Source organism: Oxyura jamaicensis, chromosome 8, assembly GCF_011077185.1.
Source record: "Oxyura jamaicensis isolate SHBP4307 breed ruddy duck chromosome 8, BPBGC_Ojam_1.0, whole genome shotgun sequence".
NCBI lineage: Eukaryota > Metazoa > Chordata > Aves > Anseriformes > Anatidae > Oxyura > Oxyura jamaicensis.
In genome coordinates, this window is record NC_048900.1 from 11,824,558 (window position 1) to 11,962,326 (window position 137,769).

General features: G+C 54.6%; 2 protein-coding genes and 1 long non-coding RNA gene across 13 annotated transcripts in view; 2 read left to right on the plus strand and 1 right to left on the minus strand.

Moving 5' to 3' along the window:
- The first annotated feature begins 23,773 nt into the window (after positions 1 to 23,773).
- On the plus strand, positions 23,774 to 73,267 carry LOC118171003. 9 transcript variants are annotated; one of them, XR_004752991.1, is made up of 15 exons: positions 23,781 to 23,832; positions 39,946 to 39,989; positions 41,593 to 41,730; positions 43,441 to 43,608; positions 44,921 to 45,033; positions 45,812 to 46,414; positions 46,743 to 46,868; positions 48,218 to 48,665; positions 54,782 to 55,678; positions 56,373 to 56,467; positions 57,055 to 61,163; positions 61,868 to 62,041; positions 63,115 to 63,228; positions 71,055 to 71,239; positions 72,931 to 73,267. It is a non-coding gene; the product is annotated as an uncharacterized LOC118171003 (long non-coding RNA). The 9 variants fall into 9 exon arrangements; XR_004752987.1 differs by lacking the exons at positions 54,782 to 55,678; positions 56,373 to 56,467; positions 57,055 to 61,163; ... (2 more) ...; positions 71,055 to 71,239; positions 72,931 to 73,267 and having other exon boundaries at positions 48,218 to 49,716; XR_004752990.1 differs by lacking the exons at positions 54,782 to 55,678; positions 56,373 to 56,467; positions 57,055 to 61,163; ... (2 more) ...; positions 71,055 to 71,239; positions 72,931 to 73,267 and having other exon boundaries at positions 46,231 to 46,414; positions 48,218 to 49,716.
- A 20,552-nt stretch (positions 73,268 to 93,819) lies between these two features.
- BRINP2 (BMP/retinoic acid inducible neural specific 2) lies at positions 93,820 to 104,403 on the minus strand. Of its 2 annotated transcripts, none has more exons than XM_035333006.1 (8): positions 104,251 to 104,403; positions 99,896 to 100,228; positions 98,194 to 98,384; positions 97,875 to 98,062; positions 97,432 to 97,537; positions 96,865 to 97,101; positions 96,074 to 96,296; positions 93,820 to 95,785 (listed from the first exon to the last, which is right to left on the minus strand). In XM_035333006.1, exons 2-8 carry the CDS (start codon positions 100,159 to 100,161, stop codon positions 94,669 to 94,671), a joined length of 2,328 nt encoding a protein of 775 aa, XP_035188897.1. In that variant the 5' UTR covers positions 100,162 to 100,228; positions 104,251 to 104,403; the 3' UTR covers positions 93,820 to 94,668. The 2 variants fall into 2 exon arrangements, with proteins under 2 accessions (XP_035188897.1, XP_035188896.1); XM_035333005.1 differs by having other exon boundaries at positions 99,881 to 100,228.
- A 1,561-nt stretch (positions 104,404 to 105,964) lies between these two features.
- ASTN1 (astrotactin 1) overlaps positions 105,965 to 137,769 on the plus strand; it is a 40,568-nt gene continuing 8,763 nt past the window's right edge. The window contains exons 1-16 of one of the 2 annotated variants that reach the window (XM_035333003.1): positions 105,965 to 106,308; positions 121,132 to 121,319; positions 123,631 to 124,024; positions 124,738 to 124,911; positions 125,289 to 125,396; positions 125,588 to 125,737; positions 126,144 to 126,311; positions 126,376 to 126,460; positions 131,760 to 131,834; positions 132,414 to 132,551; positions 132,725 to 132,875; positions 133,161 to 133,327; positions 133,581 to 133,775; positions 134,023 to 134,150; positions 135,743 to 135,847; positions 135,985 to 136,173. In XM_035333003.1, coding sequence (XP_035188894.1) covers positions 106,026 to 106,308; positions 121,132 to 121,319; positions 123,631 to 124,024; positions 124,738 to 124,911; positions 125,289 to 125,396; positions 125,588 to 125,737; positions 126,144 to 126,311; positions 126,376 to 126,460; positions 131,760 to 131,834; positions 132,414 to 132,551; positions 132,725 to 132,875; positions 133,161 to 133,327; positions 133,581 to 133,775; positions 134,023 to 134,150; positions 135,743 to 135,847; positions 135,985 to 136,173 — 2,698 coding nt within the window. In that variant the 5' untranslated portion in view covers positions 105,965 to 106,025. The remainder of the gene's footprint in view (positions 106,309 to 121,131; positions 121,320 to 123,630; positions 124,025 to 124,737; positions 124,912 to 125,288; positions 125,397 to 125,587; positions 125,738 to 126,143; positions 126,312 to 126,375; positions 126,461 to 131,759; positions 131,835 to 132,413; positions 132,552 to 132,724; positions 132,876 to 133,160; positions 133,328 to 133,580; positions 133,776 to 134,022; positions 134,151 to 135,742; positions 135,848 to 135,984; positions 136,174 to 137,769) is intronic. The other variant, XM_035333004.1, reaches the window with a different exon arrangement.

The following is a 137,769-nucleotide window of genomic DNA, read 5'->3' on the forward strand; positions in this document are numbered from 1 at the left end:
AGAGCATGTTCCGTGCTGTGAAGTGCCCCCTTTTCCACCCCTCATCCCACGCAGCGTGCTCTGCAGCTGGTGTTGATGCTGGCCCGTGGTGGGCAGGCTGGAGCTGGGGATCGCTGCTGGGAGCAGCCTCTCCGTGCCCAGGCTGCTCTGTCGGCTGCGTTTGAGCTGCCCTTGTGCTGCCATCGCCTCCTGCGGTGTGCCCTCGGAATAATTAACTCTAATAACACATGAGCAATAGCCTGCCTGGTCACCCTGCCCGCACAGCAGGGCTCTCGGCTCCTGTCATTTCTCCCGTGCTCTGTCCGGTCTCATTTGAAATGTCTCGCAGGATGAATTACAGTGCTCTGAGGGAATCTGCAAAATAGGATCACAGGCCAATTGAATCCATCTGCAAAGTACGGGGAGCACAATATATCACCCTACAGATGGATTTTATTTCTTTTCCCTCCCTTCTTTATTTTAAAAGACTCTCAGGCCTAGGAAGAGCAACAAATGCTTAGGAAACAAGCTCCGTGGTGTAATTTGCTGAGGAGCTGGGTCAGGCCGTGCTGACTGGAGGTGTGATGCAGAAGGGGAGGTGATGTTGAGGGTGCACGTGGGCAGCACCAAGGCAGAGATCCACGCCGTCGCATTGCCCAGCCTGATTCCTCCCGAAGCAGAACAATGTTCTGGGATCATGGCACGGGTGAAGTGCTGTGTGCTGGGAGAGACAGGAGCTGAAAACGTTTACCAGCAGCGGGAGGCTTTAGGGACCAAAAGCTGTCCCAAGCTGGGCAGGAGCTTCACTAGGAGGCACGCGGTGCCACGGGGAGGTGCTGCAACCCGTGCAGAGCTCTCTGGTACGTAAGCCCAGCGTGCTGACAGCAGGGCAGCAGGAGCCCTCAGGGTCAGGGGGCAGCTCCTTGTCCTGGTGGGGGGGGGGGTTGACCTGGCCGGGCCCGCTCCCCTCGGCTCCCCGGCCTGGCACAGGTGGGCTGCTGTGGAAGGAGCGTAACCCCCTGCCCTTCGGGTGACTGGAGGTTGGCCTTGGCCCGTTCCCAAACCTCGTTTCTCCTAGGGCCGGGATGCTCCAGTCATTGCCCGAGGGGGAAGGGAAATGAGTTAAACCCATCTTCAGACACGTTTGTATTGATTCTGTCACTTTCTTGCTGCTTGCTGACAGGTGATGGATGGCTCATAATGCGACCGGCACAGTACATTACGTTTCCCATCCAGGGACTCCTAAATCATTTCAAATTTTCAAATTCCCTAATCAATATTTTATCAGTAGCAGAAGAAAGCGGAACGGGCCCATTTCTCAAGAGGCAGAGGAGTGAGTGTGTGTGTGTATGCGTGCCTGCACATATATTTTGTATAGGCATGTGAGTTTTTGTATTTATAATAGCAACTAAAGCACTGCTAGTACAACAATTATAATACCTGTAACCATGAAAATAAATACAGCAGTAGGACCGGGAGTGATGCTTACGTTTCGGTGACTACGGGATGAAGCAAATGAAGGACTCGAGTTTCTGATGTGAGCACCCAGGGTTCGCGCAGGTGGGGCCTGAGCTGATCTTGGCCAGTCTGTCCAGCCTTGGGCAGGGTGCAGGAGGGCCGGAGGCAGATGGGAACGTGCCTAGGATCTAGCAGGGAGGAAATGTGATGTGCAGCCTCCTGTCCTGCAGTGGGGCTGGGGTCTGTCACTCGCTGCGGAGGCGGTGGCAGGGCAGCGTCCCCGCAGGGCCTGCCTGGGTTTGGCTGACTGCTGCCCTGGCGTGCAGCTCCTGGTGGGCCCGAGAGGACTGGGTGGTCCTGGGCACGCACCATGGGCTCTTCTGCTGGCACTGGCTCTTGCAGTAGGGTTTGCTCCAGGCGCTTTGGGATGGAGGGAGGCTACAGAAAGAAGTACCGGTGCTTTTTGGAGGAGGTGCGGGAGGGCTCTGTGATGTTCGTCCCCGCTCTGCAGCAGCTAGTTCTGCTCTGAGGCTCAGGCTCACAGACTCGGCGTGTCCTCCACGCTGGGCTGCCTTCAGCAGAGGGTCCCAGCTCCTGCCCAGCATCTGGCTTCCTGCCTGGCTTTGGGGTGTGGGAGCTCAGGGAGGAGTGGAGCTAGCTGATGAAGGAGGGGAGGCCGTGAGCAGTGGAAGAAGCGCAGGGCTTCATCCCTTCCCCTGCAAGACGATCCCATGGAGCAGGCAGAGCAGGAGCATGCCTGCCCACCCCACAGGTTCTGTCCTGTGCCGGTGGTGTTGCATGCCTGCTCTCTGCATCCCCTGGCCTCTTCTGTTCAACAGCCTCTCTCCGCTGAACTGTTCTTAGACTGCTTTTTTTTATTCCCAGGCTGGATTTTTTTATTTTTTCAAGGAAAAGACTTATTCTTGAGATGTTCCCACCACCGACCCCCCTGAAGAGAGCCTCCAAACAGCACAGATGTGAGGCTAAACATAACCCTCCTTGTTACTGTCACCTCTCCTCAGCGTTTGCTTGGGTGCCCTGGTGTCATCCTCACTTCTGAGCGCTGTTTCACAGCTCGCTCGTAGCTTGCTGCGGGAGCAGGCGGCGCAGCGTGGCACGGCTGGGTGGCACTCGCAAAACTGCTGCTGGTGTCCTGGCTCTGTCCCAGGCTGTGCAGGGACACCAGCCCTTTTGGCCCGCGGGTTGGTGAGGTGCGCTGCTGTCCCCTTTCTGTCATCACACGCGGAGAGCTGCTGCTCTGTCTGGCAGGGACGGGAGGGCCTGTGGGTTGCCCAGGCTGCTCCCTTCCCCAGAGGCACCGGCCCTGCTTGGAGGTTACAATGAGGCATGTGGAAATAACCCATCTCCCTCTTCTCAAAGCCTGGGCTGATCCAGGAGGGCAGGAATCCTGAGGAAGGGCTCCCGTCAACATGCAGGGAGGTCACTCCAGCCCAGCAGAGCCCATGAGCGTTCACCCTCTGGAAGGTAAATGGCTCCTCCTTTGTGCCCAGCGGTGCGCCTGAGGCAGGACATAAAAGACTGCTTTTTCTTTTTTCCCAAAGAAAGGCTCAGTTGAACCAGGGACGGCTGTCATTTAATGGTCTGGTGGCTGCTTGGGTTTGGGTGTGAAAGGACTGCAGTAAAATGGAGCTCATCCAGTTGTGTGCTGCGCGGGACAGCGTGCGTCTGAGTCTCGGAGCAGGGAGAAGTACCGAGCTGCCTCCCGGAGAGATGTTTGTCAGGTATCTATCACCAGCCTCTCTTCAAAGCAAACTTGGTCACCCAGACAACCTGCTGCTTTCTCTTTGATATGCACCGGCACGAGTTGTCTTTCTCCTGGCTCTCTTTGCCGTTAACCTCTGCATGTTCTGGGGCTTTCTGAGGACATGCCGTGTGTTCCGCTGCGAGTGGGGTGAGAGGCAGATGCAGACCTCGGTGCTTCACGCCGGCACCCTCGCCACGCGCATCTGAGTGCCTGTCAGTGCTTGATCTTGACAACTACTGCACCCAGCTGATAAACTCAGTCCTTCATCAGAAGAGGTGAAGCCCATTGTTTGCGTGTGGACGGCCCTAAATACTGTCTGCCAGGGTGAGAGATGTTCTGAGGAGGTCTGTACCGCAGAGGAAGGACCCTTCCTGCCTGCAGAAGTTGCTGCAGTTCTGTAATTCAGTTCTTGTCCTCGTGGTTGCTGTGGGAAGGAGGCGGGAAGCTGGGAACTCTGCAGGCAGTACTGCGAGGGGCAGCTCGAGCAGGAGGGGATGGGATCAGCTGGCTCCCCAGGGGACAGTGCTAACCCCCAATTTGTTCTCGGGACAAAGAATGTGTCTAACCCCAAAGCTCCAGGACACTGGCTCCACCCGGTATCCTGCATGCTTTAAAACATCCTTGGACAGGGACTGGAGAAATCTCAGGTTGGGAGGTGGATTTATGTCCCTCAGGATAAAACCTGGTGGCAAGAAGGAGATCTCAGCTTCGCTGGCTGTCTGCCTAGGTTGGCAGCAGGGCCAGGTGATCTCGGCCCTGGTACAGGGGGACAGAACTGCTCGTGGTGCTTCCTCTGCTCTGAGGACAGAGCTCTCTGCGTCTGAGCTAGCCCCATTCTTTGCTATGCTATATTGACCCGAGGGTAGTCCCTCTGCTCATTTTGTCTTTGTTCAGAGTGGTCTGGGGAGGTCGGATTTGCCTGTTTCGTCCAGGTCTAAGCTAGATGCTGATAATCCAAGAGCTGTTTTTCCCTGCCAGCCACTTCTGCCAAGCCAGAAATAGCCTCCTGAGTTAGCTCACCATAGCAGCGTTTCTCATTCAAAAGTTAATAAGCTTTGAAATTGGATTTTAATCAACTAATCTTTGATCCTAGGCACTAGAGCTCCATTAGGAGGGTCCAGTAAACCAAGTTTCATCTTTCTCTCTCATGGTGTCTTTTTTTTTTGCCCCAGTTTTGCAAATAAAAGTCTGGGAGATGTTTTATCATATGAGGACTGGTGTGCTGTAGGATTTCTGTTGCCCCTGCTCTTGTCATCTGATCCACCCCGTAGATGAAAGGAAAAGCTCATCTCTGGCAGATAACCACTTTCCCAAGGTTGAAGCCTGCAACTGTTTAACAATTCCTTCCGGGGAAAGTGCCAGAGCTCTTTGAAACCAGCCCTTTGCTAGGAATCAGATGAGGTGGGACAAGGGATGGAAGATCCGTGGTGGCCCTAGCCACATTCCTGCTATTCCCAGCATCAGGACAGGGTGCTGTGAATCCCATGTCCAACAGAATTGCAGAATAGCTGATGGTGGAGGGACCTCTAGGGATCATTTAGTCCAACCTGCCTGCGCAAAGCAGGGTCAGACGGAGCTGCAGCACCTGAGTATCTCCAGGGAAGCAGACTTGGAGAACCTCCAAGGGTTGGGTGCCTCTCTGGCAACCTGGTCAGCTGTTTCATTGCCCTTACGGTAAAGAATGTCTTGTGTTTAAACAGAATTTCCTGTATTTCACTTCATGCCTGTTACCACCGAGGACCCTGGCTCCCTCATCTTTGCTCCTTCTTCTCGGTGCACGGGGTTGTGCATGCCCATGCGTGGGGCTTTATCTTCCTGAGGTTCCTGCTGAGGCTCTCCAGCCTGTCGAGGTCCCCCTGCATGGCACCGCGGCCATCTGGGCTGCTGACCATTTCTCCACGCTTTGTCTCACCCGCAGACTTGCAGGCAGTGCAGTGTCCTGTCATCTGAGTCACTGATGAAGGTCATTAAGGGACCTTTTGTCCCCTCTTTGTGGATTTTGGCAGGCAGCAAAGGACGTTATAGCTAGACTTGCAGGGTTATGTAGTTGCACTTGCTCAGAGGGGATGGATTTGGTTCACATCTCTCCAAGTTGTTATTCAGGCTCCCCATAAATCTGAGCAAACACTCCTGTCTTGGTTTACCCTCTGAAGACTTCTCTCTTGCTCCGATGGAGTAGAGCCTGATTTTATTTTTCCAGGCTATATTTAGGTTCTGGTGCACAGGCACCCGCCTCATGCAGAGAGCTTAGTGAGCTCTCCGAGGACCAAACACAGCTCCTGTGCCGTTCAGGGCCAGGGCTCTACTTGCTCTAATGAGCATCTCAGCCCCTGGGCTGCGGGGGGATGCTGCGAAGGACCCGCAGCGGGCTTGCCGGAGGTGGTTTGGGCTTGGTGGCACGTTGTGTGAGCAGTCCCTGCCTGTGCCCGAGCTCTGCTCTCCAGTACTTCTGTTAGCTGTCACTTAGGGTGCTGTGCTTCCCTTGCCCTGGGCTATGGACGCCTGACCAGACATTTGTCTCCTTTCCTCTAAGGAAGGAGGAGGGAAGGCGTGTAACGGTCCTTCCAAACACACTTTAGAGGGTAGAATGTCTCTGTCCAATATGAAGCTGCCCCGGTGGCCAGCTTTTACTACTTTTCAGGCATGTTGAGCCTCGTGCTGGCACTTGGCAGGAACGTGAACTGCCCGATGGTGGCTGTAGGGGGCTGGCAGGCACCCTGGGGGGAAGCTGGTGTGCTGCACAGGGCTTGGGGTGAGCCAGCTTCACCCGGAGGGGTGCTGCCAGCCAGCCCGTCCGCACCAGGAATTGGAAGTGACGTTAATCAAGCAAGCCCCAGGCCAGCGCAGTTGGCAGGGCTGATCGTACGGGGGTAAGGAGAGGGATGCCCGTCCCTTCTCGTGTTAGCAGTGATCTCCCTCTTGTGGCATTTGGTGGCTGATTACTTTGCAAGGCTTTTTGGAGAGAAGTAGCCCAATGCCATGACAGAGCAGCAAGAGGTTTAGTGTGGCTAAACAGCCTCGTCCAGCCCAACTTGTCCAGCCGTGGCCTCAGGTGCTAAGCTAGAGCCTGCTGCCCGCTTTGGGTCTGCGAATGTTGTTTTAACCTGCCTGGGGCTCTCTGCTGTGGTGCTTTAGGGCCTGGTCTCTGGCAGGGCTCTGTGTCTCCCAGCGTGTGTCCAACTTTCATGGCCCCGTCAGCGACGGCCGAGCACGGAGCCAGGTTTCCAAAATCACTTTTGGAAACTATTCCATGCGCTGTGGGAATTTTCTTTTTGGGTCAAAAGCAGACGTAGCTTGAACTTCCTGGGATGATTTGCCACAGAGTGCCTCTTCCTATCCCTTCCTTTACATCCTCTTCTCCAGACACTCAGGATCTTTCCTCCTTGGTGCTACCAGCCACTGGAAGGACTGGAACCACTCGAGATGCCCCTTGCTGGATGTGTGTGTGTTGAAGAGCCTCTGGCTATGGGAAAGGCTGTGAGAGCTGGGATGTGAGACATGAGTTCAGAACACGGGAGACAGTTTTGAGGCCTTGCTCTGCTTGATTCAGAGCAAACAGCTTTTTCTCCCCCCTCACAGGCTAGGGAATCTCTGATCTGATCTGTGCTGTCGTTCCCCTCACCTTCCTCACCAAACCTTACCGATCTATCTCCCTGAGAAAGGTTGCCAGTATTGAAATAGCATCTTAACTGTCTTTTTCATGGTTGTGTTGTATTGTGACAGGTCTGGAAATGATTATGGGAACTGGTAGGAGGATGCTATAGAGATGCTATATGCCGTGCATGTTCGGGCCCGGGCAGGGGGAGGAGAAGGATGGAAAGCTGTTGTAAAACCATTGCTCCGAGGGGAGAGGAGGGAGTTTGCCCGGAGCTATTCCCGAGGGCTGGCGCTCAGCGCTCTGACATATGCCGGTCTGTCCTGGGCTGCTGTGAGGGGTGGGCTTCAGGGCGCCTTCTGTGATGAACCACTGCGAAGGCTTGATTGACTTGGAATATTAAAGCAGGGGCACATTAGGGACAGGCAGCATTGTCCTTTTCAGATTCTGTACAGTTCCTTTTAATGAGGGCAGGACTTGTCTGTAAGCTGATGGACGAGGATCTGCCTGTGCAGGGGTGGCAGCCCCCAGCTCTTCCACACAGCAGCACCCAGGGCTGATGTGGACCTGACAAACCCAGCCTCTGGCACAGCTCAGCCAGAGCGTTGCCTTGTGCTAGCACAGTCCCGTTGCTCTCACTGATGTTACCCTTGCATGGAAACTGCGCTCAAACCACTTACATCTGCGTGTTGCTCAGGATCCAGGTGAGCCACAGAGTTTTCTTGTCTGCCTGCTTCCCATCCCCGCACAGAGCACGGGGCTCGTCCCTGCTGAAGGACGCAAACAGCCTCACCAGAAGGAAATCGTCTGCAGGTGACAGTCCCCAGGGACTGCTTTGCAAAGACCTGCCAGCGCTGAGGGGGGGACAGAATCGCTTAAGTTCCAACACGGAGCCTGTCAGTGCCAAATCCCATTTGCATCACTGTGAAAAAATGGTAAAATCATCGATAGGTGTTCACTAAAATACTCTAAATTTTGCGGAACACGAGGCATGAGTCAGGCATTGAAACCAGCATCCAGAGGAGGGAGGGAGTGGGGGGAGACGACAGGAGTGCTTATGAAATATTTTGTTTCACTGGCAAGAGGACAAGAAATAATTGGGCCCTAAATCAAGGAAATGGGAGAAAAGGAACAGCAAATCAAGGGAAATGGTGGAAAATTAGGTCTTAGAGTAGAGAAATGTGTACACATGATCACCTGGTGGTTCTGGCAAAGATATATGTCTATAAATCTCCTCCTTTAACCTGTTCCCTGCTGCTTTAAGGGGAGTAGTGTCAGATGTGCTGCTCCTATTCCCCTTTTCCAGATACGATTGGGTTTGGCCTCAGCCTGCGTGGTGCTGAGCTCCCCCTGAGTGGCCTGAGCCTCTTCCGGAGCTGGTGTGGGTGCTCCAAGCATGCCTGCACAGCCTGGAGACCCCTCACCCCATCACGCAGACCCACCCTGTGCACGGGGAGGGCAGCAGAGGCTGTCCCCCTGGGTTTGCAGTGTGTCTGTGTGAATACCTTGGCTGTCCCGGGGTGGGATTACAGGATGTCCCAGCTGGCTCTTCCAGCTGCAAACCTGCAATTCTGCTGTTAAACAACCCCCTTTATGCCCCCCTCCATGAAGTCCCCGGCTTGTCTTTCTTACAAAAATAACGACATGTAAAAATAAAGCTTTCTGTGTTTGCTTTCCCCCGGCCCTCCCTCCCGCCGCACAGCGCTCATTAACTCCCCGAACGCTCGAGTCAGACGCGGCCCCTGGTTAAAAACAGCATCCGCCCTCGTGCCTCGCCTGCTTCCCAGGAGCTGGCAGCCAGACAATAACACCGATGGGATCGTCTTCATCAGAACATGTCAGTCCCTCTGCGAAATTTAAGTAACTTGAACTTGGAGGCTGAAAAAGATTTAAAAAAATGCTAGCAAAAGAAGCGGAGAGATCAGAGGAGAGCGGCTGCTGGAGGAGCCTCCTCCATCAGGGCAGGGGATTTGGGGCAGGTGGGGGCTTCTGCTCCTGGGATCACAGGTGGTGTGGGTTATGTTGCTGCCTTATTTATTTTTATTTTTATTTATTTTTTTTCCTTCCTGGAATAGCTGACCCTGCCTTTCTGAACTGCTCTGATATCTGGAGGCAAAAGTACTCTGCGAGAGAGGGGTGTTAAATTATTCTGCTGAAAACAAAAGTCTCGGCTGAACATTGTTCTAAAATAGCCAGCCTCAGCCACGTGACTGCGTGTGGCTTGACGAGCTCATTAGACAGATGAAAATGTTGTCTCCTGCCTTGATATTTAAGCTTTGTGGGAGTTTCCAGAGGTGTCTAACATGAAGGCTGCTCCGGCAAAGCCTTTTCCCTGATGTCATTTGGCCATGAGCCCACCCCAGTGGGAAGCTCGTGTCTGCGTGGTGCTAAGGGCACAACCCATCCAGCGTGGAAGGACTGTGAGCTTGATTTGGGGTGATGGCGGTGATCCCCAATTCCTGCTGCTAGTCTGAAGGAAGGGGGGAGAGGTACCCCTGCAGGGACTGCGTGCCCCTGTGGTGTCCCCAGAAGGGGGGAGCGGCTGGCACCAGCTGCTTGGGTGAGGGAGGAGAAGTGCCCTGAGCTGCCAGGAGGAAACTCCTTCACCCCATTAGGTGTGACACGGCCCCGGAGCTCAGAGTGGTTAATGCTATCGTGGATCTCTTTTCAAGGTCTGTCCATTGGGCGTTTTTAGTTATCCGAGCTCCAGAGATGGCAATGGAGCTAATACCTGTGCCGGCAGCCGATGAGAGCAGCAGCCGAGCCCATTAAGCACAAGTTCAGGTCCTGGCCAGCGTGACGCATCGTGACCATCCCCGGCTGAAGATGTGTCCAGGAGATGTCAGGCAAAGCTTGTCGTCTTCACTTAGTTTTCTGCCTTTTTAAACGTGGAAGGTGCTGGAAGATGCTGCAGTTTGGGATGTGTGCAGGCACAGCAGCGCTGCTTTTCCATAAGAGCGTGCTGTTATGCTGCTGCAGCCTCTGCTTGTTTGCTTGCTGTTGTTGTGACTGTATTTTTATCTCCCCCCTACTTCATTTCTTACATAAAAAGTTATTTAGCCTGGAAGTGTGCGGGAGCTCATTGTGCAGAGAGCCGCAGCACAAAGGGTTCCAGAAACAATCTCGTCTCCTCTCACCAGCGCAAGCCGTGAGGGCAGATGATTCAGGAACATAACATCTGCGAGTCTGAGGAGGAGTTCTGCTCTGCCGGGCTGCAGCTTCGGGTGAGGGGACTGGGGAGCCTGCTGGTGGTGGCGAGACCGCTTCCCTGCATCACAGCCCAGCCCTGGGGCTGTGTGAGTGGTGCTTGGGTTCTCAGTGGGGTCTGCAGAGCTTCCCCTGGGCAACCCCAGCAGGAGCCCTGGCCCTGGCATTCAGCAGGGCTCGTGGGTCTGGCTGCTGAAAGCCTTGATGGTTTGTCATCCCATGGTGGCATCTCTGAAGGGCACTGTGTGTAGGCCAAGGACCCGCTTTCTTGGCAGTAGCTTCAGGTTATTGAGTGCTCATGGAACGATGTGAGTTCAGGGGGACTGTTTGGGTCCCACGTCTTCCAGGTGAGCTCGCTTGGGTGCTGTCCTCACCCTGGGGCTGCAGTGTGCCCTCTGGGTCTGCCCCCACACCCATGACCATTCCCTCGAACAAAGGGTTTTCCATGGACCAGCCTCCCAGCTGAGGCACGCTCCGCGATGCCTCGGGGTTTGGGTGGCTTCGTCACTCCTTGGGTGCTGTTTGGATTCAGCGCTGCACCAAGTGGGAGAGGAGGAGGCGTTCCAGAAAATGGCAGGTACAAGTGGCTTTAAAAAAAGCCTATTTTCAGAGTGCTGTTTCTCTTAACCTTTAGCGTCTCTGCTTTGCTTCCCTTCAAAGCCTCCTGCTTTGATTTCCCGTTCACAGTTGTCATTCTGGCAGCCCCTGGAAGAAAGGAGAAGCGTACGAGGGTTAAAGAACAGCTGCAGGAACATAATTAATGCTTTGCAACATTTCTGAAGGCCTTTAGCACCTTGCCGTGACCCAGCCTGTAACATCTGTGCGTTGGCAGCAGCCAAGCTGTAAAACTTCCCCCCTCCAAGTCCTGCACAAAGCAACTGTCGCCTGCCCGAGGCGTGCAATCAGGGCAAAAAACTTAACAAATCGGTGGAGAAGGCAGGCTGCCGCGCAGATGGCAGGTCCTTCGGTGCTGGGATTGGCAGTGGGAAGGGGCTTCCAGCTGCTGGTCCTCGTAGGTGTCCAAGGAGGGAGGTGGAGTAGCTCTGCTTTTGTAGGGATTTGATGGTAGAAATGTGATATATCCAAATCTGGGAGCAACAGCAGCCCTCCTGCTTGCTTTTACCCGTGGAAGGGCTCTGGGCAGAAGGCAGTGCCCAAGCCCTGCCCGGAGCTGTCGGGTGGCTGCAAGCTGTCACGGACCCCAGGGGATGCTGTGTGCATCCCCTTTGGGTCGCCTTTTACCAAGGGCTGTCTTTCATGGTACTTTTCCTGTTACATGGCTGAAGGGCACCTTCAGTGCTTGTCACCCTCCTTTTTACAGAAGCCATACCTCAGTATAAAGAAGCCACAGAAGTGGCTCCAGTTCTCAAGAGCTCCAGCTGGAGTTTTCCTTTCAGTCCCAGCACACAAGTCACAGCTGGCACCACCCTGGTGACCAAAGGGAAGATGAACAAAAACACTTTCTGTTTTTAAGGATTAACCTCTCCTGCCATATGTCCATTTTCCTCCCCATTTCGCTGTGGCCAGCCCCGCCGAGCTCCCAGCCTTCAAAGCCCATCAAATGCAGCTGGAGGGGAGCTGGCCAAGGGGAGGTGTTCATCCTTTGCTCATTTTGGATTTCTGAGAGGCCTGTGACTGCCCTGAATGCCAAGCAGCCCTGACCTTCACCTGCCTGGGCTTCCCAGCTGCTGCCGTGTTGTTACAGCATCTCTGCCTGATACGGATTCAGCCTGGCTCCTCAGACCTGGGTATTTTATCTGACAAATGGGCCTCATTTCTGATTCTAGCCTCCGTTTGATGGGCCAGACTGTCTGCTACCTGGGAGAGGTTCATAGATCTGCAAGGCCGGAAGGAAGCATTACATTCCTCTCCTTTGCCTCCTATTAAGAATGTGCCAGAGACACTAATCCAGCATTTGAATTTCAGCCAGGTAGCTGGAAGGGACTGTAGCTCAGCACCCTGCTCTGATGGACTACCCAGCACCGCTTCTCTTCATGCCTTCCTCTACTTCTCTCGCCTTGGGCAGGAGGGAGGTGTCACGGGAGAGAGGAGCTTTCTTGAAAGAAATCTCTTTCTTCACAAGTCAGATGAGGATGGCTTTCTGTGTGCTGATGAAATTTCTCCCCTTCAGAAGAAAATGTGGTTGGTTTTGCAATCGGCTCCCTCCTGGTAATGAAAGCCAGGGGTTACTTCGGTGACAGCAGCAGGGGAATTAGGGCTTACGCTCTGAGTGACAGCATTTTCGTACATCGCAGACACCTTTGTGTAAGCAATGCATCATCCACCCTGTCCACACAGGCTAGCTGCCCCCCACAAGCAGTATGGCCTTCCTCCACCTCGGGCACCTTTGGGATCGATGTGTGGCTTTGCAGTGAGGTGTGTGTGACTCCACGTCTGCTGCCACGCACTTACCCTCCTCTCTGGAGAGGAACATGGATTACTGGCTCGTTGGGATGCAGCTTGGCTCTGCTTACATTTCTGGTGCTGTATTATTTTTCCTTTGGTTGGCATTTGCAGGTAGGTATTTTTTTTCTTTTTTTTTCTTTTTTTCTTTTTTTTTCTGATGGTAGTATGTGAGGGTCATAATTTATGACCAGCTCCTCTTGCTGGATGCTATGCAGTCACTTCCTTGTCTCACCCTACGGACAATATATTTAAGAGGGCTGGAGGAAGCTATACAGCATTATTTTAGTCTGGGAGCTGCAGCTGCAGTAGAAATTGCCTTGCACTGACTTTCAGTCCAGTCTCAGGCATGTCCAAACCACGCTGGTTGGAAAACAGCAGGTTGCTGCAGGCTGCACGATGGTGAGAAGAGAGGATAACCATGGAGGAAGGAAAGCTGAAGGTTGGTCTGGAGCATGGGGAGAACCCTTTAGGCCCTGCAGCCACGCCAGAGCTGAATGGGAGAGGCAGGCCAGGTGTGCCACCACCGTCGGATGCATCACGTAGGACCCCGAGAGCACTCTATCCAGAAGCAACCTCCTCCAGAAGCAGGCACGGGCCCAGGGAGTGCCAGAGCTCCCCAGTCACCCAGGCTGCAGCATCCCAGCATGGAAGGGTCTGGAAGGGGGAAAGAGAAGGGATGCAGGAGGGAACAGGACGGTGGATTAATAAGTTATGCACAGCAGATTGCCACGGCTCCTTTTCTTGGTCTTATCCCCCTCAACTCCAACACAGTGATTTTAAAAAGAAAACGAGTGCCAAGATTATATGCGGAACGTACACAAACCCCCGAGTGTTCTGTGAGGAAACTGCTCTTTTCTCCCAGGAATATTCTTTCTCCCTGTGCAAATGCATATGTTCCGGGCAAATTCCATTACAGATACTTTGTGGTGAAGGTCCTCAAATATCACCGTCTGAAGGAGAACCTGTTTCGTATTTGCACCAGAATTTCCTTTCCTATGGATAAAACAACACCACGTTTCCAGCCAATTCTCCCGAAGCGAGGAAGCGTTAACGTTCCTCTCCTTTGCCTCCTATTAGCAGGGTTTCCAGAGGCTCTGCAGCTCCCACTGACGTGAGCAGGGCAGAACATCTCTGAAAATTAGATGTGAGAGATCTCCGAAGAGCGCAGCCCTCTGCTTTGCTGCTCTTCCAGGGCACAGTGCGAGGCCCCAGACACGAGACCCAGCGTGTTTGCTATGTGTGGCGATGCGTTAGGGCTTCCCGTCTGTTTTATAGCCCTCTGCAGTGGGATTCTCAAACCAGCGGCTCGCTGGTCGATGGGATGTTGGGGACCTGACCTGGGCACTCGTGCTTTTGGGTGGTGGTCGCCCCCTTGGATTGCTAGGCATAAATCTCCCGGGGGTTACAGGCGGAGATGAATACATCAGCGAGGCCCCGGCCATGGAGTTGGAGCAAGCGTCAGGGGAATTGCTTGCATGTTTGCTTGCGGTCCTGGTGCTGCGGCAGGGTGCAGAGGACCAGTTAATCAAGCAGGAGAAGTGAGGTGCCCCCCCGGCTGTTCTGCAGTTGTCACCTGGCAGTCAGACAAGCGGTGCTCCGACAGCCCCGAGCACACGGACGGGGTTGTTGGCGGTGGATTAAACACCAGGGCCTCGTTCTCTGCTCCGTGCCCTGACAAACTGGGACTGAGTCCTCAAAATCACCGTTTACCTACGTGTGGCAGGAGTGAAACCCAGGGTTGTAGAATAAAATGGAACAGACCAGTCAAGTAATTTAATTCTTAAATCTTGTCTCCCTCAGGCTAATCTCCTAGCCGCTCTTTGCTCAGGTCAACTGCTTTTAATTAGCAAGCTTCATTGATCAGGGCAGGAGTGGGAGCTGGTGGGTTGCTGTCCAGACCTTTTTAATTTAGAGGCTTTTCTCTCTTGCTGGAGGGATGGTGGTACCTGGAGAGGGACCTGGCAGGAAGACCCCGCAATTGTTTGAAGGGGGCTGACCTGCCGCTGCCGTTACCGCATCTCTGCTGGCAGCGTCAGGCACTGGCTAATTGTCAGGTGGGGAAAGGGGAATGAAAAAAGATAATCTGAAAGCAGGCTGAGGTGACACTGGGGATTACTGCGTGCCTGTGTGTGTCATTGCTGTAAGGCTGCTGCCTGCCCCGGGGAAAGGAGAGACCCCTCTCTGCTTTCTCACAGGTGGCTGCCAGCAGCACGGGGGGACCTTTGGGACAGAGGGTGGACGATGCCTGTTCCCTGCCTTGTGGAGGGGCTCCTGCAGCCTGGCAGGCTCCTTCTGTGGCTTGTCAGCCTCTTGCAGTGGCTCTCTCCGAGCTGGTACCACGGAGGATGGTGCTCACCATGTGAACGTGCCTTTGGGCAGGGGCGGTGGGAGTGCTCGTTGGCTTCTCTGGCTGCTGCTTCCTTAGGAAACAAGGTTAAAACAGTTCGACAGCTAAAAAAAGGTACCTCCCGAAGGAAGGCACTTCATTACTCCTTCCTATAAATGGAAACAACTATAAACCTGATAGCAGTCCTTTTTCACCAGAGGTGGCTGGACCCCACATTGGATGTGGGACACGAACCTCCAGAAGAGGTGGAACGCGAGGACGTGGGGGCAGCAGCACCTCCCTTCTCTGCTGGGTTCGCTCCTGGTGCGTCTGCCCCGCAGCCCGGGAAACATCCTGCGTTTGGGATGTACCTCTGGAGGGCTGTGTGATGACTGCAGGTGGGAATCTCGGGGCTGTGCTGCATGGTTGCAGGGTCACTGCTCGCTCTGCCTCTCCTGCAATTTGCAGTTAAAGAAAATCCATCTGAGTAACACGTTTTCTGTTTTATGTATTTGATCAACTAAGCTATGAAAATTCCAAAATGAAGTTCTCTCAGGTAAATCAAACAGAAGGGAAGTGACTTTGTATCAAACTATTGAATTAATAGAATTATCGTATTGATTAAATCATCAAATCAGCCTGCAGCTCCTCTATCTGCTTGCCTTTGCCATTTGAGCTCGCCGTCCCTGAAGCACCGATCTCGATGCCAGCTGCTCCCTTTGCATTCCAGGCAGAGAGCTGGGCCTCGCAAAGGCTGCCGCGATCTCTGGCTGGATCTCGCACGGAGAGCAAGGCTCCGGTGTCCATTACAGCTGTCAGCCAAAATTATACCTATTTGGGTAAGAGGTGATCTCTCGCACATCCACTCCAACGTGAATCACTGAGGCTGAGCTGGCATCGTGCAGCCTGTTACGTTCCAAATTATGGAAGGGAAACGCCGGTGAGTCACGGCTCCTCGGGGCTGAGCGTGCCCCAGGAGCACACTCGCCTCTCTTGTGGGCACAGGGCTGCAGCACGAGCTGCCTTCGGAGCTGGGAGGTGCTCCTGGAATGTCTTCTGCAAGACGTCAGGTGGCTCTTTCTTTGTGACAGCCTTCTCCTTCTTGCATCTTGAGAGGGAGGCGTGTGAAGGAAGAGGTGTCATTAATAAATGCTAACGTGGGAGGACTGGGGAAACCTCAGCAGACTGATTTATGTGGAGCGGCCGAGGCATGGTTCTGCTGCAAGTAATTGTAACCAACGGCTTCAGCTGCTCAGCTGCTTCACCTCTCGGACCTGTTAGCTGGCCTGTCAACTGTGAGACCCTGCTGGCTGGCTGCTTTTTGGTTGCTGACCAAAACAGGGAGAGGAAACAGTGATGTGGGAAAGGTGGCAGTGCCTAAGGTGGAGCCAGGCTGCCGCAACGGCAGCAAGAGCGGAGGCACTGGTTTATAAAAGGGGTCAAACTATAATGTCTGATTTTCAGTGAGTCCATCAGAAGCATGGATGTTGTTCATCCTCCCCATGCTTGCCTCCATTTCTGCTCTTACTGCTCTGCAGCTTTGGGGTAGGGAGTATTTTCCATCCTAAAAAATGAAGCTGTAAAATGTTGGCTTTAGAGCAGGGTCAGAGTAATACAGATCTTTAACCAGACGGCCAGACAAGAGCTGTGATCGTTCAGAGACATTATGATCAGTGAGCCCATGTCCATTGACCCTGCAGGACTCCCAGCTTGAAAACATTAAGAACTTGTCACAATTTGGTGCTAAAATTGTCGTTGAACCCCCAACGCGTTTTCTCCTCTGTAGGCAGATTGCTGTCTCTGCAAGCAGATGTTTAGCTTGTTTTTAGGCTTTGAAGCAATGCTGAGCGTGTGTAGGAATTGAGCAAAAGGTTGAGGCTTTTGGGAACATCCCTATTTTGGGCTCAGCCTGGCTCATAGGTCCTGCAGCCACCTCCCCTGCTGGCTCGTGGCTGATAAGCGATGTAATTTCATCCTTCTTCCAGCTGACAACAGTGAAGACTGACTCATCCCCAGCACTGCTATTTGAGCGGGAGTTTAGCCTCCCATTGTACTGTAAAAAGAGAAGAAAAAAAGCAGGACCAGTTCATGAAGAAAGCTGTATTGTTCCTTCCAGCCTTGGCTTGCTGTCTGTGGCTCAGACGCTAACAGGATCACCAGTCTCTCCGAAAACTCCCTCCCGGTGTGCCGCAGTGGGGGAGCAGCAGTAAAACAAGAGGCACGATCCGGGCTTGGCTTTCTGCTGCGCTCAAACTTTTCTATGGTCCCTCCTTCTTCAGGAAACAGTCGGTCTGCAGGTGAGGCGTGAAATGCTTCCACTGAACAAATTGAAAGAGACTGCCTCGGCAGGGGAGGGATTTGAATAACCTTGTGCTTATATCACTTTTTGGGGGGAGGTTTTCAGACTTCCTCGGATGCATATTTCCCAGGGGTGATGCTTTTCGCCCTGCATGTGATTTTTTTTTTGTGTGTGTTGGCAAGCTGCCCTTCACGCTGCGTGTTGCTTGAGATGAAAAGCCGGAGTGGAGCATGTTCTTAACACTTAGGAAAGCAGCTGCATCGTCAGATTCACCTTGAAGTGCTGGCAAACAGCTCGCAGGGGCCAGCACCCTCGTTACCCTGCCTTGTCAGCGCTGCAATCTGCATAGGTGAGGGAGGCCACGGCCTCCCTTGCCGGTGGAGGCAGCAGCAGCAGGAGGCAGAGAGGGCTGAAGACACAAAGGAAGAATGATTTGGCCCCAGCCTCAAATTTGGGAAGTCCTGAGGCTGAGATTGCACCCTGTGCTCACGTCCCCTCTGAGATGTGGCAGTCAGCTGGCCCTGAGCAGCACCGTTTCTCTGGGTTCTCTCCTGGAGAGCTGTCATGGTCTTGTTGGTGGCAGCCCGCGCCTGGTGGGATTTGCCTTCCCCTGTTGCTGTGCTGATGCCTCCCTGGGCCACTCGCCGTGGGGAGATACCCTCATGTGGAGAGCCTAATGTCTAGAGACAAGTAGATGGCAATGGCTGAAGGGACATCTGCTTGACAATGTGTGCACGTCGGGGACTGTCAGCTCATCCGTGACCTGTGTAGCCGGCGTCAGGGTCAAACTTTCTGGCTGTGCACCAGCAAAGCGATGACGGGTTGTTTATGCAAGCACCTGCAGGGTGAGGGAGACCTTTCTGCTGGAGGTCTCTGCGGCAGGAGCGCGGAGCTGTGCCGGTGCTGGGAGCAGTCAGTGCGGTCTGCCCGGTGCCAGCACCCCAATTTATAGCCCCGATGGTGCTGCTTGGCCATACCGCAGCGTGTGGGACCTCAGAGTGCAGAGCACCTCCCCTCCTCCTCCAGTGCCTCACTCAGTGCTGACTGTGGGTTTGCATAAGGTCAGATTCCTCTTCCTCCTCATGCCCGCTCACAGCATGCCTGCACGGCATGCCTCCAACAGGCCAATCCACCCTGAGAAGACCTCCTGTGTGTCCCCTACCTGCCTTCACTGCTCGTATCCCCAGCTCACGGTAGGAGAGAGGGCAGCGCTCTCATCACGAGGCTGTGATGGAGCTCGATGCCGCAGCGCCGTGAAGGAGCCATGGGCAGGACTGTCCCCGTGTGCCACCTCCAGAGGACACCATGGGGCTTCTCTCCCCTGCCTCACCTGTATCCTCCAGCCCAAAAGCAGATGCTCCAGCCCAGCATTTGCATTCAGTGCCGGTGCTGGCACCCCTTGCCATATCGATTCCCCCAGCTGCTGGCTGTTCACGAGCCTCCAGCCACCCACTGCATGTGGTGAAGGCTCGGGACTGCCCCAGCCCCGCAGGCTCTCCTCGCGTCTCTCCTCCCAGCCTCCCCTCGAGCTGCACACCTTGCTGGCCAGCGCCGTGGCCCTTTGTCCTGCCGAGGATGCTGAGGCTGGGCTGCTACTTTTTCCGCAGAACGAGGGTCTCTGCTTAGCTCAGCTGTAATTTAATCAAGCGGTACAAAGGATTTAGTGCACCTTGCTGATGGAAATTGCCTTGGGCTGGACAAAAGAAATACGCATGCCTTTCCCTTCCTCTCCTCCTGCAACAGCTTAGTCCGTGGCTGTGTTTTTTTTTTGTTTTTTTTTTCCCCTTCCCCTCCCTGCTCCGTGACATGTAACTCGGAGGTAGTTTGCATCTCGCTCTCTGCCTCAAAGCGTTACGAGGCTTCTTCCCTAGCAATGACGAATTCAGCGCATAAAGCCCACAGCCATGATTTCCCTCAGGTCCCTTGTAATAATAATTTCTGTAAATAAAGCCTGGAATCAGGATGTCTGTTGTAATAGGATTTTGTTTGTGCAAGGGCTGGGAGCGGCGGCCCCCCGGCCCTGCCCTGTAATAGGATTTGGGGCTGTACGGCAGCGCTGCTCGCGGGCTGGGGGTGGCTCTTCCCGGGCATCGGCAGGAAAACCCTGCGGGGGGGCAGAGGGGCGCAGATCTGGGGAGCAGGCCACGAGCACAGAGCTGACGGGCACCTCTGCTCGTGTTTGACATCTCTGACTTTTGATTTTTTGCAGGGGTTGGGGGCTGCAGGGCTCTCTGAAAAGACCTCGCGGCCCAAAAGCCTTCTGTACCTCTCTGGGGGACAAAGCCGGCGTGCCTGGGAGTATTGGGAAGAGCCGGGGAGGATGGGGGCTGCTGCTGTAGGTGAACTGATCTGCACACAGAGATGCTGCAACCCCTTAGTCTCTGGGCTATGCTGCGTGCTGGCCGCTGCGGTGACCTGCACCCAAAGCAGCCGCCTCGCTGCTAAGCTCATGTCTGCAAGGCGCTTACTGTCACTGAGAGAGCAACTCGGCAGCCTCCTGGATGCAGGGTGCAAGGAGACGGTGCGCTTAATTACAGCTGCTTGGGAGAGAAGCGGATGGGGGAGGCATGTGTGATCGCAAGCCTTTGGGGCTGCTAACGTTTTTTTCTCACCTGTTCTCGCAGCAAGAAGCACACGGGTGTTGGGGGAAGCACACGTGTGTTCGCACCTTCACGCCGCTACGCCAGCTGGCTGCAAGAAGCCTTCCTCTGCTGGGGCACGGATGGCAATGGGAGCTTTTCGAGGAGGGCAGGATGTGCTGGAAGTGACGGGGGTCTTGGTTTGCCGGCTGCTGGAGCACTGCAGAGCACCATAGCCACGATCTCTTGTAGAGTGGCGGGTGAAGACAGTGTGTTTTCAACACGTGCTCCTCGGACACGTTGGTAAATGGAGATTTCTGGTCTCATGCTGGCTGTGTCTCATCCCAAAAGGCTTGCTGCCCGGATTGGTCCTGCACCCTGATACAAGTAGGCTCAGCACCATCTGGTGACGTGGAGAGGAGCCCTGCAGTTTTGGGCGATACAGTGGTGAGAGGCTTCTCCCCAAGCAAGGGTGATGGCAAAGGGCTGGTGTGGAGTTTGGGATGGGCTGAGCGGGCCCTGGCAACAACGAGCTGTGTTGTTCTCAAAAATAACCAGCTGCCAAAACCGTTTGTCACTGCTGCTTTGTGCAAGGTGTGCTGGCACCTCGCGTACCTCGATAGCATCGTGGGTAAGGCTCAAGTTAGCTCTGACAAAGCCTGCACACCATTCACAGTGTAATTAGCACCACAAGTCTAGCTAATTGCTGAGTTTTTTCACCCCCTTCTACCTCTCCCCCTCCTTTCCTCCAGCACAGAATTTCTCTAGTTATCTTGGGTTATCATCATGGTAGACAGCGTGCTAAGCCTGGATGCCCCTTCAGAGGGCTGGTGTCAGGAATAATTACTGCCATAGTAAGCTGATCAGCCTTTCATTATTAGCTGCTGTTGTTGTTACCCGACATTGATTAGTAATTTGTAGCTGCCAGTGCTTTCCCCTGCCCTCAAAGCTGCGTGTTTGCTGGAGCCTCAGCGCTGCTCTGCCAAGGACAAATGAGCATCTCTCCCCTTGTCCCCCCCCGCCATTTCCCTAGCTGCACTTTGTTTTTTAAACACGATGTTCCTTGCAGGGAGAGCGGCACCAGCCCCATCTGAATGCTGACTTTGCAGCTGAAAATCACCCAGGGTCCCAGTTGGCCCCGATGATGGAAGACCCTGCGATGAGCCAGCCGGTGGCGGGACGGTATTTGTGATTTCAGATTGAGTGCTTCGCAGCGCTGCCCTGAAAGCCCCACCGTCCCCGGCCCTGCCGGATAGAGGCAGCAGCAGAAGCAGAAACACCGCCGTAAATATTAACTGCAGGCTCCAGAGCCCTCCGGGGTGCTTGCAGGTGGCTGCTCACGTGCGTTCCTGTCTGGGCTGGTGAGCAGCAGTGAAGGGAGAGGTGGATGAGGGGGGGGAAGGAGAAAACACAGCACAGGTCCTGTCCTGGTGTGAGATGTTCGGAGTTGTTTTAATAAAACCATTTAGTAACTTGAAATTGAAAATGCTGGGAAGAGGGGGAGCTTCATAGCCAGGTTCTGGGCTGGCTGGGGATCCGTGTTCTGCAAAGCCTCCCTGTTTTGTGGTACTGGGTCCCCCTGCTCTCCCTGCGGCTGGGTCTGTCTCCTCTGTATTTTGGCTGTTCCTTGCTCCATGAGCTGCCTGCCATCACTTGTTTGCCTGATCTGTGAACCAGCTGTGCCTGGCAAAGTAGGGGCAGGGAGCAGCAGAAAGGGTTGCAGGTCCATGCTGTAGCTGGGAGGGGACTTTGGGAAAGGGATGCCGGGAGGCAAATGTCTTGTGATGTGCATCCCATTGTGTCAGCGTGAGCCCTCCACCAGCCACCGGGTAGGGTCCGTTCCCGAGAGCCATCCCAGGAGATGCCCTGGTGTTACACGCGTCCCCTGCATGCAAGCAGGCTGGCTGTGCCCCACACAAGCAGGTAATGGGGCTCTGCTCTCCTCTCTGCAGGGGGATAAGGGGGTGCCCAGCAGCCTCCCCACTGGCTCCAGCACTTTCCTCCAGCCCTGCTCCCCGGGGACGCGGGCTCGCTGAGGGCAAGCCCCGCTGCAGCTGTGGGGAGGCGGCGTGTGCAGCCATGCCAGTGTATGTAAATGTCTGTCTGACACAGCAGGTATAAATCATGCATGGGCAGCCAGAGACGGCAGGGAATGTGCCTCCTCGAACCCCCATGCTGACTGGCGTCCTCGCTGTGCCAAGGGGGTGGCAAGGGGCAAAGCTTGATGTCACTTCTTGGCGCTCCACGAGGACGTTATTCAAAGAGACGGTGACCTCTCCTGGCACACCGAGCGCTGCCGGAGACCTCCAGCCCCGTGTCTGCGGCAAATCGAATGATGTGTTGTGGGAGAGGAGGGCTGGGACTCGGGCATCCATCACGAATCTCACCGCAGAGGAGAGGAAGAAGAAGCTACCAGGAAGCTTCCCCTCTGTCAGTCCTCAGAGGCGCCGGGGGCTTTCATCCCGGGGTGTCTTCTTACTCAGCCATTAGCAAGCACTAACCGTGGCTCCGTGCACAAGCACAGTAATGGTTGCCTGGTCTGGACCAGCCCTAATTAAGACCAAATAGTAGTTTCTTTATAAAATCCTTGCTCATTTTTTTTATTATTATTATTATTATTATTTTTATAGACTCTCACCTTCCCCACTCAGGTGTTTTTTTTCCTTTCCTAGCAGATTCACCAGAGTAAAAATGTGACATTATTGTGGGACACCCAACCAGATTTTCTTTCTGATCAACGCATTCAGAGGATTTTATTATCTTTTCTTTTCCTCCCCAGACAGCTCAAGCTCCAAGGTAGCTCAGGTAGAAAGCTGCAAACTGCAGAAATTAATCTTCGCTGACAAAGGCTTCCCTACTAAGAGCTGATCTGGATTTGAGGATGTGCCTGAAGTTGCAGACCGTGTGTGAGCGGGGTGCTTCCCAGGTGAGCTTGAAAAGGTGCAGGTTGCACCAGGATGTGCACTGCCACATACAGAGAGGTTGGTGCAAGGTGTGTGCCCACCGTGGGGAACAGCGAAGGCTGTGCAGTCCATTTTCTGGGCATCTCAATGACTGCTTGGTGGCACAGCCCTTGCTAGAGACTTTGGAGAGTGAAAGCAGAAGCTAAAATGCCAGCCTGCAGAGGAGGGCTGCATCTTGCTTGCAGCCTGCTCTGTAGGGCTGAGAGGTTTCTTCAGCTTGGAGGCTACATGCTGTCCTCCAGCCTCCTCCTCTGCCCCTCTGGTTTCCTGCAACAAGGGCTGGGATTCCCAGGATGTTCAGCATGATCCCTGCAGCACTGAACGTGCCAGGGGAGGACACCATGGGCAGCCCAAATGGGACATTTGTCTGCTGCCTGAATCACGCTCCTTTCCGTCAGGCCTGACCCTCTCTGTTGGTCAGGGAGTGAGCTTGCTGAGAGCCCTGGCTAGCAAGAGAAGCTGCTCCCTGTCCCTCTGTGCCTGCAGCCCATGCGTGAGGGGTCCCAGCCACTGCTTCTATGCCCTGCTGCACCACAGAGGGCAAAGAAGCAGCAGCCAGGAGCTGGGGCTCTTTAAAATGGCGAGTTGAGAGGTCTTGCTGGGAGGAATTACTTATTTTGGTTTCTTATTTTCTTTCTGGGAGGTTGGTAACTGTGGCGATCAGGACTGAGTATCAGCTCGATGAGCCATGCTCTGCAAAAAGTCTGACAGAAATTGCCTAGATCCTTAAGGCTGTCCTTGAGAGCCCCATGCAGCACAAAAATCATAGTTTGGCTGCAGAATTGCCTGAAGCTGGATATTTACTGACTGAACCTGGCAGCAAATGGCTCAGAACACCCACCACCAGCACGGGTGCTGAGCTCCCAAGCGTCACAGCACAGCTCTGAGGCTGAGGCCACCTGGGCAGGACCACACGGTGCCCCCCAGTGCAGGAACTGGGCAGGAGGGGGCTGTGGTACTCGGGGAGCAGCCCAGATGGCCGTGTGAGAGGTGACTCCTGCTAACGAGCAATTAGTGTCCAAACTGCAGCTGATGCTGCTCAAGGAGCGATTTAGCAGTTGCTGGGCCCTCACTTGAGTGGCTACTGCTGGGGGGGGGGGGCCGGCGAGGGGTAAAAGGGAAGGGGGGGCTGCCAGCCCCTTGTCCTGGTGATATGGGGGCAGGGTGTAGAACTGCTACTGGGCCACTGGCTTCATCTCTGGTGAAAAAGAGCCCCCAAAAAGGATGAGTGTGGGCGGATAACCCCTGTCTGAAGGTACAAAGAAGCTGGGTGTGAGCGCGGAGGGCTGCATGTGGCTGAAACCTTTGCAGTGTACATAACTAGGCTGAGCTCTGCTGTTTGAAAAGCTGTGTGCGAGGAAGCTGAGACATCAGTCTGTGACGTGTTGACAAGTTAGGCATGGCCCCTTACTGCTTCTGGGGGTTACTCTGGTTCCACAACCTTAGCGAGGTGGCTGACTAGGGCTTAGGCCTGCATTGTGCTCCACAAAATTATTGGGTTTTGGGGCTGAATTCTCCTGGCTCAAGCTTCTTGGCAGCTGCTAGCAAAGCACACCTGTCCTGCTGGACTGCACAGCGTTTGTTATCCTGCAGCTCTCCATAGGACCATAGCTGCAGTTGCTTTTTGTCTGGTCAGCTGTGAAAGCCTGAGCCTCTCAGCTGGCATCTCCAAAAGCTGTCCTTTCCTCCAGCTCGCTGGCTTTTTCTGCATGGACTGATCAGTGATGGATTTAATTGGGTTTCCAGATCGTCCAGACCCATTTGGTTCCAGATGTTGCCTCCAACCATTGGCTTGGAGAGCTGGAGGGTTGGGTGCAGGACTGGCTTCCTCACTGGGGTTGAGAATTTTCTGACCCGCTTTCCCCCCTTGCATGGCTGGGACCTGGGACCCTGCTCTTCCTTCTGAGCCTTGGAGCCGTGCAGAGAGCAGCCCTGCTCTGGCTGAGCCTTCGTTTGTCCAAGTTCTCCAAAGGAAATAAGACAGCTGAGTATTGCAGTACCCCCTGAAATTCCCTATCTGGTGTTAATTGACATTTTTTGGCGCGTGACACATGCTGCTCCTTTAACCCTCATGCCCCCTGGCCCTGCTAACACCTCTCTTATTCCATGCAGGATCCTGAGGAGGGTGGAAATGCCTCCCAAGTTTTCCCAGGCCCTTCTGCAAGCAAGCCAAGAGGGCCTCTAGATGGCAATGTTACTGTTCAGGAGGCCAGGAGCTGCTTTTCAGGCAAGCTGTGCCGTTCGTTCTTCTCTGTGCCTAGCTTTGGGGAAGCTCTGAGATTTACTCGGAGCTGAAGTGGACAGCTTAACACCCTGCTGCCTCTTATCACTTCCTGAAAGTGGCTGGGATTTTGTGACCTCAGGGGACCAGTGGTTTCAGCAGGCTGGACAATAGTTTTCTGGCTTTCCTTTCTTCCACGTGATAAAGCTGGCTCTGGCTCGATCGCTCCGAGAGCTGCTGTCGGTCTGGGAGGTACCAGGTTTTTTGGAGTGATGGGAACGCCATGCTGTGACTGGGAGCTGCTGGCGAAGTGCTTGGCGTTCTTGCTGTTCAGCTTGCTTCCCACGTGTGCTCGAGGAGGGCAGGCAGGGATGCTTGCGGAGGGCAGCTCCGTTCGCTGCAGTTAGCCTGCCTGGAGGGAGCGCGTGTGGAAACAGGGCCTTGCTGTTCAGCAGGAGAAAAGCTGGGAGGTTAGGGAAGGGAAATGTCACTGGAAACAGGACTGTAATTACTTCTTCACACTTAGAGCTGTCACTTGCTACTTCTTCCCTGCACCTAGCTCTGCTCTGTTCGGTGCCTGAGTGATGGGATGCTGGGATAAATGCCTTCTGCCTTTCCCAGAGCTCCTGCTATGATGCTGGATGGACACCACAGCTTGGAGGCTGTGCCTGTGATCATTATCTCTCCTGGGTACCAGTGCAACAGGTACTTTCTTTGGCCATCACTGGCAAGGGAGGGAGGCTTGGAGGCCTACCAGAAACCTGCTGTCCCTCACTGGCCCCACAGACAGCATTAGATCAAGCAAAATCTGTCTTGCCTGTGCTACAAATCCTTCTTCAGGGCCCTCCAAAAGCAGGTCTGAGTGACAGGCTTCCCTAGGAGCCAGCTGCCATGTGCTTCTAGCGTCTCCCCGATGTCCTTGCAGCTCCCAGGGGTATTGAGCTCACTGGGCTTTTCCCGGCTGTACTTTTTCATGGGCTCAACCCACTTACAGTCAAAAAGAGGAGAGGAAGATTCAGAGAGCTGGGGATGTCTTCCTGCCTCTGAGTGCTGTGAAATGCAGCATGTGTAGACTGGGATCCTGTAACCCTTCCCTCTACTGTCCTCCCAGGAGCTGGCAAGAAAATACAGCCCCTCTCTGAAGTCCCTAGCTGGGCAGGGTGGAAAGGAAGCACTGTATTCAACAAAGATCAGACAAGCAGTTCATCCATGTTACGGCTCCTCAAAGTTTTATGAATCCAATTATACCCTCCTCTTGGGAGGACTCTCTCTGTTTTGTGGACCAGAAACAGAGGCTAGATCTTGCTTGGACTTGTAGTCTGACGTTGTGATAACAGCTGACCTGGGATCTGGGTCCTCCTTTTCTCTGGCTTTCAGTCATGGTCTCCCGCCTGGACTTCAGCTGTTAATGCCTCTGTGCCTCAAGCCTGCCCTTGTGTGCAAGTGTTTGCAATATGGTCTAAAAGGGCTACCTCCCTGAGGCTGAGGTGTTGGAATATTTACAGTCACGGTGTCAGGGGCTGGGTGTAGATACAGGTGAGTGAAGCAGCAGCTCTAGGGCTTGTGGTGGTGGTTGGAGGGCCTGGGAAACATCTTCTTGGCCTGGCTCTGCCAGCCCCAGCTCCTCACCTGGGCTGCTCGTGCTCTGCTCCCCCAGCACTGCAGAGGAGTGGATCTGGGCAGGGGGATGATGCTGGGATCAGGTGGCGTGGGAGGGATGCAGGGTGCAATGCAACACCCATCCTGTCCTGGCTGCGCAGCAAGAGAAATCCTTCCTGCCTCCCTCTGCATTGTTCCCTCTGTGTAAAAAAGGCTGTGATCCTCTCCTTGCCTTGCTGAATTAACACCAAAGGGGAGAGACTGGCTTCCCCCCGCGAGGATAACAGTCTCTGCGGGGCTGGCGTGCTCGCGCCAGGGCTCTCCAGTCCACCGAGGGCCCTTGAAACCTGGCCTGCAACGAGCCCAGCAGCTGCGGGCTGGGCTTCCTCTCCGCCTCTCCAGGTATTCAAGGCTGTGCTAAGCTATCTCTTGTCTCCAGCCCACGCAGAGCTTTTTCAGCTAGTCCTGCACCTGCAGCACTGAAGACGGCTATAGTCATGCTGCAGTGGGCATGGACAATTGATTATAACTGGTCGTAGATTACCTGGAGCAATGCTATTAAATTTAATACAGTTCTCCACTGGCTCTTTGGGCACAGCCTTGGGTTGTGTAACTGACATCTTGTTGCAAAGCATTTTGGGGACATTGCTAGGGGCGTGAGGCGAAGAGATTCAGCTGCAAAGCAGGAGAAGAAGATGAGTTTCTGTTGAGATTTATTTCCTACCCAATAATTGCCCAGAAAAGCTGTGTAAACCTTCTCTGTTTGTGGAACAAATACTGCAAGAGTTACTGCTCTGACCTTTTTTTTCTTTTCCACTGGACAATTGTCTGTGCCCTTGCTATTCAGAAGCCTTGATATGCTGCTGGCAGATTTATGCCTCGTTGAAACCCACCTCTTATTGCCTCTGAGTTGATTGGAAGAAAGGAAACTTGTTTGCTGAAAAATAAACCCACTGCCATGTGCCACGCATGCCAAGTCAGGGGGGAAGTTTAGGAGAGCAATTTGGAGCCCTGACCTCATTTCCTTGTCAGCTGCTTGTTTTCTGTCACTGTGTCACCCAAGAAAGGTGGGTGACTGGCTCCAAGAGGGATCACTGCTGGATTTAGGCAGGAGCAGGGCACCTGATGAGCAGCCCGTGCTGTGATGGAGTGAGCGAGGGCACTGCCAGCTGTGGGCCTGATGCATCTCGAGGGAAGGGCTGTTCAGTGTGAAAATCCTGCCCTGGCTTAACAAAAGCTTGTGGCAAATCCCCATGTGAGCACTCTCGCATTGATTTGGCAGCTGCTAAATTTGGGAATAAATCCACCTTCCTTGGCAGCAATAGTAAATCAGATGAGGCATGTCCAGCAGGGTTTTGGAGTCTGATGCAAAATGCACTTAGTTCGTGTGTGGTTCGGGGTTGGCCCGTGCTGAAGAGGAGCTGGCACTGAAGCTCTCTGGAACAAACCTCTGAGTCAAAATCCTATTCTCGGTGAGATCCCAGCAGTTTTAGTGCTTTTTGGAGGCCTTCATTGCTCCGTGAGCCTCTGGTGGTGAGAAGTGTCCCTCTTACCTCTGTATCAACACAGACCTGATAAGCCAACAGGGTTTCACAGTAGCCGAAGTGCCTGGAGAGGAGGTTCAAAGGCCACTTAGAGTCATTGATCCTTCCCTTGGATGCTGCACGAGAGCAGATGCCACAAGCAAAACCAGCCTGGGCTCCTTATCCACGCCGAGCCACTGCCACCAATGCTGCTTGGAGCCTGCGCCCACCTCCACCCGCACTGCCAGGGAGCAGCCCTGTCCAAGCAGAGCTGGTTCTGCCTGGAAGTTTTATTCCTGGCAATTTGGGATCTCTGGTAGCTGGTAAATGTCAGCCCTCATTAGGAAATGTATCTCGTGGGTGTGTTTCTCCTTGCGCACAAACCTGTTGGAGGCTGCTGATATTTCGCCGCATGGCTGAGCAGGGAATCGGGCCCCATGTGTGTGCATGCACTTCCTGCAGGTGACGGGAGAGAGGAGGGTGTGGGTTTTAATCTGTGTGTGTGGGCAGCTCTGCTGATGCTGTTTGTCAGCTGGAATCCCAGCACAGGGCTCTGCAGCAACAGTCGCGGCTTCTTTTTTGCCTTCTGTCACATTTGGAGGGAGGGAAGATGTAGCTGAGTCTTGCAGTAGTAGGTCAAAACATACTGCAGCACTAAAGATCAGAGCAAAAGCTTTCTTGTACAAACACATGGTTTTATTCATCCTGTTATTTTCTTTACCAAATGCTTACTTGCTTTCACAGAGGAGCTTTCAGCCCCAGGGAAGGTAAGCGTCTCACTGGAAGGGAAGCTGGTGGTGTGGTTAGAGTGGGTCACGGCTGGGGAAGGCAGGAGATCTGGGCTTTATTCCCGGCTCTGTGCTTCCCTGGAGTATGGCTTTGGAAATGGTCTGCTCAATATCCCTGGCCTCTCATCCTCTAGATCTCTGTCAAGACCTTAGGAAACGAAGAGCAGGAACTGTCGCTACGTATGTGGCACGTAGCGTGATGGCACCCCAGGAGCATCCCTGGCACGGCGAGAGGTGCTGGCGATGACAGTCGTGCAATGAACAAGGACCGCTACGCTGCACAAGTGCGGCTGCTGCTGGGTGGGGAGCTGGTTAGGGTATAACCTGGTTAGGGTGCTGGAGCAAGCTGGCTTAGCCAGACAAAACTCTGCTCGGGATTCTTCAATGCCCAGACATGCAGACAGCTTATTTTTAAGGTCTCATTTGAAAGATGTCAGCTCCCCCTCCCTACTCTTCCCCAGGCAGCGAGAGCAGAAAACTAAATTTATCTCCATCGGGACAGATAGAGCTGGAGTAAACCAGGCAGGCACTGCTCCAGATCTGCTGGGGAGAGCAAACAGCACGAGGCTCTGTCTGTCTGTCTGTCCGTGGCTCGGGAGGTGCTCGGGGTGCTGCTGATATTGCAGCGTCAATGAGAACCACGCAGTTTTTTCCATCCCAGCCCCTGGGTTTCAGAATTTACTAGACAGTTTGCCTGGCAGGGGTGATGTTTTATCTGCCTTGGCCCCTAGGGTGATTTTATTTAATGTGTGAGGCAAAGCAGTCCCTCTGCTTTGTGAGGGGAAGATAAGGAGCTGCACGCCTTGCCTTGCCTCTCAGGACCTTGGGAGTACCTGTTACGCTGGGACTTCTGGATATCCTGAGAGCAGTGCGTAGCCAAGGAGTCGGTATTTTCAGTTTAGCCTAGCCGTTTTGTGGCTCTGGCCCACAGCTCCCTGTTTTGGGGACGTTGTGGGGGGACACGGGGCAGGTGTCTGAATAGGTTCAAGCTGTGCTGGCTGCTGTGTGCCTGAATTAGAGAGGCTCTTCAGTGCGAGCCCCTGCTTGGGAGACCTGCTATGTCTGAGGCCGTGGGCAGGTGGGGATGGGGTGGGATCTGTTTTTCCTTTTCACCTCCTCTTAAAACTGGAGCATCCGTCTCTGCCAGGCGGCTGCTAATGAGTTAGTTAAACAGCGTCTCCTTACTGGAAGCTCTTTTCAGTCCAATTAAGATCTTGCAACATGTCAGTTGTGACAATAAAAGTGAATTAAGTCTAATTTCTCCTATTTTTATGATGTTTATTAGAAGATGGGGATGCTCATTTAGAGCACCTAATCGTAGTTATTTATGTGGCAGCGGCACCACGAAGGCTCAGGCTCGGGACCGCCGTGCCAGGTGCTGCATGCACCCACAGAAGGCAGCGGAGCCCGTCCCGGGGAAGGACTGACCACGCAGGAGAGGCACCCACGGCACTTCAGGACTCGCTGCTGCCTGGAGACACTGCAGGAGTCCCTGAAGCCAGCGGGTCCCTGGGGATCCTCCTCCATCACTCAGCAGAGGTTGCTCTGAGCAGCAGGATCTCTCTGCTGCTCACTTGTCCTCGTTGTGATACCTCTGCCCTCGTTTGCTGGTCTTAGAGTTGCCAGGGAGCATGTGCTGGGGAGATGGATGGGCAGGCACATCGCACGGCTCCATAAACCTCTTTTCCGGGGGAAGCCAGGGTAAAAGTAAAAAATGAAAGCTTTAAGTCTGGAGTGCAGCTCGACAGGAAGGCTAAATTGTGGCAAGAGGCATATCTGACAGTCCTCTGGGTCTCTTCTGTTTTCGAGGGCCTCTATTGCTTACCCCTAGGCCTTTGTTTGCAGGCGAAGAGGAGAGTGCTTAATTCATCTCTCCTCTCAAGCTGCTCTGATTCAGTAGTTTGGCCAAGACTTAGAGCAAGCTCTGCCAGGGCCTTGGGCTGCTACTTGGTGTGCTTTCTGACACATCTAATAGGGCAAAAGAGTAGTGGGGGTTTTTATTATTATTTTATTGCTGTGAGGAACCCAGGCAGGAGGATGCAATGTAGGAGGCCTGTAGGAAGGGTCAGCGCACCGGCTTCTTTTAAAGAGATCGGTTTGTGCTTCCCGAAGCTGGTTAGCTTCATCCTTAACTAGGAGTGGAAATCCAAGGACGTGGAGACCCAGGGACAGAGAAGCAGGCTAGGAAGGAGAAAGCCATGTGTCACGCTGCTGATTGTCCCCTCAGGTCTGTCCTATGGAGAGCCAAGACCAGAGACAACCCTGAGACCCTCTTTATGCACCTGGAGTCAGCAAAGGCTCTGCAGGTCCTCACAGGTTTTTGCAGGCAGCCTCTGTGCTCTGCTTACTGCAGCCAGTCCCATCCCTGAGAGCCTGCTCAGCTCCAGCCTCATCCTCGCGGTCCTGGATGTGGCTCTGCTTCCCAGCGCGGCACGAGCTGGCGGTTTGGGTACGGTCTTTCCTCTAGCCTGTGCTTTGGGCTTCGGGTGTCTGACTCCCAGCCTTGTCCTGCCCCTTCGCTGGGCTCTCTGCAGTAGCTCCACATCCAGCAAGCCGCCTTCCTGCCTTACAGTGGGCTGAGCCTCTGTCTGTGTGGAAGGGAAAGTGTCATCGCTGCTCTTCCTTCAGTCCCGCAGCTGTTGATGTTTTGAAGTTAAGAAAACATTTAAATGATTAAAAAAAAAAAGAAAAAAAAAAAGCCAGCCTTGCTTTATCAAGGGAGCTTCTAATGAGCAGAAGGGGAGGGGGAGCAGACACGGGAAGGGCAGCAGAGACTAACAGCCTGGCAGAGCACTTGTCATCTTGACAACACAATAAGTTTCAAACTGGGCTCACTCCTGACGCTTGCCTGAAGGTATATTTAACTAGCGCGGGAGATGCCGGAGCAGAATTGTGCACCTTCCAGCCCAAGGAAGCCTCAGTGGGGGCTGGCTGGCTTTTGGAAAGGGGGAGATCAGCTCTGTATGGGAAACGTGCATCCTTCCCTCCCTGCCTGTCTGTGTGTAGCCAGACTGAAAGGCTGTGCTCGCAGCTTGGTGAGGGGATGCTAATGAAGCATGAACTGGCTGCGCTCAGTGGCAGCTCCCGTGCTATCTGCCACCAGCTCGCCTGCCTGCCTGCTCCTTTCTTTCCTTCTTTCGGTATTTGCATGTTGTCTGCCTGGCTCTGGATCACTGTGGGCTTCTCTTTTGAAGCAGAGGGACTGCGAACAAGCAGGGTGGGGACTGAAATTTTGCTTTCCCCAGGCTAGGCTAAGATGTACAAGGCGGCATCTGGGGGGGATTGACAGGGTCCTTGGGGCTGACTGCAGACCCCGGCTTATGCAGGTCCAGTGGGGTGCGGAGAAGGGGTCTCTGGTGGCTCCCAACTCTGCCCAGAAATCCTCTGCCCCTTCTTGGGGGGGGTGTTGGCTTCCCCCATCATTTGCTCTGTTGGCTGGGGTGATGCTATTACGTGCTCCTCTCATCTCTGCTCAGGAGGAGAGGCGTTAGCCCCGCATGGCCATGCCCTGTTGGCAGCAGGGGAAGGTGGGCAGAGCTGGCTGGAGGCTGGGAGGCTGTGCTCTGCTACCTCAGACTGCCTCACCCTCTCTGTAGGGTCCAGAGCTCCCAACCCTGCTTACCCCATTGCTCCCAAAACACGCCTCCCACCTCCCTCGTACCCTCCCCAGCTCTCCTTGTTGGTGCAAGCCCGCTCCCCGCGGGTTCCCCTGCCCTCCTGCCCCCGTGCTCCTCTCCCCCGCTCCTCCCAGCACAGAGCGTTTCAACCCAGTCCTTGTTTGCTTTCTGTCACCAGACCCAGTGCTGTGGGATTTCAGCAACCTGGACACAGCTGTTTCCCTAAATCCCAAGGTGGTGCCTGAAGACTGCAGGCTTGTGTGCTGTGTACGCGTTGTGTGCACGCAGGGGTGGAAGGCATCCTGTCTGCAAGCTCGCCTGCTGCACAACAGGCCGTGCAGGCACAGGAGGGGGATGCTTTGTTCCTTCCTTCTTGCAAGGGTGGTTGTGTGAAGAGGTAAAGGCTCCTGTGTCACCAGAGCTTCAGGGGGTCACGCTGACGTTGGATGCTGCTGAAAATAGACGTGTTTGGTGTCTTCTATTGACTTTTTTGGCATTTCTGAGAAGCCAGCCCCAGACTAGGAGGCAGAAGAATTTGGTACAAGACAGAGGGTGAAGCTTGTTTTGTGTTTGTGCCCATGCTTGAGAGCTGGACAGATGCTGCAGAAAGAAAGGCCAAGAGAAGTGTGGCTCACCCCAGGCAGACACCCGACAGCCGGAGTCTTCTCAGGCCCTGAGCTTGAGTGTGCGAAGGTGGTGCAAACACAAAAAGGGTGTTTGTGCTGGCACTGCAGAACAAAGCCAGGTGACTGATGCTGAAATGCGGCGTTAGAAACTGTGCTGGGGGCCCTGCCCGTGAGTCCTGCCTGGAAATGGGTGTCCGGTGGAATGGGGAATGGGCTGAGGGTCAGGGATATTAGTCCAGGCTTGTCCCTGGCGGCAGCAGGGTTTTATCTTCCTTTCCAGGTTCATCTTAAGATAGGGGAAAATGTTGATGTTCTTCCCACAGGAGAAATTTGCTGAGGTCCTTGGCTGGTACAGATCAATCAAGCTGTAACTCACAAAGCACCCTTTGGGGACACAGCTTCGATAGGAGCCTTCCCTCTGAAGTTTGATGTGATTTCCTTTTCTTCCAGCCACACATTTGCCCCTTTCTATCGTGAAAATAAAAGCTGTGACAAAACCTGACACGGCCCAGGAGCTGGTCCCACCTCCCTTGTCCCAGCCCTCGTGCCCTCCATCAGAAAACCACGAGTCATCAGCTCTCGGCTCCACCAGTCCTGCAGTTTTTTTCTCCTCCTCATCCCTCTCCACCCCACCCCAGGTGGGGTGAAGAAGCGAGAAAGCAAATAGGAATAAATACCTCCAGCCATAAAAGTGAAATAAATCAATACCTCTTCTCTGAAGCCAGAGATGCTTAATAGGCAAGGATCACTGCCAGATTGTAAAAAAATGTGTTTAGTGTGCGGCTGGGGCAAGTTTAACCCTTGGACATAAACAGCTGAGCAGCTTCTCTCACCTCTGAATTAAATAACTTTAACTGCAGAGGGGTGTGATTAATAGGGGTGCCTCTCGATGGGATGCACCAGGTATTTTGTGCCTGTGCATCATCTGGGCAATTGCCTGGGAGGGAGGTGTTGTTGCCAGCTCCCTTCTGCGTGCACAGTGGTGCTTTTTTCATGAAGGCAGAGCTCTGTTTGCTGTTAAGGTAGTTCCTGGGCACTGTGCTGAGCTGGTGGGACTTCGGCTGCCCTTCCTGAACATTAAGGACTTTTTCAGATCACCTCCTGCCTCTCTGGGGTGGGAATGCAGAGGAGCAAAGGGAAGTGAGGCGACCTTGTCTGAAACTTGGTGGTGTCCATGCTGGGGAAGAGCTGAGGGAAGTTCATGTCCCCAGTGTCCTGGGCTTTCTGAGCACACAGATGAGGATGCATGAGTGTCACCATGCTGAGGGAGTGAGAAGAACTGTCCCAGAGGCATAATCCCTTCTGGGGGATATGGGAAGCTGAGGTTCTTAGGTTCTTATTGTCAGGGTTACTCCAAGGTTCTGCTCTAGATAGGGTTTAGTTATCCTGCCCAGCTCTCAGCACGTGTTTTGTCTTTTTGCCTGGCCAACAGAGCTAGAAAACAGTAAATCTCCTGCCTCTCAAAGCTGTCATGAGGGTGGGCTGGGTCTCCAGTCCCAGTCTATAGATTTATCATTTTGTTTTTCTAAAATCTTTTTTTTTTTTTTTTTTTTTTCCTTTCAGGGAAATTTGTCCTAGGACCTCCGTAGCTTTCTGGTCACTTAGAATCATGGAATCATTTAGGTTGGAAAAGACCTCTAAGATCATCCCGTCCAACCTTTAACCTAGCTAACTTGTTTTCCCTGGTGAGTACGAGGCACCAGGATGATGAGCTGGAGCGGATGGAATTGTAGGAAGACCCAGTGAGGTATTTGTGGTAGGCTGGGGGACGTGTTAGCACCGTCATTATCTGGTTTGGTGAGACCCCATCAGGAGCAGTGAAGATGCTCTGGTCACCTTTTCTGAAGTCAAAAGGGAGCAGGTATGTAGGAGACCAGACAGAAATTCAGGGGCACGAAGATCAGACACTTAGAGTTTGGCTTCACAAAAGCAAGGCTGAGAGGTAATGTGCTGCGTGTGTGTTGGGGCAGGAGCAGTTGGCAGGGGGAAGACGTGCTTAGATGAAGCAGCTGTTGGCACACAGACAGCCGGTTACGTGCTGCCAGTGAACCTGGCAGCAAGCTGAAGGCTCCTGCACGTCAGAGCAGAAAGGTGCTGGTCACGGAGCTGGGAAGCACGTCCCTGTTCTTTAAGGTGAGGCTGAGCTGGAGTGATTATGTGATGGGACTCCAGCACTGCTCAGAGGTTGGATGCAGGGATGTGGGGCTTCTTGCTCTCGTTATGACAGTCCGTGTGCCTTTTGTGGGGCTGGGAGCTCAAAGGTAGCCAGGACATTTCAGGAGAGGATTGGGGTCGCTTTCTCGCAAAGCCTTCCTGCCCCTCTGCTAGTTGTTTGTTCTCCTGGCACACGTTTGCTCTCGATTAAGTGCTCCCTGGCATGCGAATGTTTTCCTGAACTACGGCAGAAGTGTTCTGTTGCAAAGATCCCTGTGATGGAAGTTAGCTTTGTACTGAAGAGCAGCAGTGCCAGCGGCATCTGGCACAGCCCTTACAAAGCCAGCTGGTTCCGTGCTAGAGGAAGGTAGGCTGCACTGGGAAGGGTGGTTCTGGAAGCACTTGTATAGGTTTTGTTTTCTTCTCATGCTTAGAGGAAATTAAATCTTGCTAATGTACCCGTGACAAGCAGAAGTCATGGGAATTATTGAAGTAGCAAAGGAAAAACTCAAACATCCTCACCATATGAAGGACATGGAGGCCCTGGAGCGTGTCCAGAGAAGGGCTACGAAGCTGGTGAAGGGCCTGGAACACAAGTCCCGTGAGGGTGGCTGAGGGAGCTGGGGGTGTTTGGTCTGGGAAAGAGGAGGCTCAGGGGAGACCTCATTGCTCTCTGCAGCTCCCTGAAAGGAAGGGGTGGGGAGCTGGGGGTCGGCCTCTTCTCACAGGTAACCAGTGGGAGGACCAGAGGGAACAGCCTCAAGTTGTGCCAGGGGAGGTTCAGGTTGGAAATTAGAGAAATTTCTTCTCAGAAAGAGCAGTCAGGCGTTGGAATGGGTTGCCCAGGGAGGCGGTGGAGTCACCGTCCCTGGGGGTGTTGAAGGAGAGGTTGGCCGTGGTGCTTAGGGACATGGTTTAGTGGGTGATGGTGGTGGTAGGGGGGTGGTTGGAGGAGATCATCTTGGAGGTCTTTTCCAACCTTAATGACTCTATGAAAAAGCTATTCTGAATGAGTATGATTTTGCTCTCCCCCATGGAGTGCATTGATTTTGATCAGGACAGGACAAAGAGATCGAGGTTGTGGTTGGTATAAAATGGGCAGGATCTGTCCCATCAGTTGTGCAAGCCCTTCTTTATGGGCAGGAAGGGAGGTTTGGTCTTAAACCAAAAAAAAAAAAAAAAAAAAAAAAAAAAAAAAAAAAAAGGCCCTTTACTTGCTGTTGACACTTTACCTCTACCTCCTGTTGTCCTTGACACTTGGCTTGACAGGTGGCTCCCTCCCCTCTGCCAGTCTCCAGATGTTTGAGTTTGGACCTGAAAGGCCCTCTAGTTAGAGCCGGAAGAATCCCTGGAAGTTCCTCCGACTTAAATCTCCCTTATGTTCTCAACCTTCTGGCTTCCTCAAACAGATGCGAAGGATGGATAGTATTGCTTGACCAAGGTCTGTAAGAGCCTCCCGCCTTCAGGAGCCCGGTCCTTTGGGCGAGTCATCGTGCTGTGAACATCAAACATCATCTGCATGGCCATGTGTTCATCATGCCATCCCCATGCCTTCCTCCACCTGCAGACTTGGGAGAAAATGCTCTTCGTGGTGCCTGGAGAGCTGTCTGTGGAAATCGAGCTGTGGAAGATCTAGTAAGTTGCTTTTGTGCCCCAGGCAAGCCAACTGCTCCCCGTACGGTAATCAATCCTCCTGAGAGCTCCCCCAGCTGAGGGTGGTGGCCCTGGCTTTATGGGGTGAGCAGCGTTTCCCCTGTAATGCCCGTTCCCCCCCTCCGACCAGCAGCACGCGATGGCTCACCCATGGGATGGAGTGTGTGCGTGCGTGCATTTAAAGGTGGTGAAATGCTTCGTGGCAGAAAGCTCTGGCCGTTCCGTGTGCCAGCAGGAGAGCTCCCAGCACTTCAGTTTCCTTGGCATAAAATCATAGTGGCAGGTAAATCCCGGAGAAATAAAACAAACCCGATTAAATTAACCCAGGACCAAGTGCAGGAGGTGGGGAACCTTTTCACTGTGTTTAGCCCTCTCTTGTGGCTACCACATCATTGCAGGTAATTTTTCAGCGTGCTGTAGTTCAAACCAGCAAGCAGTCCTTGTTGATTAATGCTAATGAGGGAGAGAGGCCAGTTCTCTGATGGTCTAAAAGTGCCCCATTAGTGCTGTGTTTCCTGAAGTGGTAAGAAAAGGCACTAGCTGTTTGTTCTGGGGTTTTCAGGGTGCCCATTTGCTTGCTTCTTGGAATTCCTGGTGCTGCGTCTGAAGGCACGAAGGGGCTGGGAGGAGGATGCTCCCAGATGTCAGCCAGCTCCCTGGGGCAGCTGGTGGGGCCGGAGCATCACCCGCGTATTCGTTTTGGGGTGAGGGAGGCTGGGAAGAGCTGCAGAGAGGGATTGGGGCTGGGGAGGCAGGGAAAGATTTAGTTTCAGCATCTGAGGGTGGATTAAGCGGAGCGTTCCTTGTTAGCTAATTGAAACAGTCAAAATGTCAAATGAGGCATTTCAATAATAGTAATGCTAGGAGCTTTACGTTTTTATTTCTCTCCCGCTCTCTTTTGTATTGCGCCTTCGAGACATGGAGATGTAAGTCCTTGCCTCTACAAAAACCCTCTTAAAGAGGGGCTTCGGGGGGATGGGGGCAAGGACAGAAGCAGTTTTAATCCCCTCCAATTCCAGCATTATTGTATTTCAGCAAATATTTTGCAAAAGGATTTTCAAGCTGAACTTCAAACAGGCGAATGCCTCACTCCAGTGACTCGGGGAGCTTTGCAAATTTAGAAAAGAAAATGAAGATTGTTTTAGCTGACATTTAAACCTCTTCTCTTCCTTTCCCAGCCTGTCAGGAAGCTTCATACACTTTGGGTCAGACGCTCTTTCCCTGAAGAAGAGAAAGATATTTATAGCCGGGTAGGACCGTAGCGGGGAAATCTCCAGGCTGCAATACCTGTCAGATAAGGTTACTTATGGGCCCCGTTGTAGCAGCCCACGTGGAGTCTGCTGCAAGGAGGAAAGAAGGCAAGGGGCCTGGGACACCCAGGTTATCTGGCCTAGGCCCTTGGGGTGGAGGTGGACTTGGCTGGAGCATGATATTTTCTGGGGGGAAAAAATCCACCATTTTCTATATGCCTTACTGTGCTTTTTTGCCCTTCTGAAATTTGGGGGAAGTAATACAGAGATCTTCAGGCGTGGTGCGGATCACTCCTGTCACTGTGGGAGGCAGGGAGGGCATTAACTAGAGGTGAGGTGCTGAACCCCCAGAAAAGCAGCTCCTCACGCCGAGGCCCTGGCTTGCTCTGGGGGCTGGCGGAGCATCTGGCTCCGGGTCTTGGTTTCTCCTTGCTCCCTCTCAGCCAGGACTGACGCCAGGCCAGGGATGCGGAGTAGCAAGCAGATGTCTGGGCTGTGGTTGGAGCAGGTTACTGCCTGGGATTAGAGTGATTAAGGTTTCTTAAGGTAAAGACAGTTTGCAAAGGAAAAGCAGCATGTCTGGGGACAGCAGAGCTCTGCCGCAACCTGCTCTTCCCCCCGGTTTGTTCTGCACAAAGAGTTGTGGTTTACGGCAGACCAGAAGGAGGGTGAGGGGCTGGGCGGCTCTGCCGCAGCCTTCGGGGAGCTCACTGTGTCAGGGGCTGGACCTGTGGGGGCCTTTGGTCCGGTGGGGCCGCGCAGGGCCTTGGTGCAAGCAGTGCTGCCGGCCGGGCCCTGGGGCTTGCTCTCAGGCACCAAGCGCGGCACCGAGGAGGCTCCGATGAGGCACCGGGTGGCTGGATGCTGAGGGTCGGTGCCAGCCAAATGCAGCTGTGGGGCTGCTCTTCCTGTGCTGTGAAAACCTCTGGGTTTAAATGGCCTGGGAGCACGTCCCAGCTGTAGGCATAGGCCCATCCCTTCTCCGTTTAGTCAGCATGGGCCCGTCTTTTCCTCCATTTTCAGGCATTTACCGAGTTTTTAAAGGAAAGAATTCCAGGTGCAATATCTGGAGAGGGAGCTATAATGTGGTGTGGCCAAAGCCTTGACTTCCCCATCACAGTGTGGGGGTCCCCATTCTCCAAGGAGCGGGGATATAGCTACTGCTCGGAGCAGCAGGGGGTGCTTTTCCTTCAGGAAGACTCCCCGGGGTGAGGGAATAACAAACCCTCTTACACACCACCTCCCCCAGAGGTGACATCCAGGCACCACGGAGGTGGCAGGGGACCCTCAGCTGGTGCTGTTCTTCTGGGCTTGGTGCTGGATGATGCTCAGGAGGGCACCAGGAAAGCGGGTGCTGTCTGCTCCCTTCAGGGACCCTCCTCAGCAGCATGGCCCTGGAGCCAGGCCAGCCAGGTTCTCACCATCCCTGCGAAGGAAAGCAACAAATCTTGTACGTGGATAGCTCTTCACCATGGCTTTCCTGCCATCTGCCCACCCTGGTGGACGTTAACAAGCTAGTAGATCTAGACCTGCTGTGCCGTGATACAAAGATTTATTTTTAGGACGTTGATATTTAAAATGATCTGTTATAATTTCATGCTTAAATAACACTAAATAATGTTCCCTGTTTGCACAGCGTAATTGGAAGAGGCGAATAAACCAAACAAACCAGCTATGACTGAGCTTCCTTAGTATTTTCAAACTGAAACAAACAGTAAAAAACAAGGGCTTGGCCAAGTTAACACTTCGGGAGTATTTTCTAGCTTGCATTCCACTTTTTCATTTTCACAGGCCAAGAAATGCAAGAGCTTTGAAGAGCTAGTGGCTTTTTGCCAAAGAAAGCTCAGTTGGTCTTTGACTGGAAAAAAAAAAAAAAAAAAAAAAAAATTAAAAGCGAACTTATTGTGTGTATTTTTTTTTATTTTTATTTTTTTTAGGAACTGGCAGGGCTAATGACTCCAGAAGTGCCGTGGGATTTTATGTGAGTGCAAAAAAGACTTAGAAACTATTCAGCAAGTTCATTTAGGCTCCTTTCATGCTTCTCAAATCTTGAAGCTTCTTTATTGCTGCTTTATGTCAATTTGACACTGCTTGATTTCACTGTCATTCTTGATTTTACTGTGGTGGCACTGCAGTGTTTGGCACTGAGTGGGTCCCACACCGATCACATCTGTAACATCTCATGTTATCTGCGTGGGGTTTCAGGTGATTGAATTAAATCTGCTGCTTTCAGATGTCCCTATTTGGGGACAGGAGGTTCCAGCTGAGCTGACGTTACCTATGTGCAAAATCACAGGCGCATCATGTAAGTGAAGAGGTTTTGTGATTTGTCATGAATGTGGTGTTTCCTTCTGGAAGATTGCCGCAGGAAACTGAACGTAGCCTGGGCTTTTTAAGCCTCTGCACATCAACTAATCAATGCATCTTTAGCTGGAAGGATCCCTCCCACTAAAAGCGTGAGAGGGACTTTTCCCTCCTTGTCTGTGTGCTTACATCGCCCCATGGAGCAACGTCTGTCTAGGCTGCAAGGCTGTTGGTGCTCTGCCTTTCCCTGCTGAGACCTGCCTTCCTTCTCCTCTTGCCCCCAGAGGCCAAGGCAGGGACTAGCCCACAGCGGGGGCACAGCAGGGTGCAAATGCCATGGCCATCTCCCCTTCCCAATTCCTGCTCCTGCAGACCTCCTTCCTGCCACCGGTGTTGCTTCTCTCTCCACATCTGTGCTTTCCCAAACCTCATCCTACCCCAAGTCACCCCTTAGCATCCTAGTGTCGTGCTCTCTGCTTCCCCATCCCTCCCGTGCCCCGTCCTCCCTGTGTCCCGCCTATCCTGGGCAGCTGGCTGCCCACCAGCCCTTCCCCTTCTCCCCGCTGAAGTCCTCCGCTTTCCTATCCCTCCGCTCCCACACCCCGCCGCTCTGCACAAGCCTCGGCTCTGTTTGTGCCCACATTAGCATTTCTGCTGACTGCAAGGATTGGTTTAATTTCATGGGTGTCATTTCCTTCAAGAAATCTCTCTCTGAGCAGCAGCCCGACGAATGCCTGATAAAACATATTTTCCTACGGTAATGATTTTATGGACCCATAAGTCATGAATTTATTATGATCTCAGCCCCTGCTGCTGATTGCTGTAAAATGCAAAGTAATTAACAGCAAGCGGTAGCAGCTATTCCCACCTGGTAGCGTGTTCTTGGGTACGCTGATGGGTTTGATTAAAGTAATGGCTAAAGTGTACAGCCCGGCTGTAAAATATTAGCATGATTAATGCAGTATCCTAAATAAGAAACAAAACTAATGGGCATGGTTTAAAGAATTAAATATATATATATATATTCCTCTCCCTCCCTCAAGCTATTGTTCTGGCTCATTTATGCTTTCTTTTCTGTTAAATAATGTATGGGCTTCAGGGCCAGGGGGCAGGCTAGAGATGCATATTGCAGTTTCATAACATCTTAAGTGCTTGTGTTAATTTTTCACTCCTCCCTTCTCTTTCCCCTCAACCTGCCATCTCCCATTGGATAGGGGAGAAAGATAATCAAGTTTTCTGGTCTTGGCTTGAAGTCAGATGTGATTTGATTTGGATTGCAGACAGCCCGAGGAAGTGGCTCAGAGGCAACTTGGAGAGTTCGACTTGGTTTCTGGCCTCGCAGAATAAAAATCCTCAAACCGTGCGCACAGTTCCATGGCTGGGGGTGATCTCCGTTCTGTGTCAGGAGCCTGGAGCCCGTAAGTTTTTCACACATGAACAATAACCACGTGGCTATCCACAAGCTGCAGTGCTTCCACTGAGAAAACAGTGCTTTTTCTTTTCTTTCTTGAACAGCTTAGAAGCCAAGCAATGGCTGGGTTTGAGTTTTTTTTTTTTCTTTTTTTTTCTTTTTTTTTTTTTAAAAAAAAAAAGCTAAAATAAGGCTTGAAACACAATAACTCATCTCAGATTTCTTTTTCTCTTCCCCCCCCTGCCAAAAGCATGGTATGTTTGATTTCTAATATATGGCATTTTTCAGTTAAAAAAAAAAAAAAAAAGATCAGAAACTACTTGGTTTGGGGGTGAGAATAAAGAAAAAAAAAAAAAGACATCTTTCATGTCAAACAGAAAAAAAATATTTGGAAGCAAAGAAAATACCTGTTTGAAAAAAAAAGGTTTAGTGACCTACACGTTTTGATCAGCTCTTCTCTTTCAATTTCTAAGATGCATACATGATGCCATGTAATTCCCTCTGATCTGCCTCTGACTTTTCAGTTGTATTGATCTGCTCTAGTTTATGAAGGTACCGACTATTGGAAAGAAGAGTTTATAAATAACTACAGAGAAACAGGCTTCCATATCACAGGAGTTCCAGCAGGGCTGCTTTTGTTTATCGCACAACACACATTTTTGGAACTTTTCTTAACCAGGAGATTGCAAGGGAGCTCAGTGTGCCAGTGTCACTGAGAATTGTTGGGTTGTATTGTACTGTGCAAATGGTGTTTTCTCCCCCTTGGGACGGAGAGGTTTCTGTGTTTGTTTTTGTAGATAAGATATAAACTCTGTAGTGGTTCTGCTAGTAAATACAAGCAGCCTGAAGCTCCGGAATATGTCTTGTTGGTCCCTCCAGTAATTTGACAAAGTATCCTTCCAGCAACCTCCTAAAAGTACAACATGAAAAATGTTGTTGAGCCCTCGGTATCTGGAACAGTTGTGGCAAGGGGGTGCTGGGCTGTGCAAATAGCTGTGCGTGATGGCCAGCTCTCTGCCAGTGCTGGCAGGTATTTTGGAGGTCTCACCTGTGTTCTGTGGTGGCCAACACCAGCAGTAGACGTAAGCGTCACCCCAGGAGAGAGAGACTGCCACCGATGGGGTTGTCATCATCCTTTTTGGAAGGATATATGAAATGTCAAAAAAGAGATTATGATCAAAAGTAAGGGGGAGCTTCTGAATGAGGAGAGATTAAGCAGATTGAGATGTGTCAGCTTAGAAAAGAGGCAGGTAGGAGAGGGCTATGATCAAGACATCATGCGGTCCGGAGTGGAGTAGAAGAGGTGGCAGAGATGATTGTTTGCCGTGTCTTGTGATTCAAGAGGGTTGCCCAGTGAACTCATTAAGCAGAAGGTTTAAAGCAAATGAAGGGAAGTACATTTTCCTGAAGTACATAATTACATATGTAATTCATCACTGTGGGCTGCTGTGGAGTCCGAGAGGGTAGTATAGATGTGAAGTGGGACTAGGCTGTTGTGGAAGGCAGATCCCAGGGGGTCGCAGAGCATAACCAAAGGGTTTGCCACAAGAGGGCCATAAATAGCCCATCACTCATCTGCTTCCTCCCTCCTCCCCTCTGCAAGGCTGTGGCCATGTTTCTTCTGCCCACAGCATCCTCTGTTGTGAAGCAGGGGCTCGGGCTGAGCCCTAGAGGATATAGCTGCTGAGGTCTCACTGACAGCACTTTCTCTCCTCAGGGCCAGATGGCCGCAGTCTTCTCCCACAGTGTGTGGCCTTGTGTAGTGGCTGAGGAAGCACAGGGATGGAGGGCCTGCGATTATGGGCCTGACCAGAAACATCAGGGCTCGGTGGGGCAGCGGACACCACAAGCACATGGGGCTGAAGCCTGGCAGTGGGCTCAACAGGTAAGAGCCAAATTGTGAATTGCACCCCACCTGTGGGACTCGATGGGACACAGCAAACACCTGAGCGGGAGGATGGCACGCGGTGGCTGGGCAGGGGAAGGCAGATCCTTTCCATTTCTCATTTAGGTACTGCTGGAGTCGGTTTCTGCAGGCAGGCAGCACGGCTGCAGGGTCATATTTGGAAGGCTTTCTCAGCAGTGTGCACATGTTAATGATGTTTGAGGAGTAGTTTCTGTGGGAGATCTGGGAGCCAGGCAGCTCTGCAAATCAGCCCATTAGTATTTTTAAAAGAAAGCCTCCATCCTGTAGGAACTACTGCGGCCTCTGGAGATGTGCCAGAACTGTATCCCAGATTGCACTGCATTCACTTCTCCTATTAGATCTTTCCCTCTCTCCTTTCATCCACCCCTTTTCCTTCCCTCCTGGATAGAGCTTTCTATTGCTATTCTATCCAAAACGCACCCTAGCTATTGCTTTTCGTGCCTGGAAGTTTGCACAAGGATAGGCTGTCGTTTTTTTCCCCCTTCTCCTTTTGGAGCTAATCACCCTGGTGAAATTGAGCTGTAATGCAGTTGGCAGTGGTCAGATTGAGCTGAACGTGTGTGCTCCAGCACATACCCAGATTCTTGCATCAATAAAAATGAACACAGACAGCCGCAAAGCGAAAGGGATATCACTCGGCCTTGTTTAAAACACACTCACACAACAGCATAAGCAACCCGAACAAAAGGTTCCTGTTTCCTCTTTTGAGGCAGGTGAAAGAAGAAGTTATTGGACTTGATGTACACGGTGAGAGGGGGAGACCGTCTCCCCACCTCCTCCCCCTGCCATCCGCAGCTGTGCAGCAGGTAAAGAGGAGATTGCCTTTGGTGGGGAGGATTTATAGGTATCGTGAGTCAGTCAGAGTGTCAGGGTAAATCAAGCCTGACGTTTTTAACATCTTCCCCACACAAAGGGGGGCAAGGGGGAATGGAGGAAGCAATTGTAATTTTATGTCTATATCCTGCTCGGCTAATCAAGGTGAGCAAGAGACATGCCAGCCAGAGGAGATTTTCCTCTTGTTAGCTTGATCGTTTCGTGGCTTTGGCTCTTCCCTTCCTTTCCTGGACTACCAAAGCAATCTCCTCTGGGGGGGTGGGGGAAGGAGGGCTCAGCTGATCAGTGCTGGAGGCTGTAGGCAAATAGTTCTCTTTGACTGGGCCTGTCTCCTGCAATACGCCTTGATTCAGGCAAATGCAAATGCATGGAAAAAGACCTTTCAGCAGAGGTTTGGGTACCTTTGACCCTCTCCCATCTCCTCATTCCTGTTCAGAGCCCCGGCTGATCCCAAACCCTGAGATGGCAGTGCTGTGGCGTGCAGCATCCTCTCCTGATCCTCTTTCATCCCTGTCTCTCAGGAGCATCCTGCTCAGGCTGGACATGCAGGTGAGCTATGGAAGGAAGGGATATCTGCCTCACAAGGGGAAGCTAATTCCAGAGGATTTCCAGCAGCAGCATGGCTTATGGAGTCATGCATGGTATTTGTCTTGTCTTGCCTCAGGCCCCTGCTGCTATAAATCCTCCCAGTGCCTTTTGCCATGCTCCCAGCACAGGCAGCCTCCCCGCGGGGTGCCGGGTGGGCTCTGGTGTGCGAGAGGAGATAGAAGGAGGCAGAGTAAATGCATAACTAGGTCCTCTTTCACCCTTCCCAAGCCAGAGTGAGGATGCCTTGACCGTGGAGGTGTCTGCTGTGGGTGGGAAGAGGGAGCAGGATGTGCCCTGGCCGTGCAGTGCTGAGCTGGAGCTGCTGAGCAGTGCTGAAAGCCTCACGCCGGGTCTGTGTGCGGTACAGGCAGGGCAGCAGCATTGAAATTCCTTGCGTGCACACAAGTGGGCTAAGCCATCAGCAGAGGGCAGGGAGCCTCTGAGCTCTGTGGGCTTGTGCTGATTTACACCAGCTGGGGAACTGGGCCAAATCTGTCTCTTTCAATGAATGATCATTCAATTTTTCTCTCGGCTATCAAGCCCTTAAACAAAAGCCAATTGAAATCAATGGGAGACTTGCATCATTTTCAGGGTTATAGGTCTAAAAAATGGGATGCTAGGGGAAAAAGCAGGCAGGGAAGAGAAAGGGAAGAGAAGGAGGAATAAATGCTGTTGTAACGTTATGGCTTACAATGTAAACAGATGCGAGTGAGAAATGCTTTCGTTACGATTCTCCCAGCAGCCACAATTCAGGGAAGCGGTACGCAGGCATGTATACATGGAGAGCATCCTTCGTTATGCAAACTGCTCTGCAGGCACGGAGGGAGCCCGGCCCTCTGAGAGTCCTTTCTCTGCATGCCCTGTTCCTATATGTGATTAAGTTCTCTGCTCGCCCACTGCACTTAGGGCTCTTATTAGCGGTAAGCACATGCTCCGCGGGATGGCTCTTGCATGCGGAACTACAGGAAGAAGCACTGCCTTCTGCTCGCAGAAACCGGCAGGATTTTTTGCAGTAGCTGGAAGATGGGAAAGCTATTATCTTGTCCAGCCTCTGGCTGCATTTTGATAAAAATCCTTTGTCCAATGACTGCGAAGTATTTTGCAAGTACAGGCGGGTAAATCCTCGACAGACAGGCATTATCTGGCCTATTTTTACAGCTGAGAATTCGCAGCCATCAGACCCATCTAGGTGATGGTGCTGTCTTCACCTGGTGATCTCCTCAGCTGAATGAATATGTCAGGACCAGTCCTTTCAAATGCAGTCCCAGTTTGAACACAGCCCTCCAGTGTGTCTGGATAAAGTCACACTCTTCCTACCTCAGCCTCCCCATCCATATAACAGGTATGACAATCATCCTTTCCCCTGGGTAAACATTTCATTATGCGATGCTGCTGAAGTACCTTGGAGGGGAGAAGACCTTCGGATAAGTCTGCATTCTCAATTTGGATATATTTGTGTGCGTGTTTTCTGCTTTAGCTGTCGTTCTCTTGCTTTGCCTGCTCATTAGTTCTGCCTGAGTGCAAGACCTCTCCAAAAATGCAGCGTTGGCAGTGGGCATGAATTCTTAACGACTCCTGTCTCTAATGACAGAAACCAGGGCCAGGCAGTCAGTTTGCTCGCTGAGAGCAGGAGACGCCGACTAGTGTGCTGCCTATTTCTCTCATCACAGGGCGAGTTTGCAAATCACAGGAGGATCTGCAAAATATGCTCAGGTGCTGGCCTGCTTCTCGGGCGGAAAGGAGAATTGGTTGGGATGACAGACAGAGAGAGAAGAGAGCCTCTCGTTCCATGGAAGGTGCTGAATTTGTTTTTAACGCTCTCTCTGGACTCTCTTCTGTTCTGCCCAAGAGATCAAGAACATATTTTGGTTTTTGATACAGAGGTGGAAATCCCAAGCCTGACTTGCTCAGCTCCCTGTTGTGACGCCCAACTTCACACGGAGGGAAATATTAACTCAGTAAAAACAACAGACAACACAGCAGCCAATTTAAAGGAAAATGCTAGGGGCTTCATTGTACAGAAAAGGAAAAGGACTTAATGGGAAGCTTAAAAGTTATTTTTAGTAATGTTTTTGCTGCCTTTTGTTTCCATTCTGTGCTTGTATTCAAAGCTTTGTTGACTTTTAGAAACATAATTTTCAACACAAGTTAGCCTTTCCTTTTACAGACTCTTTATATTGTTTAAAAAAAAAAAAAGTCTTGGCAAGTTAGAATAGGTAGGAAGGAAAATGAAGGTGAATCCTGCCTAGGTGCCATTCATTCTGTTTCATTTAATGGCAGGGATAAGAAGAAAGAAAGGAGAAAATAGCATTCAAAATCTTCACAGTTCTTTGATTTTTTGACTCTTAAAAGCCAAAAGAGAGAAAATTACAATTTTATGGGGAGGAGAAAAAAATCTGAATTCTCATTTTTGCTGGGTTCCTACTGAAGTGTTACTTGGTGGAATTGTATTGTTTCTGATGAAATCTCGGTATACACTGAGAAAAATTCGAGTTGTTTCTGGGCTGTCCGCTCCCTTTCAGAGCTCTGGTGATTTCTTTGTGCTCATCTTTGCTTTTTTTTTTTTTTTTTTTTTTTCCTCCAATCTCTTTTACTGTTTGTGTCTCTCCCTTCTGTCCTTGCTGATGCCTTTTTTCCACTCCTGCTCCCATTCCACTAAAATGACTGCCGTCAAGACTGTTAAAATGACTCTGAGGCGTTTCCTTCCTGGACGGACTAATTGGGGCTGAGATCTTTATGATTCCCAGAGCTATTTTCTTGGGCTGACCAAGTTGACTTCATTTTGCACATTATTGCTGGAAAGTTTGGTTCAGGGTATCTCTGTCCCAGTCTAATATGCCGAGGTAGGTTCTGGCACTGGGGCATTCCACGTGGCCCATGTAGGTCGCTCAGGTGGCTGTATCTGCCTGGAGTGACTGCAGTCATTCTGGATTTGCAGTAACTGAAGTTCACCCTCCTTGCTAGCTCTCTGCCCATCTGTTAAATCAGTTTGGAATATGTATATATATATATATTTAAAAATAGCTTATAGTTAACAGCCATTTAGGCAATCTTCTGAACCATAGGTTGGTGTTTGGAGGAAGGGAAAGAGAAAGCTTTGAGGTGTCCTGGCTACGTACCCTTTGGGTTTTTCCTTCTGTCTCAGGTCCCTTCTGTGGATGAGTGGAGCCACTGCCTGCTGTGGGACCCTGGTGCTCTTCAGTGGGGCTGAGGAGCCTGATGTCCAGCGGTGCTCTCTTGCTGTGTTTGGCCATGACCTTTTTTTTCCTCTCTGTTCTCACCCCAAAGCCACGCATCAAACTACATGGCTGTGTCAGTTCCTGGGACTGGAGGTCAGCTTTGGCATCGTGCCACCCAAACGTGTGAGGCCTGGTTATAGCTCCCAGTGGGGTTTTCAGAGCTACCTCAGCCTGCAAACTTCACTTAGACCAACTCCGCTCTGTTCCTAACGATGTCTGGCTACCACGTCCGCTGAGCAACAAAGGGGATGTACGCTGGGAAGAGAAAAACGAGACAAGGCTGGGGTGAGAGGCTCAGCCATCCCTGGCTGAAATGTTTGAGGTCACACTGGAGGCGGCTGGGGTCTGGCAAAGGTACACTGCATCTCTCACAGGTGTCACAGGTCTAACTTGGGGATGAAAAGCTCAAGAGCTGTTTGTAGTGAAGTCTCTGGGGCCCTCTGTTCTCTGCCTCGCTGGAGGGCAGTTCCCACTTTGCCTGTACCCTTTGAGCCCCGCGAGAAGGCATGTTGATTCCACAGTGCACTTGTTATTGAGGGCGGCTCTTGAAATCCTGCCGTAATTATTCACGAGCCGCGATTGGAGCCCACGCACGGAAGGGTGGGGGCTGTTATTTGCATCCAGGGAGGATCTGATTATAATTGTAGCAGGGAAGTTTGTTTGAGACTGATTCGGTGTCAGCTTGAAATTCCTTGATGTTGCTCCTTGGGCAGGAGAAGTGTACAGGCACAAGGTCTGGGGAAGGTTAATGGAAGGGACTCGGGGTGTCAGGCTTGGGTAGGGAAATTGCTTTTAGTTCAGAAAAGATGAACGCAATAGGACTGCTTAGCTGGAGAAAGAGCAGCGTAGTAGAAACTAGAATTATCTGGCTGATCCTTAGGATACCACTGTCTTCTCCACCCTGAAGACTTAAGAAAGATGCATGTTTTGTTCAGGATGGTTGATTTAAATCACCCATTTTAATCATGATTTAAATCAACAAGCAGGAAATCTTGATTTAAAAAGCACATTTTAATCTTGTATTTTAAAGTTCATTTCCTAATGAAACATAGTTTCTCATTGGTTGGCATAATTCGGTACTATTTTTGGCAAAGCAGAAGGGGACGCGACACCCATACATATTTATTGATGTGACTGTATAGCTTAACATATATCTGTTCTGATTTGGAACTTTTACTTCTTTTTATTACATTGGAGAAATGGGAAACATGTAATTCCTGATTTATGAGACATGGCTGCTTCTTTTACGTGTCTCCAGCTACATGAGGATAAAAATTAAAATGCAATTAAAAATGCATGAAGAAAGCATTTTGGAAGTTTTGTTCGTATCGCAGAACAGAGGGCCGGAACGAGCTGCTGCAGATAAATCTCCTTGTAGGCTGGCATTGAGGCAAGATCAATTACACCTTTCCCCTTCTCACAGGTGTTTGCTTAACCTTTCCATAGTTGTCTCCAGTGAAAAATTCTGCAACTTCCCTGATATCTGTTCCAGTGAGAAAGTTTTTTTTAATGTCTAAACTTAAGATTTCTTTGCTCCAAGTTAAATTATTTCTTCTTCTCCTGCCACTGTGAACACAGAGAACAATCGACTTCTGTCTTAATAACCTGCTAGCTATTGGAAGATTGTTATGCCTCTGTGCCTTAGCCTTCTCTTTTTTTCTTAATTTTTTTTTTTTTTTTAGGCTGAATGAACCTAGTTCATTTAACCTTTACTTGCCAGTTCTTTTTCCTAAAGCTGTGGCTGTTTTTATTTCTTTTCCTCCGGACTGCCTCTTGATTTTTTCATCTCACTCTGCATCTGCAGTGAAATTACTTTATGGATGCTTCAAAAGGAGAAATTGCTTGCCGCAGTGTGCAGGCAAACTGCGGAACTCATTGCTACAGGATACTGGGGATGCTAAAGATTAAATGGGTTTGGAGAGCATTTAAACAAACTAATGAAAGATGTTCCTGAGCTGCGAACTGCTGGAAGGCCTCATGAGACTGGGACAAGCAAGACACGGAGGGAGGAGGGGTAGCGTGCTGCTCCTCAGTCCCACGGTTTCATTGCTGGTTTTGGGGTGCAGCTCGCCCTGTTGGGGTCCTGCTGCCACTGGTCTGCTGCTCTGCATCCACACCATGCTGTTATCTGCCAAGAGCCCATCACGGTGCTGTGCTGTGCTTTGGAGAAGAGTTGGGATGTGCTGGTGCCTTCCTCCCTGCAGCTCCTCTTCGCAGCCTCTGCAGCGCCTGCCACTGAACTTGCTGTGAAAGCAGGGATGGCTCTGCCGTGGGCACGCTGGCAGTCAGAGCCTTGGAGGAGCTGGATGCTTGCAGGGGGGTACAAATGTGGTGGGATTTGAGTGCTCACTGGAGGCTGGTGGAGTCCAGTTCTGCTCCTTCCGACGGCAAACACAAGTGCGGGGTGGTGCTGGGACCGGTGCCGGGGCACCAGGATGGTTAGTGCTGCCCCGGCCAGGCTGTGCTGCCGCTGTAAACAGCTGCTGGGAAGCAAAATCCCCCTCTTCCCCAGAATGTGCTGGATTCAAGCTCTCCTTTTATCTGTTCAGAAAGTGCTGAAGTGTTTCTAGCTGCTCTTCAAAAGCAATTCTGCACTGCCCAGAGGGGGCTGTAAGTCATGTGGGGAGCCAGGAGAAAACGATGCTCGTCATCTCAGCACAAGTGTGTAAACCACTTAACTTAGGCTTTGGCTCCTGGGTTGAGATTTAAACCCCCAGATGGGGCTGTGGTTACGAGGGGGGTCGCCAGTGGGCTAAAGGTACCCTGCGAAGCCATTGCTTTTGGGAGGGCTGGGTTTGGGAAGAGTGCTGCTGTGGTGCCTTGAAGGATGCTCACAAAGGTAACTGCAGTCCTTGGCTTTCCTGTGTGCCGAGACATCGTGGTGCTCTGTGGCTTCCATGAGAAAGCCCTGTTTTTGAGGGCCTTTAGAGAACAGCACCTCTTTGTTCCTGTTCATGGCTGGCTTTCCAAATCCCTTCGTCCTTTTCAGTTCACCGTGTGGAAAGGAACACGCTCTGATGGGGCACAAGTTTAGGAAGATCCTGCCTGGGATTAACTCTGCTGAGGCCACTGGAGTGCAGCACAGAGCAGGCAGGTCCATGGTCTGTGGGTGCTGCACCAGCACCTCCGGGGGAAGCTGGGAGGGCTGAGAAGGGGCAAAGCAAAAACCTGCTCCTCAGCTTCCAAATGATGCTCCCAAGAGGAGAATTGCTTCAGAAGGAGCTCCTCACAGGTATTGGATCCCTTGTGTTTCTTGACAAACCTTTGCACTAAGAGATGTCTCTTTTTTCAGAAAATAATAAAGCTGGGCAGCTTGCAAGCCGCGGGCTTGTGCTCGCCTTCTCCCTCGTGTTCATGTGCTTGGCAGTGTCTGTGCTTTTGCTGAAGCAGCCTGGATTTGGCTTTAACTCTTGCTGCTCTGTGAAAGTAGAGAGCATGCAGAGAAAGAATAGGTTTGCTTTTTTACACCAGGCAGAGGGTGGGCACCAAAACCCACTCCTCTTCTCTAATCTCGCCTGTTGAGGGTGATCAGAACTCGTTATAGAGACTCCTATCCACTGCCAGCTTAATTAACGAGTGGTCGCAGAAAGCCTTTATAGAACAATTGATTTTTTTTTATCCAATTTGGTATTGTTATCTCTGTCCTGTTGGCACTCAGGCTGTTGCTCAGCCAGCTTTTGGATGGTGAAAGCTAGACCTTGCTCCTTTTCCTAAGCCTGGTTTTTATCCGTAGGCTTTTAGACTAGAGATGTGGATTTAGAGAGCAAAAACCCTCGCTGTCTATGGCTGCGTGGGGAGCGTGTGGCTGCAGCTGTAACAGCCTTCGAGTATGAATGGCACAGGGCAAGGAAAACATGCTCAGCGTTGTTTCATTGCCTTGGCTTACTGTCTTTGCTCCACACCTGACCCGAGGACACACGTGAGAGCAATACAAGATGTTCAGCCACTTGTCATGTCGTGTCTTTTCCTTGCCTCTGGCCTGAACCGAGGTCTTTCGGTTGCTAGTTCTTGAGGTTTTACTGGTGGCCCTCCTGGTGATACATGTCATGTCGACGGCCCGTGTTGTAGGAGCATGTGACAAAGAGAATCACAGCCCTGATTGCAATAAAACTTAATTTCCCCTGCCTCCGTAAAAATGTGTATGCGAAAAGACACAGCTGAGCCCTCAGGGCTAGATGTGAGAAGGCAGGGGGAAGATCTCCCGGGGTGTGTGGATTTAAGAGGTTTCTGGTGTGGGGATGTGGGCTCTGGGGTTGCTGGTTCTGGGTTCCCTGAGGCTGCTGCGGGGGGGGAGGGGATGCTGGGGTGAACTGGGGCTTGAAGAGAATTAAAGCTGGCTCTGAGGAAAATGACCTGAACCCTCCTCCAGCTTGACACAAGGCTGGGTTTTGTGTTGTCTGTGCCAAGGACAGATAAAATTCATAATGGCAAGCAGGGCGAGGGCAAACAGCTTTAAAACCCAGGGCAGGTCCTGCCTGTTCCCAACCCTGCAGCTCCCCCAACCCTGTTCTCACTCCCTCTTCCACCGACCAAGCACAGAGCCCACCATTACCCCAGCTCATCACCTGGCCTGGGCACATCCACCTCTGGCACCTCTGACTGCCCCTCTGCCCTGCCTACAGCCTCAGAGACACCAAAGGCATCCTGGAGAGGGTCATCGTGGGCTGCTGGTGGCTGGCGGGATGGTGTTGCTTTGCTGGAAAACACAGAAGGGGTCATTAAGTCAACAAATTTGGCTTCCTGCATGGCTGAGAGCGCCCCAGAAACTTAATGGGCTGCTCTTCTGGGCAATAGCTTGTGCTCAATATTTATAGAGAAATGGTGCTTTGAAAAGATCCCATTTTTTAGCTTCTCCTGCTGTTCTCTAGCTAGGGCTGAGCCTTGCCGTTAATAAGGGAAATGCAGACATCTCTTCACAGTAAAGGCAAAAAAATATATATAAACCCCCTTTGCTTTCCTTCCCATCTTGTCAGGAGCACCCTGCTGCTCCCCTCTGCTTTCTTCCTATCGCACAAAGAGCGGATTCTCTCTCTCTGTTGTGCTCCTCACTAGAGGAATGGCTGCTGAGCGTGTCCACGCTGCCATACTGTATCCTGAAGTTGGCTTTTAACAGCAGACAAAGGAAAGTGCAGCAGTTTGGGAGAAAACGGAGAGTCTGGAAGACCTGGGGTTAGTCTCTGTTGTGCTTTGGATTTACTGTGCAGCCTTGGAAAAGTTGCTTGTATGCTTCTGCTCTCAGCCTGTAAGCATAGTCTCTGTCTGCACCAGTGTGATCTGCTGGACTTTTTTAGTACTGCACAGTAGTCATGTGTCACTCCTAACCATATTCCATCCACGGAAGAAAATATGCGGGTGCTGAAACAAGGGGCACTTTGAAACCGCAGCTCGGACGTTTGTGTCGCGCAGGTGCTTTCAGAAATATGACCCGCAGTTTATGGTGCAGGCTGAAATACTGCAAAAAGCTATTTTGAGCCCTGCTAGCTTTAATTGAGATCTGGGCTCCTACCAGTCCTTGCAAAATGAGCCTGACACCCTTCGCTGTGTTGTTCTAGTGAAAATGGGTTTCTTTAAGCCTTCTGGCTGCGCTTTGGATAAACGTTTCTGTTTCGAGGCGTGTGTAATGCCTGCCACCGAAAGGATGGGGACCCTGGCTCTGGAGGGCTTGTTGGGTGTGTCATAGTTCTGCTTTCAGCCTTGGCTCTGGAAAATCACCAGCTGTGCTAGGATCTCCAGTGAGAGATGGTGGCTGAGAACTTGGAGGGACACTTGGTGGTTCACCCGGGGGAGAATCTGTTGCCCAAGTCTCCTCCTGTCTGCGGGGGCTATTAGGAGATTCATTTATTCTCAAAGCCTGCAGATTTATGAACACAGTCTCTTTTCTTCAGCTGAGTTGAAAGGAACTACTTCCATTTGATTTCCTTGGGGACTGCAGCTGGCTGTCTCTGCTCCTCAGCTCAGGGCCGTGGCAGAGGGGAGAAGAGGGAAGGGGGAAAGCCGGGAGCATGCAGCAAGGGTCTTGGCTTGTGCTGGACTAGGAAAACCTGCCTCGTGGCAAGGAGGGGGAGCAAACTGTGGGATTGCTCCCCCAGTAAAACGTGCACTGCTGCAGCTGTGGTTTCCTGCTGGAAGGATCAGCCTTGTCAGTGCTCCTGCAGCAGCGTCCCTGGTGTGGTGGGTGTGGTGGGACACGGTTTGCCTCTTGGGCTGAGCCGCTTGGCTTTGGAGGCTGCAGGGAAGGGGCAGCTTTCCCTGGGCTGGTGCAACATGCAGAAGCTGGCATTTCTGAGGCCTCTGAATGTCACCAGTGTGTTGAAGATGGCACTGGGCTTCTGGCTGACAGATGCTATCAGCTGTCTGTGTAAGAAAGCCTACATCATCTGAGAGCTTGCAGAGCTCCTTGCAGAACTGATACCAGAGAAAACAGGTTGGTTTCTCTTACCATTTTTTTTTTTCCCCTATGCTTTATTCAGGAAGATTCAAATACTCCTGGGACCTCTGAGGCTTCCTGGTCATTCTGTAGCTGCTGGATTTGTTTTCACCTTGCAAAATGGATTGAAGTGCTTTTCACCAGAACTCCTCGCCCTTCTGCACGGGGATCGAAGAGCTACGCTGCTTGGTTTGTGTGACAGAATGACCGCAGGTGCTGTAAGAAAGCAGGAAATCATCTTTGTAAAGCTGTCCAGAAAGCCTTGAATTCAGGTACAAGCCTCATGTTTATAGGAACATAAAAGGAACCATGGAAACTAAATATAGGTCGGAGCACCTGCAAGTAGAAAAAGGATCGGGGATTGGAAAGTTACCCTGACTTCTCTGCCTTTGGCTTTGCTCTGCTGGTTTCAAACTTATTTGGGGTCCTAGACTCTGCAGGAGCCTTTGGGATCCATGTAAGGAAGGAATTTCTGGGGAAAGCAGCTGACAAAAGATCTCTTTTAAATCCTGGCTGTGCCTTGGTCCTTTGGCTTTATCATTGAGGGCTTGTTCCACCAGGGTCCCATGCTGTTTGGTCCTAAGTGAGGTGCTGCTGGTTGTGGTGTTCCTGTTGAGCCCCAAAAGAGGTCAGATACCTGGAGAGGATTTGAGAGCTTTACATGTGTTGTTGACCTGGACCTTACGCTTTGCTCCCCCCTGTTCCCTTATCTAGAGGATTATCCCTCGGAGTGCTGCGTGCCCTCCTGGGCTCTTAGCATGGATTCAGCTCCTCTGCAGTCCTCAGCTTCATCACAGGAAGCTTCTTCACCTAGCTGCTGCCAGCATGCTTTTGGCGACCCTGAGTGTCCCGTCAGCTGTTACAGGCCATTAAAGGATTTGTTTCTCGGCGTATGAAAAGGCTTAATTCAATTCTCATTCTCTCCTGGCATTCCTCAGAGGTGAGTGCGTCCCCTCGGCACGAATCCTCCGATGCCGCTAATTGACTTGAAAGTAGCTCATGTCTCCTTGGAAATGTCACCCAGCCCTTTTCAAGTGCAATTCCAGGCAATCAGGATCAATATGTTGCTTTAGCTAAGGGTATTAGCACATGACTGACAGCTCTGCGACATTAGCTTATTCATATGGACTTCCAGATGCTCATTTTTCTTCGCCGCCTCAGCTGTGATCCCAGTAAGAGGGGACAGAGCTTGGAGTGGAGCCATTACCTGGGCTGCGTTTGTTCACAGCATGATGGTGGCTACAGTGCTGGCTCTTGCACACCTGCCCTAAACCTACACAGTGCTTCCCTCTCCTTCCCGGGGAGATCAAACCACGCTGCCCCATCCACTTGTTCCTCGTGTCATGGCCTTGAGATGTTTCCGAGCGGCAGGGGCTGAGTTTTCTGCCTGTGTGCTTTCAGCGCGGTGCTGTGTTTGATACGAGACAAGGTGTCGGCATATTTTTGCTGTACCTTTGCACAGAGAATATTGTCAGTGCAATTATCTCTCCTCAGATCTCTATCCCTTCGTGCTCCTCTCGAGGCTTGGGTCCACAGCCAAGGATTTCTCTTGCTTTACTTGTTGTTTGGTGATGCTTCTGTGGTCCTGGTGTCATTCTGAGCCAATGTTTGGGTTTCTGATTTCTGTCTTTCAGCAAGTACCCATCATTCTCCTTTGTCTCAAAAATATCTGTGAATTTGTCTTCCCAGCAGCTCCATGAGGAAGGGGAGCGCTGCTCTCTGCTTAGAGGTAGGTGGTGAAAGCACCGGTAAAAGAAACTGAGAGGAGCTTACAAAAGCACTCGAGGCAGTGCTTCTATGAGCCCATTTGATATGGGCCCAAGTGCCCTCTGCTTTTCTTGCTCTCTTTAACAGTTAATGCCCCTGAACTGCTCCTCTCTGGGGACAGCTCACACCCCTTCTGTACCCAGCCATGCCTCTTTCCTTGGGAGGGAGAGGGGACATTACCCCCCAGTTCGGGAAACGCTGACCCAGGGGACATAGGAGCAATATTCAGAAGCAGGTTAAAAAATATTTCAGGTTTTCAAAGGAAGAAACTGAGATGCTGGGAAGCCAAGTGCCATGTCCTAAGCGAGACGGTGTTTCTCAGAAGTGATTCCTCCGAGTGCCTGCCTCGCAGCTATTGGTATTCCCAGCTCTCGAGAAGAGCTGCTCCCTGGCATCAGAGCAGGTTGGAGCCGCAAGGAAGAAAACTGAAGTTAGCTCCCAAGTGGCAAATATTAACAGATGTGGGAACAAGGTGTGCTGTGCTGGGGGACTGGGAAAACTTGGAGGGGCTTTTGTGCCATGCTGTGACTTTGAGCATCTCCCTTGCAGGGCTGGTGAAGGCACACGGTGTGCTGCAGTCTGGGGCTCGACGCTGCTGCAGAGCAAGAGGTGGGGAATCTGTGTCAGGGAGCTTCTGAGAACACATTCCCGAAAGACACATCAAGAGATAAACAAGCAAGCCTGGAAAACTACTTTTAATCTGTGATGCTGCCTGGATAGCTGCAGATGTCTCGCTGAACGCTGTGCCCTTTGAAATTAGTCGGGGTAGTCAGGAAGGGGTTAACATGTTTGCCCTGTGAAGCAGCCAAAATGAGTGCAGCCAAAACTCCAGCAATCAGAGGCAAGCAACAATTATTAACGCCTCGGCATTTAATGTGGCAGATCGCTTCCGCCCCCAGTTATATCGTGTGCTCAATTCCAGAGCACTCCAAGTTGTCAGTCAGCAGGTCCATAGATCATGGCGACCTTAGCATCATGTCAAGGGGCTTCACTCCATCAGGGATAATGAACATCTCCCACCGGTTTCTTCCCATCATTCATTTGAGATCCAGAAGTTCATCATGCAAATGACAAACAATGTTAATTTTCTGCAAATAATTCCTCCAGATGTCCGTGGGACTCCAGCGCTCCTCGCCCAGAACAGTAAAATATGTTTGTCTTCCTCCCTATAATTCATCACCAGGCCTGCAAATCTCCCCAAACTCTCTATAAACAAAGCAGGAGGCAGAGCACAGAGCCTGATAGTTCGCTGCAGTGCAGACGTGTCTCGTGCTCTCTCAGCAATGCACGTGGGAGAAGGAGTGGAGTGGTGGAAGAGGTCAAGAAGTTCCTTCTCAGCTGAGCTGACTTTGTGCTTGGCCTTGCAAATGTGTGTGAGATGGTCTGAGCCAAGCCTTGCACAAATGCAAGTCAACGTGAGAGGAGAAACTTGAATATTTCTGTGCTTAAAACTTAAGACTGGCCTTCAGGAACGGCTGCATCTCCAGTGAAACCTGCTGCGAGCCTTATCTGCGTCACTAGGAGACTTGCCATTGGATGGTAAGGCTTTGCCGTGGCTCTGTATCGAGCTGCTCTCGGATAAGTAGTGAGGCAAATAGGCAGAGCTTGCTTGGTTTCTCCAAGCATCTTTCAAGCTCCCTGAACTCCAGATCCAGCCAAAAATATATGAAGAGCTGAAATCCCCAGGGTGATTTGGGCTACAGTGCATAAGAAAGAGTTTTGGCTTGGACAGATATGAAGATGACGCAGAAATTAGTTCCAGCAAGTACATCTGGAATAGGGCAGACCCACGATGAAGCAGCCAACAAAACAGTTGTGTTTTTTTTGTTTTTTTTTTACTCACAAGAAGTCAGCAGGCAGGTAGGACAAAAATACCAAGAGGATGGTGCAAATCCTGGTCTCCTGCCAGAATTCCAGCAGATCTAAAGCTCAGGAGATGTTGTAGGTGCCCAGATTTGCCACTTCTTCCCCTACTCCTGCCAGCCATTGAATGGCACGGAGCCGCTCCCTCCCCTGCTGCCCTTCTCACTCTGGAAGGGTTTTTAAAGGTCCCTCTAAGTGGCAGCTGCTGTGTGGCTTTTTGTTTTTTTGTTTTTTATGATGAGCTGGAAATTAATTTCTTTTTTGCTGGCATTGGACTATCTGTTCCCATGTCGCAGTGCAGAATGAGGTCGTAACTCTCTTGACTGCCTCGTAGCTGAGTTATGGGGTCTTCTGTAGTGCAGCCCAAAGGGTTTAATTTAAGTACGGGTGTCTTGAAGAAAGCAGAGAAGTGACAACTACCTAGTGCTTTTGCAGTCCATACACTTGGAAACTTTTACTACTCCTGGACTGAAAGGGCCCTTGTTTTAAATTTAAAATTAGGATTTCTTGTCCTTCCCATAGCAGTGCTAGGAACAGGTTTTTCCCCCTACTTCCTTTTTGCTTGTCTGAAGATGTAGCCACGTCTTCAGCTTTCCGTCTTTCCTTTCCAACCATCTCCCATAGATTTCCACTCGCTGTTGTCTGTCTCCTTTGGACTGTCTCCAGCTGTTCATATGGTCTCAGAGACCAGCATCCCAGGCAGGACATTATGCTCCAGCTGAGATCTTAGCGGTGCAGAAGACATGTGAGGATAACCCGGACCACTTACGCGTGACATCTTTGTCTGCTTTGATCCTGGTCGCCCTTGGCATGATCTTGAACCTGTTTTGGGGCAAGTGGGGTGGTGTTTTGGTTACTGTCTGGGCCACCTGTTGGTGTCTCCTCGTTGCCGCACACGGGCACTAATCAGGCCATCTGCTGTAGGAACCCGTGGCTCGCATCAGGGATGCTCGGGTGAGCAAATAGGAACGGACAAAAGATGCAGCCTGCTTGCGGGACCCGATGGTCATTAACCCCTCTGTGGATGTTCTCCGTGTAGGCTCCTTCGTGAGGCCATTTGCGGGGCGCTTTAATAGGCGTGCAATGCCTATTAATATGCAACCTGTGTTGAGTCACACCTTAGCTGATTCGCCTTAGCTTTCCCAGCTGTCTGCTTGCAGCCAGATTGATGCAGTGTGGGCAGCTTGTCTGGAAAGTCTAGAGGCTGGAAGAGCAACCAGCAACTTGGATTTAACCCTTTTTGCTAAATGCATTGTTGTCTTTCACCTCCCTGTGGCTAGGACTAAGAGAATTGGCAAGTGATCCCTTATCCTTGCTTTCTTACCTCTTATATCCCTTATCTCTTGCCTTCTGCAGGCCCCATGCTGTCAGCTCTATGCTTCCCGATGGCCTTTGGCTCTTCCCAAACAACAGAGGCTAACTGCAAGTCCAGGGCTTCCTCAAAATCCGTCCTGGCCTGGCTGTGGGTGGGAAGAGTCACCGGCAAGCTCTGCCTGGATGGTCCTGCAGATCTGCAGGACATGGGGCCAGGCCCTGGATGTGACACCAGGGGCTTTGCTGCCTTTCTGGTGTTCTTTCTGCATGGGGGGAATTAGTGGGGTTGTGCTGGAGCACTCGTCTACTCCACAGAGCAGTGGAGGAGCCATGGGGGAAGAAACAAACTCCTCATCCTTAGCTCTGTCTTTTTGTGCTTTCTACTTACAGCTATCATAACTACCAGATGATTTATGCTTTTTTTTTTTTTTTTTTTTTTTTTTTTCTCAGCCCCTCTTGGTCCCCTTATTGAGCATCTTAACAGCACTCTCCTATGGCTTTGTCCCTAGTGTGGCAGCATTTAATCCTGTTTTGTTTGTTCAGCTGAGTGGGTCACTGGTTTTACTGGGCTTGCATGAAGGACAGGGTAAAGATCCAAGTGCGGTTCAGGAGTTGGGCTGTCCTGGGCTCTTCCAAGGGGATGACTTTATTTCTACCAGCTTTGGCATGCCTTGACTTCGGGGTGTGGAGAGCAAAAGTGAGCTGTGTGGTTGTGAAGCAGGATGGCAAAAACAGTCATGAGCAGGACAGGATTTGATCCCAGCCTGCCTGCTTTCTGGCTAACCCTGCTGGAGCTGGTAAGGAGGGCAGGTCCAGCTGATGGACTGTCTAAAGACAGAATGAGATGCTCAGGTTGTCCTCCTCCTGTTCAGGACTGGGCCTAAACTAGAGAAAGGTCTTCAGGTTTTGCCAGAACCATATACCATCCTAGCAGTAAGGATGGAAATGTGTATTTACTGCGATACCTCGGTGTAACTCCTCAGGAGATGCTTAAGTACAAGATGTGCCTTTGATTTAGCTTCTGTCTCCGTGAAAATGACCTAAGAGAACCTGTGGAAAAAACTAATGTTACCAAGGAGTTCAGCCCCAAATGTGGAAGTAAATCAGTATAACCCTCTTGGTTTGCCTTTACCAGTCTGCCAGGCAGTCATCTATTTCTGGCTTTGCTTAGACTCTGCAGTCCAAACCCTGACACATTCTGTGGGACAGCCTCCCTCTCAACCTCAGCCTTGTCTCCTGCAGTCAGGTGATTAGATGAGACTCTCTTTCATGTAAGTACTTTTTTATCTTTCTCATCTGTGGAGGGGAGCCAGCACATGTCATCTTTAAAGGCAAGGAAAATGGAACCAGCATTTTGTATTCCAGAAATCTCATTATTTTTCAACTAATATGCTGATTTTGGATGCCGGGGTTTGGCAGCGACACTGAGGGTCATTGCTGAACAAAGCAGAAGCGGGTCCATCCTGGAGAAGCCTGCGTGGGTAAAATATGCGATTTTTATACCAGCGGAAAATGTGATTCTCCGGGTCATGTCAGAGCGAGGCACTGTGGGTAGCTTCCCTCTGACTCAGGCTTGATGCTGGATTTCACAAGAGGAAAAAGTGTGTTTAAGAAGTTACTTGATACTGATCTGTCCAGAGTGTTTTTCCCAGGCTGGATTTAGGGAGGGATTATCTCAGATTTTCATTTAGTTCTGAAATCCTGGGTATTGGTTTTATAAATTAAACCCCCTTCACAGCAGGTCGCTTGTTCTGTATTGTTGTTTTAGTTTGATGCATAGGGAGGAATTTAAATTTTCTGAAAGGATGGGGCTTGTTCCTTGCTGGGGTAAAGCAACAAAGTTCAAATATTTAAAGGCAGATGCATCAATCCTGGCAGCTGAAGATCTGGCTTACTTTGATTAAAATCTGATCAAGATTACTCAGCCTTACCAAGGGACTTGGATTACCATTCTATAAAAAGAAGAGTAGGAAGGAGAGGACATTAAATATAAAAATAATCCAATGAAGGACGTGAAGCTAAACTCACTGCAAATGGGACGATAATGAAAACATTCTACTGAAACAGGTGGAGGGCAGCAGTGCTGATGGGCAAACGTGAGGCTTGAAGTTAAAAATATTGCTCTTGGGTTTCTCATGGCCATGGCCTCGTCTTTTAAAGGCAGGGTTTTTTTTGTTTATTTCAGAAGAGAGCCTTGCTCATTAGAAAATCCCCAGGGGAGCATTGCAGGAGGAGATGTGGGTGACAAATCCTTTGGAAAAATCCTTGCCTCTGCTTCCTCAGGGGACCCAGGATGGTGCCAAATCTCACTAGCAAAGAGGTGATTGAAGCTGAGGAACAAAAAAGTCAACTCTTACAGGTTTGAAAATGTGAAATGAGTGTTGTCTTCAGGGTTTCTTATAGTGGTTGAACTTCAGCTCTCCCCTTCCAGTGTTCTTTTTCCTGGTTCTTTGTTACTTTTTAAATGTGAAGTTTATTTAAAGACTTGTTATGCCGTGTGATTATGGTTGATGGGCAGTGACTGATGGGGAGGCTACACCAAGCCCTTTGCTGGCTGGGTGGTGAGATGACCTTTTTCATGAGTCTGTCAAACCGTTCAGCACATGTCTAGCTTTCCCAAGATTTCTTATCCGTATGTCCCCTAGCATCAATAAAATCTGGTCATGCCTCTGCTCCTGTCAAGCAGTGGTATAGCTGTTGATAGGGCAGACACACTTGGGTCCTAAGCTAGAGGGCTTTCTGAAGCCCCCAAACCCATTTATCTCTTCTCTTGATGCTGGCTTGCTTGGATGGTAAGCACCTCCCTTGCTGATCTCTGCGAAAGACATGCAAGATCTTCAACAGGGGTTGCAGGACTTGTGACCTGAGTATCCTTTTGGATCCAAGACAGGCGGAGGAGAACAACGTGCACAGTGAGCTGGCTGCTCTGGGAGACTGTCTGGGATAACCAGAAGATGCTTGGATGTCAGAGAGCTCTGGGAGCCTGGAGAGCAAGGCTTAGCAGCCTTAAAAACACTGGTGACTTAAACTGATGCAGCTAAGCGCGCCAGAGGAAAGGCGAGGGGGTTGTTCTGGGACCTCCTGGGCAATTATATACATGGATGGTCGGTGACATCGCCTGAGTGCACCAACAGCTATGCCAGTCTCCCAGTTTTCTTCAGTCAGAGTTAGGGTCAGACGAGGATAAGGTTGTGTTTTAATAAGTATTTGTTAGGGACGTGCTTTCCCTTCCCCCCGCCCCCATAAAACTGTTTATTTTCCTTGCAGTAACACGTGCATTGTTCAGCTTCTGCTGTTCCATGTGTCGTGCTCTGTTACTCCAGCTCACTCACAGCCGCAGAGCAAGGGGAATGCTGCCAAGGCTTTTTCTGGGAGTTTGCTCTGGCCATGCTACTTCCCTGGGAGTGCTCAGCTGATGTGTTTTGTTTGCAGGGGGAAAAAATGCTCAAATGTCAGTGTCTGAACTGACCGTCAAGAGACCAAGGCAAGGACCAGCTGCTCCTCTCGCTGTCTCTGTGAGCAGGTGCCTGCATACATATAGCCACAGTAAGTTTTGGGCAATGACTTTTTGAGCAAGAAAAGTTGCAAGAAGGTCACATTTACTGCTTAGCTGCCTCTTCAAAGATGAGACTTTGCTTAAGGCAGCCTTAGGGTAAAGATGCTTCCTGCCCACCTGCCTCAAATCCTTTACCAGGTGCAAAAATGGGGGCTACAGGTGGCTGTGATACCTTGTGGGAGGGCACTCCTCTCTCAGCCCGAGATACAGCTGTATCTTCACTTGGGCTGGGTGTGAAATGGTATTTAAAACGTTGTTAACTGAGACGTATTGGTGAACACATTTTTAAAACACCTGCTTTCTTGTTGGAGACATGATTTTACTTACCCAGACTAAAGTGCTGCAGGGAAGGCGGAGGCGCAGTGCTCTCTGCGGCTGCTGAGGCCGTTCATTTGCTAGCATGGCTTTGGATTTCTGATGACTCAGAAGGGAGCTCGGCTTCCTCTCAGCTATTTGCAGATCTGAAGATCTGTTGTACTGCGCTTGTGAACCAGGACTCTGAACATAGTGCAGGGCTGGGACCAAAAGTCCTCTCAGTCTCAAAATGTGTAAGAGCAAATAGCTGATGGTTCCCGAGCGTCAGGTTTGCGTGGGGTATTGAGAGGCAAGTCCTGGCAAAACAATAAAGTGGGTGCCAAATACAGGATTCTTGCTGTTTGCCTTGGCTTCTTTCAGGCTGGGATGGGTGTGTGGGGGGATTATGTATTTCAAACCTCTTGTTGAACCCTTTGAAGTAGATGAGGAATGAGATGAATGTTGTGCAAATCCGCTGACTCCAGGAGCAGGTGCTTTACTACTGCGAGAGCTGGCAATACTGAGTATCTTATTCTTTCTGATTTATAATTTCTTCCTGATCTGGAGTATTTTACTAAATATCTTCATATACAAAGCCTATGGAATATATGATGGGAAAGCGCCTTTTCTTCTGGGACGCGTGCAAGTCTTTTCTACCAGATAATAGCAGCTGCAGAGCTCCTGACCACCATTACAGGCCAGAAGTACACAGGCACAGGATTGGTAAGCACTGGTTGCTAGTTTGTATAGATCCCTGGCCTGCACCTATGCCTGCAGCACCCTTTGCAGAGCCTGCGTACCCACTGAAGGTATTTAACCTCAGTAACTTCAGCTCTGGGTGCAGCAGGTCTCTTTGTGCCGTGTTCTGAGCTCATGGGCTATGCTCAATTCACTGTCCTGTCTGGGTTTTCTCTTTCTGAGCTCTCAAAGCGTCGGACAGGACAGCTGCCTGAACCCACTTGTAACACCCTTACTTCTTATCTTGGGGTTGCTTTTCTGAGAAAACAGGGTTAATGAGTTCTGGCTCCCTCTTGCCCACCTCTAATAACTTTCCAGCCTGATGACTGATTCTGGCTGTGCGTGCCAGAGATCTTAAAGATAATGAGTTCCTACTGGCTTGATATAAATAGATGGCAGGGGAAGACTTTATCTTTGCCCCTCTCTGCCAAGAGAGTTCATTCCTTATCAGTCCAAGAGCATCTGTGTGAGGTGGAACAAGAAAGAGATGTTATGAATGCCTATGGGGAAAACTGCTCTCCAAGCTGGTATCCTACTACATCTTGGAGAATCCACCTGTGCTGTGTACTTCAGGGATGGAAATGCTGGCTCTGCTACACACTGGGCACTGTGTGAGCCTTTCTGCTGCTCGCTTTCACCACAGCCTCTCATCAGAGGCTGGACACTGCAGTGTGCATGCTGTTCCTGGCCTGAGTGGGGGCAGAGAGCTTGCGGGCAGCAGCCTGGCATAGGAGCAAAGAGCTGCAGCCTGTTTCCCATGGGATGGGGCTCTTCTAGCCTCTGGCCTGTTGGCTGGGGAGGCAGCTTTCCCCTGCAGCAGCAATTGCCTTCCCTGGGCCGTTCTTTCTAGCACGGTCCTCTGGCTCATCACCCAGCTCTTCTCCTGCTCTCTTTGCCTTCTGCAGAAAGCTGTTTAATCAAGGATGCATTAAAATCTGTGCACTCTGGTGTCAACAGCCCAGCTTCAGGGGGATTTTTAACTATTTTCTGTCCACAGCATGTGATGGATTTCATTGCCAAGGGGTTGGAAGCAGGGAAGCAAAGGTATTTTAATTACATCTGATTGCAGCATTTTGCAGGCTTGCCCTGTCAGTTGTCTTGCCACAGCACTGTTTGGAGTCCACTTTGAGCAGCACAGGCATATTAGCTGGGCGTTTACTGATCACAGAGGAAAACAGTAATATTTCACTCCTGACATCACTTGGGGCTCTATCTTTTCTCTCTGCCTTTGTGGCATCAGTTTCCTCCTCATTAGAGGACTTAGTCCTTCTGTATCGTGTCACTTAGAAGCAGTAAAGCCAAATCCACCCTACTGCAAGGGCATCATATCTAGGCAGAGCAGGGGTACCTTGTTTGCTCTTAGGAGAACCTGCCTTACTGCAACAGAAACGTCCCTGTGAGCCCCTATCCCACCCCCTTGGCTCCTGTATTGGTTTCATGGCTGGTCAGCCTCAGGGGGCTTCTCTTTTTCTCAGTCAAGCAGGAGTGCTCCTCCTCACAAGGAAAGGTTGAAACACTGTCTCCAACAAGACTGTTTGGGGGATGAAGGAGGCAATGAGAAGAGGAAGTTGCTCTCTGTGCTGAAACACCCAAATTGGACCCCCGGGGGCTGGATCAGTGCGTCGAGTAGGTCAAGTCGCACGGAGGGACAGGCAGGAGCACTGCAGGTGTAATAAAGCACATCTTCAGAAGTGCCTGCTCACCAAAGGAGAGCAGCTCCAGCTGTGTTTGTGAAATGAGAGTAACTACTGCATCTTTATGTGGTGTTAGGTGTATTGTCACTAGTGCTCAGGGCTAGCAGCCTCTGCAATTCTGCCTGGATGTTTTCTGGAGCGTTCAGCAGGTAGCAGCTCCCAGTGCCCATGCTCTGACCTGCCTTTTCAGAGTGTTTAGCATGCTGAAGGCAGAAACTGTTCGAATCTAACCCAGGGTCTGGAGAAAGGAAAGTCTAAAGAGGAGGAGGGCAGAGTTAAGGTCATTTTTGTGTGGCTGCTAGTATGCATTTCCTCTCTTGCCAAAGCTCCTGCTTCTGATTTCAGAGGAACCCTAATCCTCAATATCCACAATTTTTCAGTGTTGGAACGTGTTTGTGTTAACAACGCTCATCTGCGTTTCCTCTTGGTAATGGATATAACCCCAGCTTGCAGATTACAGAAGTGTTTTGTTTGTGATTCCTAGGTGCTTGATGCATTGTCTTCCTACAACACAGGGTAAACTCTGTTCCTTCCTTCTGGCCTGGGCTGTAATGATGGATTAAGTAGGTAAGTAATAGAGTGGTAATGAGATAACCACTGACATCGAGCATTAACGTGGGAATAAATGAAGTTACCATCCAGAACTAATGGCCTGAACTATCACTGGGTTGTAATTAATGAACGTGGTGGCTGAGATTTACAAGGATATTTTAGGATGCAGCTTGCATGCAGCTTTGGTTTTTATGTCTTGGTTGGAGAGAAATCAATTAACGCCCTGAACTTAATGAATGGGCTGAAGATGTTCTCTGTCAGATTGGAATGCCCCTTTTGTGGAAGAGGCAAGACTGGTGCACGTGGAGTGCCCTCCTTTTCCTTACTCCAGGGCAGTGGAAGAGAATGGGATGCTGTGGTGTCTGACTCCCTGGGCCGCTTGCTCTGTAGTGCATGGTGGAGTTGTTGCAAAGTATCTCAGAGGTCTTGTTTCTTCCTCTGCTTTATTAGTGCAGAGCAGCAGGAGTCTTCGTGGAAGCAGAGCATCTGACGTGAATCCATACAGCACGCTGACAAGTCGTTAGCAGGAAGGATGGCCTGGAAGGGGGATTCTCCAGCCAGGACCTCTGACTAGAGCAATACAAAGTCGCCCAATTTTAACCCACAAGGGTAGAACATCCAATTCCTTCTTCCAGCCTTTTCCTTGCCACTCTTGGTTCTGCCTTGTGCACGTCAGAGGGGTGCAGCAGGCAGAGCCTGGGTGTCCTGAGTGGCCTGCCTTGTGCCCCGATGACTGGTGGCACCTGCTGTGTGAGCATCCTGGTGTCTCAAACACACACCTGTAGTGTGCCCGTGCTCAGGAGGCCTCAAAAGGAGAGCTGTCCCTCCCTGCTCACATAGCTCGCTATGCGTGTGACCCTGCCAAACACTTTGGAGATGTGTGAGTAACACTTCTGAGCTGGTTGCTAGGCTCGTACAGAAAACAGAGAAGAGCAGTCAAAATTCTTCACATTAATTGGTAGGATTAATCCAACCATCTCTGCTAACTGTTGCTTTCCTCTTCTTTCCATGGCAACACTCTCTACAGCAGCCCAGGTGCTCATAGTTGGATGTGCTGGGATTTCTGAGCCCTCTGTCTTCCAAATCGCCCCTTGGAGCATGGAGGGAACATCTGTACTTTTAAAGTGTGGGCACCATGTGATGCATCAAATGGCTTTCTTTTGTGTAACCATATTCCTTTTCCTACACTCTGAGACAGAAAGCTTTGGAAACCTGTGCAAATCAAATCCTTGCATTTCTTTGGTGGAAAGAGCTGTTCCCTGTTTTGTAACAGGGAGAGAAAGGTGCTGACAAAGTACCGTGTGTTTGTTGTGCTTCCCATGGCCTGAGCTGTCAGAGCTTTCTGAGAGCTGGAGGAAGGAAAGGGGCTGGTGAGCATTCTAGCACCGTTTTCTCTTCTGGGACCTGTTTTACAGGCACTTTTAATGATTCCAGGGCAAAATAAGATACATGGCTAGTGATGAACCCAGTTCAAAGCTGCCCAAACCTGGGGAAGGGTGCTGGTTGAGCTGGAAGCATTGCATTTCCTTGGTGCAGGCTCAGCGGCTCCCTTCCATGCTGAACAGGAGGAAGAACACCCAACCTGCTGGCTCAGTGCAAGCCAAACCCCAAACTGAACAAAGACTGGATGAATTGGTTCCTGGATTTACATATTCAGGGCTATGCAGCTTCCCTTCCCCCAGCCTTGGGAAGTTTATTGCCCTCAACAAAGTACACAGTGTGGCTGTCGTTGCGGAGGAGCCCAGGCAGGTCGTTATGTGATGAGGGAAAATTACCCAGACTGTTCTCCAGAAGGCAAGTGAGCAAAAATTTTCCTCCGACTGGTTCAGGACAAAGTTAATGTAGGAAAGCCATTAAAATTAATGCTGGTAAACAAGGATAAAAACCAGCAGGGTTGTAACAAAATTTGGACCAGATTGGGTTTCCCAGCTGTCGTGCTGCTCGCTGTCTTAAAGGCAGCAGGCAGAGGGAGAGGGTGAGGCAAACTCAGACAGCTCTTGCTGATGGGGGCTGCGAGGTTGGGGACATCTGGGTTCTGGTGGCACTGGCTCCTTGGTCCAGCACTTTGGACCCACTGTCTATTTTTGGGAAGCAATGGCTTTTTCTTTTGTCTGATGGTCCTTTCATCTCATGTTTTATTCATGTAGTGGTTATCTGCTTTCTTCCAGAGTCTGCCCTCAAAATTCAGGCCCTGCTCCAGGGCGCTGGGAACCTGCCTGCCTGTGCTCGATGGCAGTAGCTGCTTAGTGCAAGCATTCAAGAGACCAAGGCTCATGCTCTTGGGGCAGCAGCTCACTCCAAGCAGCCGATGCTCAGCGTTCAGTTGGAAAAGGTGCAAAGGAGCATAGCCATCCCCCCCTCTGTTTTGTATGCCTCTGGGAATGAGAGAGTGCTCAGGCTGGCAGAGCAAGTGGTACTGGGTACATGGGTCCCACAGGGAGGAAGGCTCAGGTTTGTTTCCTTGTCCAGTGTCTGGTGGTAGGTATGAGCTAAATAGGGCCCAGAGCATCCCAGGGAGAATATCCCAGCATGGGATCTGTGTGCTACTGCTTCCTTCTAGATAGCATGCTGCGGAGCTGGAGAAAGCTAACACAAGCCAGTCACCTTCACCAAAACTCCTGGCACCAGATATTCAGCTGACTTGATGCTTTGGAACTAGAATGGGATGCCTGAAGTACTCAGCACCAAGGAGATGAGGGAGAGTCTGGGCAGGTCAAGGCTGATGCTGGAATGAAGAGCAGCATCGAGGGAGGCCCAATGCACAAGTCTTCCTTTGGGAACCTCATCCCTGGGGAAATCCTCAGGCTGCACGTGTGGGGAGACCTCAGCTCCCTTTCAGAGGTGCTCCAGATGGAGTGGACAGAGCTGGAGAGTTTTCTTTCTGTTTTTCATGATAAATCATCAAAGAATCAGGGTGACAAAAATATTTTTGTGGAAGTGACTATGCGAAATATTTTTTCATTTTGATTATTTGAAAACCAAAACTGTTCATGGATTTTAAAATTCATGTCCCCTCCGGGTTGCTTTGTTTTGTTTCGTTTCTTATTCCTTCTCCCTTATTCCTCAGAGGGAGCCATCCAAACCTACACAGTGCATTCATTTTTGAGGAAATGCAATGTGATCGTTTTCCAGCCTAACCTAGACTGAAAATGCTTCTGGTGTTTTGTTTGTCTGAGAAATTTAAAAAGGCTCGGATGGAGCAGAAACCCGGCTGGTTCGGGGGGAGCTTTCTTGTTTCTGAAGAACCACTTGGGGGGTGGTGCGAAGGAGTTGTTTCAAAAGCTTTTTATCAGAAAAAGGAATTGTTGGTAGACTTTGTCGGGAAGATTTGGGCTGCAGCCATTCTTCTGTTAGAGCTGCTTGCGTGGTGCTGAGCTCTGGATGCCTGCAGCGTCGCAGAGCTGGGCCACCTCTCACCAGGCCTTTGCGCTGCAGGGTGGCTGGGGGCGATGCCATCTTTGCCTTGACTGTGCTTTGCACCAACAGCCCTCCCCAGGAGTGAGGACATGTGTGCAGAGCTGTGTCTTTGTTACAGCAGGGACCCGCTGCTATTGCAGCGAGGGGCCCAGGTCCCACGGCACTGTTACAGTCTGCACAAGCTCCTGACCACCTTTCTGAGGCTTCCAATGTCCAGTGAGGCTCAGAGCCAGGCACCACAGGTAGTAACCATCGCCAAGTCCCTTACAGAATCTCTCTCTGGCCTTTGGTTTCCCCACCTGTAAAACAAGCACGGATAAGGGGTGTGCTCTCGGAGGCACGGCACACAGCCGTACGTGTCCTTGCACCTCAAGGAGCTGCGGAAAGCAGCCAGGTGAGGGCTGAAGTCACAAGAGCTGGTCTGTCACATCCCTGCGGCTCTCCTGGATGTTGGGGGCTGTTCTTATCACCCCAGGGGTAGCTCGATCAAAGTGAAGCACAGAGGCAGGGCTGCGCTGGAGAGACGTGGGTGTGCGGATACATCCCATGGGACAGGAGTGGTGATAAGTGTCTGTGTGTCCGGAGACACAGCAAGCAAGGGAAAGATGGAGGACACCACCTACTCCTGCTGCTGCAGGCTCTGCGAGCTGCCAGCTCTTCTGCTCGGTGCTGGCCAAACAGAGCTGCTCATCCCCAGCCCCTGCCGTCTCCGTGCCCCACATGCTGCTCCTCCTATAAATAGCCCGCCGGGAAGCGGAGCACGGAGCCACCGCAGATGGCCCCCAGTTCCACGTGCAGTCATGTGTGAGATCCCAGAAAGGGGCTGTCAATTCCTCGCCTAGAGCCACCCATGAAACCTCATTAAAAATGGTGTCCTCTCCCTTCACCCCCGTCACCCCCTCCCTTCCCACTTCAATGTGCCGGCGTTCAAGCACCCTTATTAAACATGCACTTCCAAGCAAGGAGCGCTGACTTCCCCTTAATTGAGGCATAATAATTAGAGCATTAACACATTAGGAGGGTGAGACAGCATGTTTAGCTTTTGTGATTAATTATCTGAGGATTGTAATAAGTTGTTAAGACATTAATTACTCTGGCATGTTTATTGCTCTTTATTGCAGAACAGACACTTCAGAGCAGCAAGTGCTGGTGTGTCTGGGAAGGCGGCGGGGAGGGGGCTGGCCGCAGGAGACCACCTACCCACCCTCAAACCAAGTGAGCTGCTGCTGGGGGACATGGCCGGGGTGGACCTCAGTGACCAGAAATAGCTCCTGCGTCTCCAGGAGGCCGCAGATGGATAGAAAGGGTATGTGAGGCTCTTAGGATGACGTGGGAAGTCCTTTCCGATGTTTTCTTCTGGGTTTTTCTCCTCTTTTGCATGAAGCGTTTCCTTCTTGATGGTTGGAGCTCCCCCTCGTTTGGATCTTTTGCTTTTCCAAGTCCCATCTGTGTGGCTTGTTCTCTGCCTGGATCTGTCCGTATGTCAGACAGGCTGAAGTTTGGGAGTTCAGAGTCAGCAGTGGTCAAGAAATGAGCCAGGGCCCCAGCGGCCTCATTCTCTCCTCTAATGGATGAATTTTCTGATGGAAAACAGGGAGGTAGATTAGGGAAGGCTGTTGCAGTGGTGGCAGAGTGGATTGGGCTGCTGTAGGCTGCTCGTTAGACAGCAAGCTGTTCTCCAGCCCCGGGTCAGCTCCGAGCTGCTCCATCGGACTGGGCCTGATGGCAGAGTTCACAGAGGATGGTGGATGTTGTGTGCTGCTGAAACTCTGACTGAGAGAAAGGGCAGGCAGATCAGCAACAGCACGGCAAACAGAATGGTGTGATGGGCCTGTTCCCAGCCTTCTGCTTTCCCCACGAACCTCATAGTGTGCCCTCCCTGCCCAGTTCTTTGGGCTGGGAATAACACAGGAGACCTGGTGGGAGATGAGTAACAGCCCCAGCCACTGGCCTAGGAAAAGAAATTTGGGAGGATGATGAAAGACGAGAAGAGGGTGGGAAAGCTGTGGGTTTTCTGTGGTTGGTATAGGTTTCCTTGGGGACCCTTGGATCTGACATTTCTTGTTTGCCGACTGTGTCCTCGCGGCATTGCAACGTGTGCTTGTGTCCTGGGGCAGCCAAGGGATGGGGAGGGGGTCTTCCTCTGTTGCCTCTCTATAGAGTTAAAACGTGGTGATCCTGCCCCATCTGCCTTCCCCAGGGACTGACTTGGGGTCTGTTTCACCCTGGCTTCCCCCGACTTGAGCTGGTGTCACTGTCACCCAGCTGTTGTGGTGGCTGGGGAGCTGAGGCTACAGCCCCGGCTGAATCCCTTCCCTGGGATCCATCTTGTGCCAGCCGAGCGTTAGCTGCTGCCTTCAGCTCCTTGGAGCCTGCGCCTGCCTCTCACTAGCCCGGCCCGAATTTGGCATTCACTGTCAGGTGTCTGATTTCTGCCTGCAGAATGTGCAAAGTGTCAGCCTGGCATTTCCTCTTCGGCTCCTAGGGACAAAGCGGGTCACGACTTAACGTGTTTTATCATTAAAAAGATAATTTCCTCTGGATGTGTGCAATAAGACAATGGTGCTGACCTGTGATCCTGGCATTGCACAGCATTAATGATTTCCCTTTGCAGGTAATCAGCAGCAAATGTACACATTTTGGGCAGATCTGATTTTTTTCTTTTCCTTTTAAGACTGCTGTCTTCCTAGGCCAGACTTAATTAGCAGACCTCATTATTTCCTCAAATGTAACTTGACTTCCATTGAATGAGAATTGTTCAGTGGATGGGGAGCAGCAGAGCGGTGCTGCAATATTCATATTGTTTTAATTGCAACATTAACATTTCATGCAGCTCTTGGCATATTTTCAGGTGCGGCCCTTTAGCTCAATGCAATGCAGTGAAAGGTTGGATCAGAACAATTAGGATACAGTGACTGGATTTCTGGATTTTATTTTTTTTCTCTTGTAAGAAACACAAGCCTAGATTCAATTGCTGTCACTCCTTTTGTTTGGCAGAACAGGGAGTCAAGCACCCCTGAAGTAAATGGAATAAAGGATGCGCTGTACCACGTGCTTACCTTCTCTCTTTGCAGAGCTGAAGCCCTGCAGGTACGTAGGATACGTGATCCATCGGGCTGACAGCACCTCCTGGGACTTGACCTCACCAGGTAAATCAGAATTCCCCAAAATGGGTCTGGCCAGCTGGGCCATGTCACACACAAGCTGAAGGGAAGATGGCTGTTTCCCACTACCAGGGCTTTTGGATGCCTTGAGGCTGGAGGTGGTAATGAGTGGGTCTGTGCAGGTCCTAAACGAGCACATGGACTGCCTGCTCTGCCCCTATGCAGCCTGTGGGGCCGGTCCTCCTGCACGGGGGTCAGCGGATGGGGCTGCGCTCAGCCTTACGAGCTCCGTGACCTTTGCCTGGCCGCGTGCCGTGCTGGCTGCTAATTGTTCCCACCCAGGGGAGCAGCGGTCAGCAGTGGGAATTCCTGTCAAAAATGACTCCGGCTTCCACCCTCAAACAGCCTAATTAGGGCCCCCTAATTGGGTCACAGAAGGGAGGTGGAGGAGGCAGGCCGGCCATCAGCTCCATGCTGCTGGCACTGCCCTCCCACAGCAGCGTGGCGCTGAGCGGTGTGCGAGCTGCCTGCTGGTGGTGGGGAGCTCAGCGTGGCCAGGCTGGGATGTGGGGTGCTGCTGCCTGCCACCCCCCTGCTGTCACCGCCGTGTCAATGTGCTCGCGCTGAGGCTGGTCAGGGTCTGGTGTGGAGCACGGTGTGCAGGGGGACAGGCTGGAGTGCTGCGATTCAGCAGCCCGCTAATGATGTGCAAGCGGTACTGCTGCGAGCTCCCCAGGCTCCTCCTCTGCCTCGGGCTGCGTTCCTGGCACTTGCTGGCAGCAGCCTGCGATGAAACATCTTGCTGGAGGCTGAAGTCTCTGTCCGTGTGGCAGAGAGGTGCTGCGGGGGCATCGGGAGGGGGGGAGAACTGCTCAGTCTATCAGTGCTCCTCCTCGGAGCTGGGGATGTCTCTTTTCTTTCAGGGAGCATCTGGACATGCCTGTATGGACTCCTGATGCGGGCAACACGGGTGGTGTTAATGCAGTGGGGCCTCAGCTTGCTCACTGGAAGAAAGGTGAGGAAAAAGCACACGGCCCATTTCCAGAGGCTTGCCAAAGGCTAACGCGCCTTCTTGGCTGGCTCTCGTATCAGCCAAATGTGTCTAAAACCTTCTCCCACTTGTACTGAGTGCGGTGGGATCCATGAAGTCTTATCTCCTATGGCTCCATAGCGTGGGTTTAGGATTCTCTGGTGTCTAGTAAGCTGCTTGTGCTGAATGGAGCATCTGCCCTTCCTGGGATATTTATAACGTCTTGCCCTCCCACGCAGAATGTCTGGTGTCTAATAATGGATGATACACTACAGTTTTGAAGGTACTAATAATTTCCATCCTCTGTTTGACAGTCTGTTCCTGGGAAATTTATAGACTCTGCCTGTCTCCAAGACCTCTGTCTCTCTGTCAGGACAGGTTGAAATCTGTTCTCAGTGCCAGGAGTTCCTGGGGAGCGGGCAGGGGACAGGCTGATGCGGCAGGACTGCGTATGCTCTGCATCCCATAGGAACTCAGGCTAAAAATGTGCCCGGCTCTGCTTCCTGCAGCCCTGCGGGGTGGTAGTGGCTCCGGTTTCCCAATTGTGAGTTTTAGGAAGGCAAGTTGGCCGTGTGGGAGCAAGGCGAACCTCCAGGAGACACGGGCTGCCATGCTGTGGGCTGTTCATGGGGCCGCACTCGGTGTTCCCACTGCCTGAGGGGCCCACGAGCAGCAGAGCTCGTGCTCTGCGGGAACAGCCCCTGAGGACCACAAACAAGCGAGCCCGGAGCTGCTGGCCGGCGTGAAGAATTGCCTGGCTGAAAGATAATGAATACCGCAGCAGGAGACAGAGCATTTCTCTGGGGCCATTCATCCCCTTTATCACCCCACTAACAAGCCCCAGAGCGGCTGGCGTGGAGCTGCACCATCCCTCACCGTGCTGGCGGCTGGGTGCCGGCGGTCAGGAACACCGCACGTGGCTCTGCAGGGAGCCACGGACCTCTCCCCAAATAGCAGCCCCCGGCACTGCTGTCAGCAGGAGCAGCCACATGCTGTGCTGGCAGGGAGGGCGTGCCCTCCTCTGGGACCCCTGTAGTGCCACGGGAGAGATCTGGGTGTAAAAGCCCAGCACCCAGCTCTTTTAAAGCACTTTTGGGCAGCAAGGGCGCTGCGGTACCCTTTGGAGGATTGCTCTGTCCCAGCTCCCAGGTTGTCTGAGACTTACAGGGTTATTTATACAGCCCAACAGGAGTTTGGGGCTGCTGGCTAGGAGGTAAGTCAGTTCTGCTTCACTTGCAGCTTGTGCACGAGCCTCGTGAGAGGAGGAGAGGGCAGGAGTGATGTGCTCTTCCTAAGAGCTAATAAAAGCTAATTCCTCCCTTTGCTCCGAGACAGTGGGAAGCATTAGCGGCTGGCTGAGTGCCTCCCGCGCTGCGGCAGCGTGCTGGGTGCCTCCTTCCTCCCGGCTGGGAGCAAAGCCTCTCCCCCCGTGGAGGGGAAGGCATCTCAGCAAGAGCCGGGCAGTCTGCAGCTGTGTGAGTGGGCACCCGTGGCGCTGCCTGTAGCTGGCAGCCCTCCTGCCAAGGTAAACTAGCCACATAACCCAGACAGGTGGCCAAGGGAGTGCGGGCGGTAGCCCCGTGGGCAATTCCCTGGTGGTGAGTGAGCTCCTCTACCTCTGCTGCGGGGTTTGGGGTGGGAAAAGCACTGCTCCTGACCCCGGTGGACTGTAAGAGGCCCCCAAGGCTGTGCCCCGAGCAGCGAGCGCTGTGCCCGCACCCAGAGCATGTGCCCAGTGCGCGGCGTGCCCGGCCTGCCTGCCCCCCGCCAGAGCCCACGGCACATGGGCATGCAGCAGGGCTGGTTACCAGTAATTGGAAGGTCTGGCTTTTTTCTTTCCCCCCCCGCCTCCATATCCTCAGTTTCTCCTTTTCTTCCCAGTGTAGGATGTGCTTTTTGTTTTGTTGTTGTTCCTTGATAAGCATCCAGTGCCCCAGTGGGCAGGGCTGGGGGAAGATGAGGAAGAGGAGAAAGGAAAGCAAACACGAGGCACTCTGCTTGGGTGTCCTCGGCAGTGCTGGTGGCTTGGGGGGGCACAAAGGAGGAGAGGAGCTGCGAAGCCTTGCAGGTGGAGGGTGCAGGGAGCACCGTGATGGGCAGTTCGGTTGTTCCAGCAAGGGCAGAAACAGCAGGGCAAGCAGCAGAGAGGAGGCTGAGGAGCTCTGTGGTCCTCCGCCCCAGCTCTGACTTGTTAAGGGTGCTGGATAGGGCAGGTTGTGTCTAGTGGCCCTTCAGGGGGGGCTGCGTTTACAGGGGGCACCCTGCCCTGAGCTCTTCCAGCTCCCCATATGGGAGGAGTTGGCTCACAGGCTGCAAACATCTGGCTCTTAAAACATCTGGCTCTTTCTTCTTTTACAGCACCATTAAAAGTCGAGCTGAAGGGAAGCGCAATCCATCACCTTCCTCGTGGGCTGCCACTCAGCCGAGAGTAACGGAGATCAGCCTTCAATCACACGGGGGCCGGAGCTGAAGGAAACCTTCTGGAGGACACAGTGGAGAAATATTTTCATTAGCGGAGGAGGACCTGACAGAGATGAAGTGTCCCTTTACCTCGCCTGCCGGACCTCTGCCCTGCCTGGCGCTAACAGGACGAGCGAACACCGACCCAGCAGCTCGTGCCAGCTGCCAAGTTTTAAGGGCTGGCTGCGTCCAGATGTGTGAAACAGCCGTGACACGGAGAACAGAGCTTTTATAGCCTGGGGGATGGCCTTGCTTTTCTCCTACCTATCTACAAGTGAATGGGCGCCCTAGCTCAGGCCAGAAGGAGTTGTCCTTGGGTGATAAGGTCCCAGAGCGCAGGAGGTGTTGTGGGCTCTGCCTCCTGCAGCGTGTTTGTAAATGTAAGAGGATTGCCCTTGGGGTGGGGGGTTTTCTCGGCTTCTCTCCAAGGAAAGCCGTTTCGCAGCCTGCTGTTGCAGTTACCTTCTCTTAGCCTGCACCCCCCTGTGGCAGTGGAGATGCCCAGGACTCACTTCTGCTATTTGTGTTGGTTGTGCTGGGGAAACGCATGCAGCACCCTGTCTGGGAGCCTGGCGCAGGCAGGGTCTGGTCCTCTACTCACAGCATAAGGATGCCTCACCACGTCCTGTCTTGCAGGTTGAAGGGAAATTGTTTTAATGTGCGTGACATGTTCCTTTGTGGGCAAAAAGAAGGGAAAAAAAAAGAAAAAAACAAAACAAACTCTGGCCATTCGGGATATTTTTAGTTCTTTCCAAAGGACTATTAACATCTCTCTTCAACTCCCTGAAGACTGTTGTTACTCTGCAGTTGCCTGCGATGCTGCGCTCACACCAGCACAGCCCTGCCATGGAGATAATGCAGAGCCCCAGAGACAATGGCTCGCAGGGGGTCTCGCCTCCGCTGCCTCTTCTCCAGGTGCCCACCGTGGCATGGCTCTCGAGAGGCTTGGACATTCACTGCAATGTTCTTTTTTTTTTTTTTTTTTTAGTAGCAATGTGGTTTGAGCTTCCTCAGCCCGGCAGCTGGGGCGTTGACGTCGGACACAAAATCAGCTGGCTTCAGGCTTTGGCTGTGCTGCTAACGGGCTGTGCAAATTCCCCAGTGCCTCGTGCCTCAGTTTCCTCCTCTGTGAACTAGAGCTGGAGGAGAGAAGCTCCCGAACGCCTCCCCTGAGCTGCACCAAGCTCTCCCTTCCCTACCCAGAGGGGTGCTCGGGGCCAGCTGCACGCTCGGGTGTCCGTGCTGCTTTTTTGCAGGGAGAGCGTTCCCATGCTGAGGCATCTCTTGTTCTCTTCTCCTCCCTTTCTGAACTGAGAGCAGACAAAATTAGAGGAAAACTTGGCTTCTGAGCTTTTTTCCCCTGACCCCTTCACCTGGCTTGTTTTTCCATTTTTTTTTATTTTTTTTTTTTCCTCCCACGGTCTCAGCTGGCTGAGTTTCAGCGCCAGCCTATTGCAAGGAAGGGCACGTGCTAGCTTACAGAGGGAGAGAGACCCGAGGAAGGATAAATCTGGAGGCAATGAGGTCGGGGGGAGGCAAGTCAGCTGCTCTGACACTTTTATTATGGAGCGAGGCTGCTTGGGAGTGAATCTTGCTCGAAGCATATGTGGTAGGATGACATTTCCACCAGGGCCCGGCAGTAACCTTCCCCAGCCCCACGCTCGCCTGTTCCCGGGGCGAGGGGACTGAATGTCAGCTGGAAATGCCACAGGCAGCAGCAGGGCTGTTGGGGTGAGTCCTTGCCATGTGCTGGCCTTGGCCACCATTTCCCTTCCCTCCTGGGTCTGTTGGGCTCTGACTTGCGGCAGAGCTGTTGGTACAGGGATGGGTTGTCTCAGACGGGTCTGACTTTGCAGCCAGAAACCTTTGGTGACTTCAGCTTATGAACACGGGGGGTGTTTGGAAAGGGAGACGTTGACTTCTGTGTGCTTCACATTTTAGAAATGAAGAGGATGCAGCAGAGATCACAATGAAATCCTCCTCGGGGTTGCCCAGAAGGATCGGGAGCTTCAAGGCAAGCTTACCCCCGAGAGGGAAGATCTGCTTGCTCAACGAAGTGGTGAGGCGTTGCCGGCCGTGCCATGCAGGGGCTGGAGGCCAGGAGAGGCTGTGATACTTTGCAGTATCACTGTCAGCTTCGACTGCATGTGGAGGAGGCGATGCTGTGTCTGGCGGTGGCTGACTGAATGTCACTGGAGGAGGTGACATTTTTCCCCCATGAGGGTACCGCTTCCTTGCCTTTCCCTTTGGCTCACATCAAGAGCTGCTTGCTCCCAGCGCCAAGTGGGACGCACGTGTGTGATGCCCGAGGGATGGCGCCTGCAGCGCTGAGCACCGCTTCTCGCTGTGCCAGTAGGCAGCTCTGTGGCGCTGGTAGCTCTCCAGCACTAGGGGCTGCTGGGCGGGTGACCAGAGGGCAGGCACTTGTCCCTGTCTGAGACAAACCAGGGCCGTTGGGAGCTGCTGTTTGCCACCCTGGGGAGAGCAGTGTGCAGACGGAGCCCTTGCCATGCTGGCAGCCTCCAACCAGCAGGAGGTCTGCCAGGGATGTCCCCTCAGAGCCACAAGATCTCAGACCTGAGAGAAATCAGGGTCTGAGGGACAGACAAATGTCTTTTAATGGCTAATGTTCCCCCTAGGCTTGCTTTTGCCTCCTCTAAACGGGAGCTAATCTGGTAGAAGAGTGCCCGTGCCCACGCCGCTCCAGCAGCCCCTTTGCCAGCCTGCTGTCCTCAAGGGCGATTTCAGCAAAGCCCGAGTGCTGCTCTGGGTCCAGCTTTCATCTTCCAGCTGGTTACGGAGGAAAGAATGGCGGTGGTTGCTGCTGCCAGGCTGTGCTAGAAAACAGGCAGGGGACAGGCCTTTTTGTGCACTTCAAGATCCAAGAGTTTAATCTGATTCTGCTTCTCTATTAGCCCTGATCCTGTCTTGCATCTTTTCCAGCTGATGCCTGAGCCTATCTTTGTTTTGTTTTCCTTTCTCCCCTTTTCCCTCACCTTATGAAAAATGGCTTTGCCATCTGCATCTGTCAGGAGTCCGCAGAGCGGGGTGTACGGCTCAGCGAATATACAAATGTGCGGTTGGATTGTGGCCCCTTCCAGCAGACCAGAACTGAATACCAACGTGCAGGAGGGTGAGTGCCTTCCCTTCTGCTGCTGCTGGTGCCTCTGATGGTTGTTTTTTGTTTTTTGTTTTTATCCTGAGGAGGTGTGAGCATCGCCTTCGGGAGCAATGCTTCCTTCTGCTCTTGTTCCACCTTGCCAAGGTTCAGCTCTCTGCCATCCATCATCGGATGAGTCCTCTCCTCGCTCCTGCATCTGAGTTGCTGGTGGGAATGCTGAGGAAACTCTTTCACCCTGCTTTTCTTACTGACCTTTCCCCTCTCGTTTTGCATCTCACCTCCCAGGCTTGTTAAAGGGCAGCAGGCAGGCTGGGGTTTGAGGACACTTGCCTTTGCTTGCTGATGCCAAGCGCTTCTGGATAGAAGCGAGGATAAGGCAGAGGGAGGAGACTGTCCAACCCTACACACGTGGCTAAAAATGTGATTTTAGAACAGAAGCTTTCAGCAGAGGACTCCTTGGGTGCTTTCAACGCATCTTACACGTGCTCCCACATGTCTTGGCCTCGGTGTGTCCCCTGTCCCTGTGAGGAGGCTGTGCAGGGAGGGACGCACCCAGCTGGGAGGTGCTCAGGTGCTGTAACTCTGCAGGTCACCCAGGCGTCCACGGGGAGGTGACACCCTGCCTTGGCACTGCTGGCTGTGCTCGCCTCCATCCGAGCTCTTGGTTTCTTGCAGCCTGCTGTGAGCTGCTTCCAGAATCTGGCTTTACTGAAATTCTTCAAGCCAGGTGGGCTCGGAGGAGCAGGCAGAAAACGAAAGGAGTGCCTCTACACTCCTGCCACAGCTATCTGGTCAAGGGGGGGAATTTTCTGGGAGGGCGGCCCCCCGCTTTGGCAGGAGGAGAGAGCTGGCAGCTTGAGCTGAGCCGTTTTTTTTGACAAGCAGATGGATGTTCAGCAGGGGCCCAAGAAAACCTTCTAGCTCCAGGCTAGTTGCGAACCCTCCAAACCATAGCGTTGTGCTGACGCAAAGAAAGCCTCGCTCCATCGGTTCTGGGTCTGAATTACCTCTTCTGGGTGCCTGACTCAGGGAGCAGTGCCTGTCCCCTCCTGCCACCGGCTCCCCGGAGGTGCCAGCTGCCTGCTTCTGGCTGGGCAGGGATGCGGCAGGAACCACCACGCTGCAAACCACCACGCGAGGAGGGAGGAAGGCGAGCGCTGGCAGGTTCCTCCGGTGCCTCCACGCCATGGGGCTCTTGGCGAGCAGGCTCCAGCCTGCTTTGAAAGCTCTTCGTGCTCCTGCAGGTGGGAGCCAATTTGTCTGCTTTCCTGCCCAGGTGCCATCTGCCGCAGGATCGCCTGCGTTACGGCTGAATGCGGCGGGGATGGCGGAGGGGAGGTGGGGGAGACGAGCCTCAAACTTTCCTGGGTAACTTCAGCGCTCCTTGCAGCTCCCTCGCCCTGCATCGCGGCGGGGAAATCACAGCCTGTCATTTGTCGTTCCTGGAGCGTGATAGGGAGCCGAGGCGCTGCTAATAGCAAGCTATCATTTTAATGCTAATTTCCCACCATTAGATCAGGCTGGGGGAGGCACAGCCTCCGAGGAGGGAAGTCATTAGCAGATGGAGGGGGGGGGAATGTGTGTGAGGCTTGTTCTGCACCCCGAGAAGGGACTTCCAGGGGGGCAGATGATTAACAACCACTGGGGAAATAGGGAGCAGATGCTGGGGTCAGTCTCTGGTGGATGTGGGAGGGAGGGAGATGGATGCTTTGTTCCAAGTCTCCTTCCTGCATGGCTTTCTCGAGTGCCTCAGACTTTTGGGCTGAATTTGGTGTTTGTTGTTTGTTGCCAGCCCCCAGCACTTGGTGGCTGCGGGGGTGCTCGGAGCAGCAGCAGGACTGCGCTGGTGGCTGGGTCATCCTGTTTAGGGAGGAGCCAGGTCTCACCAGCGTTGGGTTTAGTGACCGTCCCCACTTTAGGACCCTGGATATCCCTGTGGGATGGTGGGTTTCAGGGAAATTTGCAACCTGCTTGGCTGGCTGGTGCAAAATGGGGGTGCTGCCCCCAGCCTGGTGCTGCTGCCCAAGGTCACTGATGGCCTTGTGCCATCTACCCGAAAGCAGAAAAGAAAGTTCTCCTTTTTCCATAAAAACAAGCTCAACCACCCCAAGCTGGTGAGCTGGCAGGAGTTAGGAGTCATGAAGGAAAGCCAACTGTTTCCCTGCCCTTTCCAGCGGTGGGGATCTGACATCCCACCTCTTGGTCCATCTCCTGTAGCTGTGCTTACCGAGTGGCAAAGCCCCTGGTACTCCTCAGCCTCCTGTCGTTGTTCCTGGGAAGGTGGAAGGGAGGTGACTGGTCGTGGTGGGAGCGTGGGGCCTCTTTGGGACTGTTGGTGGTCAGAGCGGGTCCTCTGCCACTTCTGGACCTGCTTGGAGATCTTGGGGCTAGAGGGAAATGAGCTCAGCTGCTGTGCCTGGCTGGGAAGAAGCTGGTTACCTCTTGCTGAGGGCTGGCATTGATTTAAAGCAAGGGCCTGGCTGTCTCCCTCAGTGGGACACATCTCCTGAAGATCCACCAGCCCGTGCTGGTGTGCAGGCCGTTAGAGTTATTTCATATGGAAGCACACGTGGGTTTTTCAAGACCTTTTACAAAACATTTTGGTGTCTAGCAGAGAGGCAATGGAGAACAAACCCAGCCATGATGAAGGGCAAGAAAACCAGTAACTGGCTGAGAGAAAGCCAGGCGGGGACCATCCTGCAGGACACTAGCACGAGGTTACATCAGCTCAGCAGCACTGCTCGGTGTGGTTCCCAGCTATCAGATCTGCCCCAGGGTGGCACAAGTCACTGGTTTTAGGGAGCAATTTCCAGCCAAAAAGTGGCTCCTGTCTTGGCTAGAGCCTTGGGCAAGGAGATGACTTTAAAAAAAGTGATGGGCTGTTTTTTTTCCTAGCTGAGGAAAAGCAAACAAGTGGCTTAGTGAGGAAATCAACGCCTCATGTGTGTCCAAGAATAATATAATCAAGTAATTTTTTTGGAAAAAAAAAAAAAAAAAGGCACTAGTGTTGCTTTTCCCAGCTGAGCACTCTGAATGATGAGCCTACAAGCTGGAGGGGGAGCTCCCGCGAGAGGCGCCCGCTTGCGGGAGACAGACAACAAGTGTCTCGGATGGGCCCGTGTCTGCAGCGCGCTCTCTCTAATTTTCTACATCAGTGAGAGCTCGTTGCAGCACCATCCATCATAGTCAAAGCCACCACGGTGAGCCACCTCCCCTCGGGGGACACCCCACCTCCGCGCCTGCCCCGGCGTGGGGCTCCGGGTGCTCGGCGCGCAGTCGGCTCTCGCCGCTCCATCTCTCCTGGTGTTAGGCTGGGTGTTCTTGCTGGAATTGTGGTGGCTCTTGAATTTAACCAAAGCCAGGCTAGCTGATGCCAGTTGCCACGATGTAAAAGTGTTCGCAGTGCCTTTTCAGGCTCTGGGGGCTCAGGCACCAGCGAGAACCGAGGAGCGTGCTGCTTGCTTGAGCGCAGCTCCAGACAGAAGCATCTTCTGAATAAACCACTGCAAAAATAAACCGCTGCAATTGCCACCTGCCTCTCAGCCTCTGGCTTCTCAGAGCAGTCAAAGAGCCCTGACCTCTCTCTCTCAGGCATGGTGTTCTGCTTGTTTCAACCCTGCCCTGGCATTGTGGAGCTGTTGCTGGCTTCTGTAATAGCTGCTTTGTTTACTTCCCCAATGCCTGCCCTTTTGGTAATGAGCTATAATTCATTCTGTTTTATACAGTGCTCAGAGATACCTGGAGCAAGGAAGGTATGCCATTAAAAACACCTTCTAGCCTGCTCTCTGGAGCAGGGGTTGCTGATCTCCTGGAGATGTAAAATGGGGGGGGCAAGGGGGAGGAGATGGAAAAGGGGAATAATTGCCTCCCAGGGTAAAAGGGGCTGGCTGGGTTCAAAACTGCTGGGGGCTGACATGCAGGTGCAGATGAAAGGCTGTGACAGGCAGACAGGGCGGAGGGATGAAAGATATTTTTTTAAAAGCATCTGCTTTCCTCTCTTTCCCTGCTTTATAACCTGTTTTTATAGAGACTGCATGAGGAACACATTTTTTTTATTAGCAGCTTGGGAGTGGAGAGTAATAAAGATTAATTTTTTAAATAATTCCTTGCATTATCTTTTAATTTCCTGTGGCAGCGTTTGACTTTTAAATCTGCAAATGGAGTTAACCACTGATGTGCTTCTCAGTTTGGAAGCGCCAGCCGAAGGAGCTGCAGGACTTGGGGGTGCTGGTGTGGTCCCAGAGCCGAGCCTGGAGCCTCAGCCTCTCCCGGGGAGGCCTGTCTGTCCTTGGCTGCAAGGATCTGCTCAGGTTTGTAGCGCTGGGTGCATCGTTTCTGCTCCAGGGAGACTCTGATGTAAGCCATCCTGCAGCTCGCAGTGTCCGCTTTGCTTCCTTCCACTGATGGTGATCATGGAGCTCCCTTTACTGCTGACGAGGAAGGAGGAAACCCAGTGGCACTGCAGGATGGGGAGGAGATGTTGGGAAGAAGCAATGAGAGTTGGAGAAGAGGGGGACGAGGTGGGAGAGGTGATGCAGACCTGAAGCCTGAGGCTCTGCTGGGCTTTAACCTGCCGGGGAGACTGGCCGAGAGCTCGTGTGCCGTGCGTGCTCCTGCAGGCACTGAAGCTGGGCAGAAGTGGTGCTCAGCACGCAGAGACCCCGGCTTCCTTTGGCCACTTGCCTTCTTTCCATGACCTGTGCTCCATCAGCCTGGCTGCTGGCTGCCAGACTTGGCTCTGAGCCTCTCCCCTCCCTTAGAGCGAGCGGTGAAGGTGAGGGGAGGTTGGTACGGGGAACCAGCCGGCGTGGGCAGCAGCCCTTTGGCTCACGTCGGGACGAAGCCAGCTGCCACCCGGAGCAGGCTCTGTGCATGCCTGGCCGGCTGTGTGCCTTGGCAGCCCTCGGGAGGTCGGCCGTGCTGACCCAGCACGGGAGGGCTGCGCTGTCCCCGATCACAGAGCTGCTCCGCCTGCTTTGGAGACCTGCTCTGCACTGCAGCAGGATGCTGAGCCAGCCCCACCGCTGCCCCCACGCCTCCCTCCCTCCCCGCAGGAGAACAAACGCCCCAGCCCGTCCCCGCGGCTGAAGGTCAGGCGTGCCCAGATGTTGGTGTCTGCTGCCGTCTGGCTGGCAGAGCCGTCCCCGGGGCAGGGCCAGGTCTGTGGGAACCATGCAGGAGGATGTGGGTCGGTCCGCTGTTGGACGCAGCGACAGCCTGGCACCAGGAGCCTGCTCGCAGCGCTAAACGCGGCTGTGCTCTGCTGTTGTGCTTTGGCAGCAGGCTGAGATCTCGTCCTGCTGGCCAGGCTTCAGCCTGCTGGGTCCTCTGGTGTCCAAGGGAGCAATAAAAAGCTTTAGTACGTGTGGTTCGGGCATGGCTGTGGTGGGAAAAGGAGCTCCTCACCCCCCTTGTTGGATTCTCCATTTATTCACGTCTTTGTACAGAAAAGGACCCTGTGCTCTGCCAGCAGGAGAAGACAAAAGTGCCTTATGGATGCTCCTTATCTTGGAGGCTCCTCGGGAAGGAGGAGCTCACAGACCTCCATCCTCACCGGGATCGGAGGTGTCCCAGCGCAGCGCCGATTCCAGCACGGAACCCCGGCTCTTTCTTGGGACGGCTGCTTTTGTGTTTGGTGGGTGCTCCGCAGGGAGATCTTGGACGAAAAGGCAGAAAAGGGGTGGCCTTTCAGAGGGGGAAACTGAGGCACAAAGACAGGGCTTGACAGGCTGTGCAGGGCTCATGCACGTCCGTCCCCGTGTACGGGGTGTCAGGAAAAGCAGAGGGCAGTTCCCAGCTGTCAGTGTCTGCCCAAAAGCAAAAACTTCTCGCAGCTTTTTTTTTTTTTTTTCCTTCTTCTGAAGTCACAGAGAGAAAAATGGAAATAAAGAGCAGCAGGGAGAGAGCTGTTAAAAAGCTTAAAGCTGTCACAAGGCATTGGTTAGTTTATGTGCAGTGAAGTATACAAACAAGTTTTCAGCTTGTTGGTTGGAGCCAAAGAGCTTTGTGTGTGTGTGTGTGTGAGATAAATATGTTTTATGGGTCTTTTATGGTGTTTTTTTTTTTTTTTTTTTTTTTTTTTTTTTTTTTTAAATGGCTGTCCCAGTAAATTATTTACCAGGGTAATAAAAGATCAAGGAAATTGTTCCAACCGTATTGCCGAGCATCTGAATCCCGGAGCTTTGCTGGGGTGCGAGGACCCCCTGAATTCCCCTGGCCCTACAGAAGCTGGCTCCGGCGTGCTGCTTTTTGCAGCGTGCAGCTGGAGGCCGGGTCCCCAGCCAGCGCCGGCACTGAGAGCATCTCCACGAGCTCCTGGGCAGCCCATGCCACCTCCCAGCCTCCGGCATCTGCTCCTGGAGGCTGGTGGCGCCTTCTTCCACCGCTGGATCTCGTGGACGTAGATCCCTCGTTGTTCTCTGGCTCCCTATTGAAGTTTCCAGCAGGTGTTAGTGGTCCTTGCAGGTATGGAATGAGAGGCAGAAATCACTTGCAAAGTGGCAAGGGTTTGGGATCCCACCCAGGGTTCCTGTGGATGCTTTGGCCGCATCCCAGACCTGCTGTAGTGAGAGGGATCAGCGTTAGCCCCCGGTAGGGTTTGCAGGACATTGATGAAGGCAGTGGCTTTGGTAAGGACTCCGGTAGAGCAAGATGCATCCCCGTCTGGTAAGCTGGTTGTAAGAAAATGTAGTCTGGGTTTTAGAAGCAATTACTGAGGCTTGAAAGAGGTGATGCTGGAGGGGCCTTAAAAAGGGACCGTGGGTGGGAAGTGCTGTCTGCTGTTTCAAGGTAATGCTCAATATTCATAGGAAGGATTATCCATTTGGCCTTCCCAGGCAGGAGAGTCCAGCCCCTTCAAGGTGCAATGGGGAGCGCGTCTCGGAGGGGCTGTGTGCCAGGGCCAGGGAGGGATGATTCCTCCAGTAGCCAGGCAGAACGCAGCAAGGCGGTGGTTGGGAAGAAATGTTACTGTTCTCCCTGCCAGAAACAAGGATGATTTTCAAGAAGCAAATTTCTCTAGTGTTCGTGCAGGTCAGCCTCCTGTGCAGGTCACCAGCGTGCCGTTACTTACATCCAAGGGGGCACCAACGAAAAGGAAGATGAGAAATCCCATCTGTGCCACTTGAAACACCTCTGTTCAGCTGGGCCGTGGTCCAGGAAAGCACTTAAGAGTGGGCAGCGCCCCTGAGGCAGTGGGTGGCCAAGGGGGCCTTGCTCTTGAGCCCTGGCCACCACCAGGTCCGGGGTCCCACCTTGAGCCGCTGGCTGCCCCTTCATCGGCATGCAGCGGTGCGTTTGCTGTCGTACAAACCTTGGCTGTGTCATTAACAGAGGAAGGAAATAAAAAAGCAAGGGCTCCAAATGGATCCCAAAGGGATTCCCTGTAGCAATTAGGTTTATACTTGAAAACATATTTCCAATCTTTACTGCCTGCTCTCTGTATTTGAAATAATTTTCTACCCAATAAACCTTAGTAGCCCCCAAACATAATTTCAGCGATGCATTAATTAACAACAGGCGACCTGCTGGTTCAAAAGCTGAGCGAAAACCAATGCATATATTAGGCAGAAGCAGTATTTCTGAGACACTCAGCGTGCGGATGCAAGTGCTTTATATAGGACATTACCTCAGGCCGGGGAGCACGGGGCAGCCTGGCGCCTTACTTGCTGACTGGCACCTTCTGCACGGGGTGAGCACGCGGGAGCTGGAGGGGAGGCATTTCTCTCTCCTGATTTTTCATCATTATAATGAAAAAGTTTGGATGTGTTGGGCGTAGAAAGGTCTCAGGATGTGGAAAACCACTTGCTTGGTGGCAGGGAGTTTGCTCCTGGGGGCATGGGCTTGGCAGCCGCTGCTTTCCACATCCCTGTAACACAACCCTGGGACCTTCTCCAGGTCCCGTACCTCCAGGTCCCATATGGCCTCTGTCTGTTATATCTGGGGAACCCAGATCTTCTCCATGGGGTCTACAGAAGCAGGTCAGGAGCCTGCTGGAGAACATTGTTCTGCTGGAGAACTGGTGTGATGCCTTCAGCAGGTCCCTGCTGGGTATATGGAAAGGACACCAAGGGCTGGGGACCTCCTGTGGAGGAGGTGAGCAGAGCCCCTGCAGCCTGGTCTCAGCGGGTGGGGGGAGCCCGTAATCTGCTGCTGCTGCTATCGGCTGTGGTGGGCTCATCCCGCTTTATGTGCGGTGTGTGAAATATCCCATGTAAAGCTAAGCAAAGCTGCAAAGCTACTGTAATCCTTCCTAAAGCCACACTGCCCCTCAGTGCGAATATTGTACTAGATGATATGCTTATTAAACTTGTTCAACACAAGTTTTACTTCCAGCTGGCGCCGTTAGCCTTGAGATGCCATTAAGGTAATAATTGCATCAAGTCACCCTTGATCCGGATTCCAGGCGGTTGCTGTTCACACGTGCAAGGCAAGGGAGAAGGCACAGGGCCAGAGATGGGACCTGAAGAGCCTCTGGCACCCGTTGTCCACACCTTCATGGAGCACCTTAGGTGCTTCTGGCAAACGAGTGGTGGAAGCTTCGTGCTCAGAGGAGGACGAAGGGAAGGGAAAGGAGATGGTTGTGGCTCGTTCTTACCCATGGCTGCAGGTCTGTGGAGAGCAGCTGGTTGGCCAGACCCAGTGCTGGGGGTAAGAGAGAGCATCATGGATGGCGTTTTGTCCCCTGTGAAGGCCTTGGATCCTCCACTCAAGTGTCAAGCTCAATTAACTTCAGTCAATTAGACAGAGCTTACAGGCTATAGGCAGCTCACTTCTGCTTAAATCTTGGGAGGGGAAGGGGTCTGTGATTTTAAATTCAGCATGATTGCAAGAGGTGGCTGTTCTATGAGTCAGGTGAGCTCAGCGCCACCTGCACGGCTTGCAGCGGCCCTTGACATCCCCTGAGGGACAGCAGGGCGCTGCCTGGTCGCACCCCGTGCTGCTCGCGGTGGGACACGTGTGGGAAAGGGGGGTCCCGGGAGACCGTGGCAGTCCGAGGTGTGCCCTGCCTTCCAGGAGCGAGGTTTGGCTTTGCCCAGCAGCAGCGGTGGGCTTGCAGGACTGAGTCTTGCTCCTGGGCATTACGGTCCATGTGCGGACACGATCCCGACAGCCACCAAGGTGAGGAGGATTTTGTCTTCGCTCTGGTCCTGGTGGCTGTGCAGCAGGTAAGGGTCTCTAACCCCCCAGGTGGGAATGGGGCATCACATCCCATCCCCTCCTCTGTCCCCTGCCTTCGGCCTCCCTCCCCGAGCCTCCAGGGACAGGCGTCTGCCATCAGTCAGAGGCGATCGGCTCTGTCAGCGTGACACTGATGTAAATTTAAACCCTTCTGCGCTCTCCACCAGCAGCCCTGTATTTTCAGGAAGAAAGAGAATGGGAAACAACTTTTTTAATGAAGTACGGCATTTAAATTCTCTTTATGTTTAGCCCTATCTGGAGCTCTTTGCCCAAATGAAGCAGAAAGCATTTACAGCTGTATTTTCCATCACACCAACCAAGGAATATATTCATTTGTGGTAACATGACACTCAATGAAGTGGAAAATAAGCTCCCCAAATTGCTCTCGCTACGAAACCGTCTCAGTAACGAGGAGAAGCCTGGTTGAAGACCACTGACCGGTCACTCACTTTGGTTATGATAAAAATTAATTTGGTTGAGCACCTGGACTGCGGCCGGCGCTGGGCCCCGGGGTGGCTCCGCTCGTGGAGCAGCTCGGGGTGCTGGAGCAATGGGCGATTAAACCCGGACCGGGGGCTGATCCTGCCCAACCTCGGTGCTGTGGCCGCAGGAGGGGACGGCCCGTGGACAAGGCTGGGTTCTCCTTCCCCCCGCAGCAGCCCGAGGAGGACGTGAGCAGGGTGCTGAGCAGGCGGCGGCGTAGCGGCGCGGAGGGCTTGCTAATTGCTTCTGAAGTCTCGTCCAACTCCGCTGGCGCGAGCAACAATTGCTACTGGAAACGCAATTAATAATTAAGCGCCCGCTGCTGGCAGGTGTCTGCAGGAATCCGCCGGGCTGGCATTCCCCGCGCTGACACCTGCGCCTGCGGCACTGAGCAGGATGAGGCCCCGCGCTGCCTGGGCTGGTGCTCGGTGGGATGCGGATCCCTGCCTCGGGGGAGCAACGTGCTGCTGGCGCCCCATGTGTCGGCTGTTTTACCACCACCGTCTGCTGGAACAGAAGGACTTTGGGGTGCTGAGGACCATCAGCATCCCACCTGGGGCTGGCACGACCCCTGTGCATGCTGCGGGCCCTTGCCAGCTGGCATGTCCCCATTCCTGCTGGGGACAGTGGCACACGGTGCAGCAGCTGGCAGAGAGCAGCGGTGCTCCCCAGAGCCCCCCGCACCGCCCTGCTGCACCCTGGGGGTCCCTAGGGACCCCTCTGCTCTGCCCCCTGCCAGCTCAGGCATCCCCTCCTCCTGCCGCCCTCACTGCTGCATGGGATGACTTACGGCGTTCCTCAGGCTGGCTTTTATTTTTAATTACATTTTGCCTCTGAAGATGTGCTGATCTGCCATTTTATTTTATTTTTTTTCCCCTGCTCTTTTTCTTTTCCTTTTTACAAGTCGCTGGGCTTTAGGCTCCTCAAGAAACAGCCCCAGCTTTTAGGGAGGTGCGGAGCGTTTTCCCCGAGCAGCAAAGTGCTGATTTCCAACCACAGGGCTGACTGATGGTGATTCCCTTATTAAATTGCACTTAGAGGCAGCGACTGTCAGGCAGGAACGGAGAGCCTCTCCGATAAGTTGGAGCTATTCATTATTAAATTATCTTCATTCACTCGAACAGCTCATTTTCATTGAATTAGATGAAAAGTGCTCAAAGCCAGCTGCCGCGGCGGCTCGCGGGCTGCCAGGAGCGTGGTGCGGACGTCACCGCTGGCCTTTCCTCCAGCCTTCCTGGGGGATGAAAACCCAAACCCGACGGTGGCTGTGAGCAGCTGGGGAGGTGCTTTGGCTGCTGGCCCACCCTTGGGGACCTCGAAGCAGCAGTGGAGACCCCTCTGGCTCTCTGCTCCGGGTGCTGCGGGGTCCTTTGTGCCTGCTACCTGCTCGGTGCAGTGGCCTCTCTCTCCTTTTTTTTTTTTTTCCCCCACCAGCATCCACAGCGGTGTTCCCGGACCGGCTCGGCACCAACTGTTGCTGTTCCTCGCCAGCAAATCTCACCCGGAGACACGGCTTTGATCAGCGCGCTCGGATGTCAGCCCTCAGCCTTGATCAAGGCAAGAGGAGGGACGAGTGCGCGGACTCTTCTGGGACGGTCCAGAAAAAGCAGCTCCGAGAAAAACCTGCTTCAAAGGAAGAGGCGGCGCTGCCAGAGGGAGAGCGAGGAGGAGGAAGGGGGGCTCCAGGGGCTCCCCGTGGGCACGGTGAGGTGTGGGCCCAGCAGGGCCGGTGACAGTGGCGGTGAGAGCGGTGTCCGTGGGGCTGGAGCCACTGCTGGCCAAGGGGATGGTGCGGACCTGGTGGAGGGGACACCCAGGCAACCTTCTGCAGCTCCTGGTCCCCATCTCAGGTGCACACACACACACACACGTGTGCTCCCTTCCCTTTGCGCCGCAGATGGCAGGCAGAGGAGCCCGCCAGCCAGATGTGTTTTTCATAGCTCCCAAGCCGGGCATAACTAAACATTTACATTTATTACCAATTAGAGGGGAAACAGACTGTAGTTTTATGGACTGCGTGTGTCTGGGGGTGTTTCTCTTCGTGACCTTACCCCCAGCAACCAGTTTCAGGGGGGCATCACCCTTGGGGACACCTCCCTGCGGCCAGGGGACCGCAGCCCTGGTGGCACGGGGTGTGGGATCCCCTGCTCTGTGTGCACGGTTCCCCTCTCGCTCCGCTGACGGGCTGGGTGGAAAATTGAAATTATTTTTATCTTTTTTTCTTTTCTCCCTCAACCTTGCTGGAGCGTGACAGAGGTGGGAGCTCTTGGCAGCTGGGATGTTAAATGTTTTTCCACATGGCCTCTTGGTTATTAATGGATTTTAGCACTTGACAAAGTAGAAATTAGGAGATAAAAGCTATTAGAAACTAATTTGGGTAATCACCGCGTCTGTTCCCCCAGGAGCCTTCCTGAGAGCACCGCTCCCTATGCCACCACCTCTTGGGAGAGAGGAGACCCCCTGCGGGACGGGGTCAGGATGCGGCCCAGGAGCAGGTCAGATCTTCCCTCCCAGCAGCCGCTGGGGATTTATCGCGTTCCCCATGGTTTATATGCTGTAATTTGGGGCTGTTATGTCAGCAAAGCAGGCAAACTAGTTTGGAAAAACAACGTGCATGCATTGCGGTGGCTCTGTGACGCAGGAGCAGAGCCGAGAGCTCACGGAAGGTCCCCTGGTGCAGGGCTGGTGGCTTTCAGAGTGAGGGATCAGGGAGGAAAACCACTGGAAAGGGGAGAAATCAGCCTGAAGGAGAGAAATGGAAAATGTGCTGAAGCAGCTGATGACAACCCAAACAGCAGGGGAAGGCTCCTGCCTGCCAATTAACGAGGCTCTGGTGCTAATTTGCCACCTCGGTTGCACTTCTGAGCTTGTCAGGAGACGGGGAAATAACAGACAAGGCTGGAAGAGGAGCGGCAAGGCTTCATCTCACCTCTTGGCCACGCGGGTGCTGCTGGGCCGTGGGGCGGAGTGGGCACACCGCTGGGTGCTGGAGCACGGAGTGTTTGTGCGGGCAGGGAAACTGAGGCACGGCACACCTCCGAGCCCTGCAAACAGCAGAGTGGTGTTGGCTGAGCAGCTGGAGGCGAAAAGGCCTCAGGCTGCCCAGGTTGTGCCCTTGGGTCCGTAGGGATTTCATCCCGTGGTCTGCTTTGCTGGTTGGGTGCGTACGTGGAGATCCCATACGTGCTCAGGGGCATCTCTGCCACGCACCCAGCCCACGTTAGGAGAAGGGTGATGAGGGAGGACGGCTCCTCGAGGGGCAGCCTGGTTTCTCCCCATGCTCCAAGCACGTTCCCTGGTGCCACCTGCTCGGGCAGGGGGTGCTGCTACCACCTCATCCCCCCAGGTCACTGCCTTGCTGCTCGGCTGTGACCTGTCCTGTCCCTCCCTAGCACACCCAGGGCTGCCTCTCCCTCCCCTTGGGGGCAGATGTCCCTGGGGAACTGCCCTGACCCTCGCCGAGACGATGGCTTTGACTCCCCCTTTCCTCCCTCTGCGTTTCATTGCTTGACTTTTCTCTTCTTAGGACCGGGAGACATAGGCAAAGGAAGGCAGCTGTACAGAGAGCAGAAGTCCAGGTGACAGCTTGAGGGATGCTGTAAACACAATAGGCTGCCTGATGGATTGATGGATCAGACAGGGAATACAGTTTATCTACTCCGCTTTTATTTTCCTCCTGCTTATCTCTTTATCTGTATCGCCCAAGGATGGAGGAGAGGGGGAGCAGCAGGAGAGATGAATTCAGGTTGCTGTGGCTCTTCTAGCAGTCACGCAGACGAGTTTTGGCAGCCATGGAGGATTTGGCAGAGTTGTAAAGATTGCCCCGAGCAATGGGGCTGCTGCTCTTCTTCAGCCCCGGGGGAGGAAGCAGGGTAGGAATGGGGCTTTCCCACTCCTGGCTTACCTCCGTGGGGCTGGTGGTGATGTCTTTTGAAGACCCTGTGGTGTGGGATGCAGCAATGCCCTTGATGCCTGCACTGGGTTTAGCTGATGGGGAGCTGAGGCAGCTTTGGGGTGCCCAGGATGGGCTGCACCTGGTTTCGTGCCCCTTCTAAGGGACAACGAATGAGGAGGGCAATGAGCACACCACAGGTATGGAGCAACCTCCCTACACAGCCCAGGTAAGGGAGCCCTGGCACAGCGCTGACCATCATCTATGTGACTGAGTGCCCAGAAAAGGTGCCTGAGGTCAGCCAGTGCCCGTCTCCTTCCACACCACATCTCCGGGACACCACGCGAGGCTCCTAAGGGCCGCGTCTGGTGTGCCCGAGGAGGTGCTACGTGCCACAGTGAGCACATCTGACAGTCGAAACGGGCCACCTCGGAGCCCCTGGCACACCCCAGCAGCTAACAAAGCCCTTGGGGGGAGGCAGATGGCCAGCCAGCATGGGCTGAGCTCACAGCCTCTGCCCCAGGGCACAGAGAAACACGGGGGACACAGCACGGGGGTCACCTCGCCACCCCCCTGCAGCACGGCAATGGAGAAGCCAGGGCCAGAGATAACATTATTTTTTTTTTTTTTTTTTTTTTTTTTTTTTTTCCTCAGTTGTTTTTGGTTGCTCTTTTGCTCAAAAAAAGGCATTTTTTTAAAAAATATATTAAACAGATACATTTTACTAAGATGTCCCTTGGCTGGAGCCACCGACAAGAAATAACCCTCCCCAGATAAATAGGCTTAAAAAACTCCCTCCCAAACCAACCAAATAAATAAATACATAAATAAAACATTTTTTTTTTTCTTTCTCTTTCCTTCTCTTGCTCTTGTTTTGCTGTAAGGAGAAGCGTCCCAGAGGTCGCTGCCGGTGTCCACAACAGCAGTGTCCGCAGGGCAGACGCCAGGTCCCTGCCTGCGTACGGGGTGGTGGTGCCTCGGCTCTGCCCATCACATCTTGGTTCCCCCTGTGCCACGTGCGAGGACACGGCCGTAGGACGGCTGGGATGTGAGAGCATCGGCTGAAAGACATTTTAAAAAGCCTACGAAGCTGGGGCAGCATGGAGATTGTTGCTACAGGAACCAATGGTGTGCACCGGGTTGGGGTCTTGGAGGGTTTGCTGTGGTGGGGCCAGCAGCTGCCTCCAGCTGAGCTGTGTCCCCCAGCCAGCAGCACATCCCCTTGGCCACCAGAGTGGTGTGCTCGAGCAGAAGCAATGTCCCCATGCTGGGATCCCACCAGAGTCATCCTGCACCCAAGGCCCTGCTGCCTTCCTCCGCTTGAGCCCTGCGTCCCTTCGGCCGGTGGCTGGGTGTACCGTGGAAGCACGCGCTTGGCACTAAGGTAAGGCCTTGATTTAATCTGTTGGGGGTGTTTTTCCTCTCTCCTGTCCCCGTTGCTCTGCCGTCTGAGCAGCCCTGGCCGTTAGCTGCACAGCTTGCCCGTCTCCTGCTCCACCGTGTTGGGCAGCTTGGCGCTGAAGGCCCGCAGGGAGGACTGGATCCTGGCCACCTCGTTGTTGGCCAGCTTGAGCCGGTGGCGCAGCAGGCAGGTGAAGAGGTCGAGGCGGGTTTTGCCGGGGGGCGACAGCCTGTTCACCCGGTCCCTGATCTCCACCAGCTGCAGCATGGCCGAGTCCTGGGAGCCCTGCGTGTAGGGGTAGTCCAGCTGCAGGATCAGGTCACGTATGGCGTCCGGCTCGAAGGGCAGGCTGTAGCCGAAGACCTGCAGGCTGTTGATTTTCATGTACCCCAGGTTTTTGGAGGGGTCGGCCATCTCCAAGGGCTCGTAGTAGATCGTCTCGTTGGAGGTGTCGTCCAGAGACTTGATGCGGCTCCGCAGGTAGACGTGGACCGTCTCAAAGAAGGTCTTCCACTTGTTGCCCAAGGTGAGCGTCCAGTTTTGGCACTGGGCAGAGGCATCCACGTTAGTCCTTTCCCAGTCTGGGAAGCTGCCCTCATTGACGGGCATGAACCAGCTCTCCGAGTGGCTCCCCCCGAAGGGGTTGACGTAGATGGCCATGACGGGCTCCAGCGTGCTGTTCTTGGTGAGGCAGATCTGCAGGGAGAGGGCCAGCATGATGTGCACCAGCCCGGGCTTATACTTGTTGCTCTTCAGGGTCAGGAGCATGCGCTTCCTCCAGGAGGGGTCGAACCAGCTGCCCAGGCGCATGTCGTTGCTGATGAAGATGGAGTGCACCTCGATGCGGCTGTCCCGCTTCTGCAGGAGGTACTTGAGCTCCAAGTCCTGCAGGTCTGTCTCCAGCCCCAGGTAGTGCTCCAGCGAGTCAGCCACCTCGGGGCGGCACGAGCCCTGGGCCAGCACGTAGCCCTGGTTGCAAGCCCCGCAGCGGGTGCTGTTGTCCTCGGCGCAGCTGGCGCAGGCTGGCCCCTCGCCCAAGGCACACGGAATGGGCCCCTGGCAGGAGGGCTGCTCCGAGGGGCACGTGCAGCTGTGGCTTTCCTCCAGGAAGGTCCCAGGCACGGCGGTCTCGCTGCAGTAGAGGAGCGACTGCGCGCGGCTCCACCAGTAAGGAAGCGACCTAGTGGAGAAGGGCCGGGGGAGGACAGGTGCTTAGGGGGGGGCTCTGAAGGGCCACCTGCCTTCTGTTCGCTTTCTGGGGGCAACACAGCTGAATCAAGCCTGGTTTTCCACCTTGAACCCAACCTCCGAGGACCACGTCCCCAGGTGGCGAAGCTGCCTCTGCTGCCCGCCCACCCCCAGGCTTCCCCCCAGCAAGGTGGGAGCTCCTTTGGTCCCAGCCACGGCGCTGAGCCCCACTCGGAGCTCCATGGTGTCTCCACGGGGGACAAGGACCGTGGCAGCCTACCTCTCCTTGGGCAGTTTGAAGCGAGGCTGCCGGTGGCAGCGTTTGCTGAGGTTGAAGAGCCTGCGGATGATGCGGTGGGTTTTCCTGGAGAGCAGCTTCAGGCTGGTGCCCAGCTGCTGGTAGCGGTGCTGGACGTCCAGGTCCATGGCCCAGAAGTGGGAGATGGCCGTCCTGTTGAGGAAACGGTCCCCTGGGAGCCTCTTCACCAGGGCCTGGAACTCCTCTGTGAGAAGAGAGACCGAGTCAGCAAGCCCAGGGGGGTGAGCAGTGAGAGAAGAAAGCGAAGGTAAAGCAGGAGCCAACCTCCCTCCAGCCAGGGTCCTTCCTCCAGGGACCCCTCCTGCCTAAATGTTGGTGGGGATGGGTCTCCACAAGGTGTGAGGGAAGGTCTTATCCTTCCATGCGCTCCCTTCCCCAAGCTCTGAGGGTTGCTGGGACAGTGGTGGCCCACCACGCAGCGCTGCCCCCACTGCCCTGCAGCACTCCGGGCTGGCTCTCGGGGGGCTGGTGTGACTGGACCCTGTCCTTGTGGCACCAGAGGTTGTCACTTCCCATTAAAAAATGCCTGCAGGCTCCTCATTCTTCATGGCAAGACCCATCCTACGTGCCAAACATGGACCCTCTGGTGCCCCTGTAGCACCCCCTGCCCATCCTGAGCACCCACGGGGGCTCCCCAGATGCACCCACGGGGGCTCCCCAGATGCAGGACTGGGGCCAGCCAGAGGGCTCCGGGCATGGAGCTGCTTGGGGGTCTGGGTCCCAGCCCCTGGGGAGCTTTCCCCTGCCCTCACCTGACTCCTCGAACTGGCCGTGATGGCTCTCCCAGGCGTGCTGGAGCTGGGCCAGGCTGCCTTCCAGCGCCTGCACGTCGGCCTCGGGGCAGTTGCAGTGGGGGAAGGCGGGCTGGCACTGGCAGCGGCAGTCGCTCCGGCGGCACAGCAGCTCCCCGGCCGAGCCGCAGGCGATGTAGCTCAGGGCAGCCGCCACGAAACGCTCCCGCAGGTGCGGGGGGAGCACTGTCTGCAGCCCTGCGGGCAGGAGGGAGCCCCCGAGGGGGGTCAGGGCACCTGGCACGCCCAGCCTGGACCCCATCCCAACCCATGTCCCTCCTGCGCCATCCCTGGGTGCCCACATCCATTCAGAGTGGAGCCACTTGTCTGGGCTCTCCATCGATCATGGCTCCTCTTGGCAGAGGAGCAGCGGCCCCTTCCTGGCCAGCTTTGATTTATTTTTAGTGTTTTTTTTTTTTTTTTTTTTTCCTTAAAGCAGCAACCTGATCCAGCACCCTGCCCGCCCCCCTGCCTGCCCGCCAGCACCCCTCGGTGGCACTCGCGCCGTCCCCGCGGCAAGGGCCCTACCTTGCAGCTGCACCTTGTTCTCCGGGCTCTGCACCAGCACCGAGCTCACCGAGTCCAGGTTGTCGTAGTTGCTGCAGCCGAGTGGCCCCGTCCGCGTCTCTGTCACCTAGGTGGGACCCGCGGGGGCTAAGGGACGGGGCAGGGGGCCGGGGCTGCGTGCTGCTGCACGGCACCGTGCACGGAGGGGGCTGCGGACAGCCCCTGGCCGTGCCTTAGCTCTCAAGGCGCTGCGGCAGCAGCTCGGAGAGGAGAAATAATTGCCTGCTAATTGCCTTGTTGACAGCCGGCAGCCCGGCCTCCGGACCGCTGAAAAATGCGCCTTCATTAGCGCACCCGATTTCCCATAAATAACGTGGATGTGCCAGACTTGGCCAGGGCTCGTGCTGCCCCCGCCTCGCTGCCGTCCCCCCGCCCGCCGTCCCCTCCCTCGCGCCCTCGCCCACCTTGATGGCGGCGGTGGCGATCTGGATGTGGTGCAGCCGGCGCAGCGTGCTCTCCCGGTCGATGAAGTAGGAGGCCGCCAGCTGGTGCAGCGTCTCCAGCGACACCGCCGAGCTGTTCCCGGCCCCCGCCGGCTCTGCCCTGCGGCTTAGCTTGCGCTTGTCCACAAAAATGGTCAGCGACTCCTCTCCTGCGGGGACGCGCCATGCTCCGGGGGGCTGCCGGGCTTCCCCCGACCCCGCCGGTGCTCGCTGCCCTCCCGTTCCCCTTCCCCGTGCTCGGGGGCGGCTGCCGGAGCGGGCAGCTCCCCTCCCAGCTCACCTCCCAGCGTGGCGGCGAGCAAGAAGTGCGTGCCGTACTTCTTGATGATGCTGTCGGTGACCTGCTGCAGGCTGGGCCTGCGCCCCAGCAGGCGGATGTTGCGGATGAATTCGGGGGCAAGGGGCAGTGGCAAGCTGAAGAAGTCCTTCCTCTCCAGGGCCAGGTTGTTCACCTTCCAGCGGGCGAACTCCCTGCGGGAGCAAGGTGAGGAGAGCGGCGGTGAGAGCCGCGGAGGTGGGTGGGGAGAGGGATGTCCGGGTGCAAGGCTCCATCCCTCCGCGAGCCGTTGGTGGGAGGCATCGGAGCTGTGCACGTGACATTGGTGTCCCCTCAGCTGGGAAATTGTCACCACTCCGCTGCCTGCGCCAGCCTGCTGGGCCAGGCCTCATCCTGCCGGCCTCATCCAGCCTCTGTCCTCATCCCCAGGGATCCGGGTGGAAACCCAAGGTCTGGTGTCTCTGGATAACGGCAGTGCTCTCTGTGAAGCTGGAGGTGCTGGGACAAGGCAGTGGATGGGGTGAGGATGCTGGGGGCAGCAAGCACGGTGATGGCAGGACGTGGGACACTGCTGCTCGTCCCCAGTGAAAGCTTGGGTTGCTTGGAGCAGGGCAGGATCTGGCCTTTCCCCTCCACCAGCGGGCTCTTGTAGGGGCAGGGGGTTGACCGTGCCCCTTGAGCAGACCCAAAGCTTGGTGGGATGGCAGCGGGGAAGGAGGAGGGCAGATGGGCTGCTGCTGGGTGACATCTCTGTGCCCACCGGGAGTCCCCAGCATCACGGGCTGTGCCAGCCTGCTGCTGCCTCAGCCAGCGGCCCTGTCAACACCCAGCGGCCAGCTTCAGCCTTATCTTCAGCGTTTTGCTCTAATTAAAACCAGGCGGTGTCTCTCCAACAGTTTAATTAGAGCTGATTGGGAGAGAAAGAGGAGGAGGAGGAGGGAGGAAAGATGGGCACGAAGCAGCCGAGGAGCTCGGCAGGCGCTGGCCTGCCTCCCATGGTGACTTTTGGGCTCAAAAAGCATGATGCTGGGGTGAGGGGGGTGATGCTCCCTCTCCCGGGTGCAATGGGACATGTGGGGATGGAGGCCACCAGCACTGCACCGGGTCCCCCTTGGTCCCATCCCATGGGCGAAGTGAGGCTGCCTGCAGGTTATCTTCCTCCTCCTCCTCCTCCTCAGTGCAAGCCGGCTGCTGTCCCAGCGGATGCTCCTTCCTGTCCCACCTCCGTCACCAGCAGCATCCCCGGAGGATGGCAGCGTGCAGGGAAGGGGACAGGGGGAAATGAGCTCCCTGGGGGTGCCGGGCTTCATAACAACGCAGCCGTCCCTGCACTGACGTCAGGTCTCCAGGTAGGATGCAGCAGGGCTTGCTCTGGTGCCACAAACACCTCCTGGGCTGCAGGGGGCTTTGCGAGGACCCCCAGCTCCTGTAGCATCCTAGCTGCATGCTTGCACCTCACCCTGCACTGCAAACTGCGGCTGGTTTGGGGAAACACCTGCCTGGGGCCACATCCTGGCCAGCCCAGCACATGGTGGGGATGGGCTGAAAAGACCCCGCCAGGCTCCGCAGCCAAACGTGCGTGGGGTGGGGACAGGCTGCTCCCTTGCTGGGGGGAGACCCGGAGCCTGGAGCACCCACGGGGATCAATCCCCCTCCCCACGACCCCACCGCCCTTGGCGCTGCCTCTCACCTGTAGATCCTGTACCTGGTGGTGAAACCCTGCCGGTAGCGCTCCGTGAAGTCCACGTACTCCTGGGCTCGGTAGAAGGGACCCCGGTCGGTGAGGAGCCAGTCGAGGGGTGCTCGGCCAGGCGAGGATGGGGACGAAGGGGACGCGGCGCCGGCAGCATGCTGCTCGGGCACCACGCCGCCCGCCCCGCAGCGGCAGCACGCGCTCAGGGCCAGCAGGGCCAGTGGCCACGGGAGCATCGGCGGGGGCCCGTCAGCGCGCCGCAGGTCCTGCCGCCCCATGCTGCTGCCGCCCGGCCGGCTTCTTCATTCTCTCGCCCCGCCGCGCTCCTCAGGGACGGGCCCTGCCCTGCAACGGCACCACGCAGGGGATGGATTGTGAGGATGGGGCAACATCATGCTGGTCCTGCTGGCCAGGTGGGGACAATCCCCCCCCCCCCCAGTGACATGGGGCATGGAGCATCTGGGGGATGCCCCACAAGGATGTGCAGGTCATCTGGGATGGGTGGATGGCTGCACAAGCTTCTCATCTACTCTGCAGCTGCCTGGGCTGACCACATCAGTGTCTTGAGGCCAACCAGCATTTATCGTGAGCTGAGACCCTTCTGGTGGTAGCATCTGAGCATCTTGAACATGGGAGCAGCAGCCTGGGGTCAGAGCCCAGATTTGCCGTGTGCTTGCTGGAGCCGCGAGGCTCCCAGCTGGCCAGGCTGGGGCAGGGAGAGGTGTTCTGCCTCGTGCCGCGAGGGCTGGCTGCCTGAAAACCCGCTTCAAACAGAGCCGAGTTCAAAGTCAGCGCAGGAACGTCAGAACCGACTTGTTCTTCATTAGCCGATGTAAATGCCGGGTGTAAAAATATGGAACTGGGCCAGGGCGGGGAGAGCCGCTGCCCACTCCTGAGCCGGGGATGGATGCAGGGAGGGCACCCGGGCTTATCTGTGGAGGCCAGCAAATGCTCCAGACTTCAGACAGCCAGATCCGGGGCTTACCCTGCCTGCCTGGCAGCTTTGTGCTCCATCCCCAGGCTCTGCTGTGAGTTAAAACCTAGGAGAAGCCCCCAGCAGCAGCCTAGCTCCGAGATGGGACGAGGTTTTGGGGACCCCACGGCCATCGTGCTTTTATTCCCCATAGCAGGAACCACCAAACACTCGCCAGCCCCACGCTCTCCCGAAGAGGACTGTGGCAGATGAATCACCGGGACTGAACACATATTATTACTATTATTTTTTTTCCCCACCTCTTCTATTTTTAAACCCTTAAGGGTGCGTGCCAATGACGTGCTCTCAGCTGGATCCCTGGCACTTGTGAACGAAGCAGAGGGGCTCGCGGGGGTGCCGGGGCACCGCCTGCATGCAGCCCGGCGGCGATACCGCGGGTGGAGGCGTGCGCACCGGGGTGTGCTGGGCACGTGAGCATCGCTGCTGACAGCAGTGTGACAGGCCAGGCCGGGTGGGAAGCCACCAGGGTGGCTATCCCGCACCACCGTTACCAGGTGGATTTATTTGCCTGTGTTGGTGGTGGGTTGAGTGAAACCAGTACGGACGTACAAATGGGGATCTGCAGAAGCAGGGGACAGCAAAGCTCTTCGGTAGCAAGTGACCCCCTTGACCTCACTACTGGAGCTGGAAATAACTTCCTAATCACTTATCCTTGATCCAAAAGAATGGAGATCTGATGAGAAGCATCTGACTGCCCTTTTTTTTTTTTTTTTTTTTTTTTTGATTTAGGGTTTGCATCACAAAAGCTGGAAAACTTCCAGCTTGCTAATTATTTTTTTTCCCTTCCCCTTTTTCTATAAAAACCTTAAAGTGAAGGAAGAGGCAGGCCAATGCAAATATTCTTGGCAGACCCGCCCAGGACCACAGCCTGCTTCCTGTCCAGCTTTGCCTGGTCTCCTTGCAGCCGCCCCCCCCCCCGGGCGCGCGGGGCCTGCAGCCGAAAGCCCGGGGGCCCGTTGGGGATGTCCCACGCCTGGCCCCCACACCACCGGTTGTCACGAGCTGCATCTCAGAAGTAACTTGCTGTCAATTCCCACCTCTCGAGGCTCCCTCCTACCCCTCAGGTGCCCACGAGCAGCGGGGCTGAGCCGCAGGAGCCCCGGTGCCAGCAGCAGCACCCTGCTGCCCCGGGCTGCGTCCCGCTCGCCTCGATGCCGGTGGCGAAGCGGCTCTGGAGCCACGCGCTCCACCGCTAATCAAGCGGAGTTCGATAATTAAGACATTAGCTAATTGTCAGGGACATTAACATTGATTTCTGCCCTTTCACGCTGCAGACACTGATCCGGCCACGTACACGCCGCACGAGGCGTGCACGGGGGAGAGGCTGGGCTGGCTCAGGGCGCATCGAGCACCCCATGAGCAGCCCTAGTGCGGGTGCCCCGGCACCCCTGGGACAGGGCTGGCCATGAAGCAGCGATGGGGGAGCACTGAGCTCCGCAGGGACGGTTTTTAGTGGGAAGGCATCCCAAACCGAGTCACCTTCCTATTAAATGCGGGGACGGTTTATCAAATTAAGGCCGCTTAAAAGAGGCTGGGCAGAGGCTAAGTGCAGTTCAGTGCCTGGAGTGGGCTGACTTGGCTGCGTGTGCCAATGCAAGCTGAGCCACTAGCCCAGCTCTGTGCCCATCCAGGGCCACACAGGATCCAGCCCTGCCTCTTCCCACCCACGTCTGCATCGCGTCCTGAGGAAGCGCCAGGGCCGCATCGATCTGCCAGGGGAAGGACGGGTGCGAGCCAGGCACCGGCGGCGGCGTGGTAATGGGCAGCAAAGTGGGCACGGCAGGGCCCTGGCAGTGGGCCCGCAGCTCCCGAGCACGGGGACAGCCACCTCCCAGCCTGCTGTCCTCGCCTGAGCGGCGGTGTTAGAGATCCCAGCCGTGGCTCTGAGCCCATCCCTGCTCTTTGCTATCGCAAAGGGACTTCGGTAAGTCACCGCCTTGCCTCCTCCCAGCCCAGCAGGCTGGTTAAAAAACCTGAGACACTCTATGAATTGGGCTCCTTTTATTAGCTTGCCTTAGAGCGAGGAACTTTGAGGTGAGAGCAAAGGAAAATGTCAGAAAATCCCCGGACTCGGGAAGCTCAGGATTTGCATAAGCCATCAAATGAGATGAAGCCTGGGCTGCGGTGGAGGGAGGTGGCAGCTGGGCGCCCCACGCCGCACCAGTGCCATGTGCCGTGCCCTCTGGCTTCACTCGCTGGAGACTTTCATGCCCGCAGGTAGGAGCCCTCTGAGCAGAGCGACGAACACGGCTCCCCCCAGCACAGCGGCGGCTCCTCCAGCCTCAGGCCGAGCTCCCAGCCCCAGGCATCCCCGCGCCCCCCTCCCCGCTGTCAGGGTGGGCACCGGTGCGAGGCGAGGCCCGCTGCCAACCACCCCGCTCCCTGCTGAGGTGTCACCAGCGTGGCACCGGAGTGTCACGGCAGGCAACGAGGCACGGCAGCAGCCCAGGGAACACGGGGCTGGTGCTGGGATGAGATGCGGGGTGTCAGCGGGGCCACCCCAGCTCCCCCCAGCCCTGCCCTCCTGCTGGGCTCAGCCCGCTGCTCCCGGGGAGCAAAAACGCCCCTGGATCCCCCCAAAACCTAGCCTGGGGAGAGCGCAGGGGTTCCTCGGCACCGACACTCCCGGCTGCAGACGGAGGGGGGACACTGACACCTGCCGGCAGGTCCCGCAGCGCCCGGCCCGGCCCCGGGACCACCGAGGGGGGTTTGGGGGCACATCAGCACCCCCAGCCCGTGCCCACCGCAGAGCTGGGGGGGGGGGGGGGGGGGGGGGGGGGGGGTGAAGCGCGGGGAAAAGGGGAGGCAGAGCTCTCAGAGTTTGGGTTCCTCCCGAAATTAAAGACCGGGGGAGCAGGGGGAGAACCGAGCCCCCGCTCCCGTCCCCACACTGGCATCCTGCACCTTCTCGCCCTCGCCCCGGGGACCGTGCGGCGGCAGCGGGGCCGGGAGCCCCCCCTCGCCCCCCGCAGCTCCCAGGGGCCAGCTGTTGATCGGTGCATGCCCGGCGGGGTGGGGACGCGTTTGGGCATTTTAGAGGGCACCTTCCCCGCTGCTGCCGTCCCGGGGCTCTCCCGACCCCGGCGCGGCTCGCAGCCCCCCGGTGCCCCCCAGCCCCCCCGAGGGCAGCTCCGCGCTCCATCCCGGGACAAACCCGGCCGCAGGGGCTCGTTCCCCCCCGGGACAAGGTCACCGTGCGGCGGCAGCGCATCCCTAGCGGGCTGCCCGCGGGATGCGAGGGGGGGGGGGGAGGGAGACACGGGTAGCGGGGGGCACCCCACCGCCCTGCCCCAGCATCCCGATAATCGCGACATCATCCCCATCCTGAGCTCCGGCCGCCCCCCGGAGATGCTCCGCGGTCCCGAGGGCTTACCCCAGGCTCCGGGGTTCTCCGTCCCGTCCTGCCCCGTCCCCTCCTGCTCCGTGTCAGCCCCCCCGGGCCCGGCCCCGCCGCCCCATGGCGCGGAGCCCCCCGGCGGGCAGCGGCCACCCGGGTCCCGCCGCGCTCCGCGGCCGCCGCCGCCGCCTCCACGCTCGCCCTCGGCCGCCCCCTGATATATGCACGGGCGGCAGCCAATCAGCGGCGCCGCCTGCCTCCCCGGGCCCTCCCATTGGTGCTCCCGCGGCCGCTCGCCTCGTGGGGGCGCGGGGGGCGCGGACACGCGTGGGGTGCGCGGGGCGCTCCGGGCGGCTGCGGCGGGGAGAGCGCGGGGCCGGTTCTGCCTGGGGGGAGCCCCAACAAGCGGAATCCCCCCGCCTCCAGCCCGCTGGCTGCGTGTCCCCTGAAAAGGGAGGGGGTCCCCCAAAAGGGGAGGGTTTCCCCCCAAAAAAAAGGATTTCCCCCAGGAAAGGGCCCCCCATGCAGCCCTGCTCCTCCTGGGTCCCACGCCCGGGTATTGCAGAGCTCAGTTTGGGGATGAGGCTGGAGGTGTTTGGGGGGAGTGGGCCAGGTGTGCGGGGCTCCCTCGTGTCATTTCCCACAGCCAGTTCCTCCCCTCGTGTCCTTTCCCACGGTCATTTTCTCTGCTTGTGCCCTTTCCCATGGTCTATCCCTCCACTCGTGTCACTTTTCATGGCCAGTTCTTCTGCTCGTGTCCTTTCCCACGGCCAATTCCTCCACTTGTGTCTTTACCCACGACCTGTCCCTCTGCTCGTGCCCCTTCCCACGCGTTATTTTCCTCTCACGGCAGGGGGATGCTCCCGGGCAGCGGCTGCCCCCCCCAAGCAGGGACCCTGGGGGTCCCCTCGGCCTCTCGCTGGTCGGAGCAGGGCTTTGGGGTCAGTTTCTGGGCCCTGCTGAGCGGAGAGCCTGCCAGGGGCCTTCTGCCCCCAAAGAGAAGGCCAGGCCCCATCTTACAAAACACTGCTGTGGGTTTTTACTATACTTTTACTGACTTTTTTCCCCTTATCTTCCATTATATAGCCTTTATATTGTCTTTGTATTTTTCCTTATTATTTCTTTATATTTTTCCTTATGTTTTCCTCATATTTTCCCCTACTTTTCCCATATCTTTTCCTTATATGATTGCGTATTTCCCCTTTCATTTTCCCATATTTTCCCCATAATTTTTCCTTATATTATCCCGTATTTTCCCTTTCGTTTTCCCATATTTCCCCCTATATTATCTTACATTTTCCCTTACATTTTCCCCTATTTTTTCCTTATATTTTATTTCCCCCCCTTGCATTTCCTCCACACTTCCCTTACCCCCCTTTACCTTCCCTTACGTTTCCCCATCGGTGCCGGCGGCAGCTCGGTACCGCGCTGTCTGTGTGCAGTGTCCCCCCCACTCCCTCCCCATCCTTTCCCAACTCCGAAGCACCCTCCCCATTCAACGAGGCTGAGATTGAGAACGGGGCGGGGGGGGGATTTAATTTCCGGCGAGCCGAGCCGTGCCGTGCCGTGCCGAGCCGTGCCGAACCGAACCGTGCCGTGCCGAACCGAGCCGTGCCGTGCCGAGCCGTGCCGTGCCGTGCCGAGCCGTGCCGTGCCGTGCCGAGCCGTGCCGTGCCGAGCCGTGCCGTGCCGAGCCGTGCCGTGCCGAGCCGTGCCGTGCCGAGCCGTGCCGCACGGGGAGGCGCCGTGCCCCGCGTCCCCGCCCCTCGCCGCCGCCGCCCGGCCGGGGCTGGGAGCGGCGGGGCTGCGGGATGGCTTGGGCCGGGCTGTGCGCCCTGCTGGCCGGGTGCTGCCTGGCGGCGGGCAGCGGCCCCGCCGAGGCGGCGGCGGAGGCGGCGGCCAAGGAGCTGGAGTGCAAGCTGAAGAGCATCACGGTGTCGGCGCTGCCCTTCCTGCGGGAGAACGACCTGAGCATCATGCACGGCCCGTCGGCCGCCGAGCCCAAGCTGCTCTTCTCCGTGCGCAACGACTTCCCCGGCGAGATGGTGGTGGTGGACGACCTGGAGAACACCGAGCTGCCCTACTTCGTGCTGGGTGAGCCGAGCCTCCCGAGCATCCCCGGCGTCCCCGCCCGGGGGGCTCCTCCCTGCGGCATCCCCGCCCCGGCCGCCCCGCCGCAGCGTGCGCCCCCGGGGGCCGGGGCCGGGGAGGGGGTTTGGGGGGCTCCCTGCGCCCCTCCCCGGGGCGGCTTCCCGGGGGCCGCCACCCTGGGGCTCGCCCTGGCCGGGGGCCCGCAGCCCGAGGCCGGGGGGAGGCTGCCGGAGCCTCCCTGATGGAGGCCAGGGGGAAAATGTCCCCAGCAGTCCCCACACGCCTCCTGCGTGGGCCCTGATGCAGCCCCCCGGGTCCCCACGCCGCGGCCTGCTCGCGTGGGCCAGGCTGTGCACACCCCCCATGGCCAGGTATCTCCCTGCGCTGCCTGGGCGCCGCTTCCTCGAATCTGCTGGCCTCATTCTGCTGTATGTGGTTTATATATATATATATATACACATATTTTTATTATTTTTTTTTCACCGAAAAGCCGTCCGCTTGCTGCTTTGTTTGTGCTGGAATCAGAGCAAGGCCTCCGCCACCCATACGCAGGCACTTGCTCCCCTTGGCGCCAGCCGGGCTGTTGCAGCCACCGCAATTTTTAATTTTTGGTGACATTTGTGCCGAATACCAATTTCCTCCCAAACCCCGCGTAAGCCCTGGGTGGGCTCCACTGCTGGGCCCCCGCCGTGTCTGTGCGTGCCTCCTGTGCACCCCGCCAGCACCTCTGCGTGCCCCGTGACATGTTCAAAACGCCCCCCTTGCCTGCGTGCCGTCCCCAAAATAATGTGCTGGTGTGAGGCTTTGCATGCTGATGCCCGCCTCCTGCGGTGGCCCCTCTCTGGGTTGTGTCCCCGATGCTTTGTCACCCTCCCGTCCCTCAGACCTCTCCGCCCGCAGAAAACCCGTGGTCCTGGCTCGGAGCAGCGCTGGCTGCTGCCGGGCATCCCCCTGCTCCCTGGGAACGGCAGAGGAGGGCGCAGGGCAGGAGATGCCATCGAGAGGGGGTTGTGGGGACACCCCCGGGTCTGTGCCTGGGGACGGCTGGAGGGGGCCGTGGGATGCGATGTCCCCATCCGTGGCACAGCCCCTCCGTGTGATGCTGCGGCGGAGGCCAGGGAGCGTTGCTCTGGCAACGGGGCCGCAGCGCAGCGGATGCTGCGGGGCCGCGCACGCGTGGCGTTGACGCCCCAAAAGCAACACGGGCCCTCGTCCCCTCCTCGGACCCGCTCCCGAGGAGCCAGACCCCCATGGCTCTGGGGCGTGGGATGCTCCTGCCCTTTGGATCTGGGGTTGGGAAGCGTGGTGCTGTATGGGGAGGGGTCCCAGGGCACGTCGCGGTGGGCTCTGCTGTGACATCGGTCCCCTGCGAGCCTGAGGGTGCCTGGGGCTGTGGCAGGGTGTGGGGGTGCTGGAGCAGCAGGATGGGCACCCCGAGGGCTCACTGTCCCCATGGCTTTGCCTGGGTGACTCCTTGCTACGTCTCCATCCCTCCCAGCAGGGGATGCGCCAGCTTGGCATGGCCACCTTGCACAGTGTTAGTGTTATCAGTATTATTGTTGATGTTATTGTTAGTATTATTGTTGTCGTCGTTGTTACCATTATTATCATCATCACTCTCATCATCATCCTGGGTGCTGTGCTGGCCCGGGGGAAGCCCTCCAGTGCACAGAGGTCTCACAGGACCCAGCCTCGGGGGCCATGTCCTCTGCACCGGGAGAGCCCCCAGCCCAAGAAGCCCCTGGGGCAGAGGAGCATCCCCGGCCGGTGCTGAGCACTCTCATTCACTTTGCACCAAAGCTAACGTGGATTTATCTGAGGGCAGACATGGGCATAACCACATTACTCTGTGAGCTTGCCCCAGTTTCTTTACAACCCCCTTGGGTGCCCCGGCAGCTGCCTGTCCTCCTTGGAGTCTTCCCAGGGCTTCAGAAAAGCTGTGTAGGAGAGTCCCTGAGCTCCATGAGCTCGCTGGTCCCTGCTGCGAGTTCCTCCCAAGGCAGAGGGCTAGCAGCTTGTTTCTGGGGTTTTATTGCCCCCATTTATTGACGGGGGGGGGGCACTGGGCAGGGACTGCAACTGCTCAGGGCTTTGGTGCCCCGCGTGCTCACGGCAGCGTCCCAGACACGTGCACAGCACCTCCCGTGCTCACTGGCACGCGCTGGGCGGTGGGGATGGAGCAGCGCCGTGCTTCATCCTTATTGAAATCGGGGGAGCCTCGATCGCTGCCTTTCATCTCACTTGGTGCTCGTTGCATTAGTTATGGCTTTTCCTGAAGGAAGGCTGCCTCTCACCGCTCGGTGGCCATTAAGAAATGCTAATTTTCAGCTCAATATTCCCTTTCTGCCAACCTGCGCAACCTCTTCTTCCTGGCCCGCTGGCTCGGCGGCATCAATCCGCATTTGATATGTCATTAGCTGGCTGCGCGCTCGGCGGGCTGCTGACTTCTTTGGTCCCTTCCCTCTCAGGTTATAAACGGCGAGCGGGGTATTTCCGAGCAGCCCGGCTTCCCGCAGCCAGGCGGGCTCGGAGGACATTTGCAATGCAATTAAAAATGCCCAAATGGCAGCATCCCTGCCTCCTTTCCCTTCTCATCGACGTACCGGGGGTGCGGAAAGGGGAGTCGTGAAATGCGTCTGGTGCACAAAACGGGCTCGAAGCACGAGAATGCTGGGGAGCTGAGCCGGTGGGTTCGAGATGCCAAAATGTCCTGTTTTCCCTGGGTTTGGATGAGCCAAACGAGCTTTTTTTTTGCCTGCCCAGTTTGCAGCCACGCTGAGCTGCTCTGGGGCGGTGGTGCCATCTCCCCTCGTGTCCCCAGAAGTGTCCCCTGCTGCCCGGGGCTTGGCTGGCCACCTCACCTGCTCAGCAGACAGACGCTCCCAGCCCCAGTGCCTTTAATAGATTATCATAAACTCGGGCCTTAATACAAGCTGTCACAATTTCAAATTATCTTACTTTCAAATTAAATAGATTCCTTTTTAAATACAAAATCAATTCTAATTTTTTAGAGGGGTGAGATCTTTCAAAGGCACCGATGAGCTGGGCATATTTAACTGCTGCAGGATATCTCCCCGAAATACCCAAGCATTTCTTGCCCTTTTAATTAATTAATTTATTTTTCTATGCTTTATTTTTTTTTTTTTTTTTTTTTTTTTTTTTTTTTTCTCTGCTAAGCTCTTGGCTCTGCTGGAGGATGCTCGGGGGCTGCTCTGGGCATTGAGGCCGGGGTGGCAGCGGGACGGACCCCCAAGGGGCACGGGGTGCCTGTTGCTTTGGTCACCCAAAGCACCTCCTTCCTCTGGCAAAGCCACGGGGAGCCCTTAAACCTCCCAAACCCCAACGCTGCCTCTGCCCACGGGGAGCAGAGCTTCTCCCCATCACTTACCTGCCACATGCATCACACTGAAGGTGATGGTCCTTGATGGTCACATCCTCCCTCCACCCTGAAATGAAATCAGGGGGAGCTCTTTGCACACCGAGGCGATCCCCATGCCCAAACCATGGCTCGGCTTCATTTCTGGGGAGGTGAGGGCACCCGGCTTTTGCCGGTGGAGTTCCCCTTCCCCACTCCCATCGCGTGTCCCCCAAGACCAGGGCATGGCAGTGGGGTGCAGTGGGGCTGGTCCACCCTGCCGTGGGACCCACGGGGCTAACCTTGCACCTGAGAATAGGTGTAATGGTGAAATAATGGAGCAAATATTAAGAAATTCTTAAGTACCCAGAGAATAACCGAGTTAAATTATACCAAAGGAGCTCAATTGCCTTGCTTAGATTGATTGAATTACTAAATGAGCCTGACTAATGGAATGGAGTGGATATATCGGACTTTTACTCAAGATCCTGAAATAATTTCTCTAATAAGATTGTGAGCCATTAATTGAACTTGGCTTTGATCCTGGACACTGTCGCATGCACTGAGACCCGCCGCGATGATCTATGCTCCCGCGTCCCCACTGGTGGCAGGATGATGTCCCTGGTGCCCGAACGCTGCACGGTGCGGGGTGCTTCCCTCCGTGCTGCTGTTTGCCACCTCCTCTTTTCTCCAGCAAGCATCCGCCGGTCATTGCCGAGATCTCAGTGCTGCAGAATCTCCTCTCTCTGCTGCTTCGGCACCCGATTTTCATGCTGAAGACATCCCACAGCCCCCCACTGCCCCCCTGGCCAGGAGCGAGCGTTTTGGCGGCACACCGGCTATGGAGGGCTGCTGTATATTTTTATTTTTTATTTTTTTCCTGGAGAAAAAAATAAATTAAGAAAAAAAATTGGGATTTTGTCTCTGGGAACCCGTTGCCACAGCAACCGTGCATCCAGCCAGCTCCAGCGGCAGCGGGGCTGGGGCATCTCCCTGACCCAGAAAGCGGCGGGGGGAGCCCGTGGCGGGGCTTGTGCCGCTGCTCGGGGGCTCCGTGGGCATCTGGCCGTGGGGCAGGGTGGCTGCGGGGGTCTGGTTCCCCCTGTTTTGGCTGCTGGGTGTGCAGAATGATGCTCCCATCCCTCAGAACTCATGGCCTTATCCCTTGCTCCCGTCCCCACAGAGCCCTGGCCCACGTGGATGCAGTGAAGGGGTCCCGCTGCCCACGTGGGTGCTTCCAGAAGCCCCCCGAAGCTTTGCCACTCCGCCACCTGCCTCTGCCCTGCTGTCCCCAAGCCAGCAGGTTTTGCTCCTGGGCCCCATCCCATTTCCCACCTTCTGATTAATTTTTTTAGGACTGCTCATCCAGCTAAACGGGGCACGGGGCAGTCATTGACCTCGGCATCTCGCTGCGGAGGGGCCCTTCGGATGAAGGAATTTTTACCTCCCAGGACTCAGGAGGTACCTGGGTGGTGACAGCTCTGTCACTCTGTTACTGGCACGTTGCTGGGGCTCGCTCCCAGCAGCGGCACTCGGGTCGGGAGGATTTTCCTAAAAAAAGGGAAGAGTTTGATTGCTGGTTGCTGGCTGCTCGGTGCCGAGAAGGGCTGGTCACTAGCTGGTGGTGGCACGTCGGTCCCAGAAGCCCGGCTATGTGACCGTGGCGCAGGAGGAGGCACGGTCCCTTTGCTGGCTGGCTCTGAGGCATTTCAGTAATTAGTATGACTAATGAGCATAGCAGAGCAAGCAGATATTGGGGATGTAGAGAGCTGGCTCTGCTCCTGCGGGAACCGATCCAGCTGAAAACTGACCCGGTAGGGGAAGGAGATGGAGAAGAGTCGGAGAAGGTGGCAGGGGGTGTTACAAACAGCCCACCCGGGCCTTTGCAGGGAGATTCTGGGTGGCATTTGGTGGTGTGTGAGCATGGGGGAGCCTGGAAGTGGCCGTGCAGAGCTTGGTTTTCCCCCGAAGCCGCCCTGCTCCAAATGGTGGCCTCATGACCATGTGTCCCTCTGGTCCTGCCTCTGCTCGGCCAGGGCCGGCGGTGGCACCCGGAGCTGCGGGCACCAAAAAACCCGACCGAGGTGTCACCGTCACAACACGGTGGCTGCCTGGGAAGGCAGATATTAGCAACCCCGAAATATCCCGGGGACAGGCTCTTGTGTGATGGGAGACAGTTACCATGGAAACCTCCTTCAAATGAAAAAAAAAAAGAGAGAGAGAGAAAAAAAAACCACGAAATTTAAAGCAGCCCTTGTAGCTCAGAGGAACTGTAGCCCTTATTATGGGTTTTGGCACCCCCCCCTTTCCCTTTTATTTGTTCCAGCTAACAGCTCCAGGAGACAAGCCAATTAATTTGAACATCCCGAGGGGAGCGAGAGGGCGAGGGCACGGCGCTGGCAACGCGCCGCCGGGGCTCAGAGCCACCCTCCTCCCTCCATGGGGGGCTCGGCGGGTGCCCCACGCCTGCACCAGGGGGACAAATCAGCCCAGTGGGCTTTGCTGGGGCGGGAGGACATCTGGGGAGGGAGATGTGGTGGTCCCAAGTCTTCTTGCCAGGGTCTGCTTGGCAGCCGTGCTCCCATAGGGGGCTAAGCCTGGCTCAGTGTAGGCTCCGGAGCCGCGCGGCGCTCCCATGGCGCCCGGTCCCCTAATGATGTCCCCAGCGTCCCCAGCCACGGGGAAGCCTCCTGGAGATGCTGGCTGTGCGCAGGGAGCCCACGTGCTGCAGGGCCTCCCCGGGGCCTGCCTCCCAGCGGTGCTCGTGCTGGTGGGGAGCTGTTGTCCCACCTGTGGGAGGGCGGTGGCGTTTCGCAGGAGAGCCGGGTGGCTCCTGGCAGCACACCGGGACGCAGCTCCCCGGGCTTTTCCCCGGCGCTCAGTGCAGAAGCAGATGGGGTTGGTGCCGGAGAGAGGGAGCACCGGGTTTTTTTGGCACAGGTTGGTGGTGAAGTTTCTGCAGGTCTCTGAGATGCGTGGTCCAGTGAGCACGGCAGCAATCGCAGCTTTGTTTCAGGGGAAAAAAAAAAAAAAAAAAAAAAAAAGAGCAACCCGACCTTTCTGTGGTTTTGTTTAGAGTCTTTTTAGAGGAAGATGCTCTCTCCCTGGGAGTACATCACGACTTGGCCACTCAGACCTGGAGTCCACAGCCCTGTTGGGTGGATGATGGAGATGCTGGTGGGTCTGGGAGAGGAACATTGCTCGAGTCGTGTCCATTTGCTCAAACCCTGGCCAGATCTGGCTGTACCAGCTTTTCCTTATTATGTTTCCCCCTTTCCTTGCTCAGAGTAAGGTCCATGGCCGGTTAGCAGCCAGAGGACTCAGCCCCTTCAGAAGGACAAAAAATCATTAAAATCTTTTTCAATTAGGTTTCAAAGACGAGGAACATCCTTTGGGGCAGAGGAGGTGGTGGGCGAGGGTGGATCTGGCCCCGAGCATCCCTCCTGTGTCCCTTCCTTCCCCCCCCCCCCCCCCAGTGGCAGCTGCAAGGGGGAGAAGGGAGCCCTGGGGATAAAGCAGAGCTGTGTCTGGCAGTGCAGGAGCCTGCAGTTCGCCACAGCCTGGGGTCTGGCAGGGCTCTCCAGATGCCTGAAACGCAGCTCGCTCCTTGCCTGGATTTAATTGCGCTTGTTTACAGAAATGCTGCATGTTTCTGAAGCGGGGCGCAGCTTCCCTCCAGCCCTGCTCTCAGACCCCCCCGAGCACCCCAGCTCCGTCCCCTTCTCCATCCCCGGTGGCACGCCGGGATCACAGCATCGCCCTAACAAAACCAGGACACTTTCCTCTTTATTTCCCCCTGGGTTTCTCCCCACAGCCTTGCTCCCTGCCTGAAGAGCCTGGCAGGTAAACACGGCGCTGCCCTGACGCGCAGCCACGTTCCAGCCGAGGCGTGCTGGAGATGAAGAGCCCTGTTACATAACTCGGACTGCAATGCAGAACCCTCTTTATATGTTTAATTATCCCATTTCTCCCCCAGCTACGTAGCAGAGGGGCCAGCAGGCGTGGGGTCCCGGCGGGTGAGGATGATGCAGGAGAGCCTTCCTCTGCCACCCCGTCCCTCGGTCGTCGCGCTGCTGCTGCTCTCAGCCAGCTGGAAGGAATGGGGCCCATGGTCTCCATCCCTGAGCTGGATGGGAGAGGGGTCTAAAAGCGTGGGGAGAAGGGGTGCGGGTCTCCAGGGGCCTGGGAGGGCAGAGCTGTGCTGCGGGTTGCCTGCCTTTTATCCCCCCCTTCCGAGCCCCCGCTCTGCGCTTTGTGTCCTGCTGACAAAGGCAGCCCGCTCCGAGCAGCTTAGGCTTCAAAGTTCCCAAAATAACAAAGGTTAAAATAAATTAAATAGAGGGAAAAAAATCAAAAGTTGCTACAAGATCAAGTCAGTGCCCTGCTTGCACCCGGGCTCGGAGCTTCAAAGATGCTGTGAGGAGTCCCCGTGGCATCCACTTTCTGCGAGCAGCAGCTCGGGGCTGACGTCTTCATCCTCCTGAATCCCTCCTCTTCCTCATGCCTTCATCCTCCTGGAGCCTTCACCCTCCTGGACTCCTCATCCTCCTGGGGTCCGCATCCACCTGGTGTCAGGAATTCCCTGGAGATCAGCCCACGGAGAGGGGAAGGCAGGGGAGGCTCGAGGGGCAGGTGACACAGGTGTCCCCTCACCCCGTGCCCACCCACCCATTGCCCCTTGCGATGCAGGTGGGCAGAAAACTCCTTGTGGGGAGGCTCCGTGCTCAACTTGGTGCTTGGTGCCTCCGCTGGCCCCGCTGATTTATATAGATCATCAATATGACAATTATATACACCTGCAGATTTAATTACCTCAATTTTCGTCAGGCAGTGACAGATTTATACCTCTATTCAGTTCCTGTAAATCTGAAACAAGCTTGACTAGACCCAAAAGTCCTCACATTGATCACCGTGCGCTGGCTGGTCTCTGGCCCTCTTGACAAGCTTTTCTCTCAAGAGTGATAAATTCAAGATGCGCAGACAACTTTTTCCCCTTCTACATCTTTCTTCCCTGATTTTTTTTTCTTGCCTCCTCCCCTTTTATCTTCAAGCCTCTCCGCAAACTTGAAACTGGAGCTTGAAATTGGTAAGTGCTCCTAAAGGCTAAGGGGCTTATGGCACTAGGCTGCAGCCGGCTCTAGCCCATACAGCACCTTCTCCATCCCCTGGGACTGGTGTCAGAGGAGATGGGAGGAAGAGGAGACCCACCTCTTGGAGAAACTCTTGGCACAGGAGTGTGCAGGGTTACTGTGGTCCCATTTGCCCCCTCCTGTGCCCCATCAGACAGGGAGGTCCCCATGGCAGACACTCAGTGAGCGGCCGCGCTCATTTCCTGCACCGAGGATGCCAAAATAATGTCTAATTCTCCCGACCTCTTGGCCTCGGTGTAACGAGCACTTAAACAAATTAGTCTGCGGGAGCGGGCTGGATTTACCCTTGAAGTGAGGTCTGTGCCATCGCTGTAATGCATCGCCCTGCCTCCCCCGCCTGCCCCACCACCTAGCATTTCTCCAGCTAGGATTTGCCTCTGGGCTTCTGGCCTCGATCGCTGCTGGTGTATCTGTCTTCCCTGAAATTGGTTCCTTTCTCAGTGCTTTCATGCTTTATGGTGGATGAAACATAGTCCTTTGTTAGTTTTTCCATTCCTAATTCTTGCAAAGTGAGAAATAGTGAATAATCATTGCCGTTTCTACTGCTCCACTGGCTTTATGATTTTATAGGCTTTTATCATCGCCCTGCTCAGTTGTTTGTTTTCCTTGCCGAGGAGCCCTAGCACAGTCGGTTTCTCCTCTCCACAAACCACTTCTGACATCTCCTCTTCCTTGTCCCCCCCTGAGCCCCCTTTGCTGCCTCCGTTACGAGATACCTGACCTGAATCCCGCTGGCAGCTTTCGAGAGCGGCGTGCTGTCACCAAACCTGCATTTCACCTGCCCACTTCCTTGCCCACTTTTCCTCCAGCATTTCACAGCTTTGGCTTCGAGGAGCCTAAATTTAGCACTGGTGACCAACTTTGTCGTTCACCTCCTCTTCCAGCATGTTCCTGAGCAGCCGAGGTCCTGATGAAGATCTCCATGGGGTGCCTTGGTAACCTCCTTTCTTCTTAAGCAGTAACCTCTTACCTCCTCTGCCTGGTGGGCTTTGAGGGGACTTTCCTTCTTGTAATGTCCCTACCTGGGTTCTCTGGAAAGATGTGAGGGCTGATTTTGACAAGAGCTCTTTGAAACGAGTCCATCAAACTGGATCACCCTTATCTGCTGGCTCACAGTGCTGCGTGACCCACATTCACCCACGCACCTACTGGTTCCTCTAACAGACTGTGCCAGGCAGAAGTAGGATTTACTGGTCTGTAATTTCCGTGGTGCACAGGAGCGTTTTTAAGAGATTGGGGTCTTTTCTGTCAAGTTTTGTTCCTGCAGTTGCTTGCTCTTTCTGAGCAGTAAGTGGTTTGTCAGTTGTCCTCTCTTGTGCTCATAAGTGAGCATCAACGAGGACGAACAGTTCATGCTCTGCTTCTGTCCCTTTGCTCTTAAACCTCCTTGCTCTAAAACCTCCTCCACGAGTGCTGCCATTGAGCCAGCTCTGCTGCCGTGTCCATGGGGAGGGCAAAGCTGGGCAAAGGGGAATCCCCTGTGCTCCTCCGACTGATGCAGGGAACCCCCCAGCCACATCTCCTCTGGGTGTTCCTCCCCTGTAAATCTTCCTGATGCGGGCTGTTTCCATGCTGTTTGCTGAAAAAGGCTGCGTTTTCCCCAGTACTTGGCTCTTTGGCCACGATGCGTCCTCATTTCAAGTGTTAGAGAGCCCAACAGAGGCAGTGGGAGAGCTGTGGGGTCTCCAGGCCGGTAGACAAGGGATCTGGAGGATGCTGATTCCAGTTTCCTAAAGCTGAGCCTGCCCTGGTACTTGCTGGGAGGCCAGGGCAGCAGCTTTCTGTGGCTAACTGGGAACTTTGCCATCATTTGGGCCCTTTCTGTGGAGATCTGTGCTTCCCTCAGGAGGAGGTGATGTGATGGCATTGCAGGGTGTTGGGCTGGGATATCCACTGCCAGTGTGGGCCTTTCTGGGATTTAAACATCAATTCTGCATCTCTTCAGTTGCTGGCATGTATCCTATATGTCATATACATTCACGTGCTGTTACGGTGTGGGTTTTTGTGTGGTTTTCGCATGACTGTGTCTCCCACGTGTTGGTCCAGGACTTGGGTTCGTTCTCTTCCCACAGCCCCTCTGTGTTTCCTGGTTGAGGTAAATGGGACCGAACTAACAGAACAGGAGTGAAAACCCACCACCAACACATCTCAGCCTGCTTATCTCAGCCATGCACATCAGTCAAGTGTGCCCCAGCTTTTGGCCAAGACTGACAGAACTGGTGGGGAATAGCTTTAAAGGGGATGTGGCACAGTCGTGGTGGGACACGTCCGTGGGTCTGCAGAGAGAGGAGCAATGGGACACGGCAGGTTGTAGGGCCAGCAGCTGTGGAGTAAAACTGGTTGACTTGAACCAGTTACTGACGAATCGGGGTTCTTTGCTCTGGAGACATGGCACAAAGTCACTCCGAGAGTGATGGGAGGGGGTTGCTGTCAAAGAAACAGATGCATTAGGGCCATGGCAGACTTGGGATAAAAACCCCACTTTGAGGGTAGAGTGTGACTACAGCTTTGAAAAGGAACTCCTTGATGACCTTCCCAAAAGCAAAGGCACCCTACATTTCAAGGAGAAACCTGGTTAGCTGTCAGCCAGGCTACAGCAGCCGAGGGCTCCACGTGCACCAGCCCCAGGTGCAGGCGCTGCGGTAGGGTGACATCTCCGACCTTTCCAGAGGACACTCCGGGGGGAGCTGGTGCCTTTTCCTCGAGACTCCAGGTTGTCCCATGTCTGTGGGTCTTCTGGAAATTTTGCCCCCAGATGCCATCTCCTGACAGGTAAAATGAGGTTTGTGCTTGCTGGTTCAGAAAAGCTGGGTTGTCGAAAAAAAGCAGAGTGACCTCCAGAGTGAGCTGGTTTTCCTGACTGAGGATGTGGAGGGAAAAAAAAATGCAAATAAAATACGGATAGTCAGTGATGAATGTGATTTTGTTTAAACAGGCCCATAAAAACATGAATTGATATTGAAAGATGTGTCAGTAAAACCTCAGAAGTAAAACCTGCTCCGATGTCAGGATATGGGTTCTGACACCTGAGCCGCTGAGGTCCCCGCGCAGCGCGAGGGCTCACCGTGGGGAGGGCTCCTGAGCCCTTGGGGGCCAGGGCTAGCTTCAGCCGGGACAGAGCCTTTTAAAGGACCTGCAAGGTTCAGGCATGGAGCAAATGGGGAACTTAAATAAAAGCACAGTGGGGTTCCAGATGGAAAATAAGCCAGGTTTAAATGTTAATGAGGAAATATAAGTCCAAGTCAAAAGCTGCGCTCTGCAGAGACTGACATTATGGCAGAGTTCATTTGACTAATCAGAGGCATCTATTAGTGCAAAACACTTCCAAATGGAAAGGAAAATTGTTTTGCTTTTTTTTTTTTTCATTAAAAATGTTGGCTTGCATTTGTTTTTGAGGAGAGTTACTCATTTTGTGTGTTTTTCCTTCCTGAGGCATTGCGGGGTCTCGGTGGGGGGAAGAGGGCGGGGGAATGGCTCCGTGTTGGTGCTGGGACCCTGCTTTTGATGTTTCCTGGGCTTGGGCACGGTGTCTCTGTGTGCCCACACGAACCTGGCCTTGCTCCAAAGGAGCATGCAGAGGCGAAGGCCAGGGCTTCCTGCAGCTCTCCCCAGGAAAACAGGTTTATTGGGTTGGTGGATAACGAAGCAGGTATATATAACTCCACCACCTCCAGCAACTTCATCCGGACTTCCCTGCTCTCCTCTCCTTGCCTCGCTCCTCCCCAGCCTCCCCTCGCAGGTGGTGAGGGAGGGGAGCAGCCCTGGCCCTGACGTTGGAGGCACCAGATGGGGAATCTGGGGGCTGCTGCTCCTGTGGATGTGAAGAACCCGGGCTGCCTTCGGCACCAGGCGAGCGTGGCACAGCGTAATTAGTGGTCTCCTGCTGCTATTAACCCCTGTCTCGGGCAGGCTATTTTTTAACAGAGGTGCAAGAAGTTAATACTGGCGTTAATGGCTTCACATCCAAGGCCTTAATGAAAGCCAGGCGGGGACCAGGCCTCTCATCAATATCTTTCAAACTTTGAACGTGAAATTATCCTCCTCCCTTCGCCCTTGGTTGGCTTTCTGCCGGCTTTCCTCACCTCCTCTGGGGTCTGCTGGGCACCAGGCTGGCACCCAACAGCTCCAACGAGGAGCTGAGCCCCGTTGGCACCCAGATAAATGGCCCCAGTGGGCAATGGGGGCACGGTAGCATCTCTCACCAGCTGATGAGATGTCTGCTTGGAGAGCAAGACAAAGATGAAGGTGGAGCATGCTGGAGCGGGAGACGGGAGAGCAAAGATATATGAGGTGGCTCCGTGTTGGTCTTGGTCTTTGCCTTGGTCTTGCTCTTGCTTGAGCCAAACTCCAGGAACTCTTCAAGGGGACAGGAAAGCATGGATAAATCTGGTTTTGAACAAAAATTGAGCGTAATGGGGCAGCCAGAGAGCTGCCAAGACCCTTGGGGAGAGGAGGAGGAGGTCTGAGGATGAAGCTCTCCAATCTGATTCTGCAGGAGCAGAAGTGGTGCAGCAGCCTTGCCCCATGGGGAGATGCCATGGTGGTGGTAGCCCACCTGTTTGGGGTGGTGGGGCTGATTCCTGGGGTGCTTTCCTGCTCCCAGCACCTCTGACTTGCAGCCCATGCGGCTGCAGGAGGGAGCGCAGCGGGCTCGAGGGGATCACGCGTGCGAGCTCCGCAGCTGGGTGGTGCTCTTTTAAATCTTTTACATCCATTTTTTATCGAAATACATTTTTCTTTTTAAAAATAAGCCCGTTTAAATAAATTTGAGATTATGACAACCTATTTTAAGGCCTAAATTTACTATAATCTATTAATCATTTAAATAACTTCCATCAAGGAGTCCTCCTCAAATATTAATGAGCTGAAGGGTGCTGCTTTTTCAATGATATGTCAGATCAGGGGAAAACATCTTTAACTCCAGCTTTCTAAATGTCACAATGTCATATACTTAGTATCTATTATTTCCAGTCTTCACAATGGGGGAAATGCTGGTATTTACATTTTTCCAAATGTCAGTACGTTGAGTTCCTGTTGTGCATAAAAGCCCTTGCCTTAATTACTCCTAATTTCACGTTAGCAAGCAGGTGCGGGGAGAATATTTTCTTCAATTTGAAATAGTTCATTTGAAGTTGGGAAGCCGTGGGGAGCTGAGGAGGCAGGGAAGCTTGTTTTCCCCTTCCAGCCCATGAATAAAGACCAGGTGGGAGAGGAGGAGACGGGCTGTTTCAAACCCTTGTGGCTCCCGGGACCAGATTTTCAAAGGGGATCCGTGTGCCGAAACACGCAGCTCGGCGCTTAGAGGGAATTTCAAAAGTGCTTCTGGCTGCAGAGGTGCTCTCGCTGCTCTCGGCTTTGCTGCGGTGGCTCGAGGAGAGCTCAGCATCTCTCTGCTCGGGACACTGGAAGCGTGCTGATTACTGCCAGAAACAGAGCCCGTGCTGAGCAGGAACACCCTGCCAACTCGCTCGCTGCGGCTAATGTTTCTTTTGATTAATCAGATCGCTCTGGAAGGGCTGAACCTGGTTTCTGATGCAGACCCCCCCCCCCCCAAGTAGTTAGCTCACTTAAGGCAGCTTAATGAAATTAATTAACAGTAAATTTAAAATGTTTTTTTTTTTTTTTTTTTTCTTTTTCTTTTTTGTCGCTGTAATTGAATTCCAGTTTTCATTTGAAGGCAGCTTGAGAAAAGCCAAATAAAGGTGACAGGCTGCAGCACGAGCCTGGGTGGGCTCCCGCCAGCACCAAAGCGGGCGGCACGGATGGGGCAGTGCAGGGCAGGAGCTGGGCCTCCTCGGGATGCTCCTCGGGATGCAAATGCAAACAGAGCTGTACTTTCAGGGGAAAGAACTCAAGTGCTCTGCCCGTCCATCCCAGTGCCCCTGGACCCTGAAGCCAAAGGGTCAGGGAGCTCGGGCAGAAGGTGCAGGTGCTGCTGCAGGTCTCGGGGCTGTGTCCCATGGGGGGAGCTGCAAAATGTGGTTGGAAACCTCTGAATGCATCTCAGAGAGAGCCAGAACTGCAGGTGTGATGGCAGCCATGTGCACCTTTCCCCATTCACGGCATTTGTTTGCAGTAATTAGCGGCATGCCCCCCTCGATCCCATCACTGCCCGGAGAGGTTGTTCCGTATCCTCTGCTGCCCGCAGCCGGGGCTGTGTTCAACATGAAGCTTACGGGCCAAAACCATGCTGCCGGGTATCCGTGGTCACATACCATCCCCTGGCTGCTCCCTCCACCGTTTTTTGGGGAAGAAGCGGACACATCCCCGGTGTCCCCCCTGCTCCACGTTCCCTTTGTGATGCCTTTGCTTTTTTTGCAGAGATTTCAGGCAACACGGACGACATCCCACTGGTGCGCTGGCGGCAGCAGTGGCTGGAGAACGGCACGCTGCTCTTCCACATCCACCACCAGGACGGGGCCCCCAACCTGCCCGGCTTCGAGCCCACCGACGAGCCCCAGACTGAGTCGGCGGAGGAGGAGCTGAGGATCCTCCACATCTCCGTCATGGTAGGCGCTGGTTTAGGGGGTCTGCTCCCCCTGCTCCACCTGCCCCGGGATGGGGAGCCGAGCCTCAGGGGTGGGCCGAACGCACCCCTCCGACTGCTGCACGCAGAGACGCCTGCTTTGGAGGCGGGGGCTGTGTTTTTATTTCTTCCTTGTCTTGGAAAAAATCTGAAGGACCGACAATTTTTGAGCTGCTGGAAGATAATTAGCTGGAGACAATGTGCTGCCGAGGCTGCAAACAGGCTGTTTAATGGTGCCTACCCTAATGAGAGCGTCGGTAGCTCTTCCAGATTGCAGCCCAGGGCCAGGTTTCTCCTCCATCATTTGCGCTTGATTAGTCTCGAGGAAAAAAAAATAAAAAAAAGAAAAAGTTCTGGCAAAGCTAACCCCAAACCCCTTTCGGTCCCTTTCCTTATTTTGGTCCCGTCCTGGCTGTTCCCATGAGCGTGCATCGCCTGGGGGATGCCTGCCCTGCTCTGCCGCTGTTGTTTTGGTGCTCTTGGACACCACGGAGTACCCAGACCCAGGCAGGAGAGCATGAAATAAAGTTATCAAACTGATGGGAATTATGCCCGCAACTCCTGTACCAAAACGTGTAAGTGCAGAGTGAATCTTCCCTCTCCCCCTCTTCTCCATCACTCCCAGCTCTGCTCTGGCAGCATCCTGACAAATAGAGCTTGGCTTCTGTGCCCAGCGTCAGCCATGTGTAATGTTCAAGGCGGATCTTCTGTTTTTCCCCTTCGGAGAGGAGACGTGTGAGCGAGGGGCTGTGTTCATCACGGCAGGGCTTGGCACGTGGGCCCTGCCCGAAGCCCTCATGCAACTGTGCAGCGCTGGGACCCCTCGGAGGCTTTGCCCAAGCGCCTGGTGGGAGGGGATGGAGGATTTCTGTGCTCCCGTCGGAGGAGCTGGGGGCTGAGGTGGTGCCCTGGCCCCTTCAGCTAGGCAGGGGGCTCCGGCACTTGTTTTTTTACTCCTGGAGTAAAACTCTTGAAATACCTTGAAACCTCAAGTGGCCACCGTCTGCTTTTCCTCATGGGCTCTCAGGCTACCAGGGCAGAAAAACCACAGTTTCAGTTAAATAACAGGGCTTTTATAGACATCTGCGGCCAAGGGGCTCCCACTCGACTTGAGCTCCAGCTTGGTCTCCTCGTTTACCAGCCGCCCAGCTCAGGCAGCAGGCAGAGAGCTGCCTGCTCCTTGGGGTGAGAGCTGCATGCAGAGGGCAGCTGAGGAAAGGCAGGAGTGTCCCCGTGTCACCCCCCACCCATGGGTGAACGCTTCCAGGGGTGCTGGGAGCTGTGATGTGGGAGCCATCTCCGGGGGGGACAGGGGATAGGATCCATGTTTGGGAATCAGAGGAACCCAAAGGGATTTAAACTCCATAGAGAACTGGGCCCTGGCTGCCTGTCTCCTCCATCGCTGGATTCTCCTCCTTTGTCTTTTTCTTCTTTTTTTTCTTTTGAAGAATTTTTGTAAGGAGGGCCAGGAGGGTACATTGCATCTCCATTATCCCAGGAATGGAAGAGGGCTAAGCCATAATGGCCGTTACGGCTCCCTTCCAGCCGCCTCTCCTGCTTCTCATTCAGTAATTTCCTTAATGTTTTGTCCTAATGGAGCAGATTGTTACTCGTGTTTTGTTTTATCAGGATCACCTATTGCTTGAAAAAGAGGAGGGGGCTGGAGCTGCAGATGACCAGGGAGCTCTTAGCTGGCACTATTATTATTATTATTATTGTTATTATTGTTATTATTATTATTATTATTATTGCAGACCAGGCACAGGGGGCCAGTGTGAGCTTTCATCTCACCGCCTCCATCCGCGTTGTGGCGGTGACATCTCCATGGGGTGGCCCTGGGGACAGCGGGGCGGTGGCAGGGCTAGGTGCGCTTTTGGCCATCTCTGGCACCGTGGGGCCGGAGCTTCTCCAGCCGCGTGCCCCCGAGCCTTAGCCTCTGAAATTTCCGCAGGACACCCTGGGAAAATCTCCCAAGATTAAGAGCGACAGCACTGAAAGTGGTTGGAAATGGGTCAGAAGAAGCTGCCCCTAGGAGTGTTTGCCTACAATAAACCCGGCCTCCGCTTTCAAAGCCGTCGCGGGAGCGCGAAACAAAACACGCTCTGCTTTAAACGTTGCTTTTTTACGCCTCGCTGGTGACTTCAAAGCCGGTCCAGCTCGAGGCAGGCTTCACCCCCCGGTGCCAGAACGCTCTTATGAGCGCAGCCGGGCTTCTCCCAGCCCGCCCCCCCTCCCAGCGCCCTGGGGGTGTTTGCCGGACCCCCCCCGAGCCCCGCTCGCCCTTGTGCCCGCAGGGAGGGATGATCGCGCTGCTGCTCTCCATCCTCTGCCTGGTGATGATCCTCTACACCCGCCGGCGGTGGTGCAAGCGGCGCCGCGTGCCGCAGCCCCAGAAGAGCGCCAGCGCCGAGGCGGCCAACGAGATCCACTACATCCCCTCGGTGCTGATCGGGGGCCACGGGCGGGAGAGCCTGCGCAACGCCCGCGTGCAGGGCCACAACTCCAGCGGCACCCTCAGCATCCGCGAGACCCCCATCCTGGACGGCTACGAGTACGACATCACCGACCTGCGGCACCACCTCCAGCGCGAGTGCATGAACGGCGGCGAGGACTTTGCCAGCCAGGTCACCCGCACCCTGGACTCGCTGCAGGGGTGCAACGAGAAGTCCAGCATGGACCTCACGCCAGGTTGGGGAGCGATGGGGCCGAACCGGGCCCTTTCTGCCTCGTCTTCCTCGCGTGTGTGCGTTTTCCCTCTGGGGTTTTGCCCGTTTCTCTGGGTCTCCCTCGCATGTGGGATGTTAGTGGGGTTTTCGCTGCTAGTTGAGGGTGGTCCCCATTGAGTGGCACACGGCTGGGACAAGGCAAGGTGGAGCTCTGGGGGGAAGGACTGTGGTTCCTGTGGCCTGGCTGAGGACCCAGATGGTTTCCTCCAAGCTCCCCCATGGTGACCTCCCCAGATACCCTTTTCCATCCCAGAACACCTGGTGTCTGCACCAGCTGAGGTTTTTAATATCAAAATTAGACTTGCCATCAGTATGATTCAGAGTTAACACTCTTCTAATCACCAACAGAGATTATTTAAGGCTCATAGCACACTTGCTCATTGGCCATACTGCCAACCGAGCCGTACAAGTGAAACCCTCTTAGCCGAGGCACAGTTTGGGAAGGCCATGCTGTGGTTCCCAGAGCTCACCAGGGATTTTCTTTGCAGACCTGGATATGCAAAAGTGCCCTGAGAGGTGGAATGCTGAACCTCAGCATTTTTCTGGGCTTGGTGGACAGGGCAGCCTGGTCCACCAGCCACAGTCACCTTGCACAGATGCTGGGGATCCATCCAAGGAAATCTTTTTCTCGCCTCCCTTCTTTTCTTCTTTTTTTTCGGTCTTTATCCCTGAAAGATGTTGCCTTCGATTCTTCCCGCCTAGGGAGCGACAACGCCAAGCTGTCCCTGATGAACAAGTACAAGGACAACATCATCGCCACCAGCCCCGTGGACGCCAACCACCAGCAGGCCACGCTGCTCTCCCACACCTCCAGCAGCCAGCGCAAGCGCATCAACAACAAGGCGCGAGGTACGGGGCGGATGGGGACGGGCCAGCCCCCCGGCAGCCCCCCAGCATCACCCAGACCCTCGGGGGCGGTGGGGCAAGAGCTGTGCTGCAGGATGGAAACGGGGGTTGGGGATTTGGGGCTGGGAGCTGTGGCTTGGGAAGGCTGCACAGGAGGTTGCTTGGGTTGCTTGCAAAGATGTGAAGGATGCTGGCCATGGTGGTAGTTTAAGGTACCGTGCGTGGCAGGGGGGAGAAGTCGCAAGGCAACGGGGGCTGTGGTGGGGAGGGAGAAGATCTGTGTCCAGCTTCGGCCTCCAAGGCCACAACAGCAGAGGGTGATAGAGGATGAGGTGTGTGTGCAGTCACCCCGCCGTGACCATGCTTGGTGTCCCTCGCAGCTGGCTCGGCGTTTCTTAACCCCGAGGGGGACTCGGGGACGGAGGCGGACACCGATCCCCAGCTGACCTTCTACACGGACCCCTCGCGGAGCCGGAGGCGCAGCCGAGGTGGGTGCAGGCAGGCAGCGAGCGGGTCCCTGAACCCCCATGTCCCCCTGCCCTGCCTGCTCATCAGGCTTTCCCTGTGGGCTTGCCCCACGGCATGGGGGGCAAGGAAGGGGATTTAGAGCCCAGGACCCCTCCGAGCATGCTCCCGGGTAGCTGGGTCTTGGGTCTGAGAGCGTTTTCATGCCTCGCAGTGGGGTCCCCCCGCAGCCCCGTGAACAAGACCACGCTGACCCTCATCAGCGTGACGAGCTGCGTCATCAGCCTGGTGTGCTCCTCACACATGAGCTGCCCCCTCGTCGTCAAGATCACCCTCCACGTCCCCGAGCACCTCATCGCCGATGGTGAGCGCCCCATGGCCCCCCAGCTCCCCCCGCCGTGCACTGGGAGCTGCAGTGGAGGGGAGGGGGGAAGGACGGAGGGGACGGGTGTGGGGTGGGTGCAGGGTGGAGGGGACGGGTTTGGGGTGGAGGACACCAGCGTGGGGCAGAGGGGATGGGGATGGGATGGGGGGATGCACACAATGCAAAGGTGGCTGCTGCAAGACGGAGGGGATGGGCAAGGGATGCAAGAGATGGATGTGGGGTGGAGGGGACCATGATGGGATGGAGGGGACCGTCACGGGATGGAAGACACTGCCATGGGATAGAGGACACTGTCATCGGACGGATGGCATTGTCACGGGCTGGAGGGCACTGTCACGGGATGGAGAGCTGAGAGTTGAGCCGCTGATTGCCCCCTGGGCGGCAGGGAGCCGGTTTATCTTGCTGGAGGGCAGCCAGCTGGACGCCAGCGACTGGCTGAACCCGGCGCAGGTCGTCCTCTTCTCCCAGCAAAACTCCAGCGGGCCCTGGGCCCTGGACCTCTGCGCCCGCCGCCTCCTCGACCCCTGCGAGCACCAGTGCGACCCCGAGACCGGTAAGCCGGGGGCAGTGGGGGTGCTGCGGGGCTCTCTGTCCCTGATGTCCCCCTCTCCCCATAGGTGAGTGTCTCTGCTACGAGGGCTACATGAAGGACCCCGTCCATAAGCACCTCTGCATCCGGAATGAGTGGGGGACCAACCAGGGGTGAGTGTGCTCCCACCGGCAGCACGGTGTGGCAGGGCTGTGGGAAATCCTCCTTGGTGAGGGAGTTACAAGCATCTCGGTGAACCGTGAGGAGTGGGCTCTGCAGGGGCTCCGCGGGAGGTGAGGATTTTTGTTGTCTGAAATTGTCAGAGCTGAGGAGCGCTGGCACAGGTGTTGCCGTTATTAGGTTTCAGAGTGAACACCCCCCACAGAGCATCGGGGCTGTTCCTCTTCCCCTTCTGGGTGCTCTCCTTTGGCAGCCAGCACCAGGAGGCGTCTGCTCGACATCATCACACCCCCAGAGGCACAAGAGCAAAATTTCCTGACATTTTGGTAGCGTGCAGAAAGCCCAGACACAGCAAAAAAAAGGGGACAAGCGTCCGGCAGGGATGTCCCCAGCTCTCCATGGCTCCCCCTGTCCCCTCTTAATGGCCGGGGCCGTAGGGATGGGGTCTTCCCTTTCCCCCATTGCCCAGGACACGCTGGGTGTCTCACGTTGGGCTGGAGGAGCCCACGGCCAGCATGCACAGAGCAAGGGGGAGGATGACTTTGTGCTCCAACACGCATCCATGAGTGCTGGCTTCCTGCTGCTCTGCTTCTTGGCTGTGGGACTGCAGCTTCGCTCTGAGCACCTGAGCTAGCTCCTTGCTGACCTAGCTGCTCCATCTAAAGGGAGAGGGGAGAAAAGGCTGGTTATTAGGAAAAAATAAGGATGGCAGCAGGCGGGAGGGAAGCCAAGGGCAGGAAGGACAAATCCGCTCCTGCCCTTTAATAAGGAGTTGTTTGCTCGGCGTAATTCAAAGGGGTCTTTGGCATCGTCCCCGGGATAAATAGGACCAGGGAGCTTGTTTTTTTCCATGTGCGGTTTTGGCATTATCGGACTGTGCTGTGTTTGTGCCCTGCCTTCCGTCCGGCAGCAGCGCTCGTGCCTGGCCAGGACGGGACCATCACAAGCCCCCCGGCCTTTCCCTGGGTCCCCGGGGGGCTCTGATGGGTTGGGGCTCTCTCATCGCGGCTCCTCCAGTTTGCCCAATTCCCTGCAGAACTTGGAACCTTAACTCAGGATTTATGGTGTTTTTGGGGGGGACAGGGCACAAAAGCAGGACCGGGGGGGGCTGTGCTTTTGCCAGCCCCTTTGTTGTGCTGGGATTGCTGCTGGGATGCCTGGGCACGGTCTCTCAGCGCTGGGAGAGCGGCGCTTTTATCTGAGAGCTCACGGCGAGGCTCCGGATGCGTTTCCGATTGGTTTGTTTTTATTTACAGTGATTATCATTTGAGTCAGAGTCTGTGCACTCAGCAGCATCTAATTTTGCTCGTGACGGCGAGCTCATCTTTGAACTTTATTTGCAGTGGCTTTGTGTGCTGCGTGTATTTTGGGTACCACACCGAGAGCCGCGCCATCACCACGCATCCTTCACTGAACGCATCCGGCCCCTAAATCAGCACCAGTTTTTCAAAAACGAGAACTTTTTGATCATGTGCAGCAGATATATTTTGATCGTCTGCTTTTGTGCGCTGCTCTTCAGCTGTTTTAAACAAATCTGCCGTGCGTTGTCTGTTTGTTAGCCGCCTGCCTCCCGACTTTGATGTGCATTTTTAATTAGCTGCCCCGTGGCTTTTTCTCCAACATTTCTCAGGTAGCTTTCCAGCAATCCGGCCAACCTGGCTGATTGATCCGGATTCCCAGGGTGGCACCATGGTAGGGCTCTCCTGGCAGTCACATCGGCGAGCTGTGCACTCGGTTAGCCTGCCCACCTCCCGAATTTCTTGACCCCTTTCATCTGCAACGCGATGGCTGATGGCTGTCCCCTCGCCGGGTGTCTCCTTACCTGGGGGTACCTCTGAGACACCCCCAGTCGGGTCCAACACCCTTGGCATTTAAGGGCCTCAACGTGCATTTTCCTCTATTTTCACTCTTTGCCACTGCAAGGGGAGGTTTGGGCCCAGTTTGAGGTGATTTGGTCAATGTGGCTGGCTGTGTGCTGTTAATGCTCTTCTGGCATGGGCAAAAATATGGGATGGGGAAAGCAGCGGGGACAGCCCCCTGGTTGTAGGGTGGGCTGGATTTGTCCAGTGCATTCCAGGTGAGACCCCCTTGCTTGGTAGGATCTGCGCCAAGGTGGGCCCAGAGGACTGCTATAGGGCAGATGGTTCCCTTCCAACATTTTGAGTACTGTTGGAGACCCTCCGAGGTGGTAATTGCTTTTTCTGGGTATAGGTGGGGACGGCTCCTGCTGTGGGTGTCTGTCTCCTGCTGTGGGCATCTCCTGCCCTGGCTCTTCCCAGGGAAATCCCCCCTGAAGTCGGCAGTGGGATCCTTGTACTCACCCCTGGTTTGCACTGGGAGCATCCCCCTGCAGAGTGGATTTGCCGGGGGTCCCCAGCCCCAAATGCTTCTCACTTTTGGGGAGCCAGCAAAATCCCACAGCCGATTTGGGCCACCCCAGCAGGGCAGGGCACCCCTTTATCCCTGCCTTGCACCCCACAGAGCAGCCGGGGACACAGCGAAGTGACAAGGACAGCACTTTCCCTGCTTAAGCTCTTTTCTTTCTCTCCCTTTTTATTTTTCCACCCCTTTTTCTGCCTATCTTTTTTTTTTTTTCTTTCTCCTCTGCCTCTTTCTATCCCCCGCTGTGCGCCTCGGCTTTGCGAGCTGGAAGGACGGCCAGATAAAAAGCTCCTCTTTCTTTCAGATCCTTTCAGCAAACCACCCCTCCGCCTCCTCCTCCCCGCCCCATTCTCCTCGCAGATTTACGGGCAGCCCAGCAGAAAGTGCCGGCATTAGCATTTTTAATAAAGAGCCGCTTGGAAGGGACGGCAGCGGGCGGGGAGGTGGGCACGGGGACAGCAGCCGGAGCCTGGCGAGACCCTGGCCAGGCAGAGCCTCGGTGCGGCTGGCACTGGGTGGAAACCCCAAAAAGCATCAAGGGGCTGGGGCCCCGACCTATTTTAAGCCCATAACCACCAACCACCTTATTCTCTGGTGGCATCGCAGCCGTGCTCACGTGCAGCAGCTTCTCAGCCCCTTCGGCTCTCCTGGCCAGTTCCCTTGCAGCAGCCCCAGGTTAGCTCATTGCTGCCGTGTCCCACGGGCTCCAGGCTTTGGTTCCTCGTCCAGCAGAGGCAGAAGAGCCCCATGGGGAACGAGGATGGTTCCCAAGGCTGGAGTTCGTTCTGGCCTTGTCCCTGTGGGGCTGCAAGGCAGGTACAGCTCCGGGGTGCAGGGGAGGTAGATCAGAGCATCGCCAACAGCATCAGGTCCTGAGGGCCTGGCTGGCACATCGGGAGCTTCCACTTGAGCCTGGGTCTGGAGCAGAGCATGGATGACAGTCCAGCTGGAAGAAGCTGAGAGGCCTGAAGACCATCCTGGGGCTGTGTTGGCAGAGCCTTGGCCGTAGGCACTCGCTCACGGTGCTTGGTGAGCTTTCTGGCTCTTCTGGCTTTCTGGCTGTCGGCTGCCCGGCGGACCCCCCCTGTTTTGTTGTTTCAGATGCCAAGGCTTGCAGGGAGCCAAGGGCTGTCATTTCTGGCCCATTTAATCCAATCTGATCAGATGCAGAGCTGCTTCTGATCCGTCTCCGTACCCTTTGTGAGCTTGGAAGGCCACGCAGCCAAAATACCTGCTAAGGGCAAGGCAAGCAGAGCAGCGAGGCGCCTGCAGATCACAGGAGGTGGGGAGGCAGGCAGCTGCACGGGCACAGGGGAGGAAGGAAACAGCACCAGATCCACGGGGGGGAAATGCCAGCAATGGAGGGGGTGAGGTGTGCTTGGGGGAGGACTTCTCCCCCCATCCTCTGCAGCAGGAGGCACAAGTAGGTGAGGAGGGGATTTTTGTCTGCATGGGAGGAACAGTCAGTGCAGAGCTCCTGGAGAGCCAGGCTCAGAGCCATCATCACCCAAAATTTTAGGCACAGTTGGAAGTCGGACCCCTGGGGGCATAACGCGGCCTGGGCACTGATTTACAGCTCGCAGGCAGACCGGGGGCTGCATGGCACGGCGATGCTGCCTCCCTGGGCTCCCAGGGCACCGCCGCGTTCGGGGCTGAGCATCGGGGCGCGCGGAGCACGGCTCTCCGCCACCGTTTTCCCACCCGAGGAACAATACCATGCTCTGCCTTTGTTCCCAGCCCGGCACGCTCCGAAGAAGCAAGAATAAAGCCCATCTATCTGCAGGGAGGCGGGGATGTGCAGCATTCAAGGCGCTGGCGGGCCTTATCCGGGGCGAGGCGCTGGATGTAATCCCCCGCGCCCAGCCGGCCACAGCAGTGCCATTGTGTCCCGGCCAGGAAATGAGCAGCGTGCTCTAATCCTGCCATCAGGACTTTTTTTAATTTTATTTTATTTTTGTCCTTGCTGAAATAACTTCAGATTAGAAACTGAAGTGCTTATGCAGGAGAGCTGTAATTGCCTCCAGAGAAAATCCCCAGGCTTGCTGGGGCAAGGTGCCTGCGGTGCCCCTTGCGGGGAGGCAAGCTCTCACCGGGTCTCTTAAAGGTGGCAGCGTGGAAAAATCTCTTTCTCTTCCCAGCTCTGAGCTTGCCTTGCAAATGGGATTTGGTTGGGTCTGGTTGTGATCCCCCTTGTCTGGTCTCCTGCATTTTTTTTTCTTTTTCTTTTTTTATTTTTTGCTGGTCTCTGACCTGCCGGTCTCTCTGCAACAGATGCTGTGCAAAAGATGCAGAAAATGCTCCACAAAAGATGCTGTGCAAATGATGCTAAAAGCTGTAATTTTTTCAGGTTAAAGGAAATAAAAGCTTTGGCTGGTTTTGGGTTAGCACCCACCTGAAACTATGAAACTGAAGAGGGATTAGGCAAGGTGGTGAAACTGTCCCAGGGCTTCCTTCCAGAAGGCTCGCAGAGGAGGGTTTCAGATGTGTTTTGGGTTGCTTTTAGCAGTTCGATGGATGTGATGCAAATCTCCACCGTGGGACCGTGTGGGTGGTACCTGAGGGTGCAGGGGTGTGAGGCTCACAGATGCTCCGCAGTGGTGGGGAGGGGGGACTGGAGCCAAGCATACCCCAAAATAAAGGGTGAGGTATGCCACTGACTGGGGTCACCAGTCATATAGGAATCCCTAAATCCTAAAAATTGGAAAAAAAAAAAAAAAAAAAGCCCAAACATCTTGGGTGCAGGGCTATTTTCCTGCCTTGTCCTGGCTCGGTTTGAGCTGTTTGATCCCAGGACCCGTTCTGTGCTTGCACCCACGTGCGTGTGCCACAGGTGCAGTGGCTCTTGCTGCAGCACACAGCTGGGGAAATATTTGGGGATGCCAACGCGGTGTCCTTGTGCTTCTCCTCCAGACCTTGGCCGTACACCATATTCCAGCGTGGCTTCGACCTGGTGCTGGGCGAGCAGCCGTCCGACAAGATCTTTCGGTAAGCCTTGCTTCGGCCTCGCGCCCACCCCTCGGGCCTCCCCGCTGGTTTGGGCGCTGCCCGGTGCTGGTCCTGAGGACGGTGCAGCAGGCTGGTCTGCGTGGCATGGCCAAGCACGGTGTCCTGTGCCACCTCCTGGGGGCTTGTGAGCGTGGCTGGCGTGGTCCTACTGCAGCGGCCACGTGGGTTTCGTGGGATGCTGGATGCCCAGCAGCCAGTTCCTCCTCCCCATCCACAAGGAGAGCAAGATGTAGGTTCTGAAGGGGGATTTCTACCAAAAGGAGAAGTGCTTCCCTTTTTCCTGGACACCTCAGAGAGGAGGAATGAATTCATGAATAATCCCTCGTCACCCCTCCTCCTGCTCCCCAGCAGCATGCTCCCGGCGGATGGGTGCTGGGGACACCTGCATCCAGCTGGGGATGGGTTTGGGACCACCCTGTCCCTTTTTGCAGGGAGAGGGACGGGTTCAAGGGCTGGGTTTCGGTGGAGGTGGACATCTGCATGATGTCCCCGCATCGACGTGACACAAGGGCGTCCCTCCGGGCGCGGTGCCCCCCTGTGTGCCTGCTCCCCTGCCAGGTTCACCTACACCCTGGGGGAAGGCATGTGGCTGCCGCTGAGCAAGAGCTTCGTCATCCCTCCGGCCGAGCTGGCCATCAACCCCTCGGCCAAGTGCAAGACCGACATGACGGTGATGGAGGACGCGGTGGAGGTCAGGTGGGTGAGACTGCAGAGGACGAGGGTCTGTAACAGGTTGGTGTGGCTCTGCAGCGCGGGGGACAACCCAAAGGACGTGGGGGTGGTGAGAGCTTGGGGGTTGGTACGTCTGCTACCACGCAGAGCAGTGCCAACCAGAGCAGTGAAACACCTCCTCCTCCTCCTCCTCGCAGGGAAGAGCTGATGACCTCCTCCTCCTTCGACAGCCTGGAGGTCCTCCTCGACTCCTTCGGCCCTGTCCGGGACTGCACCAGGGACAACGGGGGCTGCAGCAAGAATTTCCGCTGCATCGCCGACCGCAAGCTGGACTCGACGGGCTGCGTGGTGCGTGGGGGGGGACAGGGCGGAGGAGGAAGAGGCGCCTCCTCCCGCTCTCCTCATTACCTCGGGGTGAATATTTTTTGTGTTTTGGGGGCACCTGGTGGCTCTTCCAGGTGTCCCTCTGAGCTGTAGCTTGCTCTGTGCTGGTGGAGGGGCGTCAGGGAGCAGCGTTTTAGCACCCACCACCTCCACAGCCTCCTCTCTGTCCCAGCCCAGCTGGGATTTCCTCCCAGGAGCCACTTTGTGGCTGGCCGGGCCCTCCTCACCTCTCGCTTTCCCCTCCACCAGTGCCCGGCTGGACTGAGCCCCATGAAGGACGGCACGGGCTGCTACGACCGCCACATCGGCGTCGACTGCTCCGACGGCTTCAACGGGGGCTGTGAGCAGCTGTGCCTGCAGCAGATGGTGCCCCTGCCCGACGACCCCCTGCTCTACAACATCCTCATGTTCTGTGGGTGAGCCCCCCTGCGCCGTCCCCAGCACCGGCACCTCCTTGTCCCCGGGAGCAGGAGACCCCTCCTCGCTCCGTGAGGGCACGCAGGTGGCCTTGGCCAGCTGAGGGGTTTCTGCACCACAACCTCTTCCCGAGCAAAATGCAAAATGCAAATGGCTTCGAGGGTGTCCTCATGTCTGGGTGTCCCATCTGGGGTGGCTCGGGCCTCGCTGGTGGGGCTGCAGGTGATGGGGGCCCCACTGCTGGCTTCCCAGGTGCATCGAGGACTACAAGCTGGGCACGGACGGGCGGTCGTGCCAGCTCATCTCGGAGTCGTGCCCCGAGGTGGGGGACTGCGGCGAGCCCCGTGAGCTGCCCATGAACCAGACGCTCTTTGGGGAGATCTTCTATGGCTACAACAACCACTCCAAGGAGGTGGCCCCGGGGCAGGTGCTCAAAGGGACCTTTAGGTAAGGGGGGACATGGGGAGGTGGCTGCTGGCAGGGTTTCCAAGAGCATAGTGCTTGGTTCAGCCATGTCTGGCCAAGCTTTGCAGGGGACAGAGGGGCTGGCAGGATGGGCACATCTGAAGCCACATCTATCTTCATAACCCATGCCCAGAGGCTTGGTGCTGGGTTTTTGGTGTGGGTCACCGGCCAGGTGTTGCCATCCCTTGTCCCCCCACCCCGTCCTCCTCTCTCCCCAATTAACTTCCAGGCAGAACAACTTTGCCCGGGGCCTGGAGCAGCAGCTGCCGGACGGGCTGGTGGTGGCCACGGTGCCCCTGGAGAACCAGTGCCAAGAGGAGCTCTCAGAACCCACGCCCGACCCCGAGTTCCTCACCGGTGAGTGAGCCCGGCCAGACCTACACCCTCCTGGGGATGCTGTGGGGCGCATCCTGCCTGGCCGCAGCATCCCATGCCCAGCCCTGTACGGGGAAGGCGGCACGTTTCCCGATTTTATTTCAGCCACCTGCACACGGGGGCAGTCGGTAGCATCGCCGCAGCAGGCTGCCTGCTGCCAGGCTGCCTGTTTGCAGGGCACAGGCTGTGAATTAATTGTGTGGCTAACAGCTCAAGTGCCCACCGGAGAGTTGGTCAAAAAGATTTTTCTTATTCCAGGCAAAAATGTTTTCCAAATACCTTTTATTTGATTTCCAAACCGGAAATTGGTGTAAAGAAGCATTCGAAACCACAATATTTTGGTTCGTCCTGACAGACCATTGACCATGAGCACCAAGGTCACGGTGGGTTCCCAGCCCGGAGGGTGCCACGGAGGTGACAAAGGCAGTGCCACCACGGCCATGGCATCACGGGGGGGGGGGGGGGGGGGACTTTACTGGCAATGATGCCGGGGAGGCAGAAGCCAGCAAATTGCTGTATTCATTTCCCACTGCTCTGCTGGCTCTTTGTGGCTGATTAGGAGGGAAAAAGAAAAAAAAAAAAAAGAAAGAAAAAGGAGTGAAATCTTCTGTGCTTGTCAATAGGCAGATCTGGGCATTGCTGTGAATACACGAGAGGCAGAGCTGCTGAGTAAGGAAGGGCTGTTTTTGCATAAACACTTTGCGGGGACGAGCGAGGCTTTGAAGCTGTTGGCAGCAGCCAGCGCTGAAGGAAGCGGCACTGGGAGGCAGAGGACCGCATCCTCCTTATCCTCCACCTCTCCTCCTCGCTGCGGAGGGGGGAGGCACGTTGTCGTCCTCCCCGAGCCCTGCTGCGTGGCTGTTCAGCCGCAGAGCTTGCTGCTCGGCTGCCGAGCGGAGGTGTGCTGCGCTGGAGGTGTGCAGCCAGCTGTGGGAGGCCCTGGCCGCCAACATCAGAGCCGTGAGCGGCCTCCGTTCCCTTCCTGGGGCTTTGTCCCAGGATCTGGCTCTCGGGAGCTGGGTCTGTCCCTGGGCTGACCACCCTCATCCTCATCCAGGCCCTCTCGGGAGGGTTTCTGGTCTTGCTCGGCCCCAGCATTGCCACAGTGCCCAAGGGGCCGTGGGCACAGCACGGCGATCTCCCCGCACACACATCGGCTCTGTCCCCTGGGCCTCCGTGTTGACCGCAGCTGTGGCGTGACGGTGACTGTTCCCAGGCCTGCCAACAGCTCATTAAAAAGCGCAACTCTCATTAGCTAAGTAATTAGCACACCTGGGCATGTCTGGGGAGCGGCCGCCGGGAGGGAGGCAGGAGGAGGCTCGTTATCTTCCGCCGCGGAGCCCCGGACGGCAGGATGAAACGAGGCCATCATTTTTCCTTCAAAGCCATGATTTTAATTGCCGCAGAGCAGCTGATGGCGGGGACGTGATGAGTGCTGGTCCTTTCCATGCCTCCTTCCCACCCCGCCGGGTGCACAGCGCCGGGCATGGCGCAAGGCACTGCACCCACCGCGCTGTCCCCACGCCTGGCAGTGGTGCTGAGCGGTGCTGAGCGCCGTGTCCTCTCTCTGGCAGGGATGGTGAACTTCAGCGAGGTGTCCGGGTACCCGCTCCTGCAGCACTGGAAGGTGCAGTCCGTCATGTACCACGTCCGGCTCAACCAGCTCACCATCTCCCAGTGTAAGCGGGGCCAAAAGGGGTGCTGAGAGGACACAGCACCTTCTGGGGGGTGGTGGGCTCGGGGCTTGGCTGGTCCGGAGGGTCCAAGGGGCTCAGGGTCCACAGGGATCTGGGCATCTCCCCCCATCTCCCCCCAGCCTTCAGCAACGCGCTCCACTCTCTGGATGGGGCCACCTCCCGCGGGGACTTCGTGGCGCTGCTGGACCAGTTTGGCAACCACTACATCCAGGAGGCCGTGTACGGCTTCGAGGAGTCCTGCTCCATCTGGTACCCCAACAGGCAGGTCCAGCGGCAGCTCTGGCTGGAGTACGAGGACATCAGCAAAGGTAGGAGCCCCGGGACAGGACCTCAAAGCCACCGCACTGCCAGGAGCTGGGTTTGCCCTCTGTGCAGCAGGGAGAACGCCCAGCCCTTGCAGAGGCTGCATCCCACCTCATTTTCTTATTTCCACCCTGCTGCCGTGGTCGAAGGACCCCCGTGGACTGCAGCCGGCGTCAGCCCGGGCCAGCAAGGCGTATAAATACCCACACCCCCAGGGAGATGAAAGATGAATGCACTAATCCCACCAAGCCGTCCTGTCTGATTCTGGACTTAGCTGCTATTTGTCTTTAATCCTGTCCCTTCCCTCCCTTTGTCTTCTCCGTATCTGCTCTCTTCCACTCGCATCCCGGGGCCAGACTTTCCTCCTGCTAATGCTCTCTCCTCCCCCCGGGTGCCAGCGCTGTGTTTTACCGTCTGCAAACCAGTGATGAACTGGTCACCGGGCTCTGGGAAAGGGGGGAGCCTGCGGGAGCCCAGTCCTGGCTCTGCCTTCAGTACAGAGAAGGAAGCATCTGCAGACTGCATTAGAAACAGCAGGAAAGCTCAAAATCCTGGGTGTGGGTGACCCCTCGGGTGGAAAACGTTCATTTCTGAGCCTGGATGCTGCAGGCTGAGGCCTCCTGGAGCATGGACGCTTCCCGAGCCCACCTGCAAGAGTCCAGACCTGCTGCTGTTTTGCTGAGGGCTGTTTCCAGATGTAGCATCTTTTGATTGCGAGTCCTTTTTTTTTTTTCCCTCCTGCAATTTCCTCCTCTTTGATTTTCCTGCTTGGAGGCTTTTCAGGTCTGGCAGTCTCTTTCCACCCACAGTATCACATTTCGGTTTCGCTCTGGCACCTGCCACTTTCCCTCCTTTCCTTTTTGTTTGCAAACGTCAGGAGCTGGATATCGACTGAGAAATTGCAAGAGACAACTAATTCTCTGGCTCCTCTGCTTTCCCCCTGTGCCTGTGAAGCTGCAATTCACAGCTAGCCCAAAGTGATCCATTTCCAGCTCGATGGGGTAGCCGAGCAATGCTCTCGTACCCAGGTTTTTGTCTAACAGCCCTGTTTTCCTCGCAGGGGTCTCGGAGATGGGCTTGGCAGACCCTTGCAATAGGAAGACCTCCCCACAGCATCCCGCGGTGGCCTCAGCCTCCTTAGCTTCTTCCCACCCCACCAGCCTGCCTTGTCCTCGTCAACGCCAGCCCCTTTTTCACGAGGACACCACGGGGACGTGGTCGCACCGGGGCGTTGGGCGCCTTTGCAAGGAGCTTGGAAAAGCCCCATCGTAGCCCAGCTGGGGGCTGCAGTGGTGGTGAACCTGTAGGGCTGCCTCCATCTCACCATTTTCTTCTGCCTCGTGTCCATGCTTTGAAAGCCAAACCTGGGAAAGACCCCGTTGCCCAGCTGGGCTGCAACCTTGCCCACCTCCATCACGCCCGTCATGGTCTTTGGTGACTGTGGGGGTGATGGCATGCGCTTCTGCCACACTCAAACGGGGGATGTTGGGGGCTGGTGGTGCTGGAGGGAGAGGCTTTCCCAAGCCCTCTGGCCACCTGTCCTGTCTGAAAGCCCTTTTCCAGTGCAGGACACGTGCTCCCTCCAGCCCTCCCCCTACATT

Excerpts from the sequence above, each read along its gene's own strand:
- BRINP2 (XM_035333005.1), bottom strand. The coding sequence starts at position 100,161 with ATGGGGCGGCAGGACCTGCGGCGCGCTGACGGGCCCCCGCCGATGCTC. Across the intron at positions 97,538-97,874 it reads TCGCCACCGCCGCCATCAAG|GTGACAGAGACGCGGACGGG; the intron begins GTGGGCGAGGGC and ends GGTCCCACCTAG. Across the intron at positions 96,297-96,864 it reads CGGCCAGTTCGAGGAGTCAG|AGGAGTTCCAGGCCCTGGTG; the intron begins GTGAGGGCAGGG and ends CTCTTCTCACAG.